This window comes from Aotus nancymaae, unplaced genomic scaffold (genome assembly GCF_030222135.1).
Source record: "Aotus nancymaae isolate 86718 unplaced genomic scaffold, 86718_ANA_hifiasm-v0.15.2.pri h1tg000059l, whole genome shotgun sequence".
Classification (NCBI taxonomy): Eukaryota; Metazoa; Chordata; class Mammalia; order Primates; family Aotidae; genus Aotus; species Aotus nancymaae.
This window is the reverse complement of record NW_026988473.1, coordinates 1,062,240-1,205,918: the sequence shown is the minus strand read 5'-3', so window position 1 is coordinate 1,205,918 and position 143,679 is coordinate 1,062,240. Positions and strand designations below refer to the sequence as shown.

The window sequence follows — 143,679 nt, the reverse complement described above, 5'->3', positions numbered from 1 at the left end:
GTGAGGAGTATTCACATTATCATAAGAACAGTTAAGATGGCAGGGTGGGTTGAGGCTCCGCTGGGCCATCAGGGATAATGGGGAACGCAAGCAGGGGGTGGGGGGTGATCAGCCGGAGCAGGCAGGACTTCAGACTTTCTGGATCCGAGCTTCCACGTGGAGGCCTGACAGCAACCCCAACCTTTTCCCTGTTAGGGCAATGTCAAAGCAAGCTACGTAAAAGAGAAAGTTCAAATAGAATCCAGAGTTTCATACCATGGTACCCAAAAAGTCCAGGTTTCACTTAAAGATCACTTATACCAAGAATCAAGAAGATCTCAAAGCAGATGACAGAAGACCATGGGTAGAGGTCAACAGTGACCTGCTGGGTATTAGAGTTGTCTGATAAAGATTTTAAAGTAGCCATCATAAAAAATGCTTCAATGAACTATTTCAAACATACTTTAAACAAATAGAAATACAAAGTTTCAGCAAAGAAATAGAAACTATAAAAAAGAATCAAATGGAACTTTTAGAACTAAAAAATGCAATAACTGAAATAAAAATTCCAGTGGATGAACTTAAAAGCAGAATGTAGAGGGCAGAGGAAACGACCCGTGAACTTGACTTTTTTGTTTGTTTTTTTCTTTTGAGATGGAGTCTTGCTCCACTGCCCAGGCTGGAGTGCACTGGCATGATCTTGGCTCACTGCAACCTCTGCCACCCGGGTTCAAGTGATTCTCAGCCTCAGCCTCCTGAGTAGCTGGGATTACAGGCAACCACCACCATGCCTGGTTAATTTTTAAATTTGTAGTAGAGATGGGTTTTCACCATGTTGGCCAGCCTGACGTTAAACTCCTGACCTCAGGTGATCCACCTGCCTTGGCCTCCCAAAGTGCTGGGATTACAGGCGTGAGGCACTGGGCCCAGCTGTGAACTTGGAATAGAATAAAAATTACCCAATCTGGGCTGGGTGCAGTGGCTCACGCCTGTAATCCCAGCTCTTTGGGAGGCTGAAGCAGGAGGACTGCTAGAGCCCAGGAGAAGTTAGAGACCAGCCTGAGCAATACAGTGAGATCTTGTCTCTATAAAATATTTAAAAATTAGATCTGAGTGTTGTGGTGTGTGCCTGTAGCGTTAGCTACTCAGAAGGCTGAGGTGGTAGGATCCCTTGAGCCTAGGAGATGGAGGTTGCAGTGAGCTGAGATCACACTGAGGAAGGAGACCCTTAATCACCCTTAAGCATCTAAGACCACCTCTCCCTTGACTTCCACACTGCATTTCAGTAGGAGAAATAAAGGCTGGCAGACCGGGCACCACCTTTAATCGCCCTCCTATGGATCACAGGCATGGTGTGGAGGAATCTTTCTGGAAGGCATTGTTTTTACTTAAACATGATCAAACCCCCACCTAAGTCCCATACCCCATGCCTACTCCATGGACCAAGACCCTTTCGCATGTAATTTCTAGAGTTGTAAGACTTTATAAGGGCAGGGATTTTCTTTGTTGGTGTGGGGGGACTCGGCTATTTGGGGCATTCAGACCCTCCGCAGCTCCTGGCCGAATAAAGCATCACTTCCTTCCCAGTGGGTGTTCAAGAGGTTTGTTTCTCAGCCTTTCCTGCTTCAACACCACTGTACTCCAGCCTGGGTGACAGAGTGAGACCCTGTCTTGAAAAAATAAAAATAAAAAAAGGAAGGAACCTCAGAAATCTGTGGGGCCAGATAGAAGATGGCATTCATTACATCAGGATCCTGGAAAGGAGAAAGATGACAGAGCTGAAAGAGCCCTAGAAGAAATAGTGATGCTGGGCCCGATGGCTCACGCCTGTAATCCCAGCACTTTGGGAGGCTGAGGTGGGCAGATCACCTGAGGTCAGGAGTTCAAGACCAGCCTGACCAGTATGGTGAACCCACACCTTTAAAAAAAAGAAAAGAAAAGAAATAATGACTGAAAACTTCCCAAATTTGGCAAAAGGCATAAACCTACAGAATCAAGAAACGGAGTGAACTCCAAACAGGATAAACATAAAGAAATCTAAGACATATCATAACCAAACTTCTGAAAGCTACAGACACAGAAAATCTTGAAAGCAGCAAAATGAAAATAACATTTTATTTACAGAGAAAAAGCATTTCACCTCCTGGAACTAATAAGCAATTATACAAAGTTGCAGGATGCAAGGTTAATAAACGAAAGTCAATAGCTTTCCTAAATACCAGCAATGAACAAGTAAAATTTGAAATTAAGATTACAATGCTGGCCAGGCACGGTGGCTCACGCCTGTAATCCCGGCACTTTGGGAGGCTGAGGTGGGTAGATCATGAGGTCAGGAGCTTGAGACCAGCCTGGCCAACATGGTGAAACCCTGTCTCTACTAAAAATACAAAAATTAGCCTGGTGTGGTGGCATGCACCTGTATTCCCAGCTACTCAGGAGGCTGAGGCAGGGGAATTGCTTGAACCCGCAAGGCAGAGGTTGCAGTGAGCCAAGATAGTGCGATTGCACTCCAGCCTGGGCAACAGAGTGAGAATCTGTCTCAAAAAAAAATAATAATAATAATACATAGGTATGCATTTCCAAAACCTATATGAGGAAAACTATATAACTCTGATGAAAGAAATAAATACAGAGCTAAATAAATGGAGACCTATTCCATGCTTGTGGATAGGAAGACTCAATACTGTCAAATATTAGTTCCTCCCAATTTGATGTACAAATTCAACACAATTCCAAAAACAATCCTGGCAAGTTATTTTGTGGATAGCAAAAAACTGATTCCTGGGCCAGGTACGGTGGCTCATGTCTATAATCCCAGCACTTTGTGAGGCCAAGGCAGGGGGATTGCTTGATCCCAGAAATTTGAGACAAGCCTGGGTAACATAGGGAGACCTTGTCTCTACAAATAACAAAAAAAATTAGCCAGGCATGGTGGTGCACACCTGCAGTCCCAGTTGCTCAGGAGGCCGAGGCAGGAGGATCACTTGAGCCTGGGAGGTCAATGCTGCAGTAAGCCATGATCACACACCACTGCACTCCAACCTGGGCAACATAGTGAGAGCTTGTCTCCAGAAAAAAACAAAAAAACCTGAAGCAAAAGACCCAGAATAGCCACACACACACACACACACACACACACACACAAATATATATATAATATATAACATATGTAATTTTATATATTATATATAATATATACAATATATTATATATAATATATACAATATATTATATATAATATATACAATATATTATATATAAAATATATTATATATTATTTTATATATTTATATATTATATATAATATATTTATATAATTTATATATATTTATAATGTATATAAAATATATATTATATTTTTTTATATAATTTATATATATTTATAATATATAAAATATATATTATATATATTTTTATATTATATATTATCTATATTTTTATATAATATAATATATATTATATAATTATGTATTAATTATATATAATTTATATAATTATATATATAAATTATAATATATATAATTACGTATATATAATATTATATATATAAAGAAAAGAACAAAGTTGGAAGCCTACCATAAAACTACAGCAATCAACATGGTGTGTCATTAGTAAAAGAATAAAAGAATAGATCAGTGGAATGGAATAGAGGGCCCAGACTCACACAAATAGAGCCAACTGATCTCTGACAAAGGGATGAAAGCAGCACCATGGAGAAGAGACAGCCTTTTTGACAGATGGTGCTGGAACAACTGGACATTCACATGCAAAAAAAAATATGACTCTAGATAAAGCCTTTTATCCCTCTCACAAAAATTAACTCAAAGTAGATCATAGACCTAAATGTAAATTGTAAACTATAAAATTTCTAGAAAATTGGCCGGGTGCTGTGGCTCACCCATGTAATCCTAGCACATTGGGGGACCAAGATGGGAGGATCGCTTGAGGTCAGGAGTTTGAGACCAGCCTGGCCAACATGGGGAAACCCCATCTCTACTAAAAATAAAAAGATTAGCCAGGCGTGGTAGTGGGTACCTCTCATCCCAGCTGCTTGGGAAGCTGAGGCAGGAGAGTCACTTTAACCCAGGAGGCGGGGGTTGCAGTGAGCTGAGATTGCCTCACTGCACTCCAGCCTGGGGGACAGAGTGAGACTCCATCTCAAAAATAAAATCCCTAGAAGTTAACACACGAGAAAATATGGTCTGGATATGGAGATGACCTTTTACACACTACGACAAAGGCATGATCCACACACACAGAAATAACCGATGAGCTGGACTTTATTAAAAACGTCTGCTCTGCAAAATACACTGTCAGGAGAATGAGAAGACAAGCTACAGACTGGGAGAAAATATTTGCAAAGGATATATCTATTAAAAGACTGTTATCCGGCCGGGCGTGGTGGCTAACGCCTGTAATCTTAGCACTTTGGGAGGCTGAGGTGGATGGATCACCTGAGGTCAGGAGTTCAAGACCAGCCTGGCCATCATGGTGAAACCCCCAACTTAAAAAAAAAAATTAAAAAGACTGTTATCCAAAATATACAAAGGATTCTTAAAACCCAACAATAAGAAACAACACAATTAAACAATGAGCAAAAGACCTCAAATGACATCTCACCCAAGAAGATATGCAGATGGCAAGTATGCATATGGAAATAGGCTCCACATCACCTGTCACTGGGGAAGTGCAGATTAGAATAGCAATGAGATACCACTACCTTCCTGTTAGAACGGGCAACATCCCAAACCCTGACAACACTAAGTGCTGGTGAGGAGGTGGAGCCATAGGAGCTCTCATTCACTGCTGGTGGGAATGCTCAATGACGTCGCGACTTTGGAAGACGCTTGGTGGTTTCGTGCAAAACTAAATATATTCTTATTATATGATCCGGAAGGCATGCTCATTGACATTTACCCAAACGAGGTAAAAACTTGTGTCCATACAAAAACCTGCACACAGATATTTACAGCAGCTTTATTCCAAGTTGCCCAAACTTGGAAGCAACTCAGATGCTCTTCAGGAGGTGAAGGGACTGCGGTACCTCCAGACAACGGAGTATTATTCAGAGCTAAAATGAGATGAGCTATCAAGCCATGAAAAGATATAGGGGACAGAGATGCAGATTACTAAGTGAAAGAAGCCAGTCTGAAGAGGCTGCTGACAGCATGATCCCACCTAGGTGACATTCTGGGAAAAGTGAAACTGTGGAGGGAGTAAAAATGGCCGCCGAGGTTGTGGGGAGGGATGAACAGGCAGAGCACGGGGTGTTTAGGGCAGTGAGACTGTTCTGTGTGCTGTAATCCTGGATACGTGCCACTGTACCCATAGCATGTGGAATACCAAGAGGGAATCAGCGTCACCGTGGGCTTTGGGTGATGATGGTGTGTCACTGTAGGTTCATCAGCTGTAACAAAGGGACAGCTCTGGTGAGGAATGTTGGTAGCGGGGAGGCTGCTGTGTTGGGGGGCATGGATTATATGGGAAATTTCTGCACTTTCTGCTCGATTTTGCACTGAACTCAAAACTACTCTAAAAACTACTCTAGTAGAGAGAGAGAGAGAGAGAGAGAGAGACCCAGCATGGCAGCTCACACCTGTAATCTTAGTGCTTCAGGAGGTCAAGGAGGGAAGATCATTTGAGGCTAGGAGTTTGAGGCCTGGGCAACATAGCAAGACCCTGTCCATAAAAAAAAAAAAAAAATACAAAAGCTTAGCTGAGTATGGTGGTGTGAGGCTGTAGTCGTGGCTCCCTGGGAAGATCGCTTGAGACCAGGAGTTTGAGGCTGCAGTGATTTATGATCGCACCACACCACTCCAGCATAGGCAACCAAGCGAGACTCTGCCTCTATTAAAATACGTATATTTCTAGGGAATCATCAACAAAGGTTGTCACTGCACAATCTGTCTTCGTAATACGGTAATAATGTTTCTATAGTCTGTCTATTTCCAACAAAGATATGAAATGGTTTACAGTAAAAGATGCATATAATAGTACAAATAAAAAGCATATTTTAAAAAGTAAAACTATATGGAAAAAAGAGACGGTTAATCCTAAATCTGAGCTAATGTGATTTCTGGTATTGAACAGATCGACTTCTCAATTTCCTGAAAGTCAAGGCAACATTTAAAATATCAAACATTAAAGTTTTTATTAAAGTTCGTTGTTGAAAAAAACAAAGCAAACCCACTACCATTTGTAGGAGACTCAGACGTTTTCCTGATAACCATTTTTAAATATCTGAAGAACATCCATGCAATCCCAGTCTTCAATTCCAGTTTTATCGGTGGCTGGCGGTGCTCCCGGCTTGCTCTCCAGCCTCTGCTCGGGGCGGGGTTGGGCGCAGGATGGAGGCAGGGCTGGGGGAAGATGCCGCTCGCTCGTGGCGCCCTCCTCTGGTGCTTCCTCCCCACTCAGGCTAAGGACTCCCGGGAAGAGTGCAGCAGGGAGAGCGCACAGCCCGCCCCTGGCGCAAAGCTCAGCTCAGCTGCACCGGGCCCAACTGTGCCCGGGCGGGCGCCTTCCCGAAGAGCGCGCCGCCTGCAGAACGGGCTGCCTCCTCCCTGCTTCATCTTCTGCCCCCACCTGCTCTCTGGATCCTCTGACTGTTCTATCGTTTTATCTTGGATGAGGGTTCACCTTTCCATTCTCTAAGACAGTATTTTAACGGACTCCATACGATAGCTTGATTAGGATTTTAAACTGCGCCCCCACTGAAAGGCGACCAGTACTGGCAGAGCTTCAGGTACTGGTGAGAGGTCTGTAAAGGGATAATATGAGCATCCAAGCGGGGAGGGAAAATACACCGAGGCTTCTGCCGCCGCCGACAGCGCCTTCTCTCCTAAGGATGCTCCCGGGCCGCCAGGCTTTCTGTGCCGGGTGCAGCCTGTGTTCACTGAGAGGAAAGAGCGATTTCAGTGAGCGTCATTCTAAACAAGGATTTATTCTCCACGTCTATGAAAAATACGAGGGTTGTTTTTTTTTCCGGATAAACAAAACAAAAAAAACCAAAACCTAACCTTCCTCACAAAGGTGGCCCGAGTTATTTAATAGGTACAGAGTAGAAAGCTGTGGTTAAATTTGCACAGCTACACTCTCAGATGAGAACCTGATATGTTAATTTGTGTACCGTTGTAAAATAGCACTAGCTCTCTGTCTTCTCAGTCACCCTCCATACCGCCTCTGGGCAGCACAGTGGCTTTAGCCACGCCTGTACCTGGGCTTTCACTTCTCAGGTGGGCTCCTCTGCAAGCGGCACTGACTTAGCCAGCTTCTCTCTGCTGCTGGGAGACCCTGCAGGGCTCACGCCTGCCCGGTGGCACTTCCTTCACCTCCAAGCATTAGTTAGCTCAGTACACCTGGCCACCGTCAGTGCATCCTCGGCTGGTGCAGGCCCCTTCTCTGTAGGAGCCCTGGATTCAGGGTGGACTCCTGTGCGATGTGGGGGGGACTGTGACCCCAGCCTCCCCCAGAGTGCCCTGCTCACACTTCCTCCGGGCTCCCGGGTGGGCCGACCTGGTTCAGGACTTCCCTAGGCAGCCGGTGCCTCAGAAGAATGCTGCAGGCCCAGGTTCCCTCTTCCTCCCTCCACTCGGTGTCCCAGGGCTGTGCTGAGGCGCTCCACCCTTAAGGTGTGGCTGCGGCCAGCTGAGACCTGCTGTGAGTAGAAGACACACACAGAGGAATGTGAAATCTCTCAATCGTTTTCATTTTGATTACACATTGAAACGATAGTATTTTGGATATATTGGGATAAATAAAAGGTTATTAAAACTAATTTTAAGTGTTCATTTTCATGTTTTTACACGTAGCTACTAGAAACCTGAAAATTACCCATGTGGCCGGCAGACCTTGCTGTTGGCAGTGCTGCTGAGAGGGATGGCAGGAGGGAGGCAGCCCCCAGGAGGCAGCTTCCAAAGCCCCCATTTCCAGGTCACCTTCCAGCCCCCATGGGTGACAGGGGCCAGGTGGCTCCTGCAGCAGTGTGCCTCCCTGCTCACACACAGCAAGTGGAGCGTCCCGCCAGCCGAGGGTCCCCACCTCACAGTGCTTTACCTCTGGCTTTCTGTGACAGACTCTGGATCCCAAGGGTCCAAAGGGAATTGCAAAGGGGAAGAATTCGTTCTTCCTTTTCTCCTCCGTGGCTGCCTGTGGCTGTGTTTGCAACTAGACTGTTCCAGACACAGCTCCAGAAAAGACTGCTTCCTCCCTGGACGCTTGCTCGCTGACTGCCCGATCCTGGGCCCGGCGGCCACACTGCCTCGGCTGCACCTGTCCTTGAGGTTCCTAAACACCCTCTGAATAACCGGCACTATTCACGGAGCAGAAACAGGAAAGCACATTCCCGCGATATATTTCAGGTTGGGTACTCAGCAGATGAACGCGGTTTCAGTTACTAAGTTAATGACAACAATTGAAGACATTGAAAATTTTTATTCAACTTTGCTTTATAACAGAACCAAAAATTCATTTTACCTGCTGGTTTCTGCAAGCTAGTTATGTGAACCATATTTTACAAACAATAATATTACAACAATAATTATGGAGAAGTTAATTGGATAATAGAGCTTTTCCACAATTCAAGTAGAAACACAGAAGAAACTAGATAATTTTAAGTCCCTTAAACCAAGACACGCTGATGCAAGCCCGGCCTGCGTGGCCCCATGGCCTGCGTCTCCCGGGCCGTGGGAAGGACTGACGGTGTGTGTGCCTCTGGGGGAATGTCTACTCTACAGACAATGTTTGGCTGTTCGGTAGTTCTCTAGAGATTTTAAGTGGTAGCATAACAGCCCATCTGGAGAATTTATTTCTAAATAATTTGAAAAGCAAACAAGATACCATTAGGGTTTTTAGGCAGAGCAGCCTCCAGGGGAACATTTTCCGAGAGGATGAGTCAACAGGAGTGAGCTCTCCCCAGGGCCGGCTCCGCCCTCCCTTGCCCTGCAGACTCTCCCAGGACTAGGGGAACCCAAGCACTCCCTCTGGGCTAGACAGACAGTGCTCAGGCCACGCACCTCCTCAGAAAAGGGGGCGTGGGATGCCACATCTTCAGAGAGCTCCGAGTAAGCTCCCAGGCCCAGGGATGCGGGGGAGCCTGGTTGTTGCTGCAGAGCCAGCCTCACGTTCCCCTAAACAACCTTTCTAAACTAGCGATTTCTAGACTAAGAATCAACATGCATTCACACGTTACTCTACTCCATTTTCAACTCCTTGGATTTAAACTCAATGTGGAGAATCTGGGATAAGCACCTTCCAAATTCCTCCAGGATCATCTGCTCCGCCAGGCACTCGGAGCAGTGCTCTTTCTCTGCCTCTTCGCCCTGAGCCAGCAGGCAGGCGCACGTGGCCTCCACCACCTCCCAGGAGATGCACGAGGAAGGCCGCCTGTCAGAAACAGCAGGTAAAGTACACTCAGCTGCCACCGTTTCCACCTACAGTACCATTCACATTCAACAGAACACTGCTTGTCCCTGCTGTTTTAAAGAACATCAGCCACTAAAACCTAACGTTGTCTTCCTCATACTGGAAACTATTAGGACATGCCCAGTGGCCTGGAATCCCAGCACCTTGGGAGGCCAAGGCAGGGGGACGGTCTGAAGCTGGGAGTTTAAGACCAGCTTGGGCAACAAATCGAGACCCTATCTCTGAAAGAAAGAAAAGAAAAGAAAAGAAGAAAGAAATAAAGGATTAACTGCTTTTAGAAGAATAACACAGAAGACAAGTAAATCTGTCAGTTTTTGACATCCATCTCATGGCAGGTTCAAAATTTCCTCAAAATTGGATCCACTGACAAACCCAGAGGATCCTGGGCTACAGGGTCAAGCATGTGGGCCAGGCGGGGAATTGCAGAAGCAGGACTCTTAGCTGAGGCAGAGCATGGGGGACAAGCCGGGCAGTTTTGCTCTGAGTCCTGTGCCATGCTGGGTGTCTCCGCTCCTCCCCACAGAGCCATGTGCAGCTAGAGAAGGCCGAGCGTTCTGAGGACTCGCCTGTCAAGCCTTCAGGTAGCACAGTCAGGATGGCCTTCCCCCTCAATGCTCCCTGGAGCTGTGAAAGAGGTTCTGAGAGACAAGTTGTACCATATCACATAGGAACAGCCATTCTCCCCACTGAGCTCAGGGAGCAACTGTGGCTTAGCTAGATAGTGGCCCAAATAGTGCTAGGCTGAAACAATTTCAGGAAACCTTTATAAATGATTAAAAAGTGTTGGGTTATAAAAATAGAGAAAAATATTGGGTTAAAGTTTCTCTATGAAGACAGTACACGATGACTTTGGTTAAAGAGGAAAAGACAGGGCTGCCCTTGGGAAAAGAAGGGTCGCAACACTGTAAGACCAGGCTCCAGTGTACAGGCCCTGCCAGACTCCAGGGAACACACATCCTGCTGCAGGCCATGACATTTTCACACATCACTTCACAGCCAATGAGGCCAGGTTTTGGTAAATTTTTACCGATAAAGACCTCTGTGAGTCAGCTGGGTGCGCTGGCTCATGCCTGTAATCTCAGCACTTTGGGAGGCAGAGGTGGGTGGATCACAGTTCAGGAGTTCGAGACCAACATGGCGAGACCCCATCTCTACAAAAAGTAGAAACATCAGCCGCATATGGTGGCACGTGCCTATAGTCCTAGCTACTCAAGAGGCTGAGGTGGGAGGATCATCTGAACCTGGGGAGGTTGAGGCTACGTGAGCTGTGATCACACCATTGCATTCCAGCCTGGGTGACTGAATGAAAACCCTGGTCTCAAAAGAAAAAGACCTCTGTAGGTCACAGTAATGAGTATTTCTGATATCTCTCTAACCAAATAAGCACAAGTTTGGCTTCGCAAAAATGATACTAATTAATGACATATGGTACTTTATCTTGATATGACCATGACATGGAACTCAAAGAAGTTTTTTGAAATGATTGTATGGAATCTAATAGTAAAATTATGACTCAACCTTTGAGACCTACTAGGATTACAATGCAGCTTCAAAACTGATAAATGCGAAATTATCCAACGAGGCCGGATCCACAATCACTTAGGAAGGAGAACAATGTGGACCTAGCACAGCTCTTTGCTGCCACTGCCCGAGATAAAGGACAGGGAGGTGTGCGCTGTCTTTGCTGCCCGGGGTCAACGTGGCTCTGTTAACGCAAAGGCAGCGTCAGAACTCTGCTGGCCCTGCTCGTGATGCTGGCAGTGAGGCCCTTTTGTCTGGTACAAAATGAGAGTAACTCAGTGAGGATGAAAAGAGGACAAAACAGGTTTCGGCAGCAGGGCCTCTAAGGAAACACGGCACCACCCAGGATTACCCATGAAGGGAAGAATGCTTCCCTCTGCGCCACCTCCCCCCCACACGCCAGCCCCTGCAGGCTCGCACATTTTTTCCAGTGCATAAATTGTCCTTTATTCTCCTCTCAAATTAACCTCTGTTCCCTCTATTAGCGGAGGTTAATTCAAAGTACCTACCTATCTTCACTGAATTTTGGGAGTCCTGGAAATTTAGCTGGTGACAAATGATGGCTGCCTTCCAAACCTCCAGTCTGCACATAGTTTGGCGTGTTCATTAGTGTCTTTCGTTCTGGGCTTTCTTCATAATTTTTGCAACCAATGCATTTACAAATAGAAGAACACATAATTTTGGCCTGGTAATATAAAATGCTTCAATAAAATTAGGTTGTCCCACAAGTCATCAAAAACGGACACATTTTATTTGGACCTTAAATAATTATTTGCATATATTTGCCTATATGAGTGACAGAGAGAGTGTGTGTGTGTTCTGAGTGTGAATGTGTAGGTGAGTGTGTGTGTTGAGCATTGAGTGTACGAGTGTGTGTGTGTGTATGTGTGAGTGTATATGTAGGCTGTGGGTATGTGTGAGTATAAGTGTGCATATGTGTGAGTGTGAATGTGTGTGACTGTGTGTATGATTTATGTATGTGGGGTGTGTGTGTATATGGGGTATGCAACTGTGCATATGTGTGAGTGTGAATGTGTGGACTGTGTATGATTGTATGTGTGTGGGGTGTGTGTATATGGGGTATGTGAGTGTGCATACGTGAGTGTGAATGTGTGTGAGTGTGTGACTGTGTGTGTGATCTGCAGTTTTCATCGCGCACTGCTGTTATGAAGGCGCAGTGGTCCTGCTGCTGATGGAGCAGAGGCCGGGCGTGTGGGTGTGAGTCCCAAGCAGAGAGAGGGTGTTGCTCTCCCTCCACCAGGGAGCCAGCAGGCTGCTTCGTGTGACTCTTGTTTAGAAGAAAGCCTGCTTTAGCTAATTATAAAACTTTAGCTTATGGTTCTCTTTCAGCATGTGAGGCTATTAAGCCAGTTCTATGGGTGCAGAGAATGCACAGTGAGTAGAATTTGAATCTGTCCAAGAGCAGGCCTGTGGTTGGGAGCTCTCAGGGGAGCCTCTCCTGCTGCCTTGGGGGTGGATTCTGTTTTAAGTCTTTCCTGGCAATATGGTGCTCAGGGGGCTGGCATGTTCCAGCTCTACACAGCAAGCCCCCCCTTTTCCCTTCATGCCAAATCCTTGTTCGTGTGGGCCTCAGAGGCTGACCGAGAACTGGCAGTGCCAATCACTATGGTTTTTGAATTTCTCTTTCCTTCAGCCCCCCAGGGATTTCCCTGTGTTCTTTCCAGCTGGGAGAGGTATCTTCAGGGGTTTGCATTCTGCTTCATCTGCACCTCTGGGTGCTTTGAAGCAGGAGGCTTTTCAGAGTTTCTAGTCTACAGTAACTCCAGAGACTAAACAACAGTCTGTCCCTTTCTTCTGAACCTGCATATTCTGTGGGCTGTGCCTGGCATAGGCTTGGCCTTGGGAAAGTAGGCTGAGCCTCCGTTTTGTGGCAGCCAGTGAGGGCACTTTGCAGGACAGAGAGGAGATGCTGTGAGTATGGTTGGAAGTGGTTCCACGGGGGTGGTGTCACTCACGTTTGAATTGCGCATCTCTGTCTCTGTCATGTTTTGACTGCGTTTTCCAAATCCTAGCTGGGGATTGTGGGGTCTGCCTTCTCAGGTCTTTCCATACATGTCACCAGAATCAGGAGGACTGTTCTCAAGCCTGACCCTCTATGACAGACAGCCTTTTAAAAGTATAATTCACAGGACCCCCAAAAGACCTCAGGTAAACCAAAACAGAGGTTTGTAAGGAGGGTGTGCTCGGCTGCTCCCGATAGGGCCTAAGCTCAGCTGATATTTGGGAAGTTAATTCAGATTAGTATGAGTGCCCTTCTAGAAACTCTGGAAGAAAAAAATAATGATATTTATCTTTTTAAATTACCGTGAAGTTTTTTAACCACAAGAGTTACTCAGAATACGTAGCTGTCTTTTTCGTGAGTGGCTCAGCTCGGGAGACGGCACCCACCTCATAGCACTCGCAGTAGTTCTTCAGGCAGCCCCACCTCCTGCAGCTGCACCCATTGCTGTGCCGGGGCTTGACGTCACCCAATTGGCCCTTCCCGATTTTGGGCTGGAAAGCTTCTGGATTTCTACCAAGACATGCCTAGGGTGGAATGGGAAGCTCCATTAGGATGGATTTTATCATTCAAAACTCAGGGTCAGTGAAGCGCATCTCGTTTGGTTGTTGTGAAAGGTGCCACAGGAAGCAGTGAGTCTCTTTACACAGTTCAGAACGTGCAGCCCCTTCTTGTTTCATTTTAATTAGTTTCCACACAAAAAAGGCGATATTGTAGCTATGGTTTCTTCATGTTTTATTTTCTGAGTTTCCAAGTCATACATATTTACTGCAAAAAATAATGGATGGTAAAGATGCCAAGAAAATCATTGTTTCCGTGTGGACACATTTCCATCCAGCATTTCTGGGGCCCTCTTTCCTGAGATGGTTGGGGTTGTGGACCATCCTCACCGCTCACACTGCCTGAACACGACTCAACAGACCACCTGCCAGGCGTCTTTCCATGGGATTCATATACACGCCCTCTCATTTAATCCTCGGCAACCTTGGGAGGTAAAATCTACTACTGTATGATTGTTTCGTATGTGGAGAAATTGAGGCACCGAGAGGTTAAATAACAGCTGGTGAGTGGCGGGATCCTGATTCAAGGTCCCCATGCCGACTTCAGAGCGGGTCTCAACCGCTGGGCCACGCCTTTCTCAGACAACATGTATGCCTTGTTATCAGGGTCTATGTGTTGTCACTTTTTAATCTCTCTATACACACACATACATACATATCTTTACATACACAATGATTCAATGCTCTTTGTAAAGATTCAAATAATACAGCAACCACAGTGGAAGTCCGCGGCCTCCCTTCCCCTTCCTGGGGTTGACATTGAAATCGGTGCTGTCTAGCAGCACAGCCCGAGCACAAGGCCATCGGTGAGAATGTGCTGCGGGACAGCGCCAGCCTGCAGTGTGCGGCTTTAGGTGTTTTCACAGATCACTGAAGTGTGACAGGCAGTGGATGCACACATCTGCAGCTGTGGCATGATCTCGTGCACGTGTGCACAACTGTGTACCTGCGCACACCTGTGTACCTGCTACTAAGGTCAAGTTAGAGGACAGGCAGCCCCACGGCTGCCTTGAGCTCCTCCCCAGCAGTGCACCCCCATGCGGAGCCACTATTCTGACTTAGAGGGCTTTAGATCTGCCTGCGCTGGTGCTTCAGGTAAGTGGAATCCCACAGCTTGCACTCCCGCGTCTGCTGCTTCCCTCAGGTAACGTCCGGGAGATCCATCCACGCTGCTGCGCTTAGCTGTAGCTCCTGCTTTTCATCGATGTGCGGACGTATCCATTCTACCACGGATGGACATTTGGGCTGTTTCCAGTGGCTAGCTACTCTGAATGGGGCTGCTGTGACATTCGTGTGCGAGTCTTCTGGCGGACATCTGCACTCGTTTCTATCGGCTGCACTTTTAGGAATGAAGCGGCTGGGCTGTGGCTACACAGAAGTTTAGTTTTAGTAGCTGTTGTCACACAGTGTCCCAAAGTGGTTGTGCCAGTTTATATTCCTATCGGCAATGGAGAAGAATTCCAACACTTTTTGTTTTTACAGTTTTAATTGTAGATAGTACTCTTTATCCCTAAATAAAACGTGACTAAAGTTTAGATAGATCCATGACAATATTCTTCTGTCCTATGGATGTGGCTGTATCAAAATTGGTAAGGTATTTCAAGTCACTTATCCATAATTCAAGAGGGGAATGAAATTATTTCAGAAAACAATGCAGAGAGCAGCCGTGCCCTTATAATTGTGTTCTGTTTGCACAGGACGGTCTCGGGTCTACGGTCGATGGCTCTCAACTTCCCTTCATGAATGAGTGGGCACCGGAAGTGTCTCCCTGGAGCAGGTTGACAGCCCGGAGCCTAACTGTCCCTCCCTTCTCCCTGATTATCTTTTGTGCCTACAGAAAGGAATCAAAGCTGCAAGCTCCTGTGTTTAGCCTTCAGCAGAGTGGCCATCGGGGCCATCGAAGTCACCTTTTGCATCTCTGGGAAAACCTAGATTCTTCTCTTCTTCTAGAAGCCAAGAGGTCACATTTAAATTGTTACATTTTATAATTTAAAATGTAGGATGCCTGAGCACTTTCACCCAGCCTTCTCATGCAGCAGACTGTCTACACCTTTGCAGACTACACGGCTCCAGCTCATGCTTATCTGCTATATAAGATGACCCCAAATGTCTAAACTCCAATACAAAGCAGATGTTCACATGTTCTTGAATCAGAACCTTCCTAGGCTGCTGCACCTCTGAAGCCTTCCCACATAATAAAGAGAAAAAGGCGTTTCTCTGCCTACCATTTTTACAACAGCCCCTTGTCAGGGTTCAATACCCCCACCAGCAGGAATCAAGTCGTATTCAATGTATATTCTTCAAAACTGTGGGGTTTTTCCAATGAGGAATCTCTGGAGATCATTTTATGAACATCTCAAATGGTTTGAAATGTTTTTAAAATGCATGCATTTAATAGACATCTATTACCTTAATGGCTTTAAACCGTTCAATTTCATGATGCAAGTTGTTGCAACAGTTATTACAATTGCAGTTGTTGCAAAAGTCCCCACTGGCGAAGCAGTCACAGTATCTGTGAAGGAAAGGACAGAGTGAGTGGCAGGCACAGACGGCACAGTCAGTAGTGAAAAGAAGAGCACACACGTGTAAGAAAGGAGCAGTGATGTGCTGCAATCAGAACGCTGAACACTAGAACACTAAACACTAGAACACTAGACTTCTAGACGACTCAGAGTCCTTTTTATACAAGAACTAGATCAGCTAGGATGATGCTCCCCAGTGACTAACACAGAAGAGAATAAAACCAGTTAAAACCATTTGTTTCATCAAAAAGGATTTTGCAAAGCAAAACAATTTCCTGGCAAACCCGTTGCCATCGATCAGTCCTCCCTGGCCCGTAATTGCCCTCCGCCATTTTCCCAGGAGCACAGTAAGTTTGGTGGGCAGAAACACCGAGTAATGAAGAAGTGTCTTCCCTTCAACTGCTCCAATCCATCCAACATGACTGAAGCTGTGTTCACTTCCCCAGACCCTGACTTTGAGTGAAAACTAATGGGACCCAGAGGTGGAACCTGGCCTAGGCCGTATCTCACTTTCGTTCTGTGAGGGGAAGTGAAAGGCACAGGAAGTGAACGGATGAGGCAGCTGCCGTCACACCTCTTGGTTGTAAGGCGAGGGCTGCTCAGGAATCCCGAGTCTAGAGAAGCCCTTGGAGTGCCCTGTGACTACTGGGCCACACAGGTGGATGGCAGTGCTGTGGACTGGCTCTGAGGGTGCCCTGGGAGAGCCACTGGTGCTGGCAGCCAGTCCTCTTCCCCACACTCTTGAAAGTCACCTGCTCCTGCACTGTAAGGCAGAGGTGTTTACAGACCTGCCCTTCACCCTTCCCAGGATGGGAATGTAGAGAATGTGAGAATGTAGCATCAAGGCAGGGATCCTCCCGTGCTGCCTACAACCCACGCCCAGAGAGCCTGTGAGGAGCTTGTCAGCCACTCCATGGCTCCACCTGTGACCAGAGAAGACCCCTGCTGCTCTCTTCTGTGAGCATGGTTCCTCAAAAAGAACTTCCAACTCGTTTTCCACCTCAGTTCTGCTGCCTTCTCCCCATGCACCAGTCAGCTTCGCAAGCTGTGGAGTGGGAATTGTGGTGCTCAGCCTCCCAGTCCCAAAGCGCTGCTGAGGGAAACTTCCCATGGTGCTGCAGGAACATGGCGAGGGCCGTGCGGTGGACCAGATGTCTGCAGAAACCTCTCTGGGACAGAATTCCCAAACACAATTCTTTTAATAAGTATTAAGTATTTTAATATTTTAAAATAATATTTTTAAATGCATGTCAAGTCAACAGGAGAGTGAAGAGGATCATCAGAGGCCAAAAAGACAAGAACTTGTGAACTCAGAGAGGTGAGTTCTGCAGCAGCTATGTGTTGTCCTGGGGCATCTGCCAGTCCGTGGGGACCTGGAGTTTGGGTTCCAATGTGCCGCTCGTGCAGGAGACAGGAGACAAAGTCTGGGCTACAAAAGGTGAGCATGAGACCAGAGACCCCTCATAAAGTGTGGGTCCCTGAAAGGTGAGCTCCTCAAAGAGTGAATTATTAAATAGACACAACTCCACTCCACAACAGGGGAGAGGAGAGACGCATCCCCCGCTGGGAGAAAGGGGAACTGTGAAGGTCTCTCCTGAGCCTACAAGCCATGAGGATGGAGAGAAGGGAAAGGGGACAGCAACAGAAGGTTTGGACACCCGATAGCAGAGGGGCGAGAGAACTGGCGTGGCACTCGAGAACACTGACCCTGAAGCCAGCAGGAAAGAGCTGGGAGGAGCTGTGGAAGCCTCTGGAATCAGCGGCACCAGGTTCTTCCAAGGGAGACCAAAGCCAGGTGAGATAAGAGAATGGGGGTCGGGGGGTGGATTCTCTGCAGAAAGGCACTAGTCCCCAGACTCTTCCTCTGTCCTAGCAGCTGGGACCGCCCCACCACCACCCACCACCACCATGGCAGAGTTTAGAAGTAACTCTCCTGGAGCAAAACCATTGAGGCATGGCTATGATAATGAACAAATACAAGAAAAGTGAGTGTTGAGAGAGACCCCCTAAATAATTTCTTCTCCTCAGCTTCTAGCATTCTAGCAGGAGACTGGAAAAGCCTTCGCTGAGGCCTCTGACCAGCCCAGGAGAAAATATCTAGTCTGACATTGAGTTTTCCCGATAAAATAGCTGAGTGACCACCCTGCAGTGAATCTACAGTGAGCAAGCCCTCAGCAGTACACCTGCAGCCCTCGTCACCTCTCTCCTCTGCTACAGTCCCCTGGTCAGCCCATGCCTCACCTGCAGCCCCCAGTCAGCCCATGCCTCACCTGCAGCCCCCTGGTCAGCCCATGCCTCACCTGCAGCCCCCAGTCAGCCCATGCCTCACCTGCAGCCCCCTGGTCAGCCCATGCCTCACCTGCAGCCCCCTGGTCAACCCATGCCTCACCTGCAGCCCCCGTCACCCCACTCCTCCACTACAGCTTCCGGTCAGCCCACAGCTCACTCTTAAGTATGAGCAGAGTGACACCCAGGGATCCGCAGACACGTTAGGAAATCTTCCAGAGTATGAAAGGCAGAGGCCCACAGAAATGGGCCGTGCATGGAAAAGAAAACCAGGAAGAAGGTGGTATCATCAGTCTTAGAGAGACTAAGAAAAGTTATTCATCTATGAAACAGGAAAATGATTCTTATAAAAAACCTCAGGATATGAAAAAAGATATTTTAGGAAGGAAAAAAGTAATCACAGTTATGAAAGACCTAGAAGTTACAAAAACTAGAACTAATCATAGGAGAAAGCAACAGTGGGCCAGATTAGAAGCTCCAACAGTTATGTAGTAAGAGTTTCAGAAATACCGAATATTAAGAATAAAGGAGATACAAAAATTCCAGAACACTTCCCAGAACTAAAGGCCATGAGTTTCTGGAGGGAAAGGGCCTGCATCAGGCTCTGCACAGTAGCTAGGAAAGAGACTGGAACCGAGACAGCACGAGCACATTCTGCAGCACCGGGAATAAAAGATGATTCTCTATGGTTCTAGAAAGAATAAAACAGTTTTCTTTCATACGAAGGATCAAGGAAAACAATGACGTCAAAATTCCGCTAGCAACATTGGAAGCTAGAAGAAATGCAGCAAGGCCTTCAAAAGTTATTTTATTTTATTTATTTTTAAGACGGGGTTTCACCATGTTGGTCAGGCTGGTCTTGAACTCCTGACCTCAGGTGATCCACCCGCCTTGGCCTCCAAAGTGCTTGGATTACAGGCGTGAGCCACCATGCCCGACCCGGCCTTCAAAAGTTTGAAGAAAAACTATTTCCAACCTGAAGTTCTCCTCCCAATCTGAATTATCATCTAAGCATGAGGATAGACTAAGACATTTTTAGACACATAAGATCTGAAAAATTACATCCCATGTACTGTTCCTCATGGAAGCTACTGGAGAAGGCACTGTGCCAAAATGAGGCCGTGAATCTCACAAGGAAGTTGTGTGCTCCAGGAGCCAGGGGCCCAAACATGAGAAAGAAGCCAGTGAACCCCTTAGCATCATGGTAAAGGGGAGTCCAAGACAGGAGCTGCATGCAGGCCTGGAACCAGCCCCTCCACAGCAGGCCAGGCCAGGCAGCTCGGGAAAAGCCTTCACAACAGGACTGACAGTGCCCCCTGTCTGGGCATGCTGAGAAGACCTTTATACAACCAGAGGAGAGGTTAGGGTTACGTTAGTGTTGTGCACACAGAAGACTAAGTACTGGGTATGAATGGGAAGGGAAAGGTACAGAAGTTCAGGAAAGAATAATACATGAAGGCTCAGCAGGGACTAGAGTTTTCATAGTCATAAAATGTAAAGACTCAATGCTAATATAACCACGTCTATCTGATGTCTGGATGTGGGAAATGTGTTGTTGTATGAGTGGGAGAGGAAATAAAGCTAAATCTACATTTCCCATGGTACAAAAACAATAAATCACACCAAACTGAAAAGCCAAGAAGGACTAATTCAGCCTGTTACTTAGACTTACAGATGCAAATATTAAAAGATTCAGTTAAAACAGCTGAAGTTTCCTGGGGGACATAAAATAAGGAACAATTGTCAGGGTAATACTGTTTTTTTTTGTCATGAGCCTGGTACAATTATGTGGCTGTCTAAACTATATGTGTGTGTAATTTGGATAAAAATAATAATTAAACTGAGAGAAAGAATGAAAGATAAATTAGTCTAGATGCAGCACAAAAAGACAGATTACAAATAAACAAGAGAGGTTAAGAGAAACAGTCAAGAGTTAGAGGGGCTAACATGTCTATCTGGTGAGCATTACGGAAGGAGAGAAGAGAGAAAATGGGGGAGAGGCATCTTTGGAGCGAGGATATCCACGAGTTTTCCAGAACTGATGAAAACTGGGGATGCTCAGATTTAAGAAACATAATGAACTCTAAGAAAGACAAACAAAAAGAAAAACCAAAGACAAAAATAAAATCTCAAATGCACCTGAAAAGAAAGACACATTACCTAGACTCACTGTCGACTTCTTGTTAGAAATAATGGAAAACAGCAGATTATCTTCAAAGCATTGGCAGAAAAAACTGACAACCTAGAATTTTATACCCAGTAAAAGTGTGTTAACTCACCAAAGTCCAGGCTAGGCACATTTCTTTTTTTCACTGTACAGTCTTCTGTTGAGTGATTTTATTAACTCTTGCCCTTTTAATCTTTTGAAGATTTTAAAATCTGTTTTCACCACACCCTCTCTCTCCCACACTCCAGACCCTAAAATCCTTATTTTCTTCTTTCCCAAACACCATGAAAGGGTGGACTGTCCACATGTGCTATCATTCCTTAGCTCCCATTCATTCTTTAACCTACTGCATTTGGATTTCCTCCTCCTGCCCACAAACTCTCAAAGGCAATCAACCAGCGCCTTATTGGAAAGCCCAGGGCTCTCTTCACTGTTCTTGAGTGCTTTGGACCCTACTGTGTTCCAGAACCATATCCCAGCTTCTGATCAGAAATCTGTATCTTCAGTTCAGCATGTCCACCCCTCCACCCACGGTCTTCATCTGCACCCCTCACGCTGCTCCAGCCACTCTCTCCTCCTATGCCTACTCTCCATCCATGGTGTCGCCATCTGCCCAGTAACACAGCCCCTGTGTCAGTACTGACAATTACCTTGCTCTCTTTCCCCACATCCAAGGGTTGCAAAATTTACTGATTCTGGCTCCGAAATGTCTTTTATTAATTTTATTTTTCATAAATGTAAATAATACTTATTGTAGAATTTTTTTAAATACAAAGAAGTAAAAAGAAACCAATTACATCCAATATGAATCTCATTTCCCAGCAATGATCATTTGGTGAATATATTTCAGATTTTTCTGTAAAACTAGACATACTGAAATAAGTATATGTTGTTTGGTTACAGATTATATGTAAACAAAAATAAGATCATACTCAACAGACTGTTTCAGTGTGCTTTTATTACTTATCAACATAAGTAATAAAGATAACATTTTGCTTTTATTACTCATCAGTATGTTATGAATGCTTTATTACTTATTCATTATGTTATGAAGGGGAGCCTTCCTGACTGCCATGCTTGCTCAACACATTCCATCCCCTCAGCCCATTACTGCCTCCTTTGCCACATTTTCTATGGTTCCACTCCAACCTTTAATTACGTGATGATTCATACAAGAATAATCACTTTAGACCTCGAGTGCTGGGAGGGCAGGGACCATAACTCTCTTGCTCACTGCTGTCTTCCCTGATCCTGAGATCATGGGCATTTGAAAATATTTATGGAATGAATGAATAAATGAGTGAAAAATGATACAATGCATTTGTTGGAAATGTCTCTGGAATCTGTTTTATCCTTCATTGTTACCACCCCTGCCTCCTACGATGGCCTCCTACTTAATCTCTCTTTCAACTTCTTCCACTTTGCCATTAGTATTAATTTTCCAAAACCATAAATCAGGCAAAAAGAATCAGAGAAAAAGCAGTAATCAGAAAACACAAAATAAGGTGGTATTGTACATTCCCGGTGTGGGTGTAAAATGGTACGATCACTATGGAAAGATATGGCGGTTCCTCAGCAAGTAACTATATGATCCAGCAATTCCACTTCTGGGTATGTGCACAAAAGAAGTGAAAGCAGGAACTCAACCAGATACTTGCTACATCAATGTCCATTGCAGCATTAGGGTAAACAAAACTTGGTCCATCCATACAATGGAATATTACGCATTCTGACACATGCTACGTACACAAGCGGCACTTTAGAAACAGTATGCTAAGTGAACTAAGCCAGACACAAAGGGACAAATATTGTATGAGTCCATTTATGTGAAGGACTTAGAGTAGTCAAAGGAAAGAAAGTAAAATAGGGGTTACCAGAGATTGAGGACAGAGGGTGATGGAGAGTTTAATGGGTACAGAATTTCTGTTTGGGATGATGAAAAAGTTCTGGAAAAAGACAGTGATGGTGGTTGCACAACACTGTGAATGTACTTCATGCCACTGAATTGTATACTTTAAAAGGTTTAAAACAGTAAATTTTATGTTATGCATATTTTGGCACAGTTGTAAAAGACGAGGCACAGAGCAGAATGTGGAATGCTGCCATCCAAACGGGAAAACAAAACAAATAAAATTTAAAACTTAAAAAAAATAAGGTGGTACAAATAAGTCCCTATGTGTCAATAATCAGACAAAGAATGCAAATAGATTAAAGAATGCTATTGAGCATAGATTATTAGATTTGCTTTTTGAAAAAATCAGTTATATTTAGCTTATAGAAGATACACCTAAAACAAAACTGCCACTCAGGAAGTGCAAAAATAAAGGAATGGTATAAAGCATAACTTGCTAGTACTGTACTAATCAAAGAAAACATGGTTCAGCAACATTACTGTCAGACAAAAAAGGAATTTAAGGCAAAATGCATCAAGATACAGAGATATAATCATTAACAACTGATGGAATAATTAACCAAAAAGATGTAACAATCATGAATTCATATGACCTTCATACTATAGATTTGAAATATATAAACCAAAATAAAATTATAAGGAAAAAAGAGACAAATTCACAATCTTAAGTGAGGGATCTCAACACATTTGTATCAAAAATATAAAAATCACACAAAATTGAATAAGCAATTAGCAGATTTAAACAACAAAATAAGCCAATGAATGGATAGATAACTGCCCCCAACAGAGAATATACATGTTTTTCAAATTAATATAGAATATTTTCAAAATTGATTGCATTAGGTCATAAAGGAAGTCTTCATTAATTTCAGAGAATTGATACACAGACTACATTATCTGACTACAGAGTAATTAAACGAAAAAATTTAACAATTAAAATATGATTTAAAAATACATACACAAGCATACAGACATATATATATCTATAATACAGATGTAGATGCTATGAAATGTACATCTAAATAACTCATGAGGTTAAAGAGAGTATTACAATAAAAATGACAAGGTATTTTAAGTGGATGACAGTGAAAGTACTGCCTATCAGTTATTATAGGATGCAGTAAAGTAGTACATATGAGCAATTTATAGCTTTAAATGCATTTCCTAAAAAAATTTTTTTTAAGATTGAAAATAATAAGGTAAGCAGTTAATATAAAAAGCTAGCAAAACGAGAAACAAATAATAAAGACAGCAGTAAAGAGCAGAAATTAATGTACTTCCTGAAACAGGAAACAGAACCACAACCAAGAAATAATAAACGACTAGGTGAATTGTATTGAGTGCCTTTTTATGCATTTGTTGAAATTATCAGATTGTTTTCCTCTTTTGATCTCATAATATATCTATGACAGCAAACTTTCCAATGTGAATCCGCCTTTGCATTCCAGGGATTAAATCCGATTTGATTGTGATGTGCTAATATTATCTTTTGCATGCACTGCAAGATTTAGCTCAGTAGGATTTTTGCATCTTTGTTCACAAGTGAGACAGAGCTGTAATTTTCTTTCTCATATATTCTCTCACTTTGGTATCAATATTGTATTACCTAATAAAATGCATTAGTTACGCTTCCCCATCCCCACTCCACTGGTTTGCTTCTTTTTCTCTAGCCTCTAGAAAAGTTTGAGTAAGGTAGGATTTACTTGTTCATTGAACATTTGATAAAACTTGTCTGAAAAACTGTCTTGGTCTGGTGTCTATCAGGGTTGAGGTGGCAAAGGTGATATTCATTCACTTTCTTTTGTAGTTGATGTTTTCTTTTTTATGTTTCTTCTTGAGTCGATTTTGATATTTTATTTTTCTTAAAAAGTATTAAATCTCAAAACTTTCAAATTTACTTATATATTCTAGTTTTTTGGGAGACAAGGTCTCACCACGTTGCCCGGGCTGGTCTCGAACTCCTTGGTTCAAATAATCTTCCTGCTTCAGCCTCCCAAAGTGCTGGGACTACAGGTGTGAACTACCATGCCCAGCTCAATGACATATATTCTAAACTCATTCTGAATTCATTGGCCATCCTGACAAATTGCTTGCTATAAAACACTTAAAAACATTGAATTAAATATTTAAAACCTTTTAGATGCCTATTTGAGCTGGTAAAAATTAAGGAAACCCAATAGAGGCCAAAAATTAAAAGGGAAGCAAAATTCAGAGGGCCAAGTTAAAACTGAAGCCTGAAGTGGCCTTTTGGCATCTGCCGATCCCAGCAGCCAAAGGCACTGGTTTTAACTGCTCCGCAGAGGAGCAAGGGGGAACTACCAACCCTAACAATGGCTAACACTTAGAAGGACCTGTGCCATCTGCCTGCCGGTCTGTGCTTCAGGTGCTTTACGTACATGAACCCCAGTCGAAGGCGTGCTTGGGGTAGAAGGTCTGCTGCAGGATCCACACACACATAGGCAGAACAGCAAAGGGCTCTACCCTGGGAACAAATGCCCTGAAAACAAATGGCAGGGAAATGTGTGTGTGGTGCTAACTGGTGGGTGGGGAGGAGGCTCACTTCAGGTTGAAATCTGAATTTATACTGTGCAGCCTGAAAAAAAACAATTAGCCAAAAATTGTAGGTCATCCAAGTTGGAAGTGCCACTGAGCTCTTCCAAACAAACGTTCTCTGAGGGAAGCAAACAAACGTTCTCTGAGGGAGCGCATTCTCCAATTTTAGCATATGTGTTGCCAAAGCAAGCACAATCTCAAAACAAGCCTCAAAGACCTACCACACGTAAAGCCCCAGTGATTATAACTCACAGTTTAAAAAAGTCACAAAATACGTGAGATCCCCAACCATAAGGAGAAAAATTCAAGAGACAAACACAGTATCAGAGACTTTAAATACTATAGTTTTGAGCTACAGAAAAGATACTTATTTAATATTTTTAAATATAAAAGAAGAAATCAAAAGGGTAAGCAACAAGAGACTGCTAAGAAAATGACCCTCCAGATTTGACCTTCTATTCCAGAAAATTCTGGTGGCAATATTTAATCTAGTTAATCAGAGACAAAGGCCATGTGAAGAAACAGTATCACAGACTGCACAATCTGTGACTGAAATCTTAGGGTTTGGGCTGGGCACAGTGGCTCACACCTGTAATTCCAGCACTTTGGGATGCCGAGGTGGGAGGATCCCTTGAGTTTAGGAATTTGAGACCAGCCTGGGCAACATAATGAGACCCCAATTCTAAAAGAAAAAAAAAAAATAGCTGGCCTGTGATCTCAGGAGGCTGAGGCAGGAGGATTGCTAGAGCCCAGGAGGTCAAGGGTGCAGTGAGCTATGATCACACCACCCCTGCACTCCAGCTGGGGTAACAGAGTGAGATCCTGTCTCAAAAAAACAAAATGAAACTGAGTCTAGATTTTCTTAAAGTCAATCAATATATGAAAGGTTAAAACTGTCCTAAAAGGTTGAATGCAGTGGCTCATGTCTGTACTCCCAAGCACTTTAAGAAGCCAAGGTGGATGCATCACCTGTGGCCAGGAGTTCAAGACCAGCCTGGCCAACATGGCAAAAACCCATCTCTACTAAAAATGTAAAAATTTCCTGGGCATAGTGATGCATGCCTGTAATCTCAGCTACTCGGGAGGCTGAGGCAACAGAATTGCTTGAACCTGGGAGGTGAAGGCTGCAGTGAGCCAAGATCATGCCACTGCACTCCAGCCTGGGCAACAGAGCCAGACTCTGTGTCAAAAAAAAAACTCAAAAAACAAAACAAAAAAAACTGTCCTAAAAAATATCTACTCTCAGGATATAAAACCGATTCCTGCTTTTCTGAGAAGAGGAGACCTCTCTCCATTCTAGTAGACAGTGTTCCTTCTCACTCTATGAAATCATTGGGCAAAAATGTACAATTTAACACTTACAGGAAGACTTCATTTTATTGCACTTTGTTCCATTGAGCTTCACAGATAGTGCTTTTTTAATGAAACAAATAGAAGGTTTGCACCAACTCAGCATCAAGCAAGTCTATCGGTGCCATTTTCCCAACAGCATGTGCTCACTTCCTGTCTCCATGTCACATTCTGGTAATTCTCACAATGTTTCAAACATTTTCGTTACTGTTATGTCTGTTATAGAGATCTGCAATCAGTGTTCTTTGATGTCACTAGTGTAACTGTTTTGGAGTGCCACGAGCCACGTCCACGGACGACCACGAACTTCATGGATGAATGATGTGTGTGTTCTGACAGCTCCACCAACTGGCGGTTCCCTGTCTCTCTCCCTGTCTTCAGGCCCCCCATTCCCTGAGACACAACAATATTGAAATTAGGCAAATTAACAACTCTACAGTGGCCTCTAAGTGTTCAAGAGAAAAGACGAGTCTCACGTCTCTCACTTTAAATCAAAAGATTAAGCTTGGTGAGGAAGGCATGTCGAAAGCCAAGATAGGCCAAAATCTAGGCCTCTTGTGCCAAACAGCTGTGAATCAAAGAAAAAGGTTTTGAAGGAAATTAAAAGTGTTACTCCAGTGAACACACAAATTACATGAAAGCAAAACATTGCTGACATGAAGAAAGTCTGAGAGGTCTGGAGAGAAGATGAAACCGGCCACAGCATTCTCTTAAGCCAAAGTAAAACCCAGAGCAAGGCCCTAACTCTCTTCGATTCTATGAAGGCTGAGAGAGGTGAGGAAGCTGCACAACAAGTCTGAAGCTAGCAGAGTTGGTTCATGAAGTTCAAGGAAAGAAACCATCTCCATAACATAAAAGTGGACAGTGAAAAAGCAAGTGCTGATGGAGAAGCTACAGCAGATGCTCCAGAAGATCCACCTGAGCTCATTGATGAAGGTGGGTACACTAAACAACAGGTTTTCGGTGTAGATGAAGCAGCCTTCTATTAGAAGAAGGCACCTAAGACTTTCACAGCTAGAGAAGTCAATGACTGGCCTCAAAGCTTCAAAGGACCGGAGGCTCTCTTATTGGGATACAATGCAGCTGGTGACCTTAAATTGAAGCTAATGTTCATTTACCATTCTGAAAATCCTCAGACCCTGAAGGATGTTGCTACTTACTCTGCCTTGTGCTTTACTAATGGAACAACAAGCTCTGAATGACAGCACATCTGTTTACAGCATGGTTTACTGAATATTTTAAACCCACTGTGGAGACCTACTACTCAGAAAAAGATTCCTTTCAAAATATTACTGCTCATTGACAAAGCACCTGGTCCCACAAGAGCTCTGATGGAGCTGTGCAAGGAGATTAATACTGTTCTCATGCCTGCAAACACAATATCCATCCTGTAGCTCATAGATCAAGGCATTATTTTGACTTTCAAGTCTCATTATTTAAGAAATACATTTCATAAATCTATGGCTGCTATTGATAGTGATTACTCTCATGGAGTTGGGCAAAGTCAACTGAAAATCTTCTGGAAACTATTCCATTCTATGTGCCATTAAGGATATTCATGATTCATGGGAGGAAGTAAAAATACCAACATTGAAAGTTTAGAAGTTGATTCCAACCCTTGTGGATGACTTTGTGGGGTTCAAGACTTCAGTGTGGGAAGTCACTGCAGATGTGGAAATAGCAAGAGAATTAGAATTAGAAATGGAATCTGAAGATGTGACTGAATTGTTTCAATCCCATGATAAAACTAATGAAAGAGGAATTACCTCTTACAGACGAGCAAAGAAAGTGATTTCTTCAGATAGAAGCTGCTCCTGGGGAAGATGCTGTGAACACTGCTGAAATGACAACACAGGATTTAGAATATTCCATAAACTGAGTGGATGAAGCAGTGCAGAGCTTGAGAGGATTGACTCCAGTTTTGAAAGAAGTTCTACTGTGGGTAAAATGCTATCAAACAGCATCACATATTACAGAGAAATCTTTCCTGAAAGGAAGATTCAATTGATATGCCAGACTGCATTGTTCTCTTATTTTCAGAAACTGCCGCTGCCACCAGCCTTCAGCCCCCACCATCCTCATTAGTCAATAGCCATGACATTAAGGCAAGATCCTCCACCAGCTAGATGACAACTCACTCAAGGTTCAGAAGATTGTTAGCATTTTCTAGAAATGAAGTGTTTTTTGTTTTTTTTTTTTAAGATAGAGTTTTGCTTTTGCCCAGGCTGGAGTGCAGTGGCGCAATCTTGGCTCACTGCAACCTCTGCCTCCCTGGTTCAAGCGATTCTTCTGCCTCAGCCTCCCAAGTAGCTGGGATAACAGGTAAGCACCACCACACCCAGCTAATTTTTGTATTTTTAGTAGAGACGCTTTCACCATGTTGGCCAGGCTGGTGGAACTCCTGACCTCAAATGATCCACTGGCCTCTGCCCCCCAAAGTGGAAATAAAGTGTTTTTAAATTAAGGTGTGTACTTTCTAGACAGAATGCTATTGCACATTGAATCAACTACAGTATGTTTATAGTTACATAAGCATAACTTCTATATGCACTGGGAAATCAAAGAACTCATGTGACTTCCTTTATTGTGATTTGCTCTGTTGTAGCTGTGGAATTGAAGCTGCAGTAACTCCAAGGTGTGCCTGTATGTGGCTGCCTATATCAAAAAAGGCTTTTTAAAATATTGTTATATTTTATATTTTACATTTATTTTTTATGTTAAATGTTTAAATTTTATATTTTATAGTTGCTTTAAAAACTATTTATGTAGTAATCAATGTTTAAAATATATAAAAATGAGGCCAGGCGCAGTGGCTCACGCCTGTAATCCCAGCACTTTGGGAGGCCAAGGCAGAAGGATCACCTGAGGTTGGGAGTTCAAGACCAGCCTGACCAACATGGAAAAACCCTGTCTACTAAAAATGCAAAATTAGCTGGGCATGGTGGCACATGCCTGTAATCCTAGCTACTCAGGAGGCTGAGGCAGAGAAGCTCTTGAATTCGGGAGGCAGACATTGCAGTGAGCTGGGATCGTGCCATTGACTCTAGCCTGGGCAACAAGGACGAAACTCCATCTCAAAAAAAAAAAGTGTATATATATATATATATATATATATGTACATTCACATTCTCCGTCAAAGGGCTCTCATTTCTCAGTATGGAGCTACTAGGAAGCTAAGTCAATGGCCAGACAGTTGCATGCTGAGCACAGAATTCGAGGTATGTAGTCATCAAGCAGACTAGGAGGGCTCTAAGTCTTTTGCCCACGACGCACAGCACTTCCCTGGAGAAGGCAGTGCTGCATCCTTTACAGACAGTGCCTCTGTCGCCTGCCAGCACTGGACATACTCTGGGCCTCCCTTCCTCTGTTCCAGTGCTGACCGGGCCTCCCATGATGGTACGTTCTTTCTTACGTGTGTCGGTCACCGATTATGCCAGGAAGCTGCTTCTAGACAAGAAGCTCTTTCTTTGGCCTTCCATTCTGACGTAATTCAAGTTAATTCTTAGAGTCATCTCTTTTCCAAGTCCTTAGGAGTTACCTTACTTTGTCCCCAATTATAGTCTACATCCTGCTGTAGGCTTCATAGTCATTTGACCTGCTCGGTCTCCACACCCAGCCAGCAGCTGAGCAGCCCCCGTCCTCAGGAGCCCACCACCCTGCAAAACTGTCCTCTAGACACCACCACCTGGTCCTCCTCCACATCCAACATCTCCATCAGGGCAGGTCGCTCTGGCTTAACAGGCGTCACAGGGTCCAGGCTTTCTCTCTCTGTCCTTCTTCCTCCTTACCCAGAGCTTCATCTCTAGGTTCCTCATCAGTCACCTCATGACATTTCCAATGTTCAGAGAAGTATATGGCCTCATAGACTAAACCAATGATAGCTCAGATATTTTCAGTCAACCCTAGATTGCCTGAAATTACTTCTTTTTTTCCTTGAGACAAAGTCTCACTCTGTCACCCAGGCTGGAGTACAGCGGCATGATCTTGGCTCACTGTAACCTCCACCTCCTGGGTTCAAGCGATTCTCCTGCCTCCACCTGCTGAGTAGCTGGGATTACAGGCATGCACCACCACGTACAGCTAATTTTTATATTTTTAGTAGAGATGGGGTTTCACCATGTTGGCCAAGCTGGTCTTGACCTCCTGACCTCGTGATCTGCCTGCCTTGGCCTCCCAAAGTGCTGGGATTACAGGCATGAGCCACCATGCCCAGCCTTGAAATTACTTTTTAAAAATCAATTTGTTTTTCCACTTTGGTTTTGTGAACTAGGTTTCACGAACTTCTGGATTTCTACCCACTGGTGTACCCCCACATCATTGTCCCATCACTGGGGCTCTCAGTGACTTCAGCAGGAGCTCTGCAATGGAAACATCATGTGGAGACTGTGGTTAGGGTTGTTAGACATTGGGACTAGGACGTGTTCTCCCTTTTTAGCATGTAACTTAAGGCTGGACAGACATAAGAGCAGAAAGCAAGCAGGACAGACAGCCCAACACCAGACACTGACCTCAGCAGGGCGGCCGAGGAAACCGATGCTCCCTGTGCTACCAAGCGTGGCATGGGGTCTGCCTCCTACCTCAGCCACATCGTCTACGTCCAGCCCCCAACTCCATGTGACAGTTGGCCCTACCACCCCTTGACCATGCCTTCTGGCTGGGGGAGAACTTTTCTGAGGAAATTTCAATGTAGAATAAAGCAATCCATCAAACTTTTTAAAACTAGGATGTGGAGATGTTACAGTTAATACTCAACAATGACATGGTTAGCACTTGTCTGAGGGGCTGGAGGAGGCAAACCAAAACCCAAGAAAAATTGCGCCCCTTGAAGTGTGAGCCACCAGTGTCTTAACTAACTTAGTTGGCCAAGATAATACCAAAAAATCCACAGCAGGTTCATGCAAAAGTGGCTACTTCTTGCTGCTCTGGTTGACGCCGAGCGTTAGGACAAGGTTGTTGAGAAGTAACTGTAACACGTGCGCTGCTAGCCATTCCGGTTTGTTCAGACTATGCTCCACGTGCTGACTTCTAAGCAACCTTATTTCATATTTAATAATGAAGGATTTGCGATTACTTACAATTTCAGACACTGGAATTTGATACAGTTACATGGATTTTTAGACTTTGTGTCCCATGAACTAAGAGCTACTCTATAAAGATTAAAAAAGAAAGTGTATTCAGATGGTTACTTCTTATGCAGAGAATTAACTAAGCATCTGGTGTTTTTCAACAAATACTGAGACTCTCAACACCAGATAGTTATAGGTATTATTGCTAGATGTCTAGTCATGAACTGGGAGTTTCCAATGTGATGGAACTAGTGCCACCAAATGCAGCCAGACATGCCCAGGGAGTCAGTGGTGTGGGCGGAGCAGGGTCCTAAGGCTGTTCACGGTTCCCAAGACGTCTTCCTAGAGTTCTTCTCCCCCTGACCTGTTTAAACCTCTGTTTTTTGTGCTCCTCTCCCCACCAAACTGCTCTTTCCCCCCAAAACTCTGAACGCTAGTGGGAAGCATAAATTAAAGAACAATGGATAAAGCGTCGTTCGTCCTCGGATATGCCAGTGCTAAAGCAGTCCACGCTGTAACATTACTAAGAATATCAAAGCATGTTCATAATCACTGAAGTGTGCCGTGTGATTCTGGGGACTTTCCTCATTTTAGGAAGGGATTATTACAACTCCCTCCTAATTGCATTTGGGGATTAGCTCAGAAGTCATCTTCAGGAGCATTAGAGAAGAAACAATCTCCTCCTCTAATGTGTCTCTGGAGTTGCTAAAGGTGAGGGTGGCTGCACATTAAACCATCGAGAGAAGTTCCCAAGCATTGCTCAGAAGAGACACTCACCGAGGAGCTCAGAACATTTGTAATGGAAGAGGTTCAATAGGCTGTGATGACAAGAACAGGCACGTGCACAAAACACCGTGTGACAAAAAACAATCTAGATGAGTTCTACATGAATACAGCATTTAATTTAGAATTCTATGACAGGGCTGTCCCCGTGCCTGGTGCAGACGTGTGTCTGTCTCAGTGTGGCCTCCAGGTCACACACATAGGCCTCATTTCTGCAATGCACTGGCCACTTCTGAGCAAGGTCGCATCTTAGTCTTGGGTTTCCTACCGGAGCTAGAAGAGCACCTGGCACACAGTCCGTGCTTGCTGACAGCCTCGCTCCATCACACGGAGCATAGGGGTTGGTAACTAACACAAACGCCTTAAAGAGGGGCAAAGCCTTTGCCCCATCCTCTGTGCTCCGAGCACCCGCACGCTTAGCTCTCTAGGCTGGCTGTCAGTGGTGAGGTCAGTCCCAAATCTCACTCCCTCAGCTTGCCCTCACCTTGCTGCTCTGGGGTGCGTGATTGGCTGGTCGTCTGCCCCTGTTCTCACCACCCCTATCTCTGCTTAGTGACCCATTTGCCCCTCAGTGGGAAATAGCTCATGGCACCTGACACGGGGGCAAGCTGCTAACTGGCTTCTTCTGGAAAGAGCTCCCATTTTAAAGGTGATGTCCCCAGACGATGTTGCTGAATGCTGTATTAATTGAGAATTCATCTAGTTTGGTTTTTCCTTTAGAGATAGAAGAATTACAGCTTTCCACCCTCGTGGGTGCCTGGAGGTGGCAGGTCTAGTTATCCTGCCACTGGCCTGTCCTCCTGTAGGTCAGACCTGGGCCTGTTCAGAGTGGGGCTCTGACATCTACTTCACTGCTCTTGCCCTCGGCCCTCTCGGACCTGCCCTGAGCTGGGGCACAGGGTGGCTCGGCACTCCCTGTCCAGAGAAACCAAAACTCTTCCCTTGAGGAAGTGGGGTGGGGGCTCATGGGGGCAGTCCAGTGGGGACCGTAACTGTGGAGGGAGGGTGATGGGCCCACGAGTATCTACAGAGCCAGGAGGAGGCCAGCAGGCATTTACTACGAATCATTGCGTGGCCAGGACTGTGGTCATTGCTTCAGGGGACACCAAGAATAACTATCTGTTTAAAATACAGTGCCTGTCCTAGAGGATCCACCAAGTAAGCAGGGATGTGAGACATAGACATTGGAAACATTAGCGCACAAAAGAGAATAATCAGCCAGCAACTGTGTAATCCCAATGGTAAACACCGCAGAAGCTCAGAGTAATCAACCAGCAACTGTGTTATATCGACTGTAAATGCCACAGAAACTCAGAATAATCAACCAGCACACTGTGTTATACTGACTCTAAATGCCACAGAAACTCAGAGACAGCAGAGTTAAATATAGATGGAAGAAGTTAAAACCAAATGCTCTCGAAGGAGATAGAACTCGACATCAACTTTTAAGGTTGTGAGGTTTCTGCAGTATTGCTCAACAGGACGTCTCAGCTGAAATAACAGCAAAGACACGCATCAGGAATGAGCGCGGAGGGCAGGGGCAGTGAGGGCTGCTGACCGCTGTGGATATCAAGTGGAAAATCACTTTCACGGCTCCAAATGGACTACTCTCTCAGTGCCAATCTAAAAGTTAAAGAGTTAGAAGAGATCCAGACAACTCTGCCTCAGAAAAGCATTAAAAACAGACTATGCCACAACAAGATAACCTCATTGTTAGGAAAAAAATTCCCAGAGAAGCAGACTCTGGAATATTCTTCATTATATTACTAAAAACAGTGGCATCAACAATGTGTCAGAATTCACATTTGTTACCAGATTGGTTATGTGATCATTAAAGCTACAGAGTGTCAGGACATGGATTTTTATTAAAGGGTTTTTATTAATATGATAAGCTAGTTAATAAGCTAGCCAGTTCACCCCTCACCTAACCCTAACAAATGACCAGCGGGTCAGTTCGCACACTCAGCCTGCTGGCCTCCAGCCTGAGCTGAACTGCTTCAATGGCATCTACTAGATTAGATACGTTTGAACCACACTGGGCTGACAGAGTTTCTTTTATGATAAGAAAAGGGAAAAGTCTTGGTTGGGAACTTATATAGAATGAAACAATCAGCGAACAATTCTCTGACTGCTTCCTTACCACCAACAGTAAACTGGTAGAGATTCTAGTATATCATCAGTACTGTGGATGTTGAGATAAAAATCGTCTGGGCTGATTGAGTGGAGAGGCATCGGATCAAGTAATTACATGCAGAAAAAATAGAAACACAAAACTCAGGTTGCTCCTGGCACATTGTTTACAATAGAGAAATCTTTTGTAACCTGCATAATCACTTCAAAATAAAGAAAAACATGACTAATTGAAAAAAGTCTAGTATAGACAGGAAAGGAGGAAAAGGAGAGAGGAAGAAGAGCAGGGGGAGGAGAAAAAAGAGGAGAAGGAGGGGAAGAGAAGAGGAAGGAGGAGAAGGAGAATGGGGAGCGGGGGGAGCAGAAAAGGGGGAAAAAGAGAAACAGCTGCAATGAAAACTCTCATAACTGCTCTTCTGTGCCAACGGCTGCACAACGTGGAAGCTCAGACAGCACTGCAACTGGGAGAGCATGCAATTAAAGTGTGAGAAGTATCGAATGTCCTTGAATGTTCTAGACCCAATAAAGTGCAGAGGGAGTCAATATTGTTGACCAGAAGCCCCCAGATTACAAGAAAGATAGAGTGAGGATCTTTAGGACCATAGCCTTTTAGATCATCCTGTGTAACAAAGATGAAATGCTATCAGCAGAATCTGGAAGTTGCTTAAGTCATTTTTGTTTGGTCCAGAAATGTTAACAGCCATGATGAGATGACCAATTACGATCATACCAGCTGAACCCTCATCGATCCATCACACCCAGGGAGTGAATCAAGGAGCATGGCCCACGGTCTTACTCCATCCAACTCAGTGAAAGTTGTCAACAGCCTGGGCATAGAATTACAACAGCTGAAAGAGCCACTGCAGAAACTGAAGCAGCAATGCCTGGGAGCAACCAACGCCCTTCAGCAACCATGAGAACTGAGCGTTGATCAGTTCCAGTGTGTCTCCAGATTCACAGCCTTTCATTCCAGCCCCAAACCACTCTCCTCACACTTACCAAGGCCATCACGAAATGACGCCTGACAGCAGAACTCTGCAGGAGGCTGGAAAGCAATAGAGGCTGTGGGCTATATCCTGTAAGGTGTTTGACTGCTGTCTCTCAGGCCCCAGGCTGTGTGCTTGCCTTAGACGGTGGGCCAAAAGAACTCCTGCAAGCAGGCCAGGCGCGCAAGCAGGCCAGGCGCGCTGGCTCAAGCCTGTAATCCCAGCACTTTGGGAGGCCGAAGCAGGCGGATCACCTGAGGTCAGGAGTTCGAGACCAGCCTGGCCAACATGGCGAAACCCTGTCTCTACTAAAAAACACAAAAATTAGCCAGGCGTGGTGGCATGTGCCTGGGGTCCTAGCTACTCGGAAAGCTGAGTCAGGAGAACTGCTTCAACCCAGGAGGCAAAGGTTGCAGTGTGCGGAGATCAAGCCACTGTACTCCAGCCTGGGTGAAAGAGTGAGAGTCTGTCTCAAAAAAAAAAACGAAAAAAAAAACCACTCCTGGAGGCATGAATATGCGCTGATCTCCACAATCAACTACAGGACTCAATGAAACGTGAGGGTTGCCCAAACCACTGTTAATACATAAATGTTAAGCTGACAAAGAATATCAACCAGCTGGTTAGTTTAATTAGTAACATTATAAACACAAGACAAGGCAAAAAATAACAAGACAAGGTCCCAGATGAGTGCAGCCTATGACCACCTGGAGATGTGAAGACATCATGCATTAGCACCTGCCGTAGAGCTCAAGCCAACTCCAAATGGAAGGCAGCAGGCGGAGGCAGCGGGTGGAGGCAGCCAGAGGGCACTCTGCAGCCGCCACCACCCCCATTCGTGCTACGTGGCTGCCATGTCATTACTTGTGCGGATGACAGCAAACAAGAGAACAGCACAGTTTGAATCAATGTGGACTCAAGACAGAGCTATAAATGGCAACAAGCCTTAAGAAACGCTGACACAGGACAATGGACAGGAGGACAGGGACAGATGCAGGTTATGAACCAGCCTTTCCAGCAGCAACGAAACCAGACACAGACAGCAACACTGTGAGTGGCATTGCTTACGGTCAAAAATGTTTTTCAGAAGTCATGAAGGTGTGCAGTATAGCTCATTTTATAGTATAGAAGAAAATTGTTAATGTATCCGAAAGTCTCTTAAATTCTTACATTAGAGTAAGTGACACTTTATTGCTTCTGATCCTTACCCAGCCAAAGTTATTTTCGGTGGTCCTGGAAGAGTTGATCCCAAGGGGAAAGCAGACCCATTGACTACCGATGATAAGGCTCCCTTATCAAGCTGTTCAAAGTCAAAGGCAAGGATATTTTGAATTAGCAAGGATTTTAAAAGTTCTGGTCAGCCAGCCCCTAGATAAAAATGACTCTTTTTTGTTCTAAAGGTTTACATCACAATCCCTTTGTAACCATGCCTGGGCCTATTACCACAAGGAAGCCACTGTCATTGGGCAGGGTCTTGCGCCAAGTGTGCGTCACAGGCTGCCTGGAAGTCTGCAAGGATGCAGGGCTGGCCTCCATGGGCCCGGAGAGGCTGCCCAAAGCTGTCACTTGGCTGGCCAGGGGTATTGCCAGAGAACTCCTCTTCATTTTTATAAACTATCAATTGTGAAGTAAATTTAATGATAAATTTCCATAAACTAGAAAGGTTCTTACATTATGATTATATTCTTTTTTTTTTTTTTGAGACGGAGTTTCGCTCGTTACCCAGGCTGGAGTGCAATGGCGCGATCTCGGCTTACCGCAACCTCCGCCTCCTGGGTTCAGGCAATTCTCCCGCCTCAGCCTCCTGAGTAGCTGGGATTACAGGCACGCGCCACCGTGCCCAGCTAATTTTTTGTATTAGTAGAGACGGGGTTTCACCATGTTGACCGGGATGGTCTCGATCTCTTGACCTCGTGATCCACCCGCCTCGGCCTCCCAAAGTGCTGGGATTACAGGCTTGAGCCACCGTGCCCGGCCTATGATTATATTCTTAGTATAACGTAAGAGGTCTTGACATTTGAAGTCTTGTGGGCAACCATCATTTTTCATGTATTCCAAAAAAAAATATTTTGTAACCAGTTTTAACAAATTCAAAAGCAATGTCATCATCTCTGCATCATCTATGTTCTTTGCTTTCCCAGGCCTCATCTTTCTTTATGTTACTCATTAGTATGGCCTGCGGAGGCTGTTCACAGGGAAGGAATAGGCAGTAAAGCCATCACTGACCTACTTCTCTTCTAAACAGTAGCTTGAAAGCATTTAAAGTATTAGATACAATTAGGTTTTTCAGATTATTTGCATATATCACATTTATACACCATATCCTTGTCCCCTCCCCTCTCCTCTCCAGAAATGTCCCCTCCCCTCTCCAAAAATGGAAATTTGTCTTTTTTTTTTGAGACCGAGTTTCGCTCTTGTTATCCAGGCTGGAGTGCAATGGTGCGATCTCGGCTCACTGCAACCTCCGCCTCCTGGGTTCAGGCAATTCTTCTGCCTCAGCCTCCTGAGTAGCTGGGATTACAGGCACACGCCACTGTGCCCAGCTAATTTTTTTGTATTTTTAGTACAGACGGGGTTTCACCATGTTGACCAGGATGGTCTCTATCTCTTGACCTCGTGATCCACCTGCCTCGGCCTCCCAAAGTGCTGGGATTACAGGCGTGAGCCACCGCGCCTGGCCCCCGGAAATTTGTCTTTAAATAAATTAGTTTTTAAAGCTTTAGGAAGTATAGTCTTTTTTTTCTTTTTTTTTTGTTTTTGAGACAGAGTCTCACTCTATCGCCAGGCGCCATGCTGGAGTGGAGTGGTGCGATCTTGGCTCACTGCAACCTCTGCCTCCTGGGTTCAAGCAATTCTTCTGCCTCAGCCTCCCGAGTAGCTGAGACTACAGATACGCGCCACCATGCCCAGCTAATTTTTGTATTTTAGTGGAGACGGGGTTTCACTATGTTGGCCAGGATGGTCTCGATCTCTTGACCTCGTGATCCACCTGCCTCAGCCTCCCGAAGTGCTGGGATTACAGACATGAGCCACCACTCCCAGCCTAGTAAGTACAATCTTAGAAAAAAACACACATTGTATTCATCCTCTGCACTTCCTGTCTTCTATGTCCTATTTCACCTGTGTGTAATCACAATCCATCAGGGCTGGAAGATACTGAGAAAGCCCCCTGAGTCCGACCACCTCATTTACAATCAGTCTCGGGTCCCCTGGGCTTCTCCCCACAGGAACCCCCTTCCTGCTCTCCTCTTACTCGTGCACTGAAGAGAGTGCTCACAAGGCCCTGAGACTGGTGTCTCTTTTGCCCTTACCTGGACACCTAATTGTGAGGCCCATGTCTTCAAATGCCAGTCTGAAGAGTTTTGCATTCTTTTGGAGAAGGATGTCATAATTCTCAGGATTGAGGCAATTATTCCCATAAACCAGGTAAAATTATTTTTTTCTCCCTTTGCTTATTTAACCCCAAAGTAAAGCAGAGATGTCTCTTAGGTACTCCATAGATTGTCAATCCAGGGCAACTTTATGCTGGAATCCATGAGTTTCTTCAGCAATGTTTGGTCCCCTTGGAGTGAAGGAAGTCAACTGAGAGGCAGAGCTTCTCAGACTCGGCTGTGTGCACAAGTCACCCGAGGCCCTTATGAAAATGCAAATCTGATTCAGGGGGTCTAAATCTCAGGTCTGGGGTGGAACCTGAGGTTCTGCACTTCTTAACAAGCTCCCAGGTGACGCCAACAGTTCTGGCCCACACACCACACTTTAGGTGGTAATGCTCCAAAGATTATACATAACTGGGGTCTGGCGAGGAAGCAAAGCGTTCTAGGGAAGCAGCAAAGTCATTGCTAAAAGAAATGTCCTTGAGGTCCATGCCGGATAAGAGGACAAAATGGGGATGATAATAAACAGTCAAGGAAAGATGGTGGAAGGTGGGGAGACAGCAAGTTGTGGCCAAACAGGTGTTTCTCATGCAAGATCTTAGAGGTGAAAGAGCAAGTACAATGTGTGCCTTCTGGGCTGGTGGCTGAAATAGCAGAGAAAGGAAGGCCAGCAGCGTGGAGGAGGCCCGAAAGTAGGAGGGTTCCACGCAGTTCCAGCACGACTCCACCTGGGTGCTTGCCAGATTCCAGCTTACACTCACCTCCTGCACTGATAACACTCTCTTTTCTCTTGACCAATATATCACTGGAGAAGTATTTACTCACTCATTCAACAAATATCTAACTCAATTTATACTCACTCCCTTTGAGATCTCATCTATTCACGTGGCTTTCAACACCATCTACACACTAGGACTCCCAATCTCACCCCTCCTGCCCAGCCCTTCTTCACTCTAACTCCTACACAACATTTTCTGAGGCATCCCAATTTTAATGTCCAGATAGAACTCCTAGACTGCCCTGAGAAACTTGTACCATCTCGTCTCTGTTGATGGAAATGCCAACTCTCCATTCATCCAGTCTGAAAACCTTGGGAGCATCCTTGACTCTTCTCTTTCTCTCACATCCCACATCCAATCCATCAGCAAATCCTGTTGGCTTAACCTTCAAAGCATCCCTAGAAGCTATTTCTTGCCACCTTCCCTGCCACCACCTGATCTGAGCCATCGTCTCTCCCCGAGATTATTGCCTTAACAGGCTCACCTTTCTCCTTAACCCCTCCTCCCCTACAGCCCCTCTTTAGAGTGGAAGCCACAATTCTTCCAATGTCGTGACTTCCTCCCTGACCCCTCCCCCAGCTCACACTGTCCCAGCCCCAGTGGCCTCCTCGATGCTACCACAGCAGGCATGACCCTATCCAAGGCCCGCCTGCGATGTTCCACAGCTTGCTTCACACGGCTCATTCCCTCATCTCTTTAAAGACTTTGCTCAAATGTCACCTTCGAAATGGAGGCATGATCACTCTTTTTAAACCTGCAACTAGTCTTTTTCTCCATCAAACCCCCATTCCCCAATCCCCTTCCTCTGTTCTCCTGCCATACGATGTAATTGGCTTCTTAACTACATTTGCTAATTGTCTCTCTCCTGCACTAAAAGGTAAGCTGCAGGAGGGCAGAGTCGTGTGTTTTGTTTTCTGGGGATCACTTAGCTCAGAGATCAGTGCCCAACCTTATTGAAGGGTGAGTGGGTGCCCTACATGGGCCAGGCTTTGTGCTGATTCTCAGTTTACAGTGATGAACGAGACACACGTGGCCCCTGGCCCCATGGAGCCTGCGATCTCATGGCTGGATGCAGATAGACCAAGCAACCACAAAGCGCAAGACAGTGAGAGGGCCGCGCAGGGCAGGAGGCGGCGAGAGGGCCGCGCAGGGCAGGAGGCGGCAAGAGGGCCGCGCAGGGCAGGAGACTGTGAGAGTGCCCTGCAGAGCAGGAGACAGCGCTGTGACCATGATTGGTGGTCTACGGTAGGGAGTCAGGGATGCTTCTTCCGGGGAGGTGATGCTTCATAGCAAGGAGAAAAAGAGCATATTTGACCTCTACTTATCTGTAATGCACGCATATCATGGTGTAGTCATAAAAGCAAACTTTACAAAAGCATTTCCATAGCACTGAGGAAGGTGAGGAGTGTTCTGGACCGAGGAGGTGGTATATGCTGCTGGCGGGACCACAGAGGGCAAGTTACAAGTATGGCGGGATGCCAGTCTGGAGGCTGTAGGAAAGGGCAAAAGGGCTTCATCAAGTTGGTGAAGAATCATTGTGTTGAGACTGTCTCCAGCTCAATATCTGATGCAGTGGAGCAGGGACTGAATACTTGGTAAGTGTTTCACTGTTGATTTTAAAATGGAAAATAAATTATATTTCCTGAGTAATTCCAACTGTAACAATCAAAATTTTAAGAGACAATAATGCCCAATTGTATTTTTTAAATTAAAATAATGACTCACTTGTTGTGTAATGAGATTTAATTTTGCTGGTACTGGCAAAAATCTTCCTACTAAAGCAGTCATTGGTTTAGGGACATCTGTAAGGAAGAAAAATTCATTGCAGTATACATCGTTCCTCTTCCACTTACACAGGGAAGAAAGTGCCAACGTCTATTATGAACATATCCTGTGCAAAGTTATTTCAACTTATCTTGATCCTAGTTATGTTTTTATTCTCTGAAACCTTTCAAGTCAGTGAATTTTTATTTTACTTAATATACCCATGTTTCTTTCCTTTTTTTGTGGATGATGGTCATAAAGCTACTTGATCTGAGCTTCCATGGATAGTCCTACTATACTAAAACAATGTTGTTAGTGCTCTGATTCCCAAGCTGTGTGCCAAAGTGCCCCAGGTGCCACAGCAAACTCACAAGGGCAGCACTGGATTAAAAATTTTTTTTTGATACAGGGTCTTGCTATGTTGTCCAGGCTGCCTTCAAACTCCTAGGCTCAAGCAATCCTCCTGCCTCAGCCTCCCAAGTAGCTGGGTCTATAGCCACACCCAGCTTCTACTGGATGTTTTGTTTTGTTTTTGCTTTTCTGAGATAGGGTCTTGCTCTGTTGCCCAGGCTGGAGTGTAGTGGCACTACTACGACTCACTGCAGCCTTGACCTCCCAGGCTCAAGTATCCTCCTTCCTCAGCCTTCCAAGTAGCCGAGACCACAGGCATGTGCCACAATGCCTGTCTAATGTTTTCATTTTTTGTAGAGACAGGGTCTCACCTTGTTGATCTGGCTGGTCTTAAAACTCCTGGGCTCAAGCTATCCTCCTGCCTGGCCTCACAAAGTGCTGAGATTACAGACGTGAGTCACCACTCCAGGCCAGTATTTTATGTTTTCAAAGGAAGCCCAAAGACATCTATTGGATACCATATGAACTACATTTATTTTTTTAGATAGGGTCTCACTTTGTCACCCAGGCTGAAATGCAGTGGCATAGTGGCATGATCTCGGTTCACTGCAGCCTCAACCTCCTGGGCTCAAGCGATTTTCTCACCTCAGCCCCCCAAGTAGCTGGAACTACAGGTGTACACCACCACACCCAGCTGATTTTTTTGTGTTTTTTGTAGACATGGGGTTTCACCATGGGGCCCAGACTGGTCTTAAACTCCTGAGCTCAAGTGCTCCACCTGTGCCAAAGTGCTGGGATTACAGGCGTGAGCCACTGCGTCTGATACTACTTTCAATTTATGTGTGTTCCTTTTTTTCCACATGGTTACTAAGTTGTTTGGATATAAATACTTACTAAGCTATTTAGAACAAACTATTTAATACTGGAACTGACAGGTACTTCTTTGGTTTCCAAGTGCCATGAAAAACATTCTTGAAACACTAAGGGTATGTAAGCCTCCGTGCTCATGAGTTCAAGCAGAAGGAGAAATGTGTCTTACTCTCCTGAAGCACCTGCACACATTTCCTTCTCAGGCCTAGGCATCCTTTGAGTGAGGAAACTCAGACGCAGGCAACAGGGTGCATGTATTTTATGGTGATGTTTAATATGGTGCACAGCATAATAAAGGAGATGCAGGTTGGGGGGATGATAATATGGTAAGGAAATTGAACTGGAAAACATTATATAAACCTTTCTTCCTGCAGACTTTAAGGCACCAGGATTTTGTCATGTGCCAGGAGGAAGGGGAGCAGTAAAGACCTTCTTGCTGCCTGCAGCCATCACAGATGCAGCACTGAGCTAAACAAACGAGGCCAGAGCCCCAACCTCAACTTCCTCACTGTGAAAAAGTAAATGTCTCGAGCATATTTATTCTGTCCCTGGATAGGGAGACAATCAGGATGCAATGGAGAGATAAGGAGTCACACGTTGTCTTTTTGCCCTGGACTTCAAAGGCCAATGAAGCTATATCTGGATTTGCTATTGGTTTCAAGCTGTAGGCAAGGTCAGCGAATCATCTGACCATGCACACCCTCGTTAACTCAAGATCTAGACTAATGTGCAGTGCAGTCCACATAGAGAGGCCTAGTTTTCAAGAATTAGCATCTCACTTTTGTTAAACACAATCCTAAAATATGTCATTGACTCTTTCTCTAATCATCCATAAGGCATTTCAGAACAATCAAGTACTTACAGGTCATTTCTTACTATTGTGCCAGGTTAAGAAAGTTTCCTAGTGAATGAATGTCAGATAAATCATTTGACGGTTATTTCAGAACTCATGGTGATTAAAGCAGAATGATAGTTCTCATTGATTACACTGAAATGTTTACATTAAAATGTAGACGTTTTATACCATACCTCAAGTCAACCCATCAAGTCAATCTGGGAAAAACTGATGTTTCAATCTAGGCACACCTACTTGTGGAACTCTTAACAACGCAGTGTTGGTCTGAGTCATAACCTGTTAGGATCACAAAACTCTCAGCAGCTAGGGGACATGAAGGACAACTATCCAAGAAGTTGAGACAGTCAGTATAGGGTCTAAAAATTAGTCTATAATATATATATAGTTGTCTATTCTTAGCTTAGTTGGACTACAAGGTTTGCCAAATTCCCTATTTAATAGCCTAGTTGCCCATTTCACTTTATATACAAAGCCAAACATATTCACTTACCAACTTACATATATGACATAATTTTTAATTGATTAACTTTGTACCTGACTGTAGATAGCTATTTTGATCTTGATACGGAGGAACCAAGTGGAGTGCTTTTAGTTCTCTTGTTCCAGAATTGTCTATACACAGCATTTGTGTACCCCCTTTCAACTGGCATATTACCTAGAATGAAAAAGAATGAACAGGTTTCAGTTTTGAAACATAACTCCAGTAATAATGATCCTAAATAAACTTAAATCTGAGAAAATAGCTTTAATCTAGAAGTTATATTTTAATAGAAGATGGAAAACTACACATCTATTTTTGATTTCTTACTCTACACTAACATGCTCTTTGGAGATACTGAGGGGCAAAAGAAACTCCCAGAAATGTTTCCTGAGATGCGTTCAGTGTGCTTCTGCGCCTGTCTTTCTCCACAGGTGTCTGACCATTGAGAGGTAATTTGGGAATCAGGTAGCCGTGCCCCACAGCTTCCTTTGCCCTGTCCTCACTCCACCACTGACATGAGCAGAAGAAGAGTGCTGCTCTACCGAGCCCTGGCCCATTTGGACCTGGTGGGCACTGAGGCCCTGGGCATGCACTTAGAGTCCTCTATAATTTTACTCCAGCTGCTCTTTCCTGCCACATACACGTCGTTATTTAATACATGGGGTTTTAAAAAACATCTGTTTTACTTCCTACAAGTACAGCTAAAAAGGTTAATCTAATCCAAGAATTGTAAAGTTCTAAGAAGCCACATTGATTTGCTTGGGCCTGAGCAGCACTGTCAGACCCTCTTTGGATACTGACTGTAAATTAATGCTCATGAGCTGGTGAGTCTGCCAGGCCATCCCCTCAGTCAAGCAAAAGCACTGAGGAAACTCACTGTGTGCCCAGCCCTGCTCTAGGCCTTGGTGCATGGGGATACAAAGGCAAGAGATGCCATGATTTCTTCCTGCACACAGCTTCCAATTCTGCTGGCAGGCCACAACTACACAGAGAAGCTGCTTTAAATAATTACGTTGCTTATAATCTAGAGAGGAGAACCCAAATAATCATAAAAGACCAATGTTATCAAAGTAATACACATAGGGCCTACTATGGTAGCCAGGTGCAGGTCACTGGGTCAAAACTCCATGTCATCCTGACATTTGATGACAGGCCAGCATTCATGTTCAATTGGAGTTTTATTTGATTTTGGAGCATAAGGTTAGAACTACACACACACACACACACACACACACACACACACACACACATACACACACGGGAAAGGCTTGGTGAACTCTGCAGACCTGCCTCTACTGCACACTTCTGGGCCCTACCCACAGGGGAGCCTCTGCCCTGCCCTCTGGAGAGTGTGCTAACATCACTCTATGGTCTGGGGAATCGGAGAGTTCTCATCCCACTGACCTGCTTTTGGGGTGCTGGAAAAACTGCTGTCAGAACCCATGGACCCAAATAGAACCACTGACAGAGAGGCAAGTGGCAGTGTACACCACAGCTATGCCAAACTCGTGATGGCTTGTTTTCAAGTATTTGCTTGTTAAAGTCTATGCCTTAGAGCTAGGGCCTCATTTCCAGGAATAAAAAATTGCTGGGGGAAAGGCAATTATTGGTTCTTTGGACTCTTGGCACTTTGCTAAGGGAATGCAGGGGGTGAGGCTCCTTCCATTCCTAGCCCTTGCCACAGTGAGATATGGAGTCCTAGATGCACCACTTAACTATGAAGACCAATGTAGATGATGTAATATCTGTTTTCTTACCAGTAAAGTGGGGATAAAAATAATACCTATCCTACAGAGTTGTTGGGAGGATTAAATAAAGATGCAAATATATTACATACACTACAGCTGTGACTGATTATGTATCCCATGCAAGTGTTACCTCTTCTCATGAGAGATTGGGAGGCACAAAGGAAGCAGCCTCTGAAGCCACGGAACTGCACCCCCGACCAATACTCCAAACCGCGAGGCCCAGCTGAGTCCCTGGCCCCCAGCACTGCACTGACTGATGTGATTTGTGCTTACTCTCCTTAACGAATACAGCAATGTCCTCATCATTGTTCGATTTGCTAAGATGGAGTAGAAATGAGAATCTTAGAGGTGAGATGTCCCTCTTTTGCTAATGAGACAACCAAAAATGCTGGTCCATACACAAAATGAAAAACGACGGAAACCATCTGTCAACTGAGTAATGATGGGGTCCAACATTTAATATAATGTTAGTCCTACACATCTTCTTTGGCATAATTACCACTGGGTTGGAATCTTTCTTATGAGAACAGCAGGAGGTGTCCTCTGGTTCCTGGGATGATGGAAACTTGCAACAGGATTCCTGAGTAAGAAGATTCTGGAAAGTTGCTTCTTCTGGATTATTACTTGTAATAGTACCACCTGCTTCCTTGATTTCAACCTAAAAAAGAGCAATCATTATTTTAGAGAACACATGGTGGTCCCTGGCTCTTCCAGTTGCATAATCTAGAAGATTGAAACTCAGTTGTAAGTAAAAGTTACATTTTAAAGAAAAGAGCACCCTTACTTTGTGCCTCTTCCTCACTGGTGCTTATAAACTATTAATTTCTCCATGTGAGAGGGCAACAGGAAGAGCTGACAAATCATCTGACCCACCTCTCTGGGGGCTTAGGACTCCAAGGACCAAAACCACCTGCCCATGAGGGGTGAAGATGTGATTTTCATGTGGCACTTGTGTTGTTTCCAAAATACACCTAAGTAACTGAGAAGAGTCCCCTGCTGGTCGTCTGCCTCTCGTGCTGCTTAACACACATGCCCCACTCTAATGAGCTGAAGACCTGCTCTTCCTTCAAGTCACCTAAAATGCTGACCCTGCATCACACTTTTTTTTTTTTTTTTTTTTTGAGATGGAGTTTCACTGTCGCCCAGGCTGGAGTGCAGTGGCGCCATCTCAGCTCACTGCAACCTCCACTTCCCGGGTTCAAGCAATTCTCCTGCCTCAGCCATCCAAGTAACTGGAATTACAGGCTCATACCACCATGCCCAGCTAATTTTTGTATTTTTAATAAAGACGGAGTTTCACCATGTTGGCCAGGCTGGTCTTGAACTCCTGACCTCAGGTGATCCACCTGCCTTAGCCTCCCAAAGTGCCGAGATTACAGGCATGAGCCACCTCACCCGGCTCCATCACACATTCTTCCACCATGCTCAGTAGTTCAAATTAAATGTTCTAGTTGATTGTTTTTTCCTCAAAAAGTCCAAAATCCTTGGTACTGTTTTAATATTATTTATTATGTACTTATAGTAAGATTTGTAGCTAGGTAGTAGCCCTTTCCTGCCTTAATAATAGGACAATAACAAATATGAAACAGTGGAAAGTAGGGAGTGGCTTCCAGCTTTGTTTTCAAGCTATCTTCTGTAAAAACTGTCAACTCAATGACAAAATTACGAAAAACTGGAGATATACATGGTTAATACTGAAAATCAATAGAATTCTTAAAAGAAGTCCTCATGGTGAAAAAAAAATTACCATCTGGATTATTTCAAAATTGGGATGCTGCTTTTAAAAATCAGTAAGAATGTGAGGAGGACTGGGAAGCCCACACTTTGCATCCTGTCCCCACCCCTCCTCCTCCACCTGCACACGCCCAAGCTGCGGGGACCAGACCACAGGGAGTCTCCCCAAAGGCCAGGAGGCAGGCCATAGAGCCCTTCCACAAAGACGGTGGCTCTCAGGTAACATACTAAAGACCTCACATAAAAATCACAGAGCAAGTATCTTCCTTTTTAAAAAAAAAAAATATATATATATATATATATATATTAGATTTATAACTTTAAAAAAAGTTTTAAACTTTATTTTAATTAATAAAAAAAAAAATTCCCGACTTGGCCTCCCAAAGTTCTGGGATTACAGGCGTGAGTGAGCCACCGCGTCTGGTCGCAGGTATCTTCCAAATGCAGCTCTTAACTCAAATTGGAGATTGTCTAGCCCAATAAAATCAGAGGCCCAAACAAATAATAATTCCCATGTATGGGCAAATTACTCAGCACAGCAGACTAGCATCTAGGTATAAATCTTAAAAGAAATAAAGTTTAGCTATATTTTAGGTAGCTTTAAATTTCATAGAAATACAGATAATTTAACATTTTCTTCTACGGGCTGCTTTGGGGGATGTGCCATGCACATCATCCCAGTTTAGATTTAACTTATCTCCCTGTAATCAGCAAATACTGCTATAATAAATGTATCATTTCCTCAGTCCTATGCTACTAATATCTGAACTACTTACAGTAAAATTCCATTTCTGACCTTTCAAAACAAAGGTCAATACGTGGGAATGAATTTCTAGAAAAGAGAAATTAGCAATTTACCCTGAATATTTACTGGAAATAATTCCATGCTCTTTAACAATAAACATGTCCGTGCTGTATCTGTTTCATTTTATTAATGAATCAGAAAACAGTCAATAAAAATTTAAAAAGCAAACTCTCTCCTTTAGTTTGTTAAACCAGCAATCTCTTAAAACTGGATTACATTAAAAAGAATTTTGGGCCGGGCGCGGTGGCTCACGCCTGTAATACCAGCACTTTGGGAGGCCAAGGAGGGTGGATCACGAGGTCAAGAGATCGAGACCATCCTGGTCAACATGGTGAAACCCCGTCTCTACTAAAAATACAAAAAATTAGCTGGGCATGGTGGCGCGTGCCTGTAATCCCAGCTACTCGGGAGGCTGAGGCAGGAGAATTGCCTGAACCCAGGAGGCGGAGGTTGCGGTGAGCCGAGATCGCGCCATTGCACTCCAGCCTGGGTAACAAGAGCGAAACTCCGTCTCAAAAAAAAAAAAAAAAAGAATTTTACTATCTTTAAATCAGCAAATTCTCTTTTTTGTTTGTTTTTGTGAGACGGAGTCTTGCTTTGTTGCCCAGGCTGGAGTGCAGTGGTGCGATCTTGGCTCACTGCAGCCTCCTCCTTCTGGGTTCAAGCGATTCTCCTGCCTCAGCCTCCTGAGTAGCTGGGATTACAGGTGCCCGCCACCATGCCCGACTAATTTTTGTATTCTCTTCCTTGTTCTGATTAATGCTTGCCAACTTCACCCGGTGAGGAAGAGCCGAGCTAGGACCTACCGGTAGGAGGCGCTAAACACGAGTCCGGATGGGCAGCAAAATGGCAGTTCCTAACATTTCAAGCCATCAGAGAAAGGCTCTGAGGAAGACCTCTGTCCCTGGAGAAGGCTGGGGGGACTGGTGAGCTCTATGGCTCCTCAGAGGACAGTGGAGGCCCCACCCTCTTCCCCTCCTTTTCCTGTACACTAAGGAGTGGCAATTACCATAACAGAAAACCAGAAGGGCAGAAAGCCAAGCTCCTGCTGCTCTGGCTTATGATACTCGGCCAGGCTCCAGCCATCTCAACACTGACTCCAACGTGTCCCACAAAGGCTTCATCTCCAGCTTACTAAAATGACTTAATGGATGAGTGGTCTAATTTTCCAAGCTGGGTCCTTTTTAAGGGATCAAGAACACATTTTACTGGGACCTTTTGTTTCCTTTGAAAATTGATTAGCTTTAGCAAGAACAAGGCAGAAAAAGATCAGTGGTCACCTATGGCTAGAGGGCAGTCGGCTGAGAGTTGGCAAGCTTTTCTTTAGGCCCTGATTTACATCACATATGCTTGAAGAACCATTACTTATTAGCAAAGGGAAGATCTCACATCTTGCTTTCAAGGCTCAGCAAATCCAAGTATTAACTCTGAGTCCTTGCTGTGGATTCCAAGCCTGATAAAGAAAAATGCAAGATGCAAACACGCCAACAGTCTACCACATTGCGTTTGTTTACACACACTAGTTACCAGCAGAAAGCGGGTCTCTCTCCTTAAGCCAAGGATAGCAACAGGGCCCGAGGGAACACAGGTCCTAGCGTTCTCCCTCTTTATTTGTTGCCCACCCTCTGCATGGTTAGGTCAGCTTTGGACGACTGGCGCAGGACAGAATCCCATCCAGGGGGAAGGGCTTGGCTGGGCCGATGCATGTTGGATTAGGAAGAGGACAAAGAGTATACGGACTCCAGTGGGCTGTGTGCGGCGTCACCAGGGAAAATGCTTGGAGGGAGAAATGCTGGGGCAGACCAGCAGCCTCAGATAGGTTGGGGAAGGGATGAGGGGAGAGCTGTGCCCATTCCCGGCGACTCTTACTGGGAACACCCGGACGCCCGGGTGGGCGGCTCCTTCCGGGACCCAGGAGCCCAGGGGCAGCACCGAAGACGGGAAGTGCACGTTGCAGGTGGGCGGCTGCGGGGCCGGCAGGAGCGCGACGTCCTCCAGCGCGCTGAGCTCGGGGATCCCGCCGTACTCCCCGAGGAGCTCCCCGCCGTCGCTGTCGGCCCCCGGGAACTCCGCCTTGACCTGGCCCTGGCAGTCGGCTCCCAGCGCGGCGCTGAACGCGTGCAGGAGTGGATCCTCGGGGTCCGCCGGGCCCAGGTATGCGTCTTTGAAGACGTGGAACTCGTCCTCCTCGCGCTTCACGGGGACCTTCAGGCCGATGTTCTCCGAAACGAACGGACTCTTGGCGTTGAAGAGCTCGGTCACCATCGCATCCTCCGGGCTGGGCAGCCCGTCCACCAGAGGGTCCTCCTCCATGGCGCGGCGCAGCGCAGCGGGGCAGGATGGCGAGGGCCGCGCACCTGCAACACGCGACCAGGTGAGAGGCGGCCAGGTGAGGGGACCAGGGAAGGGGGCGGTCAAGTGAGGGGTGGTAAGAGGAGAGGAGGGGTAGCCAGGGGAGGGGTGGGCTGGGGAGGGGGCCAGATGAGGGGCGACCAGGTGGTGGGGCCAGAGGAGGGGGCCAGGGGAGAAGGGCCAGGTGAGGGGCGGCCAGGTGAGGGGGGGCCAGGGGAGGGGAGGGCAGGGGAGGAGGCCAGGTGAGGGGCGACTAGAGGAGGGGGACAGAGGAGGGGGGCAGGTGAGGGGCAGCCACGAAAGGGGGCCAGGGGAGGGACGACCAAGTGAGAGGCGGCTAGGTGAGGAGGCCAGGTGAGGGGCGGCCAGGGAAGGGGCGACCAGGTGCGGGAGGGTCAGGGGACCGGCGGCCAGGTGAGGAGGCTAGGTGAGGGGCGGCCAGGGAAGGGGTGACCAGGTGCGGGCGGGTCAGGGGAAGGGTGACCAGGTGAAGGGCGACCAGGTGAGGGGCGACCAGGCGAGGGGCGGCCAGGGGAGGGTCGGCCAGTTGAGGGGGCCAGGTGAGGGGCGGCCAGGGAAGGGGCAACCAGGTAGGGGCGGGTCAGGGGAGGAGGGACCAGGGGAGGAGGGACCAAGGGAGAAGCGGCCTCGCCCACCGCCCACCGCCCACCCGCAGAGGCCTGGCCCGGCCCGGCCGCCCCCTCCCGCCTGCAGAGCCGTGGCCAGACCCGGGGGCCGCTCCTCAGGCTTCCTGGGAGGGATGCACCTGGGGCCGCCGGGACTGCCGCGGCGCGGAGGAGCGAGCAGGATGGGGCGCCGGCGGGGTCTCAGGCACTGGCGGCCGTTGGCGGTTGGGGAAGGGGGCAGGGTTAGGGGCGGGGCCTGGGCGTGGGGCGGAGTCGAGGTGGAGGCGGTAGAGGCGGGGCCGGGGAGAGGGGGTGGTGGGCGGGGCGAGCGGGGTGGTGGGCGGGGTCTGAGGGTGGGCGGAGACAGAGTCGCGAGGGGCGGGGCCTGAACTGCGGCGGTTGCCGGACGGGGCCCGGCAGGCGCTCCCAGGGCTCAGCTGCTCCAAGCTCAGGTGGGGAAACTGAGGGTCTCATCGACTCAGGCAGCGCTAAGTGGGACTGCCTAGCTTGACTTCTGACCGTGGGTTACAAAATACATTTTTCTGGCTGGGCGCGGTGGCTCACGCCTGAAATCCCAGCACTTTGGGAGGCTGAGGCGGGCGGATCACTTGAGATCAGGAGTTCAGAACCAGCCTGGAAGACATGATGAAACCCCGTCTCTACTAAAGACACAAAAATTAGCCGGGCGTGGTGGCGGGCGCCTGTGATCCCAGCTACTCGGGAGACAGGCAGGAGAATCGCTTGAACCGGGAGGTGGAGATTGCAGTGAGCAGAGATCGCGTCACTGCGCTTCAGCCTGTGTCACAGAGCGAGACTTTGTCCCAAAAATAAAATAAAAAGAAGCTACTCGAGAGGCTGAGGCTTGAACCTGGGAGATGGAGGTTGCAGTGAGCTGAGGTCGTGCCACTGCACTCCAGCCTGGGCGACAGAGAAAAAAACAAAGTCGCAAGTACAATGAAAGTCTTACATTTTGGGTGAGGAATGAACTATTTCATCTTTAAGGAGTCAATAGGTATCACTGCTTCATCAAGAAAAGAGGCGAAAGTTTAATTCAAGTGATGGCGGAACCTGCCAAAGGGTTAAGAGGGGCTGGCAGGAGCGGGTGCTGGGGACACGGCCTCAGGTACTGTTTACCAAAGCAGCGTAAGTACTGTTTTGGTAAAAATAAAAAATGTAAAACATCAGCTTTCTAATCTCACTTTTAAAAATGAAACATTTTTTCTAAATTTTTAAAGGGTAGTACCCAAGGCACAGCAACACCATGTACTATTTAGTTGTACACTTAACATTCAAAAATCGAGAAAATTTTGACCGGGGCTTGGGCGTGGTGGCTCATGCTGGGTGGTGGCCATCCCAGCATTCTGGGAGGCCAAGGTGGGCAGATCACAAAGTCAGGAGTTTGAGACCAGCCTGGCTAACATGGTGAAACCCCATCTCTACTGAAAATATAAAAATTAGCTGGGCATGGTGGCGCATACCTGTAATTTCAGGTACTCGGGAGGCTGAGGCAGGAGAGTCACTTGAACCCAGGAGGCAGAGACTACAATAAGCCTAGATCACACAGCTGCACTCCAGCCTGGGCAACAGAACAAGACACCCTCTCAACAAAACAAAACAAAACAGAAAATTTTTCCTGGTTTAGAATTCTTAAATTTGGGCTGCCAGGTTGAAAGCATTCAAAAAGAGCTTAGCCAGGACTTCTTTATGTGAAAAATTAATTTTGGACATTAAATTCTCACTGTTGGAAAATTCCTGCCATGTGAACAACCTAAAATATATTCCAGGTGACATATGGATTTGACAAACACAACTGAAGTCCACTCTTTGGTCGTGTCACGACAATGAGTAGTGAAATTCGGCAGCACCACATCCTGTATGTCCTGGCATTTCACCTGTTTTGCAGTATTCCACAGAAAGCAAGCTCTAGTGGCTTCTTCAGATTAAAGTTTGGATAGGTTTTTCTTAGTAAACTCTCCTACTAAAATCTTTAAATGTTAAAATCAAGCTTGAGCACCACACCATCCCCATCACACCTGAATTTGTTATGTATCTCCCCAGCCCTCTCTCTGGGTATTTACATACAGATGTGTGTGTAGGTCTTACTCTCATTTTATGGCTGGAATAATCACATCATCTTGAGTAGAGTTTAAGGGAAGGACTGAGGATCCAACTTGGTCTTTCCAAATTGCAGGGATCTAGAAGGCAGCTGACATAAATTGAAGAGCTGGGGCTGGGCACACTGACTCATGCTTGTAATCCCAGCACTTTGGGAGGCTGAGGTGGGCAGATCACTTGAGGTCAGGAGGTCAAGAACAGCCTGACCAACATGGTGAAACCCTGTCTCTACTAAAAATACAAAATTAGCCAGGTGTGGCAGTACACACCTCTAATCCCAGCTACTTGTGAGGCTGATGCAAGAGAATTGCTTGAACCTGGGAGGCAGAGGTTGCAGTGAGCTGAGATTGCACCATTGCACTCCAGCCTGGGCAACAAGAGCAAAACTCCATCTCAAAAAAGAAAAAAAAAAAAAAAACCAAAGCAAATAAATAAAAAGAAGAAAAATAATAAAAATAATAAATTGAAGAGCCCAAGAATCATGCATCGCTTGAGTGGCCCGAGCAAGACAACCCACACAAGACAACAGCCCATGCAAGACAACAACCCACAAGATTGCACCATTCATTTATTTACTAATCAGAATCAGACATCTACTGAGCAGCATCATGCCAGGTGTACACAGCCACCTGTGGGGGTCGCCCACAGGTTGCCGTGGAGCCTGGAGGCTCTGCACCTGCTGCTTCTAGACACTCGCTGCCTCGCTGCACCGACCAGGCTGGCTCTGTCGGGTTTCTCAGCTCTCAGCTCAACCCACTCTAAGTGGGTCACGCTCCCTGCCAGCTACCACCCCCTCCCGATGATCCTATTAGTTGCCTCAGAACACTTAAAATCCTTCAACTGGTTGGCTTCAACTCTTTTTCCTCTGTAATATGGTTTGGCTCATCTTGAATTGTAATCCCTATGTGTCAAGGGAGGAACCTGGTGGGAGGTGATTGGGTCATGGAGGCGGTTTCCCCCCTGCTGTCCTTGTAATAGTGAGTTTTCACAAGATCTGATGGTTTAAAAGTGTTTGGCACTTCCCCCTTGCTCTCTCTCCTCTGCCGCCATGTAAGATTGGTTCCTTGCTTCCCCTTCACCTTCTGCCAGATTGTAAGTTTCCTGAGGCCTCCCCAGTCATGCAGAACTGAGTCAATTGACTGACTTTCCTTTATACTTACCCAGTCTCAAGTAGTTCTTTACAGCAGTGTGAAAAGGCACTGATGTGACAGCCAGAACCTGGCTGGGTCACTGCTGTCTCCCAAGTGCCTAGAACAGGCCCTGATATGGTTTGCATCTGGATACCCACCCAAATCTCTTGTTCACTTGTAATCCCTCATGTTGGAGGAGGGGCCTGGTGGGTAGTGACTGGATCATGGGTGTGCATTTCTCATGAACCATCCATCTTGCTACTATCCTCACCATAGAGTTAAGTGTTCCTGTGAGATCTGGCCGTTTACAAGTGTATAGCTCCCGTCCCCTCCCCTCACCTCTCCTCTCCTCTCCCTCCTCTCCGCCCTGCTTTTGCCATATGGAATGCCTGCTCCCCCTTGTCTTCCACTATGAGTGAAAATCTCCTTGAGGCCTCCCCAGAAGCAGATGCCTCCATGCTTCCTGTGCAGCCTGCAGAACTGAGAGCCAATGAAACCTCTTATAAATTACCCAGTCTCAGCTATTTCTTTATAGCAATGTGAGAATGGCCTAATACAAGTACTCAAGAAAAAACAGAAAAATGGAATTCATGCATTCCTTTAACATATTTATTGAGCATCTACTATATGCCAGGCACTGTTCTCAGCACTGAGGCAAAGGAATGGATGAATAAATGCATATCAAGTGAAAATCAACAGGCTTTTCTTTCCAGCCCAGTACATGAACTTGGCAATGGCCACTGTCTGCCCCGAGGCCTTGTTTCCACCTGCTCAGACTTTCCACTGTCTCAAGTATCTGAACTTGTCCTTGACTTACAATTCCCTTAATTAACATAACAAAAGAGACAAGCAAATCTCGTAGTAGACTGGGGTTAATGTTTTATTCATGAGCACCTACATTCACACAGCATTTCTAAGATTTACATCCAAAGCGCATATTGTATTTACATGCACCGGTCAACCCAAGATAACAAATTCAAACCATGGTTAAGGCAATGATTTGTTCCAAATTAAATTAAATACATAATACTCTTACCACCCCCCTTCGACAAGTACAATAAAACCCCACTCTTCCTCCCCTCAAGGAATAGACAATTGCATTGATAACTGCACTGATGAGCAACAATTACATTTGAAACATTTAAAACCTGAGAGAGAAACCCAATTCTGTGTAAGCACTCACATGTCTACACTCAAGTTCCTGTGTGAACCCTACGGTAACAAAGATCGCTCAGTGGTCAATAGTGCATGATCTAGCTGCTCTGATAGGGGCTGACACCGGCCGCGGCTATTGACAGGAAGCACTATACTCGCCCCGGGCAGAGGGAGCTGCGTCCCCCCAGCCTGCTTGACTTGCACACCTCGGACAATCAGGGGCTTTTGTTGTTGTTTTGTTTTTGCTTTTGTTTTTATTTCTTCTTGCTTTCAGGAGAAAAAAAATCTTTGGCCCATGTAGGTGGTGTTTTTAACATCACGAAGTATACATACATAAAACATGCATGTGGGCCAGGTGCGGTGGCTCACGCCTGTAATCCCAGCACTTTGGGAGTTCGAGGTGGCTGGACCACCTGAGGTCAGGAGTTTGAGACACCAGCCTGACCAATATGATGAAACCCCGTCTCTACTAAAAATACAAAAATTGGCTGGGTGTGGTGGCAGCCACCTGTAATCCCAGCTACTCGGGAGGCTGAGGCAGAAGAATTGCTGAACCCCGGAGTTGGAGGTTGCAGTGAGCCAAGATCGCACCACTGCTCTCCAGCCTGGGCAACAAGAGGGAAATTCCGTCTCAAAAAAAAAAAGAAAAACAAACAAAAATGCATGTGCTCTCCAGCAAGCACCTTCCATCACCTCCAACAGTTCAGCTCACACTGTTGTACTGCACGTGCAGGGCTCTGAAGGAGGCAGGCCCAACTAGAACCCAGTGGTCAGAAAAATAAATATACAATTTAAAACAATGGACAGCTAAGCTTGTCACGACAGCCAGTGGGAATTTCATTCCATGATGCTTCGTTTTTGCATTAAATATTGAAGATGACTCAGTGCATAATTGCTTTGTGGTCAATGAGACGCTTTCGTGAAGGCACTCCTATCTGAAGTACAGGCTGAGTTAACCTAGCACCCTCACTCGAGACACCTTGGCCGGTCACCAAGGTAAGCCAGCAGACTGTCTCCACCACCCTCCAGTGAGTCCTCCCCCGGGCAGGGTGGCTGGAGACAATCCCCCAGGTCGTGCAGCCACTCTCTCCTCACCACGGGGGGCTGCCCTCCCCTTCCTCACGCGCTGGTCCCTGCTCAGTGGCCAATGCCCTGCCCTCCTTGCTGTCACTCTGGGAAAGGGATCATCCTGAGGCACATCTCACATTTTATTCTTGAGTGGATTACCTGAATGCCCTTTTCCTGACACGTGCCTACTATTTCTTTTGTTGCTTATGATGACGATGTCCGGGGAGGGGAGTCCAGCCCAGCTGCCCCTAGGAAGGAACGGGTCTTTCTGAGGGGGAGGGGCTGGCGGGGTGGAGCAAACGCTTACTGAGGGTTATCCATACCTGGTCAATTGTGAAGGGAACAGTATACCCACAATTCCACCCAAAGACTCCACAAAATACATCTTTCACTCCATCTCCTTTACATTTAGGGCCTTTCATTTTTAAGGCACTGGGTTGTGAAGACATGAAGACATACAAGGTCAGTGAAACTAAAGGCGTTGCTTCCTGCTTGCTTCGAATGTGGAGAGGCAAACACAGGCTACTGGACCGGACGGGAGCAGTCCCCCACGGGGACAAGAGCAGTCTCCAAAGCATGTCATTTCGGTTAGTGCATGCCAGATGTGCTAGCTACGACTGCAGACACCACCAACTTGGACAACACATTTGTCTTTTAACAGAACGGAAGTTTACACTGCCTGGATGACGCTAAATGCCCTTCCGTAGTAGGTCTTCAGTTGCTGCTGAGAAAGCGCACCGTTTCCATTTTCAATGTGTGTGAAGCCACGACCCCACTAATTCCTTAATTAACCCAACGAGATTTAATCTCTTTATAAATGCCAGCCGATGTGAAGACCTCAGGGGAGGGCGATCTGGAAGTAGTGGGGTTGCGCTTCACAGGGTCGAGACGCTGTTCTAGGAAAACAAAAACACCCACCTTTTCTGGAAGGAAAGCTTCTGAGTTTTCTTAAGAGCAATTTTTCATCCCGAACTAAGATCAGGATTAATGCCTACTTTCCATTTGGTTCGTATCAGAGGAGCTCGTCTTCCTTCACCGCAGCTCCAGTGGAATTACTTTTTGGAATTAGAACTGAGCCCGAACAAAGTGATGATGTCAACCATTGCTTCTCTCAGGTGCTTTCCAAAGCGATGAGAATCCTTTAATTTAAAAACAAAAACGTATTAAAACATGGACATCCCCACATTTCAACCTTTCTCATTTGCAATCTGACCCAAAGTTTAATTTAAATCCCTTTCTGCCAGTTCTCTAAGATCTGACCTAATGTCTTAAAGCCTAACTTAGACATTCTGGAGAAATGCTGAGAGTAAAGAGGTGACAGCTGACATGTTTGTGCAAGTGTGTTTTTGATCTATGCCTTCCCCAAATGCCAATGCATTTATCTCACAGAAAACACAATAACCAGCCCAAGCATGATGGCTCATGCCTATAATCCCAGCACTCTGGAAAGCAGAGCTGGGAGGATCGCTTGAGCCCAGGAGTTCAAAGACCGGCCTGGGCAACATAGTGAAACCCCGTTTCCACAAAAAATACAAAAAAACTAGCCAGGCATGGTGATGCTCGCCTGTAGTCCCAGCTACTCAGGAGGCTAAGGCAGGAGGATCCCCTGAGCCCAGGAGGCTGATGCTGCAGTGAGCCAAGATCGCACCATTGCACTCTAGCCTGAGTGACAGAGTGAGACTCTGTCTAAAACAAACAACAAAAGAAAACCACAACAAACAAATGAACCCCAACTTCCTGTGAACAGTGATGGTGGCATGGCTTGCCGGGCTATGTACAACGAGGAAAGCAGAATATAAATAAGGGCAATGTGCCACACGAGGTGGGGTCCCTTGTTCCATCCACAGAGGAAGCCGCGGTCCCCTGCTCTGCTGCGTATGCAGATTTCTTAGTGTGCACCCATTATTCTTAGTTCACCTTCCAAGCATTAAGCAGTCTGAAAGTTATAGCAGCACTCCAACATTAAGCTTCAAAATCTCTGCTGCCAACAGAGGTAAGCATGTTAAACCATGAGATACATTTCCTTTTTATTTTCCTGAGACGGAGTCTCGCTCTGTCACCCAGGCTGGAGTGCAGTGGCACGATCCTGGCTCACTGCAACCTCTGCCTCCCAAGTTCAAGCGATTCTCCTGCCTCAGCCTCCCCAGTAGCTAGGATTACAGGTGTGTGCCACCATGCCAGCTAATTTTTGTATTTTTAGTAGAGATGGGGTTTTACCATGTTGGCCAGGCTGGTCTCGAACTACTCACCTGAAATGATGAGCCTGCCTTGGCCTCCCAAAGTGCTGGGATTACAGGTGTGAGCCACCATGCCTGGCCAAGATATATTTCTTTAAAACTAGGTAAAGAGAATTTTGAAATTCATTTATGGTGGGGCATAATGGCGGAAGCCTGTAATCCCAACACTTTAGGAGGCTGAGGTAAAAGGATCGTGTGAGCCCAGGAGTTTGAGACTAGCCTGGGAAACGTGGGGAGACCATGCCTGTACAAAAAATATTTTTCATTAAAAAAATTTTTTAAAGTCCATTTACGTGAAACTGCCCAAACCAAGCAAATGTACACAGTTGAATTGAAATTTTTTGTAAAATTAAAGATGTATTCCCTTAAAAAGAAAAAATAGCCCATCTTCAGAAAAAGAAACTCTTTTCATATGTACCGTCTCAGGGCAAGAGAACTTGGAGGAAATGTGGAAATTGATGAGGTTCTCCCCGACAAGGATGTATGACACACCGTAGCCGTCGTCAGCAACCTGGAAGACAAGGGAGTTTGAATTTGTTGCTGGAAAATGAGATGATGTGAAAAAGGGACTCCAATGTTTCTCTCTTTTTCTTTTTTTTTTTTCCTGGCAACAGTTTCACTCTTGTTGCCCAGGCTGCAATGCAATGGCATGATCTCAGCTCACCGCAACCTCTGCCTCCTGGGTTCAGGAGATCCTCCTGCCTCAGCCTTCCGAGTACAGGCATGCACACCATACCTGGGATTACAGGCATGCATACCACACCTGGCTAATTTTTGTATTTTTAGTAGAGACAGGGTTTCTCCATGTTGGTCAGGCTGGTCTCGAACTCCTGACCTCAGGTGATCTGCCCACCTCAGCCTCCCAAAGTGCTGGGATTATAGGCACGAGCCACCACGCCTGGCCAGAGCTTTCTCATGTTCTAAATGCAGTAATGGCTGGGCTTGGTGGTTCCTCCTCGTAATCCCAGCACTTTGGGAGGCTGAGGCAGGCAGGTCACTAGAGCCCAGACATTTGAGACCAGACTGGGCAACATGGCGAAACCCTGTCTCTACAAAAAATAGAAAAAAATAAAAAATTGGCTGGGCGTGGTGGCATGCACTTGTAGTCCCAGCTACTCAGGAGGCCAAGGTGGGAGGATCACCTGAGACAGGGAATGCTGAGGCTGCCACGAGCTGTGTTCATGCTACTGCACTCCAGGCTGGGTGACAGAGCCAGACCTTGTCTCAAAAAAAAAAAAAAAGTGCAAGACTGTTAAGGACATCCATAGCAGTGATCAGCAGCCATTCCTTTATGGCAGTAGAGCCACAAGATAATGGGGGCACCCAGAATGGAGACAGGCCCATCCCTCCCCATCACCCAGGCCATCGCCACACCCCACTGCACCTCGCCCAGCCCCACTGCACTCACCGGTCCAAAGCCCCCTCCGCTAGACACGTACTCCGGGTTCCTCTCCAAGTCAAACAGCTCCACTTGCTGCTGAGGGGTCTGGCTTGTTGATAATCTCCAAGGCTCAGATAAAACCTGTTGAGTCAAACAGGGAAATGTTCCAACGACACTTTTCCTAATCCCCTCCTCTTCCGTCCCTCAGGAGTCGCCTTGGGAAGACAAGAAAAGCCTGGCTTGGTCTTTTGATTGTTCCAGACACCGTAAGTCTATGTCTCTGAAGGCCTTGTTGGCTTGGGCAGCGCATCTGTAGAGAGGATGTGGGGTGGGCGTGGCCCCCAGACTGGGGCAGGAAGTGCGGGTGGGGGTGTGCGTGTGTGTGTGCACGTGTGCGCATACCACAGCAAATAGTGTCTCAGACAGTGAGGGCAACAGATACACCGACTAAGATTCAGAACGGGGGCAGACATGTCAGACTGTACCAACTCCCATGAACCAACTGTCAAATTTTCAGAGAATTTTCAAGTTGGCTGTGAAATACAGCTACTATTAAAAATTAAATTTGCCAGTGGCTTATGTCTGTAATTCCAGCACTTTGGGAGGCTGAGGCGGGTGGATTGCCTGAGCTCAGGAGTTTGAGACCAGCCTGGGCAACACAGCAAAACCTGTCTCTACTAAAATACACACACACACACAAATTAGCCAGGAGTGGCGGTGTGCGCCTGTAGCCCCAGCTACTTGGGAGGCTGAGGCAGAAGAATTGCTTGAACCTGGGCGGCAGAGGTTGCAGTGAGTGGAGATCCACTGCACTCCAGCCTGGCCGACAGTGACACTCCGTCTCCAGAAAAAAAAATAATAATAATAAATAAAAATTAAATTAAATTTGAGCTGGGTGCAGTGGCACACATCAGCTACTCAGAAGGCTAAGGAGGAAGAACTGTTTGCACCCAGGAGTTTGAAACCAGCCTGGGCAACACTGTGAGAACCTATCTCAAAAAATAATTATAATACATTTCCTAAACTTACAATAAAATAAATGATTTTTATTCTTTTTTTTTTTTTTGAGACGGAGTTTCGCTCTTGTTACCCAGGCTGGAGTGCAATGGTGTGATCTCGGCTCACCGCAACCTCTGCCTCCTAGGTTCAAGCAATTCTCCTGCCTCAGCCTCCCGAGTAGCTGGGACTACAGGCGCACGCCACCATGCCCAGCTAATTTTTGTATTTTTAGTAGAGACGGGGTTTCACTTTGTTGACCAGGATGGTCTCGATCTCTTGACCTCATGATCCACCCGCAAAATAAATGATTTTTAAAAACAAAGGGGGTAAGTACTCACAGCTCATCACTCCCTAGTTACTTCTGTGCATTTCACTCTGACCTAAGCTCTCCAGGTCTTCAGGTCTATTAAGTCAGGGGCTACATCTGACAGCAAAGTGTGCCTAGTTATTGAAGAAATGCAGTACTAACACCGCTGCTCAAATTTCCTATTTTATGATAGCTACGCCCACAGACCCGATTTTTAAAAAAATGCCCATTCTGCCATTAAAACAAATTTGTGTAAGACTGTACTAATTTACTAAGTTTTGGTCTAGCCAATAAAACTGACTGAAGAAGAGGAAGAGGCTTACTTCCTTGAGGAAAGGGGACTCCACAGCGAGATATTTAGACACCACGTAGAGGCAGAAGAGGTGACGATCGATCCCAGAGCCAGTCATGGCGAGGCGATACATCAGCTGATGCTTCTCAGATGCCAACTTGAACAATTTCAGCCTCTGTTCCACCTGAGTGAGAAGGCAAGAAGGACATATGTTGCTTGTCTCAAGTTGACGGGTTATAGATCTAAGTTTCAAAATGAAGGGAGGCCGGGCCCAGTGGTTCACGCCTGTAATCCTAGCACTTTGGGAGGCTGAGGTGGGTGGATCACCTGAGGTCAGGAGTTCAAGACCAGCCTTGCCAACATGGCAAAACCCTGTCTCTACTAAAAACACAAAAATTAGCTGGTGGCAGGCGCTTGTAATCCCAGCTACTTGGGAGGCTGAGGCAGGAGGAGGCACTGCAAACTCCGCCTCCTGGGTTCAAGCAATTCTCCCACCTCAGCCTCCCAAGTAGTTGGGACTACAGGCGCCCGCCATGACACCCGGCTAATTTTTTTCTGTATTTTGGCAGAGACAGGGTTTCACCATGTTGCCCAGGGCGGTTTCAAACTCCTGAGCTCAGGCAATCTGCCTGCCTAGGCCTCCCAAAGTGCTGGGATTACAGGCATGAGCCACCATGCCCAGGCTGACAGCCTTTCCAGAATGAAGTCTGTCTCGGAAAAAAGAATGCTGGTCTGTGTGTCTTCCAGGGGTCAGCAGGAAGCACCAGCATGCTGGGGTCAGGTGGACCCAATGGCCTGGGTCTGACCTCGGTCACTTATGAGCTGAGTGGTCCAGCAGCTGCCAAATTCATCTAGGCTCCTATTTCTTTGTCTATGGAAATGAATGATGACACTTCTCAGGACCACCGCTAAGAACTTACAGGACAGTGTACAGAAAGCCCCCAGGACCCAGCCTGGCACTTGGGGCCCAGCGTGGCAACAGCTCTAATAATCAATGCAAGGTTTCCATGCGACGGTCACTGCTCTCCTACCCTGATGCCAACTACCTGTCCAGTTCTGAAGCAGCCACCTGCTACCCTTCCTCACTGCTGTGTCCTGGTCTTATTTAAAGGCTCTCAGGAAGTAGAAGATGATTTGGAGAAGTATCATTTGTAACATGCGTCTCTGTACCTGTCCCTACCTTTACCTTTAAATACTTTTTGTTCCCTTGAAAGGGGCAGAGGGAAGAAGCTGAAATGAGCATCCCTGAAGAAGAAGGTACAGGAATGATGAGATCAGAGAAGCTGGAGTGACAGCCTCCAGATGTCTTTTAGGGAAGTGTGACAAGCACGCTGTGCCCACAGCCTGATGGCACATTACCGTCTGGGCCGGGTCCACCATGGCCCGCACGAAGTCACATGACTCAGTGGTGCAGGAGCGCACTGTCTCTGTCCTCCCCTCTCGGAAGAGCCGGGTCATGGAGGCCTCGTATGTGAGGCAAAACTTGCCCATGTCCTGCGGAGAGAGAAGTACTTTAGCACATGGCAGGGCAGGATGATATGTCTAAAACGTAAGGAAGGATTGGGGAGGTCGGTGAGGAGAGTGGACTTTATCTTCAAGTTTTTTTTGAGATGGGTCTTGCTGTTGCCCAGGCTGGAGGGCAGGAGCATGATCACAGCTCACTGCAGCCTCGACCTCCCCCAGCTCAGGTGACCCTCCCACCTTGGCCTCCTGAGTAGGTGGGACTAAATTGTTTTTATTTTTTGTAGAAATGAGGTTTTGCCATGTTGCCCAGGTTGGTCTTGAACTCCTGGCTCAAGCAATCCACCTGCCTTGGCCTCCCAAAGTCCTGGGATTACAGGCGTGAGCCACTGTGCCCAGCCTATTGTCAATTTACATTTTCAGTCTCCAGCCACTTTTACATGTGAGCAGTTACGTGGCAGCAGACAGAGGTGTCACTGGCTTCAGGAAGCGCCTGGTGGAGGTGGGGGTCAGTTTCTAGGTTAACCAGGTTTCTGTTTCAAGATGCAACTGATACCATGACACCCCCCCAGTCCCACACACCTCTGCTGCGTTCCCTCCAGGCTAAGGGTGCAGCCTGAAGCCATGTACAGGAGGAATGCTGTGCACAGCAGGGGATCTGCCTTTGAAATGATTTAAAGACACAACGTATTGCCTGGAGCAATTCCACCATGTCTGGAAGATGGTGAGAATATCTGGCAGAGAGACTGTGCTTGGGTGCAGGAAGAATGTCCTTTAGCAGGAAGGCAGGAAGTGGGCGGGGGCTGGAGCCGGAAGCACAGCCACTGCCTCTGTTAGCCGGGAAGCCTCGGGTCTCTTTGGAAAGCTCCTATTTTCTGGGTGAAACAGAAGAAAGGGGGCCTGCTGAGAGTTGGGCTGGGGAGAAGATGCTGGCAGCGAGTAAGCGGTGTGATGTGGCATTTAGGGGTGTGGAAACACAGTGCCTAGGCCCACTGGGGTCTGTGCTCATTCGTGGGGAAAGGAGACAAGCCAGCTGTTGAACGCTTTTCTCCAGCTGGGCCAGCTCCTCGCAAACAGAATCACAGCAGCTGGAGAGCTGGGCTGAACCCGGGAGGCACTGCAGGTTCCCCAGGCAATTTCAAGGGGACCAGGGAGCCGAGGTAAGGGATGATCCCAATGGGCCATGGAACCACAGCCAGAAAGGAGGAAAGGGAGGGCGGGGATGAGGTCAAGGAACGTGGCCATCTGGGACTGGAGAAGACGGCGCGGCAGGAGGGGCTGGTAGCCCCTGAGGCTGAGCTTTGGCAGAGATGCCGGGACAGTGCAGCAAGGGCCCCTGATGAGAAGAGCAGATGTTGGAGAAGACAGAGACCAAGTCCAAGGGAGCAATCGGCCGTGGGACGAACAGCACATGCACGATGCCCCAGGAGGGGGCCCGGGGCCACCAGGTCAGCTCAAAGAGGACCAGGTTCCAAGCAGGGATGGGAAAGTGATAAGCAGCAGTTTGTGGACCCAAATGATTCCTGACCAGACATATCCCTGTGCACCCTGGCACAGGCCCTAGTGGCCCCAGGGTGGCAGACCGGCCAATCTGCAGAGGACACCATGTGGCGAGCCGACACTGTCAAATGAACCCAGAAGAGGGTGCCACAGTCAAGGCTGGGCTTCCCAGGCTGCCATCCAGACCCAGAAGTAGCAGTGCCTGGGCCTGGTCACTGCCGAGCTGGCAGGGAGTTTGTGCTGGACCCTGGAACCCAGTGAGGCCTGGAACCAGGAGCCAGAAGGAGCACAGGCCCGCTCAGCCGGGGAAGGCCTGGTGCCTACGCACAGGCCCTGCTAAAGTCAGGCTCCTCGGTGCAGCCAAGGTCTCTGGAGGAGAGGAGGACCCTGCAGAAGGAAGTGTCTTCCTGGTCACAGGACCAGGGCCCCGTGAAATGAGAGCGTGTCAGCCAGCAGACAAAGGAAACCGAGGGCGTCAAGAGCAGCGGCTCCACAGAGGGAAGCATTTGGGGACCATGAGAGCACATCGGAAGCCAACGCTGAGCAGCGCATGCAGTGAGGATCTGGCTGAGCCCCCAGGATGCCCCCAGCACAGCGGGCCGCCTCGGGGAGCTCTCTCCCCCACCCCACAGATGCCACCGACCCTGGTGGCATGACAAGACACTCAAGATTCCCTTGGGGACAGGGGTCACAGGCCTGGGGCCTGCCATGAGGACGAGGCGCCTCCTGCTTCCCACGCTGACAGTGAATGTGCCTTTCAGAGCGCTTCCTATGTCTCCTACATCAGGGTGCTTCACGGGGGCTCATGATGGAGAAGTCAGGAGTGGGAAAGGGAGAGGAGCAGATATAAGGGAAGGCAGAAATGTGGCATTTTAGTGATTTAATAAAGGTGAACTTCAACTCTATGATGCAGTGATTCATTTGAAGTCTATGTTCCAATATCAAACTTTATGTAAGTTATGAGAATAGTCACGCCTTGTGCCCAGCGTAAAAGACAGTCATCTAAAAAACCTCTTGGCAAACATGTTGAATATTGGTGTGCAAGCCCCACGTGACCTCAGATGCCATCAAAGAGCCAAACCAGGTTATAAGTGCGACACTCTTGACCCACTGTGACCAGGCACCATCAGGAGGGTGGCCCTTCACTGCCACCAAAACATCTGCAGTTTCTAAGAGGCAGGATCCAAAGACAGTCTATAGATACACTGACATATACGGCACCCCACGCTAGCACTGCCACTACGGGGCTGATGCTTCAGCTTGGCAGGGCAAAAGGAAGCAAATCTGCAGACTAGAATGAAAATCACTGCCCAGTGTCAGCATTCAATCCACATTCAATATTCAATACTGCTTTACTGACGCTCCCGGCACGGGGATAGTGTTGTGAGACCGATCACGCCCTTGCCCTCAGTGAGCACACATTCTAGCAGGAAAGACGGACGATGAACAAAAAAATATATATCACATCAAGTCAGGTGCACTGAACAGAAATAACAGGAACAGGGAACAGAGCAATGGGGGTGGGGCTACTTTTTTTTTTGAGACAGTCTTGCCCTGTAGCCCAGGCTGGAGTGCAGTGGAGTGATCTCAGCTCACTGCAACCTCTGCCTCCTGGGTTCAAGCAATTCTCATGCCTCAGTCTCCTGGGTAGCTGGGATTACAGGCACGCACCATCACACCTGGCTAATTTTTGTATTTTTAGTAGAGACAGGGTTTCACCATGTTGGTCAGGCTGGTCTTGAACTCCTGAACTCAAATGATCTGCCTGCCTTGGCCTCCCTAAGTGCTGGAATCACAGGCATGAGCCACTGCACCCAGCACAGGTAGGGGCTGCTTTAAAAAGGAGGTGGTAACATCACTGCTCTAACCAACTACATCTCCTTGGGGAGATGTGAACTTGGTTGGGAAATATATCATTATTTTAATTTCATGTAAGCTCCAACTGGAAGACAGCATTTAGAAGCACAGGCAATAAACCACAGTATTCATTGGCAGTGCCTGTGACTTTGAATAGAAAATCACAGGTGTTTTCATGTCAAATTATGATTGGTGCAGTATCTATCCCAATGTCTTATATATACTCAACACTACTTCAATATTACGGCAGTTATCAGACCCACTGCCTGATCTTATTATTTAATGCATCAATGAAGAATTATACAGCTGGGTGCAGTGGTTCACGCCTGTAATCCCAGCACTTTGGGAGGCTGAGGCAGGCAGATCTTGAAGGCTGGGCGACAGAGCCAGACTCCGTCTCAAAAGAAAAAAAAAGGAATTATACTTACTGTGCCACAAATATATGTTTAATATTTTGGCATATGCACTTTAAGTGATTACTCTTGTAACCTTGTGTATTTCATTTTATGCTTTTTAAACATTAGTCTGAGAGGGGATCCCCAGCCTCTCCCAGGCTGGCCAAGGGGTCAGGGCAGAAAGAAGGTTCAGAAGCCTGGAGGAGACCCTCCGGGCCACAGCAGAGGTTCTGGACTGATGCAGAACCACAGGGATGCCCTGCAGCTCCCAGCTGGGTGGAGATGGGTCTGAATGTTAATTTTTGAATGAGTAAATCTGATGTATAATTTTAATAGATTACTTTAATGGATCCATCATTTTTATTTTATTTTTCATTTTTTTGAGTCAGAGTCTCACTCTGTCACCCAGGCTGGAGTGCAATGGCGCGACCTCAGCTCACTGTAACCTCCGCCTCCCATGTTCAAGGGATTCTCCGGTCTCAGCTTCCCAAGCAGCTGGGATTACAGGCACCTGCCAACATGCCCAGCTAATTTTTTTGCATTTTCTGGTGGAGATGGGGTTTCACCATGTTGGCCAGGCTGGTCTTGAACTCCTGACCTCAGGTGATCCACCCACCTTGGCCTCCCAAAGTGCTGGGATTACAGGCATCAGCCACCACGCCCGGCCAAGGATCCATCATTTTTAATAGCTGGAGTGCTATATGAACAACTGGCTTTGGAGAAGAGGGCCTGGGTGTTTCTAACCAGAGGGCAGAGAATAGACATAAGCACTTGGTTATTACAACAAATGATCCTTAACTTTAAAAACGTGGGCTTGATTTCTTTGAGGGTGACTGTAATACATGTTTGTGCAAAAACTCAGAAAAACATAAGAAAATAAAGAGCAACTTTCACGATACCATTTGTTAATATTTTGCATCTACCCTTTCTAGACTTTGCATATAATGAAGCAAGAGTCGGGAAACTTATGTAAAACGCGGACCAGGCTGTGCAGGCCAGGCGCTCTCTGGTGACTACTCCACCCTCCCACTGGTGTGAAAAGAGCCACAGACAACATGTGAATGCCGGACATGGCTGTGCCCAGAAAGCTTCACCGATGAACACTGAAACTTCACGTAATTTTCACACGTGACAAAGTATTGGTCGCCTTTTGATTTCTTTTCAACTGTTAAATATATGAAACCATTCTTGAGTTTTAAAGCCATTTAAAAAAATAAAGTGAAGGGTCAGGTTTGGCCTGTGAGTCAGAGTCTGCAGATGACTGTAAGAAACAAGTGACTTTCACTTTTATGACTATTTTTCTGTATACTGTGCCATAGATGGCCAGGCACGGTGGCTCACCCCTGTAATCCCAGCCCTTTGGGAGACCCAGGCAGTGGATTGCTTGAGCCTTAGGAGTTCGAGACCAGCCCCATGATGAAACATGGTGAAATCTATGTCTACAAAAAATACAAAAATTAGCCAGGCCTGGTGATGCGTGCCTATAGTCCCAGCTACACAGGAGACTGAGGTGGGAGGACGCCTGCGCCCAGGGAGGTGGAGAATGCAGTGAGCCATGATGGTGCCACAGCACTCCAGCCTGGGCAAGAGTAAGACCCTATCTCAAAAAATATATATACATATACATGCCATAGAGATCACGTAATAGCTATATAATATTCCACTGTATGAAAATACCATATTTTAATTTAGTATCATGAAAGGAAGATTCACTTTGCTGAAAGGAAAGGATTACGCTAAGAGCTGAGTTGTGCAAGAGGCTGCCTTGCACAGAGTGCAAGCAGAGAGTGATGGATAAAAGGCGAACCGTCTCCACTTTGTTCACTGGACCTTGTGTAATGAATATGTAATTGACTATTCCCCTGCTGCTGCTTTTCTTTTGCAACATGTGAATTCTCTAATGTGACCATCCCTCCCTCCTTCCCCTCCAGCCTGCTTTTCCCCTTTAAATATCGAAGCTGTCAAAATCACCTTTAGAGAAAGGCACAGGGCTGTCTTCCGGACACGCATCCTTAACCTTGGCAAAATTAACTTCACAATGGACTGAGACCTGTCTCAGACACTTTCTGGTTTCCAGCATTTCTTCCTTTTTTTTTTTTTTGAGACAAAGTTTCATTCTTGTTGCTCAAGCTGGAGTGTAGTGGCATGGTCTCAGCAGCTCACTGCAACCTCTGACTCCTGAGTTCAAGCGATTCTCCCGCCTCCCAAGTAGCTGGGATTACAGGTGCGTGCCACCATGCCTGGCTAATTTTAGCAGAGATGGGGTTTCACCATGTTGTCCAGGCTGGTCTTGAACTCCTGACCTCAAGTGATCCATCTGCCTCAGCCTCCCAAAGTGTTGGGATTACAGGCGTGAGCCACAGCACCCAGCCAAATTTCTTCGCATTTTTACAGTGAGCTTGCTCATGTGTGTGTTTTGTGTACCTGCCCTTTTTCATGGATCATCTGCAGGGTCAAAGTTATTCTTCTCTTGACGCATGTTTCCAGCTTTGTGGTCTGTGCTGCTTACATGCCTGCTGTGGGGTCCCTAAATTTGTTAAAACTATTCCCAGCTGCAGTCCACCCTTACCAACACGAAAAAAAGCCTTTACTAATCCCATACGCAAAAATTGAGTCTTGTTTAAGTTGCACTTGTTAGATTCTTGCTAAGATTAAGCTTATTACCTACAGTCGTTGACTGTATTTTTTTTCTCTTGTGAACCACAGTTTCTGCTTTGACTCTTTATTTCTCTTGGACCGTTTATTTTTTTCCAAAGGTAACCACTTAGCCAGATTTCCCAACTCCATTTACTCATCAGCTCCCCCACCCCCAGTGATGCCAAATGCTCCCTTCATTACGTTATTTCCTGTATGAGGATTGCAGCATTTTACTTTTATTTAAAAAAAATTTTTTGAAGATAGAATCTTGCTGTCATCCACATTGTAGTGCAGTGGTGTGACCACGGCTCACAGCAGCCTCCACCTCCTGGGCTCAAGTGATCCTCTCACCTTAGCCTCCTGAGTACCTTAGACTACAGGCGTGCACCACCATGCTGGGCTAAATTTTTTTTTGTATTTTTTGTACAGACAGAGTCTCGCCATATTGTCCAGTCTGGTCTCAAACTCCTGGGCTCAAGTGACCCACCTGCCTCAGCCTCCCAAAGTGCTGGGATTATAGAAGTGAGACCATTTTAAATTAATCTCTACAATCTTCTAACTCCTACACTTTGAGTTTTAGCCTTTGAAAAGTACATGTCCACCTTCTCCTGTCCCACCTCCACCTGATTGCTTTACTTTTCAAGAATGTTATGGGTGATTCTCAAATGTTAACCTTTTCAGACAAGCTTCAAGATCAATGGGGCAAGCTCCTCTCCTGAAGCCCCTGCCTGACCTTTCACTCTGTACATATTAAATGTGTGAACTGGGCCGGCGTGGTGGCTCATGCCTGTAATCTTGGCACTTTGGGAGGCCAGTGGATCACTTGAGGTCTGGAGTTCAAGACCAGCTTGGCCAATATGGTGAAACCCTGTCTCTACTAAAAATACAAAAAATTAGCTGGGCGTGATGGCAGGCACCTGTAGTTCCAGCTACTCAGGAGGCTGAGGCAGGAGAATCACTTGAAACCAGTAGGTGGAGGTTGCAGTGAGCTGAGATCATGCCACTGTACTCGTCTTAAAAAAAAAAAAAGTGTGAACTGGAAACATCCCCGCCTCTATGGTGCTGAAGTTTTTTAAATCCAAAATCATGGCTTTTTCTCCCTCTCCCTGGGGAGGAGTCGGGGGTGGGTGGTCCTCAGCCTTCTTCCCAGAGTCCAGTCTGCTTTATACACATATGCCTGAGGGGTGGGGGCCCCAGGTTCTAGTTTCTATTACATTCTCTTATTATATTTCCCACTTGGCCATTGTCCTTATGCAGGAAAGCTTCTGGTCTGTGTGCGACTCTGCGCCAAGCCTGCTCACTGAGCGTACCTCTTAATCCTAAAAGCCTTTCTGCTGTTCCATCTCCTGAGCAGACATAAATGTTCCTCCTGCCCGGTTACCCTATCAGCTGCTGGAGGCATCCTCATCTTTCTTGTTTTAACGGACCCGCTTCCCACACTTTTACCTTGAAGCAATAGCTAGCTATTAACACACGATGCCATTTATCCTGTTAAGGAAAGAGCCCTATTACTAAGGCCCTTGACCAAGAGTTGTTATCAGGAATGGATGTTAAATGTGAAACGTCTCCTTAGGATCGGTGAAACTCACGATCTAGGCTCTTCTCTGACCCAGTAGTACGGTTCAGTGTATGACTGGATTTACTGACACAAAGCCAGCCTCTCGCCACTGGTGTGGCCACTGTCAGTGACTATTCTTTTCCTACAGTGCTGGATTCTACTTGCTAAGATTTTTTACTTTTTAAATTAAAAAAAAAATTTTTTTTTGAGATGGAGTCTCGCTCTGTGGCCCAGGCTGGAGTGCAGTGGCATGATCTCGGCTCACTGAAACCTCCACCTCCCAAGTTCGAGTGATTCTCCTGCCTCAGCCTCCTGATAGCTGGGATTACAGGCGCGTGCCACCATATCTGGCTAATTTTTGTATTTTTAATAGAGACAGGGTTTTACCATGTTGGTCAGGCTGGTCTTGATCTCTTGGCCTCGTGATCTGCCCACCTCGGCCTCCCGAAGTGCTGGGATTGCAGGCGTGAGCCACCGCGCCTGGCCCTATTTGCTAAGATTTTATTGGGGGTCTCTGCATTTCCATTCATGACGGGAGCTGGTCTGTGCTTCCTTTCTCTGTGTCTAGCTGCAGCACAGTGGTGAAAGCCACAGGTTCTGAAACAAGCCTTCCTGGATCCAATCTCAGTCCCACCGCATGTGAGCTGCAGACCTCAGGCAAGACGCTTCACCTCCGAGTGTGTAAGGTGGAGAGGAAGATGCCCTCCTCGGGACTGTCCTGATGTTTCACTCGCTCCTGCAAAGTACTTGGCACAGTGGCTAGTGCCCTTTCCAGCTCATTCCCACACTTGGGCCACGTGGGTTCCAGGGAGTGAATGGGGTGGCTTCCTTTCTTTGTGGCATCTCTGAGCTGCAAGCTCTCTGGAGCCACGAGGGTGGCTCCTTGACACCCTCTCACTTTGCTCCATGGACCAGAGACCTCTTCAGGCTTTCTACCTTGAGTGGGCGTCACTGATTTGTACGGCCTGCAGAACAGTCATTTCATCAAGTTTTAAAATGTACTAAAAGGCCAGGCGCGGTGGCTCACACCTGTAATCCCAGCACTTTGGGAGGCTGAGGTGGGCGGATCATGAGGCCAAAAGATTGAGACCATCCCAGCCGACATGGTGAAACCCTGTCTCTACTAAAAATACAAAAATTAGCTGGGCGTGGTGGCGCACGCCTGTAGTCCCAGCTACTCAGGAGGCCGAGGCAGGAAAATTGCTTGAACCCAGGAGGTGGACATTGCAGTGAGCTGAGGTTGTGCCACTGCACTCCGGCCTGGCACCTGGTGACAGAGCGAGACTCTGTCTCAAAAAAAAAAAAGAAAAGAAAATGTACTAAAATGGAACACAGCACTCCCTTACTAAACTCCTCTGTCAGCTGCACGGACTTGCAGGGAATTCTTTTAAAAAAGAAAAAATGTAAAAAGCTAAACTAACCCTTTCTGTATCTGTGGTGTGCACTGCTTGCGCGTCCTCATACTGCACATTTACGGGCAAAGTCTGCTCATCAATTCTCAAAATCCAGCTCATTGACTCTGAGATGAGACGCCCCTATTCCATGTCACCTTTCAGTCACATGATCTTTAGTCACATCATCTGTCATGGACAGGAGCTTGTCACTGCATTCCTGGTGCTCTGCCCAGCTGCTTTTGGTTCACCCATAACGAGCACGTTGCTTGAGAAAGCAAAGCCTAATGACCGTTACAGTCCTTACAGAACTGTATGAGCATGAATTGTAAATATGATTTCAGCCCATTCATTCCATTAACACTGCCTCTTACTTCTCTGTAACTGTTTGTTTTCTTAACTTTAGGTGGAGAGGGCATAGACTCTGGAGCCACCAGCCGGCTTTATCCCTGCCTAGTGCCATCCTGGCAAACATGTGGCCTCTCTGCACCTCAGTTTCCTCACCCGTAAAATGAGATAACAAGAGTTTCTGGGGCATAATGGGGACTTGTAAATTTCTTTAATGGGATAATGAGAGTGCCTTCCAGGTGGAGAGACGGTGAAGCATGATGCACGTGTACCACCGAGCAAAGCTCAACAATGGCACAACTGTTACGATGGTTGGGGGAGCAGTGCCACACGCTGCATATATGTACAGCACTCAAGTTTTGAAATAAGGCCGGGCGCAGTGGCTCACACCTGTAATCCTAGCACTTCGGGAGGCCAAGGCATGTGGATCACCTGAGGCCAGGAGTTCAAGACCAGACTGCTCAACATGGGGAAACCCCATCTCTACTAAAAGTACAAAAAATTAGCCGGTCGAGGTGGCGTGTACCTGTAAGCACAGCTACTTGGGAGGCCAAGGCAGGAGAATCACTTGAACCCGGGAGGTGAAGATTGTAATGGGTTAAGATCACACCATTGCACTCCAGACTGTGGGTCAAGATGGCCAGGGGGAGACCTATGTTAATTCTAGCTAAATAATTAGCTTACTTGGCTTAGAGAACATTGAAGTTTATACACTGAACTAAACTATATTATCAGTGCCGTTAATTAGAAATCGAGCGGCAACAGGAGGCCTAAGGTAAAGACCATCTGAGAACGCAGTGACACCGGGAGCACCGCGGGGTGGCTGCAGAGCACGGAACACTGCTCTGGTCCCGCAAATGCCTTCTCAACGTGGAGACTGCATGAGGGCCTCATAAAGAGGACTTATGCAAAGATGTCTGCTTTTCTCCTCCTTAAGGAAAGGATTAAGCTAAAAGCTGAGTCATGCAAGAAGCTGCTTTTCATTTTGTTCCCAAGCAGAGAGTGAGGATGAAAGGTGAAATTTTCCACTCTGTGCTCACCTGACCTGTGTAAAGTGCAGATTTACCAAGCGCCAGAGGAATACATAACTGACTGTTCCCCTACCTGCCAGGAGTATTTCCACTTTCACAAATGCTGGCAAATGCTAGGATTCCAGGCTTATTTTGAGGCTTAACTCTCCCTTTGTAGAATGATGAGGTTTCACTTTGTTCCCATCCCCCAGACTCTCCCTCTCCCACGCGTGTCAGATGGGAGTCTACACCTGCTGGAGTGGGGTTTGCGAACTTCGCGCCTGTCCATGGTGGAACACCCCACGCCACCCGGCCCCGGAGATCCGGAGGAGGCTGTGATTCGGTTTCGGGCCTTCCCTCCCCACTAGGTGAACAGTCTTGGGCAGGTGTAGGAACCTCCGAAGTGCTCACGAGAAAACCCGAGGCGGTCGGTTCTCACCTTGTAGTGCGCCAGCTGGAGGGCCAGCTGCACAAAGGCGTCCGGGCTGGTGCGACATTTCTTGATGATTCCTTTACCAAAGTCTTCAAATGGGAAGGAATGGAAATCCACATCGTTTGCCAGAAGATTTGCGGTGTTCAGGGAGGTCTCTATAACCTCTTGACACTTGAGAGAAAGAAGAAAAAGGTTTTACGGAATGAGCGGAGAAAGAACTGGCATACACCCAGAAGGAGATGGAGGCTGGTTTTTCATGCAGCTACAAACTCGGTACTGGGAGATACGCCGACGTTTTCTTGACCCAGAGGCCCCAGTAAGTTAGGAGCACGGCTCCCTGACCTCCGAGGAGCAGCGGGAGCGTTATAGTAGGTAGATGGCCTGACAAGAGCAGGGCAGGAGAGGGCTTCCTCCGACACACACTGGGATGTCAGGGACCATCGGTGACGGTCAGGTGGTTGTTAACTGTCTCTCTAAAATAATTTGCTGGTGCCAGGGAATGGCAGTCTCCCAACAGACAGAAACATCTGGAGCTGGCCGGCCGTGGGTGGCGGACGCCTGTAATCCCAGCTACTCGGGAGGCTGAGGCAGGAGAATCACTTGAACCCGGGAGGCGGAGGTTGGAGTGACCTGAGATCGCGCCACTGCACTCCAGCCTGGGTGACAGAGGAAGACTCTAACTCAAAAAAAAAAAAAAAAAAGAAAAAAAGAAAAAAGAAAAAGAAACACCTGGAGCTGGTGACCAGCAGCTTCCCGATTAAAAAAACCTCAGGCATTGGGCGACTGGGCTCAAGCATGCGCATTGAAAAGCAAATGGCGGCGTCTAACTGGCATAGGACCTTCCTCTAGGAATGCTAAAAGAGCACCTCAAGTGAGCATGCGCACAACTCCTGTAACCACATCGCGCATGCTCCCCCCGCAAGCGCGGGCAGCCGGTGTGCACGCCGACAGCCCACCCCAAGAGAGGAATCGGGAGACGTAACACAAGACCCTGGAAGCATGCCAGTGTATAAAACCTCAAGTCAAAAGGTCAGACTGTGCTCCTGATCTCTCAACTTGGCCACTTGGCCCTCTTCCAAATGTACTTTCCTTTTCTCATTCCTGCTCTCAAGTTTTTTAATAAACTTTCTCTCCAGATCTGAAACTTGCTTTGGTCTCTCCTGCCTTCTGCCCCTCAGTCAAATTCGTTCTGAGAAGGCCAGAATTGAGGGTGCTGGAGACTGGCATGGATACGTTCCACTGCTAACAGGAACACAGGTAGGGATGGGGGCACCCTGGCTTCCAGTGAGACCCCAAAGGGTGTTTCAAATAGTCACACATCATCTCATTAAGCCCACTGTCATCACACAGTGGCAATCGAGAAACACATTTTTTACTTTTTACTTTTTATTTATTTGAGACAGAGTCTAGCTCTGTTGCCCAGGCTGGAATGCAGTGGTGCCATCTCTGCTCACTGCAACCTCCGCCTCCCAGGTTCAAGTGATTCTCCTGCCTCAGCCTCCCAAGTAGTTGAGACTACAGGTGCCCACCACTACCCCGGCTAACTCTTGTATTTTTAGTAGAGATGGGATTTCACCGTGTTGTCCAGGCTGATCTTGAACTCCTGACCTCAGGTGATCCACCCGCCTTGGCTTCTCAAAGTGCTAGGATTACAGGCGTGAGTCACTGCGCCCAGCCAAGAAACACATTTTTAAAAACAAATCTTTGAATGTATTTTGTATATGAGAAGGAAAAAAGAAAAAAAATCTTAAAAAATAAATGGACAACCATACAATGAAATTTTATTCAGCACTAGGAATAAATGAGCCATAAAACTATGAAAAAACTTGGAAGAAATGTAAATGGTTATTACTAAGTGAAAGAAACCAATTTGAAAAGGCTACACGGATGATTCCAATGAGAGCAGCAACACTTTATCCATGTGGATGCATTGTAAGACCTGCGGTGGACATCTCAAAGCTCAGATAGCGCGGAACACTACAGAGATGGCGTTTCCTCCAGCTCATAACCAAGACAGCCACTAAGTGGGTAGCATCTACAGCATGAACACACTGGACAAAGGGATGACGCCATCCTGGGTGGGACCGCACGGGGCAGCACGAGGTTTCATCACACCACTCAGAATAGCATGCAACTTAAAACTCGTGAATTGTTTACTTCTGGAATTTTCTGTTTAATATTTTTGGACCTTGGAATTGAAATCTCAGAAGGTGGCACCTCAGCTAATGGGGGGAACTACTGTATCTGACATTCTGGAAAAGGTAAAACTATGGGGACAGTGACTATGATTCACGGTTGCCGGGGGCTAGCAGGAAGGAAGAATACATAGGTGAAGCACAGAAGATTTTTGCAGTGAAACGATTCTGTATGACACTGTAATGGCAGACACAGGGCATTGTCCATGTGTCCAAACCCAGACAATGTACAAAACCGAGGGTAAATCCATCGTGGACTTTGGGTGATAATGACGTGTTGGTGCAGGTGTGTCAGCTGTAACAAATGCATCACTCTGCTGGGGATGTGGATAGTTGGGAAGGCTGTGTATGTGTGGGGAGAGGGGTGTATGGGAACTCAGTTTTGCTGTGAACCCAAAACTGCTCTAAAAAATAAAGTCTGTTAAAAGAAATTTTAAAAAAATAAACGGTGGCCGGGGGCGGTGGCTCACGCCTGTAATCCAAGCACTTTGGAGGCCAAGGCAGGCAGATCACCTGAGGTCAGGAGTTTAAGACCAGCCTGACCAACATGGTGAAACTTGGTCTTGAAAAAAGAAAGAAATAAAAATAAATAAAGAAAATAAAAAATAAACGGTAAGTGACTTGGTCAGCTACCAGGTCCCTAATCCTAAGTGCTCTGTGAAGGTTACGGCTCTCTGCAGAACCCACACCGGCCCTGGGGCCACAGGGCAAGCAGAAGCAATGGGCTAAGGCCACAGCACTAGACACAGTACCTCACTATGTGGAAAATTATTTCTGGCTGGGTGCAGTGGTTCACGCCTGTAGTCCTAGCACTGTGTGAGGCCAGATGGGTGGCTTGCTTGAGCTCAGGAGTTTGAGACCAGCCTGGCAACGGAGCAAAACCCCGTCTCTACCAAAAACATAAAAATTAGCTGGGCGTGGTGGCACGCACCTGTGGTCCCAGTACTTGGGAGGCTGAGGTGGGAGGATTGCTGGACCCGGGCAAGTTGAGGCTGCAGTGAGCTGTGGACTGCACCACTGCACTCCTGCCTGAATGACAGAGCAAGACACTGTTTCAAATAAACAAATAAAACTTTTAAAAAAGAAAATGGTATTTTGGACTCCAGGAATTTCTCCTTGGATTAACTGAAGTAGGATTTGGTATTTGCAACCCTAAAATTCCTTCCCAAAGGGCTCCTGTGAGTGGGCTGCCTCTGAGAGTGTTTAAGAGGTACCAAAATGAATTAAACTTTGCGAATTATAAATCAGCAATTTAGAGGCATTCAGCTCTAACCTATGTGATTTCGGCTTTCATTTTTGATTGTGAGCATTTTATAGATGTCTGGTTAAGTTTGAGCTGGAAATACCATGGACAATCTTAGCCAAAAGCTTCAAACAGAAGAAGAAATATTTACCGAGGTTTCCGAGGCAACAGGAGCCGTGACAGCCCCACAGACCTCACGAAACTCCCTGAGCAAACAACTTTCAGCCTCAGTGGTCTTCAACTGAGCTCATGATCGGGCAGGAACTACAGTTGGAAAATTCATTTGTGAGAGTTCAAATATGTTTCCCATCCCAGGTAAGTAACAATGGTTGGATAATCTGGACTTACTTCCCCCGGGATGTCCCATTGCAGCCTGGTGGGGTACGGAATGTTCGGATTGGTGTCGCCTTTGCAGTGCCCATCCTCTGCATAGCCCATCTGGAGGCTGTCAGTGGACAGGACGTACTGTCAAAAAGAAAACAAAATTATTAAAACTGATGGTGGTACATAAAACACATTCAATCTCCAACATGGACAGAGCCTGCTTCTTTGCAGCCATGTTACAAAGATCGAACCACAGCTGCTAACGCTTCCTGTATGCTCAGCACTGGGTGGAGCTGATCTCCACGTCAGATGGGAAACTCTCTGAGCATGTGACAGAGAGAGGACAGGAGAGGGCTAGTGGCTTGCTCAAGTTCATCATGCTTTTTTCACCGGCAGGTAAACCTAAGCCAGTTTATTTACTGGGCACCTACTGGGGGTGGGAACCACTGTAGCAGCAGCGCCATCCAAGCACTGGTGACAGAGCAGACAAGAAGTGTGTTTTGTTCACAAAACAGACAAGAATTCTTGCCCTTCCTTAAAAAGTGAAATATACCTATATGACCCATTAATTTCGCTCCTAGGTATATACTCAATGAAATGAAATGAAAAGAGATATTCACACAAAAACTTGTACAGAATGTTCATAGCGGCATTATTCGTAATAGCCAAAGAGTACAAACAACCCAAATACCCATCAACTGATGAAGAGGTAAACCAAGTGTGGTCGATCCATACACTGGGATAGTATCCAGCCCTAAAAAAGAATGAAGCCCAGATACGTGTTACAATATGATGAACCTTGAAAACATGCTGGGTGAAAAGAAGCAGGTGGGCGCGGTGCCTCACTTTTGTAATCCCAGCACTTTGGGAGGCCAAGGTGGAAGGATCGCTGGTGGCCGGGAGTTGCAGACCAGCTGGGCAACACAGTGAGATCTCATCTCTATAAAAAGTTTAAAAAATTAGCCAGAGTGTGGTGGCACATGGCTGTAGTCCCAGTTACTGAGGAGGCTGAGGTGGGAGGATCACTTGAGCCCAGGAGTTCAAGGTTACAGTGAGCCATGACTATGCCACTGCACTCCAGCCTGGACAACAGAGCAAGACCCTGTCTCTAAAAAAGAAAGAAAAGAAAGCAAAAGAAAAGAAAAAATAAGCCAGACACAGAAGATCACATACTGTATGATTCCATCTATATAAGATGTCCGAAATAGGCAAATACAGACAGACAGAAAGTAAATTAGTGCTTATCAGGAACATGGGGGAGAATGGAATGAGGGGTTTATTTTAGAGGTGATAAAAATATTACAGAATTAGGATGGGTGCATGGCTCATGCCTGTAATCCTAACACTTTGGGAGGCCAAGGTGGGTGGATCACTTTAGGTCAGAAGTTCAAGACCAACCTGGCCAATAAGGGGAAACCCCGCCTCTACCAAAAATGGAAAAATTGGCTGGGTGCGGTGACCATGCCTGTAATCCTGGCTACTCGGGAGGCTGAGCAGTGGCGACTGCTGCACAACCACCCTGTGAATATACTAAAAACCACTGAATTGTACACTTCTAAAGGGCAGATTTTAAAGTATGTGACTTATATCTCAACTAAAAAAATTAAATTTTTTTAAAAAAGGAATCCCTGTGCTCAGGAAGCTTACATTCTAGTGAAGGAGGTAAAAACAACACAGGGTTGGGGATAACTGTCAGCTGGTGAGGGGGTGGGGCAGGTGGAGGGCACCACTAATACGTGGGGGTCACGATCCAGGCCGACCTGAGCCAGTGAAGGAACAGCCTTGATTAAGTGCTAGCTGCTCTGAGTTACAGCTCCAGAAGAGCCTGACACAGAAACATCAGAAATAAATCAAGAGCAAGGCTGGGTGCGGTGGCTCACGTTTGTAATCTCAGCACTGTGGGAGGCTGAGGCAGGCAGATTGTTTGAGCCCATGAGTTCAAGACCAGCCTGGGTAACATGGCAAAACCCCGTCTTTACAAAAAAATACAAAAATTAGCCAGGTGTGGTGGCACACACCTGTGGTCCCAGCTGCTAGGGAGGCTGAGGTGGGAGAATTGCTTGAACCCAGGAGTTTGAGGCAATGAAGACAAGGATGCCTTTAATTTAGTGATTTAACTTCACGTGTATTACTAGTATGAGTGAAAAATTCATACTCTACAATCACAGAAATATTACAAAACTAAACTCAGTGTGGGGTTTGGATTTCTTTTTTGTTTTTAATTTTTGAGACAGAGTCTCGCTCTGTTGCCCAGGCTGGAGTACAGTGGCATGATCTCGGCTCACTGCAACCTCTGTCTCCGGGTTCAAGTGATTCTCCTGCCTCAGCCTCCCAAGTAGCTGGGACTACAGGTGCACGCCACCACACCTGGCTAATTTTTGTATTTTTAGTAGAGACAAGTTTTCACCATGTTGGCCAGGCTGGACTCGAACTCCTGACCTCTCAGGTGATCCGCCTGCCTCGGCCTCCCAAAGTGATGGGATTATAAGTGTGAGCCACCGCACCCGGCCAGGTTTGGATTTTCTTTACTTTTTTTTTTTTGAGACGGAGTTTCGCTCTTGTTACCCAGGCTGGAATGCAATGGCGCAATCTCGGCTCACCACAACCTCCGCCTCCTGGGTTCAGGCAATTCTCCTGCCTCAGCCTCCTGAGTAGCCGGGATTACAGGCACGCGCCACCATGCCCAGCTAATTTTTTGTATTTTTAGTAGAGACGGGGTTTCACCATGTTGACCAGGATGGTCTCGATCTCTTGACCTCGTGATCCACCCGCCTCGGCCTCCCAAAGTGCTGGGATTACAGGCGTGAGCCACCGCGCCCGGCCCCAGGTTTGGATTTTCAAAAGCAACTTCCACGTTCCAGTGAAAAGTGCGAAAACTCACCTCCCAAAGGTGCCCGACGATTGGCGCGTCTGCCCAGGAGTGCTCTGCGTTCATGCCCATCTTCCCGTTTTTGAAGACAACAAACGTGATCGACTTGTCAAACCACCTGCATAACACACACATGTATGGAACTTAAGTGTTGGAAGAGGGAAAAATGAGCAGATGTTATTCCTCTCTGCTTCATCCTGGGTGGACGAATTTACTTTGCACCTGCCCCTCTAACAGCGACTGGATGCTCAATCTCTGTAGAGTGATGATGCAAGCACAAATGGGACACTGAATTACTAACTTCTTCCCTGTCCCAGACACAAAAATGAGCGCTTTATGTCCTGGAGACCTGAAGACAGGACCACTTATCATCACAAGGCAACTGAGGAGAGGTCAGAGGCTCTTCCCGTGAGCTCGTGACCCCTTCATCAGCCAGTCCTTGTCCCCACCCTGCAGGGAGGCTGGCCAACACTTTACAGAGAAGGAAAAGAGGACTGGAGGTAGCCCCGGGCGGACACCCCGTGCCCAGCCCTGTCTGCCACTCTCCCCTGCCTGAGTCCAGGGACCTGGCAGCCCTGCAGCTCACAAGCATCTCCAAACAAAGGTGGTCATGCGCTGAGAAGGGAAGAATCTCAAATGTGCAGCTCAGGCTGTGTATGTACGACAGGTTTGGCAGAGGGAAGAAAACTGAAGGTTGGCGGGGCGCAGTGGCTCACACCTGTAACCCCAGCACTTTGGGAGGCTGAGGCGGGCGGATCACTTGAGATCAGTTCATAACCAGCCTGGGTAACATGGTGAAACCCTGTCTCTATGAATAATATAAAAATTAGCCAGGTGTGGTGGCATGTGCCTGTAATCCCAGCTACTCGGGAGGCTGAGGCAGGAGAATCCCTTTAACCTGGGAGGCAAAGGTTGCAGTGAGCCGAGATCACACCACTGTACTCCAGCCTGGGCGGCAGAGAGAGACTCCGTCTCAGAAAAAAAAAAAGAAAACTGAAGGCTGTATTTTTATGCCACCTTCTTCCTTAGCAGTATAGATGCTCGGGGGTGAGTATCAGCCACACAGGGTATTTATTTCAAGCTCGTGGGCAAACTCCCGTGTCTCCAAAGGTATGGACGGTACCTGTCATAACACCGGCCGTGCAGTAGAGACTTGGCGTAGCTGTCCATTGACGTATCTGGGTCTTCCCTTCTGTATCCTTGTTCAGTTTCATCTAATGTCACGAAGAATGCTGCTTTCTCCACGGCATCAAGAGACTGCTTATTTTTCCCACGCCCAAAATAGGCCTGGCGACACCTGGCCCAGGGAACTCTGTGGTGAAGATGAAATACAATTAAAGCAGCCGGACCTGCAGCGACGGGGCGGCATCTCCTGCCACGTGATGTTTGCAATGACACAATCAAACCTTTGCGGTTTTTCAGAATTTGTCGAAGAAAAACTCCAAGTTGATGATTTTCCCCATCTGAGACTTTGCTGGAAGGAATCTCACCTTCTCCTGGTCTCCAGACCAGAGCACAGGTAATTTTTGTTCAATAAATGCAAACTGAATGGATGACCAGAATGAGGCTGGGCCTGTGGGCAAAGCCGCCAGGAAGCAGCAGGCCCAGAGCACAGTGCTCCATGCTCCCCGACACACCCTCGCTGCCCTCCACAGGAACCACTCTAGGTAAGTTCCCGCAGCCAGGTCACAGTAAACGAGTAACAGTGCGTCGCTCATGCCAGGCTCTGCCTCCAAACCTTTTCTGTGTGCCAATTCACCGATCTTCTCAGGGCTACTGCACCCAGTTTTCAGATGACAAAACTGCAGCACAGAAAGATTAGGTCACAGCTATTTTGGGGCAGAGCTGGAAGCCAGGCCATCAGCCCCCAAGGGCATACCATGAATGACCATGTGACCCCTCCACAAGGAGGCCCTGTGGCTGCTTATTTGGAATACACAGAACGGATGTGACGCCCACTGCCTTCTTAAAAGACGCACCGGCTGGGCTTCCTCTAACGCTCCTGGGTCCCTCTCACTCCAGCTCCTCCACGGCCCTCTGCCCCTCCTCACCCTTCCAGATCACGGCCATCTGGCTCTCTTCCCACCTTTTTCTCTCTGCAAGTGCTTGGCAATGGTGGCCCGCAGGGCCAATAAACCTAGACACATGCCAGGCCCCAGTGCATACCCCACCCAGGGGACAAAGGTGACGGTGATGGTGGCCAGCATGTACGGAGCCTTCTGCATGAAAGACTCTCATGGGTAAGATGCTGGTGTGACCCTATCCAGAGGGGGCATCAGGACTGAGGCACCTGCAGACCCACAGGGAGCCCGGGCCCCACAGCAGCTGCTCAGGCTCCCCACGCCTCCTCCGCTGGGGATTCCGGGCTCTCAGAAGAGCCCATCGCGTGAGCACATCTTCACTAGAGATGCGTCCCTTATGGCTGCTCTTTCCAGCCTTGTCAATGCCATGGCGGACACAGAACAACGCCGGCTTTCCTGCACACATCCTCTCTCATCCTGCTCCTGCTTCCAGCCCTGGCCCTTTTTCAGGCCCTCGCTACTTGGGCCACCGAAAAGCATCCCTGTGTCCAGGGCCCCTCCTTCCTGCCCAACCAGAAGAATCTCCCGCATTAACCTACTTGTGCGCCCCCTACCCCACCCTACCCTGCACCGCCTGAAGCAGACCCGGTCACAGAATCAAGCTCAAATACGGTTGGGTGCCCGGGACCCTCCCCAGCCTGGCATGGTGGTCCAGCCACCCAGCCCGCTCCACAGCTCCTGCCTGCTTTGCTGCCCCAGGGCACGTGGCTCCACCCGCTGGACACCCATCATCCTCCTCACCTGCTCGCACACTCTTCGAGACACAGCCCACCTGCGGCCCCTCCACACAGCACAGAGCCTCTCCTGATCTTTGCAGAAGGGGCCCCGCCACCTGCCCCTCCCACCACCTGCCCCTCCCGCCACCTGCCCCTCCCACCACCTGCCCCTCCCACCACCTGCCCCTCCCGCCTCACTCCCAGCGCTAGCGTAGCAGTTGTCACATGGCTGGAACCCAGCAGCTCTAAGCTGGGGATAACAGTGTCCTCCAGGCGCTGGGCAATGTCTGCGACACTTCTGGTTGTCACACAGGTTGTTGCTGACATCCGGCGGGCAGAGGCCGGGGCTTCTCAGCATCCGCCACTGTACAAGGCAGTGCTCCCCACAAAGAACTACCCAGCCCTGCGTGTGCACAGCACCAACCAAGGTGAGAAACCCTGCTACACAATACACACCGCCTCCTCCAGAAAACAAAGCTTGGACTGATTCTCTTTTTTATTTTTTGAGACAGGGTCTCACTCTGTCATGCAGGCTGGGGTGCAATGGCTTGATCATGGCTTATTGCAGCCTTGACCTCCTGGGCTTGAGCAATCCTCCTGCCTCAGCCTCCCAAGTAGCTGGAACTACAGGCATGCACCACCATGCCTGGTTATTTTTTATTTTATTGGTAGAGATGGGGTCTCCCTCTGTTTCCCAGGCTGGTCTCAAACTCCTAGGCTCAAGTGACCCCCCCATCTTAGTCTCCTAAAGCATTGGAATTATAGGTGTGAGCCACTATACCTGGCCTGATTCTTTTTCACTGAGGCAAGGAAATGTAACCATAACACTGGAGCCTTGGTTTCAATTTGTTCTGTTTCCTAAATTAATAAATATGCCCACAGTCCCGTAAGAAAGCCTAACCCTGGCTGAGCATGGTGGCTCACGCCTGTAACCCCAGCACTTTGGGAGGCCAAGGTGGGTGGATCACTTGAGGTCAGGAGTTCAAGACCAGCCTGTACAACATGGTGAAACCCTGTCTCTGCTAAAAATACAAAAGTTAGCTGGGCGTGGTGGCCCATGCTGTAATCCCAGCTACTTGGGAAGCTGGGGCAGGAGAATCACTTGAACCTGGGAGGCGGAGGTTGCAGTGAGCCAAGATGGCACCAGTGCACTCCAGCCTGGGCGACAGAGTGAGACTCCATCTCAAAAAAAGAAAAAGAAAGCCTAATCCTAATCCTCACGTCTCCCCATCCTAGACTCCAGTGTCTCCACACAGATCTGCCCAGCACACACAGGGGTGACCATGTCCCCACTGCTCTTGAGATCCGCTGGGCAGGGATTGGGACCCAAGACCCCAGAGCAAAACAGAGCCGAGGTGGGGAGCCCCGTGCCAGTGTTCCCACAGGCCCCGATGGGGATGGGCCCTGGTGAGGAGGAGCGCCTCCACCACCCCTCACCACAGGACAAGGGACCCTGGGCCGCGCACCTGTCTCCTGCGGTGAGGGCCGCCAGCCTGGCCTCCCCGGGCTGAGGCTCCGAGGTGTCGTCCAAGATCCTCTGCATCTGCTGCTCCATCTCCCGGGGCTTCAGCAACCGCCCATCGTGGTAGAGCCAGACCTTGAAGTAGCGCCCTCGATGGTACACGACAATGTGCTTGCTGTCTCTCATGTGCTGGATGGTGTCTGAGCCCACCACGGGTCGGAGACATAACATCAACAGTCACGAGTTCGGCGCGGGCTGAGACCACCGTACCCTGACCGTTTAAAGGGCACGGGGTCCCTACTCTGCCTCCCTCCAGGCAGCCTCAGGAGCCTATTCCTCAGGACATTTTAAATGATGAAGGACAGCACGGAGTCAACGCTCTGGATCAGACAGGCCTGACTTCTTTGCTCAGCTTGGTCACTCATTAGATTACGACCTCAAACAAATTACCCGAGACCGGGCGCGGTGGCTCACGCCTGTAATCCCAGCACTTTGGGAGGCCCAGGTGGGTGGATCATTTGAGGTCAGGAATTCGAGACCAGCCTGGCCAACATGATGAAACTTCGCCTCTACTAAAAATACAAAATTCAACTGGGTGTGGTTGTGGGTGCCTGTAGTCCCAGCTACTCGGGTGGAACACAAATCCGCCTTCCTGAGCCTGCGCCCAGTGTGCTCCACCACAAACCCTGCCTGTGAGCAAATGCCCCTGAGGAATCAGATGAAGAAACAGGTATTTAAGCAGACCCAGAAAGAAAACCTCTCAGCTGGGCGTGACTCACGCCTGTAATCCCAGTACTTCTGGAGGCCAAAGCAGGCGGATCACTTGAGTCCAGGAGTTTGAGAGCAGCCTGGGCAACATGGTAAAACCTCATCGCTATAAAAAATGCAGAAATTATCCGGGTATTATCGCATGTACCTGTGGGTCGCAGCTACTGGGGAGGCTAAGATGGGAGGATCCCTTGAGCTCAGGAGGTGGAGGCTGAAGTGAGCCGTGATCATGTCACTGCACTCCAGCCTGGGTGGCAGAGAGATACCTCATCTCAAACAACAACAAAAAAAAAGGTGAAACACTCTGTAAGACAGTCGACGGTCTTCAGCTAAAGAGAAATTAAGATCTGGAAATAACAGTCCAGGCCTAATAAAGACGAAGGAAATTCAGCAGAAGGAATCTGCTGTTATAGCCTATAATCTCAGGAAAGCAGCAAAAAACAGTGGGCCGCTCTGACACTTCCTTTGACAGCTCCTAATTCTGAGCACAGGGATGGAAAGTGCCCAGTCCCTAGGGAGCCCGGCAAGCCTCACTCACCTGTCTCCTCTCCTGGGATCCGGGAAGTATTAAACATCCGCTCCCACTGAGCCGAGCAGAGTGGAATCGTGGATCCCAAAAGACGAATCTGTAATAGAAACATATTTCAAGCCAACAACGAACATCCCCCAGAACAACAGCAGCAAGACCACAGAAGGAAATGCTGAATGCGTTTTCCGCACAAATTGCTTGGTTTGACTTCATCTTTCCCAGTGGCTCCCTGGAATGGTTTGTTGGGGGGCTTGTTAAACTACATGCCAGGGTGCAACTTCCTGTATGGTTAAATACTAAATAACACAGTCTAATCGATTATTTATTTTATTTTATTTTTTGAGACGGAGTCTCACTCTGATGCCCAGCCTGGAGTGCAGTGGTGCGATCTTGGCTCACTGCAACCTCTGCCTCCTGGGTTCAAGTGATTCTCCTGCCTCAGCCTCCTGAGTAGCTGGGAATACAGATGCATGCCACCACGCCCGGCTAATTTTTTATATTTTTAGTAGAGATGGAGTTCCACCATGTTAGACAGGATGGTCTCGATCTCCTGACCTTGTGATCTGCCTGCCTCAGCCTCCCAAAGTGCTGGGATTACAGGCGTGAGCCACCATGCCCAGCCTAATCGATTATTTATAACTGACACTTCAAACCAAAGAACTATTTAAGGAAGAAATGTTTTGTTTCTCACAAGCAACTCACCAGCCAGTATTATTAGTTCAAAAACAACAAGGGCTTCTTTGAAGGGCAGATTACAGAACTAAAGTACCACAGATATATATTCATTTAGGAGACACAAAGAGAATTACATCTCAAAATAATTAGGCTGGGTGAAAGAAACTAGAATTTAGAAAAAAGAGTGTATACCGTAAAATTCCACTTACACAAAGCTCTGGAAATTGCAAACTAATCTAGAGTGACAGATAGTAGACCGGGGGTCCAGGACCAGGTGGGAGAGAGAAATGACAAAGGGCAGAGGGGGATTTGGGGGTGACCGATGTATTTGCTGTCCTGGCTGCGGTGATGATGGTTTCTCAGGTGCATCAGTATATACACATCAGAAGTTATCAAACTGTACACTTTATTTTTTAACTTTTTTTTTGAGATGGAGTTTTGCTCTTATCACCCAGGCTGGGGTGCAATGGCATGATCTTGGCTCACTGCAATCTCTGCCTGCTGGGTTCAAGTGATTCTTCTGCCTCAGCCTCCCAAGTAGCTGGGATTACAGACACGTGCCACCATGCCCGGCTAATTTTTGTATTTTAATAGAGATGGGGTTTCACCATGTTGGCCAGGCTGTACTTGAACTCCTAACCTCAGATGATCTGCCTGCTTCAGGCTCCCAAAGTGCTGGGATTACAGGCATGAACCACTGTGCTCGGCCACAAACAGTATACTTTCAACATGTACAATATGTCAATTATACTTCTGTAAAGCTGTTTTACAAGACTTTTTTAAAGCAATGTGTTTGCCTACTGGTTTGATTTCCTCCCGGTCCAGTTTGCGCCTGTACAGCAGGATGGCGTGGATGGCGTTGCCTGCTCTTGCTGCCTGAATGTGAGTTGGAAGAATATACAGCAGATCCTGAAAAGCGAAAAAGGTGTCATGGAGAGAATCTGCATAGGGAATAAGCAAAGTTAAATATATCACAGCACACCGTGCACACTGCCAGAATATTTCTAGAGATGTATCCAGTTGCATCCGCAATGCTATAAAATACGTGGTCATTTGATTATCTACACTTTGTCTTCTAAACTTTGTTAATGTGTTAGGAGAACATATGTCTTCCCAAATTCTTGTGCTATTAAAGATAATTATTTGCACCAAATATCCTCACGTAACACAGAAAGCTAAGCAAAAATTAGTCGGGGAGCAAGGAGACAGTGAAGAGGTTTTCTGAATGAGACAGACGAAAGGTTGAAATAATTGTTTACATAGAGCCGGGCCTACAACTTTCGAAATTCTCAGACCCTGCTCCAAATGTCCACATTTTCCACAATTGGAGGAAAGGCCAAGGAAGACAGGCCTGACCTATATCTTGGAAGAGTCTATGTGCACACCGAGTCTCCAGTGATGTAGAAAGTGCCTGTTTGTGGGAAACGAACACAGGCCTCCCAGTGGGAAGGGTGTCAGATAAACAGCTCACTCGCAAACAGAGCAGGAAAAGAAGTTCTATGGACTAGAATGATGGTTTTTCTTTCAGTTTGAGATATTTCAGATGGGAAAAAAAAAGTTAAGTGAAAAAGAAATTTTGAAAAGAAGAAAAACAGAAAAAGCAAATGATAGGCCGGGTGTGGTGGCTCACCACACCAGTAATCCCAGCACTTTGGGAGGCCAAGGCGCAGGGATCACCTGAGGTCGGGAGTTCGAGACCAGCCTGACCAATATGGCAAAACCCCGTCTCTACTAAAAACTACAAAAATTAGGCAGGCATGGTGGCAATCGCCTGTAGTCCTAGGTACTCGGGGGCTGAGGCAGGGGAATTGCTGGAACGGGAGGCTGCAGTGAGTGGAATCGTGCTACTGCACTCTAGACTTGGCAACAGAGCCAGACTCCATCTCAAAAAAGAGAAAAAAAAAAAGAAAAAAGTAAATGATGAAGAAAAAATAAATGAGGGGAAAAAATAGAAAGAAGTGTTCAAGTCCTTCATAAGAAGGAAGTGTAGGAATAGAAGGAAAAGGAAAGAGAATTCTATTTGCCACTTAATAAACCAGTGATTGAGATCCCAAAGTGAGGGGTCTTCTAACCATCCATGCTTTGAAAGACAAAGCCCAGGAAACAGGAAACTACCCTGGATGCACACCCCTCTGGCGTCTCAGGAAACAGAAGGGTGCAGCACAGCGCGTCGGTGGCAGGGTCTTCGCTGATCCACTGTCCCTGAGCCCTGGGGTTCTGCAGGGATTTTAAGGCCACTGTGACACTAAGTTCCAGTGTTAAGTCATAAAAACAGCAGGACAGGCTGGGCACAGCAGCTCACACCTGTAATCCCAGCACACAGGGAGGCTGAGGCAGGTGGATCACGTTAGGTCAGGAGTTTGAGACCAGCCTGGCCAACATGGTGAAACCTCACCTCTATTAAAAATACAAACATCAGCCAGGCGTGGTGGTAGGTGCCTGTAATCCCAGCTACTTGGGAGGCTGAGGCAGGAAAATCACTTGAACCCAGGAGGCGGAGGCTGCCGTGAGCCATGATGGTACCATTGCACTCCAGTCTTGGTGACAAGAGAAATGCTCTGTCTCAAAAACAAAACACAATAAAAACAAAAAAACAGCGGGACAGGTACAGCACAGTGAGGAATTACTGCTTGCCACAAACCCCCCTGCAGAAGCAGAGCACCGTGGGCTGCTGGACTGCTACTGAAGGGCACTCACAGGCTTCTCCAGCCTGGAAGCAGGACAGGGAGGAGCAGGAGCCAATCCCCGGAGCTTTCCAAGGCCGCCCACGGGCCCGTGAAGATGCCACCTCTGTGGACAGACCCGCCACCCCACCGCCCCCGCCAGACAGCCGGCCGGGCTGGGGGACTCACCATGGCGTAGTAGTTGCTGTTCACCATGAGCGGCCCTCGTCCCCGGAGGTAGATGTACTCCTCCCACCAGTCGCTCACCTAGTGGGCACAAGCACCAGACAAACCTGCAGGCTCAGTGGGCTGGGCAGGCTCCCCAGCATCTGCCCAGAGCCTTGGGGAAGGGCAGGCAGTGCTTCTGACATTTCCGCGCCTAACGGGGCCCATTCCAGAACAGGGAATGCAGTCCTAACTAGATGGAATGCGACACCATGGGAAACGCAGTGTTCCTTTTAAGTTGAGACAGGCAGAAAGGAGGTAGTCACCTTCAGTTTGTAGATGGTCAAAAGGGAAAAAAAAAAGCCAAAGTGGGGGGATTGCTTGAGGCCAGGAGTTTGAGACCAGGCTAGGCAGTATAGCAAGGCTCTAGCTCTACATTAAAAATAATAAAATTAAAATTAAAAAATTTTTAAAAGACTAAATGGAAAGTAAATCATAAATGCTTGACTGCTAACAAGTTTTAAAAACCAATACTATGGGTCGGGCATGGTGGCTCACAGCTGTAATCTCAGTACTTTGGGAGGCTGAGACAGGAGGATCACTTGATGCCAGGAGTTTGAAGCCAGCCTTGGCAACACAGCAAGGCTCCACCTCTACAAAACAAGAAATCAGCCAGGTGTGGTGGCTCACACCCATAGTCTCAGCTGCTTGGGAGGATGAGGCAGGAGGGTCACTTGAGCCCAGGAGTTCGAGGCAAGAGTGAGCTATGATCATGCCACTGCATTCCAGCCTGGGCAACAGAGCAAGACCCTTTCTCAAATAAAAGAAAACAGAGACAAAGGCCAGGTGCAGTGGCTCACGCCTGTAATCCCAGCACTTTGGGAGACTGAGGCAGGTTGATCACTTGAGCTCAGGAGTTCCAGACCTGCCTGGCCAAAATGATGAAACCCCGTCTCTACTAAAAATACAAAAATTAGCTGGGCATGATGGCAGGTGCCTGTAATCCCAGCTACTCAGGAGGCTGAGACAGAATTGCTTGAACTCGGGAGGCGGAGATTGCAGTGAGCTGAGATCGCGCTGCTGCACTTCAGCCTGGGTGACAGAGCGAGACTCCCTCTCAAAAACAAAACAAAACAAAACAAAATGTTATGCGACATTGCTCCACAGACTGCTGCTCGTCTTCCCGCTTCCCAGGTCTCCCTGAAGAAGCCACCGTCTCAGTCCACGGCACTAACCTGGCATTCCGCAGGTGTTGTCTCTATTCCCTGGCACCTGCGTCCTGAGGCCACCCAAAGCCGGTCCCCCCAACCACCTCACAGCTGCTGTCTCTTCCTAGCCTGCTGGACCCAGGGATCGCTTCCTTTCCAGCTTTGTGCTGAAACACATGCACCTACAGAACAGTGCCCATGCAAGGGTGTCGTCTGCAGCAGAGAGCTGCTATTTACAAATCCAGCATACCATGCAACCAGCACAGAAGGAAAACAGAACATGCCCAGCCCCCCTAGAGACCCCTCCAGGCCCTGCCCATCCACCCATGATGCGACTTCTAGCACCACCTACTGGTTCTGTCAGGGTCACTTTGGACACCTTCTCTCCCGTGTTAGCTGTTCCTCAAAGCTAGACTCCCTCCCTTGCTTCATCTGCCAGAGGCCTGCTCTCGCCCTCCCAGCACGTGGAAGCCCACCTGTCTCCTGGTACACAGGGCAACCACTAAGATGCTTCATTGGAGGGGATGCTCCTGGGACCACTGAGCCACACTCAATCCCAGCGAGGGGCGATCAGCACTGCCCTATCCCACACCATCCCTGCATCCACCAGCAAGCTCGGGAAGGATGCCCTTGGAATCAAGAGAAACCAAAGAGAAGGATGGGAGCACGTCTCTGGGGCAGGCCAGCACCGCTGCAGGAGACACAGCTCACAGGAGGACTCCTGGGGAAGAGGGAGAGGGCTCCCACGTGCAAAACACAGCATCGTGCCGGTGCACCTGCACTCACGGTAAACCATCCCTGTAGGCTGGGCGCGGTGGCTCATGCCTGTAATCCCAGCACTTTGGGAGGCCAGGTGGGAGGATCATGTGAGCCCAGGAGTTTGACCAGTCTGGGCAACATAGTGACACCCTGTCTCTACAAAAAAAATCCCAAAACCAAGAAACTGTCACTGTCACTATACATCAGTCCTAACACACACACACCCCACTCTGCACGCAGGTAAAACCACCGCTGGAACTTCCTAAGGTGCGATTCTGGCTAATCAAAACTGTTATCCCTGCCCCTCAAAATTAGCATCTTCATACAGAAAAATTTCATGGAGAAAAACTGTGTATACAGACTTACGTAATTTGTAGCCCACCAGGATTTCAACCTCAGATACCACTGTAATCTTGGTCCAAGACTGACAGCAAAATCTTGAGCAAGTGCCGTCATCCGTTTGAAGTCCTCTTCCTTCATGAGAGGCCTCACAGATTCTAGATACTGAGATTGTCGGGGAAAAAAAAATCACCCAGGTTAAAACACATTCATCAAAGTTTACGGTTGCCTCACCTGAGCCTTAGGAAAAGTTCTAACACATTGAAAGGGTTTTAGGCTGGGCATGGCGGCTCATGCTTGTAACCCCTGCACTTTGGGAGGCCGAGGCCAGTGGATCGCTTGAGCTCAAGAGTTCGAGACCAGCCTAGGCAACATGGTGAAACCCCATCTCTACAAAAAAAAAAACAAGACAAAAATTAGCTGGGCATGGTGGTGCATGTCTGTGGTCCCAACTACCTGGGCAGCTGAGGTGGGAGGATCGCTTGAGCCCAGAAGGCTGAGGCTGCAGTGAGCCATGATCACGCCACTGCACCGCAGCCTGGGCAACAGAGTGAGACCCTATCTAAAAAAAAAAAAGTTTAGACTCTTCCCCCAAGCTGGTCTTACCAGTCCTTGGACAGGTTAACTCACTTCGAGGCTAAATGGTGTCATGGGGTAATGATAACTTAACAATTAGACTTTTTCTTCCTTTATTAGCTTTTAAAGCGCCCCAAATCCCACGTCATAAGAAAATCACCATTAAATTTTTAGAATTTAAAATAAATTCTAGAGTTGACTAGAAAAATTAACAAGGAAATTTCAAGAATGTCTCTTATCTGGCCATTAATAAAAGATATGTTCTGGCCGGGCGCGGTGGCTCACGCCTGTAATCCCAGCACTTTGGGAGGCCCAGGCGGGTGGATCACGAGGTCAAGAGATCGAGACCATCCTGATCAACATGGTGAAACTCCGTCTCTACTAAAAATACAAAAAATTAGCTGGGCATGGTGGCGCGTGCCTGTAATCCCAGTTACTCGGGAGGCTGAGGCAGGAGAATTGCCTGAACCCAGGAGGCGGAGGTTGCGGTGAGCCGAGATCGCGCCATTGCACTCCAGCCTGGGTAACAAGAGCAAAACTCCGTCTCAAAAAAAAAAAAAAAAAAAATCTGTTCTGACCTAAGTAAGCTTCGATGACCCGTGATGGTGACCATGAGGTGGGGCAGAGTCATGCTGAGAGCCAGGTGCTGGGGCTGGGCAGGTGCTGAGACCACAGGATGGGAAGGAGGGGCTGGAATAGGTCACAGAACCAGGCCAGGGCCCCCGGTTCAGGATTTTCAGCCCCTGCCCCACCTTGTCCTTTTCCATGAGCTGCTTTGGTTGAACAAATGCTCAGAGGTGAAAACACAGAGAGCAATTTTTTAAAAAGACACTCAAAAGCTTCTGCAACAAACCTAAGCAAGCTCATACGGAAAGTAAAATGGGGTCGGGCGCGGTGGCTCACACCTGTAATCCCCGCACTTTGGGAGGCTAAGGCAGGCAGATCACGAGGTTAGAAGTTCAAGACCAGCCTGGGCAACACAGTGAAACCCTGTCTCTACTAAAATACAAAAAATTAGCTGGGCGTGGTGGCAGGCATCTGTAATCCCAGCTAATCAGGAGGCTGAGGCAGGAGAATCACTGCAACCTGGGAGACGGAGGTTGCAGCGAGCTGAAACTGTGCTACTGCACTCTAGCCTGGGCAACAGAGCGAGGCTCCGTCTCAAAAAAAAGAAAGTATGGTCAGGTGCGGTAGCTCACACCTGTAATCCCAGCACTTTGGGAGGCTGAGGTATGAAGAGTGCTTGAGCCCAAGCAGTCTTGACCAGGTCAAGACGAGCCTGGGCAACAGAGTGGAACCCCGTCTCTGCAAAAAATTACAAAAATTAGCTGGGGGCAGTGGCACGCGTCTGTGGTCCCAGCTACTTCGAAGGTTGAGGTGGGAGGATCACTTGGGCCCAGGAGTTCGAAGCTGCAGTGAGCCAGGATCACACCACTGCATTCCAGCCTGGGTGAGATGCCATCTCCCCTCCGCAACACACAAAACATAAAACTGTTGCCAACCCCACAATTTGTCATGGAATATTTTAATCCGACAAGTTGTCTGCTGTAAAACATAAAGGCTTGGTGCAATAGTAATCTCGCTAGGGCCCCTCCCTGTATGTTGAAAAGTAAGATCCCACTCCCTTAAAAGGACCAGCTGTGGCTGGGCATGGTGGCTCAGCCTGTAACCTCAGTAGTTTGGGAGGCTGAATCAGGAGGACTGCTTGGGCCCAGGAGTTCAAGACCAGCCTGGACAACATGGCAAGACCCCCGTCTCTACAAAAAACTAGTTGCAGGCATCCTGGTGCACACCTGTGGTCCCAGCTACTTGGAAGGCTAAGGCAGGAGGATCACTCGGGCCCAGGAATTCGAGACTGCAGTGAGCTAGACGGCACCACTGCCTTCCAGCCTGGGTGAGAGAGCGAGACTGTCTCCAAAGAAAAGTGGGGGGGCCAGCTGTCAAGCATCGAGGCCTATTCAAAGTAAAATGCCATGAATGAGACAGAAAATCATGCTCTGAGTGTGCTGAAGTGGAGCCCTCACCTACACAACACAGATGGAGGTCACCGAAGGTTCAGCATCTCACCCTCCCCACATCCTGCCAGTGGAACAGGGGCTGCCATCAGCCCTGACTGGCAAGCCTGGGCACAGAAAAGCAGAGATGGGGAGGGCCAGGCGCAGCAGCTCACGCCTGTAATCCTAGCACTTTGGGAGGCCAAGGTGGGTGGATCATTTGAGATCAGGAGTTCGAGACCAGCCTGGCCAATATAGTGAAATCCCATCTCTACTAAAAATATAAAAATTAGCCAGGCGTGGTGGCACACACCTGTAATCCCAGCTACTAGGGAGGCTGAGGCAAGAGAATGTTTGAACCAGGGAGGTGGAGGTTGCAGTGAGCTGAGATTGCGCCACTGCACTCCAGCCTGGGTGACAGAGGGAGAGTCCCTCTCAAAAAATAAAATAAAATAAAATAAGGCCAGGCGTGGTGGCTCACGCCCGTAATCTCAGCACTTTGGGAGGCTGAGGCAGGTGGATCATGAGGTCAGGAGATGGAGACCATCCTGGCCAACATGGTGAAACTCTATCTTTAAAATAATAATAAATAAAATAAAATAAAACTTTAAAAAAATGCACCGAGCAGTTTCTCTATGAAACACAATACTTTTTAAAAAACATCTAAGATGCAGCAGTGATGCATTGGAAGAAAAAAAAAAAGACTTCCTATGAGAACGCTACCAGGCGCACGGCTGAAGGCTCCTATAGCCCAATGGTGGTGGCCTAGTTCGTCATAACTTAGACCTAAGCCTTCATCCACAGATGCCTGGCGTTTCAGCGTGAGGCCTAAGCCACACCTACCCTGTTCACAGTGTCTTTGACAGCAGGGACCGGCAGGCGAGGCAGCGACGTCTGGAAGCTGTACAGCATGGGCTTTCGGCCTGAAAAGAGCTTGACCATACCCTGAAGAGAGAGAATGATATTTTCAGCCTATCGCCACACCACCCAGAACGCACCTGTTCTGGTCTGATCTTGGAAGCTAAGCAGGGTCGGGCCTGGTTAGTACCTGGATGGGAGAATTACATTTTCAAAGACAAGGCTGTGTTAAAGGGGTCTGAAGCCACTTTGCCAGTGCACACAACGTGCCAACCACTTATGGATTTTCTGTGTTGATTTATTTTTTGTCTGGTCCATCTTCTACCCGCCACTGTGCCTACAGATTCTAGCAAACAAGCATGTAACCCTCCTCTCACCGCCAATAAAAACCTGGGCAATATGGCAAAACACCAACTCTACAAAAAATGCAAAAAATTAGCCAGGCGTGGTGGCATGTGCCTGATGTCCCAGCTGCTTGGGAGGCTGAGATGAAAGGATTGATTGAGCCTGGGAGGTCGATGCTGCAGTGAGCCATGATCACACCACTGTACTCCAGCCTGGGCGACATAGTGAGACCCTATCTCAAAAAGCAAGACAAAAGTAAACAAACGGAAAAACCGGGTGGAATCACAGCCAAGCCTGACGGAGGCTGTGGGACACTGCTGCCAGCCTCGTGGCCGGCCAGTCCCCTGACTGTGTGCTTCTGCAGCTAAGCTAAGTCTCACCCCACCTCCTTTTGCAAGGCCCTTCGTTTCGGGATTGGCTCCAGGAACAGGGAGCTGGGCCTAAGTGCCTGTCCCTGAGCCAAGCCCAGGGAAAGCAGTGTCTTTCCTCCAGTTTTTGCCAAGCCTCCCGGAGGGCACATTTGTGGCCCTTGGTTTTAGGCTGGATGATCAAGCCTGATAATAACCAGTCACCTCAATGCCAACCAAAACAAAGGAAGTCCTCGGCCCCGGCGAGGAGTCTGGTGCCGAAGGGCGTTGGGACTCAGCTGAACCTCGGCTTCGAACCTACTGGAGGGAGTGCCCTTCAGCCAGCTTTGCCAAGCGTGGAAGCCACCCGAGTCTTCTAAGCGCTAAATTCTGCTTCTCTACAAATCAGAAATTTTACATCCAAATGGTAGAAAATTGATTTGTGAGAAAAAATTTGTTTGGCCAGACGCGGTGGCTCACACTTGTAATCCCAGCACTTCGGGAGGCCGAGGAGGGTGGATCGCTTGAGCCTAGGAGCTCAAGACCATGGAGCCAACATCGCGAAATCCTGTCTCTATTAAAAATACAAAAAATTATCTGGGCGTGATGGTATGCGCCTGTGGTCCCAGCTACTCTGGAGGCTGAGGAGAGAGGATCGCTTGAGCCTGGGAGGCAGAGGTTGCAATAAGCTGAGATCGCACCACTGCACTCCAGCCTGGGCGACAGAGCAAGATGCTGCCTCAAATTAAAAAAAAAATTGGGCCAGGTGCGGTGGCTCACACCTATAATTCCAGCACTTTGGGAGGCCGACTCAGGTAGATCATTCAGTCAGGAGATCGAGACCATCCTGGCCAGCATGGTAAAACCTCATCTCTATTAAAAATACAAAAAATTAGCCGGGCATGGTGGTGTGTGCCTGTGGTCCCAGCTACTCAGGAGGCTGAGGCGGGAGAATCACTTGAACCCAGGAGGCGGAGAAGCTGAAATCGCACCACTGCACCCCAGCCTGGGCAACAGAGCGAGACTCTATGTCAAAAAAAAAAATATGTTTGGGAAAGAGCAGAGCCTGGGTGTATGGTGGGCACTGCGGTGACTCCCTCGCTTCCCTCACGAGCAGGCTCCCCGGAGGCTGGACAGCAGCCCAGCCCAGGCAGGTACCACTGCGGGGCCACCCCGAGGCGACTGAGCGGAAGAGCCTCAGAGCCAAGGTCAGGGCAGACGAGAAAGCAAAGCAGACACACGGCTTCATACACACTGGCAGAGCCATGGAGCAGCCCCATTCAAGAAAGATTCTGCAGAAAATTTTCTCATGATTACTTGGTCCATTAGAACCATTTAGACCACTTGGCAAGACAGGGGTGAAAAAAGCAGACGTTTCTTTACACATGTCTGGCCCCAAAGACCCAGGCTGGGCTTGAGATGCTGAGCGAAGCCCAAGGCCCAGGGCCACGACTACACTGGGCAGACGGCACATGGGGCACAGGCCAGCTCGGGGGCCTGCAGGGGTCACAGGGGTCTGAGCCTCGGGGGGGGCCTCAAAAGTTCAGAGATGATGCCCACCTTGGAGGGTATTTTCAGAACACCTAAGCCCATAAATATATGTGTGTGTATATATATACGTATATACACATATATAGTGTGTGCATATATACGTATATACACATATACATATACGTGTGTGTATATATATGTATATACACTGGCCATCTGCCCAGTGTAGTCGTGGCCCTGGGCCTTGGGCTTCGCTCAGCACCTCAAGCCCAACCTTGGTCTCTGGGGCCAGACATGTGTAAAGAAATATACATATACACACATATATTTATGGGCTTAGATATATACATATATATACACATATATATATACACACACAAATATATATATTTTGAGACAGGGTCTGGCTCTGTTGCCCAGGTTGGAGTGCAGTGGCATAATCACAGCTCACTGCAGCCTTGACCTCCTGGGCTCAAGCGATCCTCCCACCTCAGCCTCTCGAGCAGCTAGGATTACAGGCATGCACCACCATGCCTGGCTAATCTGCCTGGCTAAGTTTTGTATTTTTAGTAGAGACGGGGCTTCGCCACGTTGCCTAGGCTGGTCTCTAGCTCCTGAGCTCAAGTGGTTCTCCCAGCTTCACCTCCAAAAGTACTAGGATTACAGGCAGGAGCCACTGTGCCTGGTCCCCATAAAAACATTGAAATGGAGGCCAGGTGTGATGGCTCACACCTGTAATCCCAGTACTTTGGGAGGCTGAGGTGGGCAGATCTCTTGAGCTCAGGAGTTTGAGACCAGCCTGGCCAACATGGCGAAACCCCGTCTCTATTGAAAAATGCAAAAATTGGCCAGGCGTGGTGGCTCACGCCTGTTATCCTAGCACTTTGGGAGGCTGAGGTGGGTGGTCACCTGAGGTCAGGAGTTCAAGACCAGCCTGGCCATCTTGGTGAAACCCCATCTTTAAAAAAAAGATTAAAAAAAAAAAGAAAAATGCAAAAATTAGCCAGGGATGGTGGTGTGTGCCGATAGCCCCAGCTACTTGGGAGTCTGAGGTGGCAAAAATCGCTTGAGCCCAGGAGGTCGAGGCTGCAGTGAGCCGTGATTGTGACACTGCACTCCATCCTGGGCAACAGAGCAAGACCCTGTCTCAAAAAGAAAAAAACAAAGCTGTGCGGGGTGGTTCAGGCCTATAATCCCAGCACTTTGGGAGGCTGAGGCGGGTGGATCACCTGATGTCAGGAGTGCAAGACCAGCCTGACCAACATGGTGAAACCCCGTCTCTACTAAATACAGAATTATCTGAGCGTGGTGGTGCGTGCCTACAGTCCCAGCAACTTGGGAGGCAGAGGCAGGAGAATTGCTTGAACCTGGGAAATGGAGGTTACAGTGAGCTGAGATCACGCCATTGCACTTCAGCCTGGACAACAAAATCAAAACTCTGTCTCAAAAAATAAATAAATAAAACAAAATAAAATAAAAAAGAAAAAGGAAAAAAAAACATTTAAATCATGAAATTTGGACAAGCATCCACATACATGGCAAATCCATTACCTTAAATAAGGATCCCTTGGGCTAAGGGCCAAAGCAAGCTGAGGGAACATTCCGGAAGCTAAGTCTGAGTCCTGGGAGCCTGCCAGAGGGGTGAGCTAAGGTAACCATTTAATGCCTGACAACAAGTGAGTCAAGAATGTTATAAAGAACCAGACGGACAGAACTTCCATATGATGAATGACCTGAACTACAAACCCAGGAGACCTCGATATAAAATGCTGTAGATCTCACTAATGTCACAAAAGGAAAGCACTCTGGCCCCCGCTTTTGCATCACGGTGACTCAAACCTCTCCAGCCATTAGAGGCTGAGGTCCACATCACCAACCGAGCATCAAGGGAGAAAAGGTCCCCAAGGGTGTCCTTCATTGCAAAGCCCAAACCGTCCACCCCACTCCACAGCCAGAGGGACGTGCAATTACCATCCAGATCTTGGTGGCGCGACTCATCTTGCCATGCTCGGCGAACATCCACCCGTGGTATGAGAGCAGCACTTTCAGGGAGAAGCGCATGGTGACGATGAGGGCCACCCACAGCCCGGTGCCGAACAGCACGCCGCTGACCACGTTCTTCGTCTGGCTGGACATGCAGTCGCTGCGGAGGCAGACCCAGACAAGGGAGGCTGTGCATGTGGCCACACGGTGCCACCCACGCCACTGATGCCACCGACAGACACCACGTGCGGCAGGGCCCAGCAGCCTGCCCCAGGTAGAGCCGGGAAAGTCAGAGGGAGAGCATGAACCGAGCTCTCAAAACACTCACGGGACTCTCCTCCTTGCCCCAAAACCAATCATGCTGAAAGCAGTTGGCAGACCTGGGCGCTGGGGGCAGGCCTGGCTGCTCTCTTCCTGGAGTCCCTTCAGCCTCCCTTGGCCAGGCACAGTGGCGCATGTCTATAATCCTAGCACTTTGGGAGGCCGAGATGGGTGGATCACTTGAGTCCAGGAGTTCGAGACCAGGCTGGGCTACATGGGCCAAACCCCATCAATACAAAAATAAAATTTGAAAAAGAAAACAAAGCTCAATCTGCTTTGTTGGCCTCGAAACCAACCAGGGCTACTTTGTGTCATCTGGAAAAAGATACAGCTTCCTCCAGGACCTCAGGACCAACAGCAGAGGGGATGGTGAGGCTAGGACCCAGCCACTGTGAGCACCACGCCCTGCCGACCTGCGCCGCCCCAGCAGGTGCGAAAGAAATTCTGTGCCACTTTCTTCCGCTCTTTATGACTTTTTTCTCTCAAACTTACTTTTAGATGTAATCGTCATCTCAGATCAGTTGTTACAACTATTAGCTCCAGTATTTACCTCAGAAGAGCTTGTTTTTGACTTAGGCACATTTAACACGAATAAAGAAACAGACCACGTAAACTGGTCATGTAAATAGTCCACTTAAATACAGGAAACGTTTTTATTTGTGAAGGAAAGTAGTATATTTAATGGTAAAGATGGGACTTTAAAAATGAGATGAAAGGCAGCTTTTTCTCTTTTTTTTTTTTTTTGAGATGGAGTCTCATTCTGTTGCCCAGGCTGGAGTGCAGTGGTGCAATCTCGGCTCACTGCAACCTCCGCCTTCTGGGTTCAAGCAATTCTTCCACCTCGGCCTCCCGAGTAGCTGGGACTGCAGGTGCACGCCGCCACACCCAGCTAATTTTTGTATTTTTTGTACAGACGAGGTCTCACCATATTGCCCAGGCTGGTCTCAAACTCCTGACCTCAGGTGATCCTCCCACCGCGGCCTCCCAAAGTGCCGGGATTACAGGTGTCAGCTGCTGCGCCTGGCTAGAAATGCAGCTATTTTGTGGTTTGTTTTAGTTTTGGGAACTGCAAAATATTTTTAAAATAAAAACTATTTACGTATGCTTCAAATGATTAAAACACCAATATATATAACCTAAAGGTGTCTCCAATATTTGAAAAGCACTAATTTAGCCAGGCACAGTGGTGCAAGTCTATAATCCTATAGGAGGCCATGATGGGTGGATCGCTTGAGTCCAGGAGTTCAAGACCAGCCTGGGCAACATGGCCAAACCCCATCAGTATAAAAATAAGATTTAAAAAAGAAAACAAAATAATTCAAAATAAGAAATAAAAAAAAGAAAACCACTAACTTAAGATTGCATAATATTTAAGTGACACAAACAAATTATCTTCAAGGTTAAGTACTCTTGCTTCAAAACGTGTTATCTTTCTATAACCCGTCAAATCTAGCACTTGAGTTTAACTGGAGTCTCTACTTTAAACCTATCTGCTCTTTTCTGGTCATCTAACCTACAAGCGAACTTGGGTTTAGGGATTTAAGGAGCTACCTTTTAGATAATCTACATTTTAGATTACCAAAGGAAAAAGATCTATATACTTAACTTGATTTACAAAAATAAAAAAGTATTTTAGCATAAACAAATAAATGACACATTTGAGATTTTAAAAAATATAGACGCATAGGCACTTAGATAAAAAACATCAGCAAAAAGCTTTCTTTGAAAGAACAAGCTCCTTACAAGTCTGTTGGGGGCAGACTTAGGGACAAACCCCACATGACATGTATGACTCCACTTTTTTTCTTTTCTTTTCTTTTAAGAGATGGGGGTCTCACTATGTTGCCCAGGCTGATCTTGAACTCCTGGGCTCAAGCAATCCTCCTGCCTCGGCCTCCCAAAGTACTGGGATTACAGGCCACCATGCCCAGCCTGACTCCATGTTTGAAGGCAGCAGCCCAGGGATACTGCAGTCCCCCCCAGGAGGGCAGCTCTGGATTGGCCCATGAAGCTTGAAGACGCTGGCCTTTAACCCCGCCTTTCTAAATTTAGGCCAGGCATGGCCCAGTTTACCAAAATAGGTTTAAGAGGGGCAAAGAAACAAATCTTACAGAGACTCAGATTATTAAAGGCTTTAAATAGTCAACACTTTTAAATATAATCCAGTTTTAAGAGGGAGCCTACACTAGAGAGTGCATTAAAGATCTGGGCCAGGCACAGTGGCTCATGCTTGTAATCCCAGCACTCTGGGAGGATGAAGTGGGTGGATCACATGAGGTCAGGAGTTCAAGACCAGCCTGGCCAACATGGTGAAACCCTGTCTCTACCAAAACTACAAAAATTGGTTGGCCATGGTGGCACATGCCTGTAGCCCTAGGTACTCAAGAGGCTGAGGCAAGAAAATCACTTGACCCTGGGAGGAGGAGGTTGCAGTGAGCCGAGATCGCGCCACAGCACTCCAGCCTGGGCAACAGAGTAAGACTCTGTCTCAATAAGAAAAAAAAAAAGTCCTAGCACTTGGGAGCCCAAGGCAGGCGGACTGCCTGAGCTCAGGAGTTCGAGACCAGCCTGGGCAACAAGATGAAACCCCGTCTCTACTAAAAATACAAAATACAGTAGCCAGGCATGGCGGCATGTGCCGGTAATCCTAGCTACTCGGGAGGCTGAAGCAGGAGAACTGCTTGAACCTGGGAGGCAGAGGTTGCAGTGAGCTGAGATCATGCCACTACACTCCAGCCTGGGGGACAGAGTGAGACTCAGCTCCAAAAAAAAGTCTTCATTATTCATTAATCCCACGAGAACAAAAAGTCCGTAGGAAGAGCTGCATACACAAGGCTCGGAGGCAGCTGTCCACTGCAGCCCTGTGGCTGCTGTGACCTCAAGGAAGAGAGCAGCCAGGCCTGCCCTGAGCGCCCAGGTCTGCCAACTGCTTTCTGAGTGACAGCAATGACAGCAGTTCCCAGGCAGACAAGGAACCTGGCAGGCATCCCGGCCAGGCATGCTTATAAAATGACTGGGAACTTTCATTCTGTCTCTTGAAGACACTTACAGAGGCCTGAGCCACCTCAAGGTTTCGAGCACTCAGCTGCACTCTCAGTGACTCTGGAGGGTCCGGGGGCTTCCTGGAAAAGGAACGGGGTGTGGAGGGGTCCTCTGCAGACTCTTTGCAAAAAAGGGGTTCAGGAATCAGGGCACCTGCTCAAGCTGCCCTTGGAAGATTCAGACAATTAATCTCTTTAATCTTTTATTTCTAGTCATCAGAATCAAGGCCAGGCATGGTGACTCACATCTATTAACCCTAGCACTTCAGGAGGCTGAGGCAGGTGGATCACTGGAGGTCAATAGTTTGAGACCAACCTGGTCAACATAGCGAAACCTCATCTCTATGAAAAATACAAAAATTAGCCGGGCATGGTGGTGGGTACCTGTAGTCCCAGCTACTTGGGAGGCTGAGTCGCGAGAATCGCTTGAACCCAGGAGGCGGAGGTCGCAGTGAGCTAAGATCGCGCCACTGCACTCCAGCCTGGGCAACGGAGCAAAAACTCCATCCACCCCCCAGCCAAAAACATCAAAGTTAGCCATTAACTGAGTGAGTTTTCGTTTATGTCACTTTTTCTGCCAGTTTATTTTCTTATTTCTTTCTGATGAAACAATATTTGCATGCAAACAATCTGGAAGGCGTGATTCTAAAGACCCAGAGCTTCGTTTTTCTAGCTGAGCCCTGACCCCAACACTGTGCCTTCCACCTGCAACTCCTGGCCCCCAAAACAAAGCCCAATTAGGAGGAGTTGGGGGTTATTATTCCTCTAGACCAAAAATGCCATTGGGGCAAACAAGCAGCACAGAAATCGAACCAAACGCCTGGCAAGGGCAGCAGGGATCCTTCCGAGACACCGCGGAGCTTTCGGACCAGAAAGTAAAACGTGTGTCCAAGTGCAAGGGTCACAGCTGCACAGGGAAACTGAGTCTCCCCGCGTTCCACCGTCTGGAGGCTCAAATGGCGATAAAGCAGCAGTGTTCACTTGCATTTGTCTCATGGAAGCTTCTGCGGCAGGGGATGGGGGACCTCAGGGGTACACTGAAGAAAGCACAGATTTCAGAGCTGGGCAGAGCCGGGTTTGAATTCCAGCTTCCCTGCTCCCTCCTCCTGTGACTCGGGCAGACACTTGCACCTGTCTGAATGCTTCTTCACTGGTAAAGGGGACCCTAATGAGAGGTCACTGCAGTGCAGGGTCTGACCTTCCTAAATGGGAGTCTGGGCCAGCTCCTGAACTGGATGGAATAATGGACATTACAGGTGTGCAATACATGTGTGCTATCAACAGCCAGCAGGTATTTGGAAAAAAAATAGCCAAGCCCAGTGGCTCGCACCTGTAATCCCAACATTTTGGGAGGCCAAGGTGGTCGGATCATGAGGTCAGCAGATCGAGACCATCCTGGCCAACATGGTGAAACCCCATCTCTACTAAAAATACAAATATTAGCTGGGCGTGGTGGCACGTGCCTGTAATCCCAGCTACTCAGGAGGCTGAGGCAGGAAGAACCGCTTGAACCTGGGAAGCGGAGGTTGTAGTGAGCCGAGATTGCACCACTGCACATCAGCCTGGCAACAGAACAAGACTCCATCTCAAAAAAAGAAAAAAAAAAAGGTTAGCTGGGCATGGTGGCGGGTGCCTGTAATCCCAGGAAGCTGAGGCAGGAGAATCACTTGAACCCGAGAGGCAGAGGTTGCAGTGAGCCGAGATTGTACCACTGCACTTCAACCTGACAACAGAACGAGACTCTGTCTCAAAAAAAAAAAAGAAAGAAAAAGAACATGTGCTGAGTGTTACCTAAGGTGTCTCTGGGCCTTATGTCTTGGTAGCAAGAGAGCCTGCTTTCAAACCCCCAGGAAAATCTAAACCCCTAGGGGTGGGAGTGATGGGGGAGGTCCCCTGGAGATTTCTAAACCAGCCTGATAGAGAGCTAGGTGGGTGCGGTCCCTGCAGAGGACCCTACAGCAGTCCGTTCAAGGGTCGCGGAACTCTGGGATGAACTGACTCCAAGTACAAAGAAATGACCACATTGGGAATCAACCCCCTGAGCAGAAGTTCCGTGTCAGAGCCCTACCGTGCAGGCTAAGGGCACTGTCACTGCTGGCTACCCTCCAGGCCCTGACACCTTCTGAGGGGTGCCCCAGACCACGACCACTCTCTCACCCTGGTCTTCAGAGGAAGGGCTGCAGGGGACACAAACTCCTCCGGGCCCTGACACCTTCTGAGGGGTGCCCCAGACCACAACCACTCTCTCACCCTGGTCTTCAGAGGAAGGGCTGCAGGGGACACAAACTCCTCGGGGACCTTAACGCCACCCAGGAAACGGAGAAGAAAGCTGATGTGAGAACAGCCTCAGGGCTTCACATCAAATCCAGAACAGTGACAGTCACCACAATTGAAGAGACATAAAAACAGCAATAAAATCAGTAACTTCCGGGCGGGCGTGGTGGCTCACATCTGTAATCCCAGCACTTTGGGAGGCTGAGGTGGGTGGATCACGAGGTCAGGAGTTCAAGACCAGGCTGGCCAAGATGGTGAAACCCTGTCTCTACTAAAAATATAAAAATTAGCCTGGCGTGGTGGGGGGCACCTGTAACCCCAGCTACTCAGGAGGCTGAAGCAGGGAATTGCTTGAACTGGGAGGCAGAGGTCGCAGTGACCTGAGATTGTGTCACTACACTCCAGCCTGGGTGACAGAGAGAGACTCTGTCTCAAAAAAAAACCAAAAACCAAAAAACAAAAAAACAAAATTGTTAACTGGAGATTTCACAGGATTACTTACGTCCTTTCCAGCGTCCGATTGATTTTTGCGATTATTCCTAATGAGGGGTCGATCTTGGCGTACATCGTTGTCATCACGCCCACCACCACGATGAGCCAGCTGGAGGGGCTCGCTGGATACACGCCAGTGATGATGCCATTCTAAAGACAGACACACGGGCCGTTAGCGGCGTCCCCGCACAGCCCCCAGGGCAACGACGCTGCATGGCCCCGGCAACAGGGATGCTGAGACGCCAGGCAGTGAGGAGAGGGTGTCTGCAGCGTGTGTGTGCTAAGACACCACACCCTACTAGCTGGGACTCTCCCTAGAGTTTACAGCCTGCGGCAGTTCCAGTTTCCTCCCTTCCTCTGCTTCTGAGCCAAAACCCACCCTGAAACCTTCCCCCAGTGGACACCCCAGGCCATGAGAATCAGCTCAGGTACGAGTTTAGCTGGTGAAGTACGCCACTGAGCCACCATGAAGTCCCCTGCCCAGCCTGCTACTGTCTAGAATGTGCTGAGACCCCAGCTCCAAAACTGCTCCTCCTGCTGCCCCGTGTCAGAAGGCTGCTGCACCCTGAATATTTCACTGGAGACCTCACTCCATGTCTTTTTTTTGTTTGTTTTTTAGAGATGAGGTTTCACCATTTGATCAGGCTGGTCTCGATCTCCTGACCTCAGGTGATCCGCTCACCTTGGCCTCCCAAAGTGCTAGGATTACAGGCATGAGCCACCGTGCCTAGCCATCACTCTGTGTCAAGAATTTGCTGTAAAATACTCCAGCCAAAAAAAAAAAAAAAAAAAAGGATTATGTCAAACAAAATTGGTTGAAACAAGGAAGGGAATGGTGGGATCATTAATTGATCTTCTTCACTCTTGTGTATGTTTGACAACTCCACTTTAAAAAAATTCTTACTAAAGCATCCTAATAAGATATTGATTTGACCAAGATAATGGATTAAGAATGACTCTAAAGCAGGCCGGGCCCAGTGGCTCACACCTGTAATCCCAGCACTTTGGGAGGCCGAGGCTGGTGGATCACTTGAGGTGAGGAGTTTGAAACCATCCTGGCCAACATGGTGAAATCCTGTCTCTACTTAAAATACAAAAACATAGCTGGGCGTGGTGGTAGTCCCAGCTACTCGGAGGCTGAGGCAGAAGAATCACTTGATCCCGGGAAGCAGAGGTCGCAGTGAGCTGAGATCACGCCACTGCACTCCAACCTGGGTGACAGAGTGAGGCTCTGTCTCAAAAAAAAAAAAAAAATTAGCCAGTCATGGTGGTGTGCACCTGTGGTCCCACCTACTCGGGAGGATGACACAGGAGGATCGCTTGAGCCCAAGAGGTTGAGGCTATAGTGAGTGATGATCGTACCACTGCACTCTACCCCGAGCAACCCTGTCCCCTATCTCAAAAAGGGAAGGGGAGGGGAGGGGAGGGACCCACCTGCCTCTCCGCTGTCCCTGCTGCCACCTGCTCTGGAGCTCAGGCCTTTCTCAGTGGCCCACTTTAGTGCTGCCCTTGGAGAGGGGCACTGGGAAGTCCACAAACTGAACTAAGCTAACCCTGGGGCTGGAGGGCAGGGGGACGGGGGGCGTCCACTTTCAACTTGATGCCCTTTCATCTAGTTTGCATGTTTTCAAATATGCATCAATTCCTTCTTTAATGTTTAAAATAAAGTACAATATATGGAAAAACAAAACACTTATTTTAAAAAAAGAACAAAGTTCTACTTCTTTAGACAAACAGAATGAGAACACGTGGACTCAACTGTACTTGAACTCACGTGGAGCGTTTCTAACGTGTGAATGCTTTATCAACAAAGTACTTACTACATCGACTTGCTCAAGTTTGGAAAAACTCCCTTTTTTTGAGACAAAGTCTTGCTCTGTTGCCCAGACTGGAATGTGGTGGCTCAGTCATGGCTCACTGCAGTCTCTGCCTCCCAGGTTGAAGCGATCCTCCCACCTCAGCCTCCTGAGTAGCTGGGACTACAGATGCATGCCACCATGCCGGCCTAATTTTTGTATTTTTTTTTGTAGAGACAGGGTTTCGCCGTGTCGCCCAGGCTGGTCTTAAACTCCCGAGCTCAAGCGATCGGCCCACCTCGGCCTCCCAAAGTGCAGGGATTACAGGTGTGAGCCACTGCACCCTGCCTGAAAAAAATCTTTGTGAACAAGGTGTAAAGGATTCTGACTCAGAGGAGAAGACGTGAATTCTAGTCTTTACCCTGCCTTCTATTAAGTAGGTTGCTGGCCCTTTGAGTGTCCACTTCCAGGCCTGCTTTAGAGCATGCCAACTCACTCCACCCGCCTTGAGGAACTGCTTCAAGCACCCGGTGAGCTAAAGTCTACGTGAAGGAGTTCCCCAAGCCTTAAGCAGCATGGAAATAGGTAAGTCGCAAGGGATGACCAGTCTGAAACACTCAGACCTCAACAGCTGCAGGAGCCCCGTTCTTAGATATTAAGAGGCATACTGTGTGGACTTCAACACATATCAGAAAACCTTGAATCTGATGAACTTCTTCTTCCAGGAGTGAAGTCCAGAGAGATAGATCTGTTTAAGGGCTTCATGGCTCAGCCGTAGGTCAATCCCGTCTGGAGTGACCGTGAACTGGAAGGCCACAGCTTGGTGAGCTTCTGCCATCTTCCGGGGTCACCTGGAAGCAGAAGGAGAAAATGTAACACAGTGGCACGTGTGACCAGACACTAAAAAAAAAAAAACTCCTCATACAGAAGTGCCATTCCTTCTGAATGTAAGTTTGTCCTCCCCACTTAATAGATGTCATACTTCCCGTCAACAGACCCAACTCCATCACACAGAGGGCATCCCCTCACCTGTCCACAGCTACACAGAAAATCACTGCCTCTGCTTAGGGGCCCAAGATGATCACCAGAAGCCAGGCCTGGGGCACCCCAACCCCTGCCCCTGGAAGTCCCCCGGACCCCGCCTCCAAGCCAGCATCCAGGCCACAACTGCTGACACAAAGCCCACGGCACTTCGGCAACTCACACGGCACAGACAAACCTCAATCTTGCAGCCAGGCCCCTGGAGGCTGTCATTAAAAGCCCAGAGTGTCCATGAAGGAGCACCCGACAGGCCTGGGCCCTGAACTTCAGCGGGGAGTGCACAGAGCCCAAATGCCTCTGCCTCTGGTGTCTGTGTAGCTGCCTTTTTTTTTTTTTTTTTTTTTTGAGACGAAGTTTCATTCTTGTTGCCCAAGCTGGAGTGAAATGGCCTGATCTTGGCTCACGGCAACCTCCACCTCCTGGGTTCAAGCAATTCTCCTACCTTGGCCTCCTGAGTAGCTGGGATTACAGGCATGCACCAACATGCCTAGCTAATTTTTTTCTGTTGTTTTTTTTTTTAGTAGAGACAGGGTTTCTCCATGTTGGTCAGGCTGGTCTTGAACCTCCAACCTCAGGTGATCCGCCCACCTGGGCCTCCCAAAGTGCTGGCATTACAAGTGTGAGCCACTGCGCCCAGCCTGCGTGGCTGCTTTTTTGAGAAACTGTTCTAGGGTTTCAGAAAGACCCACAAAGACGCCACAAGTCAGATGCACAGATGCCTCAAGAATGGCTGCTCACAGACGGAGTGGGCCTCCTTCCTCGGGGGCAGCAGCTGAAGCAGAACACTCCTGGGCAGCCACAGGCTGGACGGACACCAGAGCCTGCATCCCAGACCCAAGCACAGCCCCTCGGGACAGCATCCCCTGCCCGCTGCAGAAAACTGCTCTGGGAAATCTGGTCCATTCTTCCTGTCCCCTTCACCCTGGCTCTGCTGCCTTCCTTCAGGCTCCTTGGCGCAGCCGCTCAGCACAGCATAGCCCCCCATCCCCTCCTGGACCCCCGGCGCGGTGGCTCCTGCCCTTCTCACGGTGCCACCTCCACCTCCTCCCAGGCTGCCTGCCACAAAGTACTAAATGAATAAGAGAAGCTAAGAGGAAAAACCATCAAGTACCACAATAAAAATTTTAAAACTCACGTGTCTGTGTGTGGTGTGTGTGCTTATGTGTGCATGTATGTGGTGTGTGTATGTGTGTATGGTGTTTGTGCGTGTGGTGTGTGTGTGTATGGTGTGTGTGGTGTGTGTGTGGTGTATATGCGTGGTGTGTATGTGCATGTGTGGTGTATGTGTGTGGTGTATGTGTGTGTGGTATGTGTGCATGTGTGGGTGTGTGGTGTGTGTATGTGTGTGTATGTGTGTGTGGCATGTGTATGTGTATGGGGGTGGTGTGTATATGCATATGGGTGTGCATGTATGTGTGGTGTGTGTGTATGTGTGTGTATATTTGCGTGTGTGGTGTGTGTTGTGTGGTGTGTGTGTATATTTGTGTGTGTGGTGTGTGTATGTGTGTGTATGGGGGTGGAGGTGGGTGCATGGGTGTGTGTGGTGTGTGTGTATGGGGGTGGAGGTGGGTGCATGGGTGTGTGTGGTGTGTGTGTATATGTGTGTGGTGTGTATGTGTGTGTGTATGTGTGTGTATATTTGCATGTGTGGTATGTGTATGTGTGTGTGTATGGGGGTGGAGGTGGGTGCATGGGTGTGTGTGGTGTGTGTATATGGGGTGGAGGTGGGTGCATGGGTGTGTGTGGTGTGTGTGTCTATGTGTGTGTGGTGTGTGTGGTGTGCAGTATGTGTGTTGGGGGGGGAGGATGTGGGTGTGGGTGCGTGTGTGTTTGTGTGTGGGGGGTGTGTGTGTGAGTGTGTGAGTATGTGTGTGTGTGTGTGTTCTCACCACAGGATGATTCTCCTGTTTTCACCTACTGATGGCATGGTCAAAATCAGTGACTATCACAGTTTCAAAGATTCCCCTGTTACAGAAATCACCCTGGCTCAGTCCTCCACCAACCAGAACCAGAACACAGAACCACCTGCTGCCAGGACCTGGGAGGCACCCATCTGTCCATGCAACAAGTGTTTGTTGACTGCCTCCAACGTGCCAGCCGAGGACAAGAGCTGGACACTGGCAGAAAAGGTCCCTCTGCCCTCCCACAACTTAGAGGGGGCTAACAAGCAACACATAAGTAGTGCTTGGGTGCTAGAAGCGGAGGTGCCGAGGGGACCTCCTGGGAGACAGTGAGGCCAAGAGAAGGAGCAACCACGGGAAGAGCAGGATAGAGCTGGAGGCAGGAAGGGCAGGTGGCTGGGGTCAAGGGCAGGTGGCTGGAGTCAAGGGCAGGTGGCTGGAGTCAAGGACAGGGTGTGTGGGGTCAGTGGCAGGACAGCTAAGGTCAAGTGCAGAACAGCCAGGGTCAAGGGCAGGGTGTTGGGTCAAAGGCAGGGCAGTTGGGATCAAGGGCAGGGGGCCAAGTTTGGAGAGGAAGGCAGCCGGTGGGAGGTGGCAGGGTTTTGTGCTAGCAGTGGAGAAGCATCCAAGGGCCTGGAAGAAGGGGAACCTGTCATTATTTCTGTTCTAAAGACCACTCTGGCTGCTGTATGGAGCATGGATGGGGACGTGGAAGCAGGACCAGTAAGAAGCTGAGGCCGTCTTCCAGGAAAGTGCATGGGGCTGGCCCAGTCTGTCAGTGACAGGGACCATGACAATGTGGACAATGACCCACATGAGACAGGCTGCAGAGGCACCTTGAGCTGATGAAACGGGCCCTCGGACTCCTGGCTTGAGCCACCCACTCAGTGGAGCCAGGTACTGACACAGGACAGTCTCAGGAAGGGAAGGAGGCAGGCTGACCTGCCGCATGTGAAATGTCGCCCGGACATCCGGGTGGAGAAGCCACGTACTGCCAGAGTGAGGGAGGGGCTGGGCCAGATGACACACCCGGGAGGTATCAGCACAGAACCTGAATGCAGTGGCAAAACGACATACCACAGCTATAACCTTAGCTTACAGCAATTTGCAAAGCAATCGACAATACGTCTGGGCCAGGCACGGTGGCTCACACCTGTAATTCCAACACTTTGGGTGGTTGAGGTGGGAGGATCACTTAAGGCCAGGAATTCAAGACCAGCCTGGCCAAAATGGTGAAACCCCATCTCTACTAAAATACATAAAATTAGCCGGGTGTGGTGGCGCACGTCTGTTAATCCCAGCTACTCAGGACGCTGAGGCAGGGGAATTGTTTGAACCTGGTAGACAGAGGTTGCAGTGAGCTGAGATCACACCACTGCACTCCAATCTAGTGACAGAGTGAGACTCCATCTCAAAAAAAAAAAAACTCCCCTGGAGTCTCAAGGTTAACTCTTTTTGTTTGTTTGTTTGTTTGTTTGTTTGTTTGTTTTGAGATGGAGTCTCACTCTGTCGCCCAGCCTGGAATCCAATAGCGCCATCTCAGCTCACTGCAACCTCCACCTCCTGGGTTCAAGCGATTCTCATGCCTCAGCCTCCCGAGTAGCTGGGATTGCAAGCGCCTGCCACCATGCCTGGTTAATTTTTGGTATTTTTAGTAGAGACGGGGTTTCACCATGTTGGTCAGGCTGGTTTCGAACTGCTGAGCTCAAATGATCTGCCTGCCTCAGCTTCCCAAAGTGCTGGGATTACCGCTGTGAGCCACCTAGCCCAGCCACAAGGTTAACTCTTAGCCCCCTTCCCCATCAAAGCCTTCACAGTAACCAGGAGGCAGGCATCCAGGAAGACGCCTCTGCAGAGCATGCACTGTGGCTCATACAGTCACACAGTGACAGGATGGGCCACCTCTGCATGACTGATAAGATCTCCTGGGATTCACACAGAACACAAAGGGATTATTCATGACAGTGGATTAAATATAGTGTCTGCAGCCAAGTCGCCAAAGGTATGTATCCCACGCTTGCTCAGAAATCTAACCTCTGATAGGAAGAGAGACTGGCAGTAATTACAGTGTCCTTTCCGGAGTGAAATGCCCTTGCAGAGCGATCTGAATTTCATGAAGGAGTTGTTTATTTTGACCAGTTCAGGGTAACCCTAAGAGTCCTAAATGCCCCTGAGATGCACTATCTGTTTTTCTACTTCTGCAGAAGCTGAGATAGGCTGTCCTGACCCAGCCTCTCCCTCTTAAGCCATGAGCAGAAATTAGTGAACCCAACAAGGGCTGGAGGCCCTGTGCAGCCCAGCCTGGGTTCTGGCCTGGATCGGTGGCCTTATGCTTAAAAACACCAATACAGCCACACCTACAGCAGTCCCCACTCAGCTGTGGTTTGCACCATTTTTTGTTTCGTTTTGTTTTTTTGAGACAGAGTCTTGCTCTATTGCCCAGGCTAGAGTGTAGTGGCACAATCATGGCTCACTGCAACCTCTACCCCCCCAAGCTCAGGTGATCTTCCTACCTCAGCCTCCCAAGTAGCTGGGACTACAGGCATGCACCACCATGTTCAGCTAATTTATGTATTTTTTTGTAGAGACAGGGTTTCACCACCTGCCCAGACTGGTCTCGAACTCCTGGAAGCGATCCACCTGTCTCAGCCTCCCAAAGTACTGGGATCATAGGCGTGAGCCCCCAAGCCTGGTGATTTTGCTTTGCTAGTTGGCCAGGCTGGTTTCAAACTCCTGGCCTCAGGTGATCTGCCTGCCTCGACCTCCCAAAGTGCTGGGATTACAAGCATGAGCCACCGCGCCCGGACTTAATTTTTGTATTTTCAGTAGAGACGTGGTTTCACCATGTTGGCCAGGCTGGTCTCAAACTCCTAACTTCAGGTGACCCACCCGCCTCGGCCTCCCAAAGTGCTGGGATTACAGGTGTGAGCCCCCGAGCCCATCCCTCCTGCATACTTTAAATCATGTCTAAATTACTTACAATAACGAATACAATGTAAATGCTATGTAAATAGTGATGCTGTATTTTTCTTTTTTTTTTAATTATGTTTCTTTATTTTATAAATTTTTACATAAAAGATTATGATCTTTTAAATGAAGATGGGGTTTCACCATGATGGCCAGGCTGGTCTTGAACTCCCGACCTCAGGTGATCCACCCACCTCAGCCTCCCGGAGTGCTGGGATTACAGGCGTGAGCCACCGCGCCCGGCGAATGCTGTATTTTTCAATTTTGTATTATTTTTTCTTATTGTCTTGTCCCCTCCCAGCCCCCGCCAAATATTTTCAATCCTTGGTTGGCTAAATCCACAGAGCAGAACCTGAGGATACCAAGCTGACTGTATAGGTTTGGTAGCATCCACAGATTCAGGCATCGACGTGGGGTCTTGAAATGTATCCCTCAAGGACAAGGGGGGACCACCGTAAGTGTGAGACTGCCGCTTGTGGCTAATAGGGAGTGTCAATCTAAACCACAGGAAAACACCCCTTCACACCCAGGATGGCTGCTATCCCAAAGATGGATGACACAAGTGTTGGCAAGGACGTGGAGAAATCGGTGTTCTCACGCACGGCTGCTCAAATGGTGCAACCACGTTGGCAAACAGTCTGTCCATTCCTCAAAAGGTTAAATACAGAGTTACTGGCCTGGCACCATGGTTCACACCTGTAATCCCAGCACTTTGGGAGGCCAAGGCAGAAAGATTGCTTTAGGCCAGGAGTTCCAGACCAGCCTGGGCAATGTAGCAAGACCCTGTCTCTATATAATAAGCAAAAATGAAAAATAAAAAATTGGGCCAGGCGCCATGGCTTACGCTTGTAATCCCAGCACTTAGCTGGGAGGATAGCTTTGGCTTAGGAGTTCGAGACCAGGTTGGGGAACATGGCAAGACCTCATCTCTACTAAAAATCAAGAAATTATCCAGGCATGGTGGTGCATCCCTGTAACTCTAGCAAGTTGGGAGGCTGAGGCAGAAGGATTGCTTAAGCCTAGGAGGTAGAGGCTGCAGTGAGCCGTGATTGCACCTGCACTCCAGCTGGGCAACAGAGGAGATCCTGTCTTTAAAAAAAAAAAAAAAAAAACTGTATAAAAATAGACTTATCAGCCAGGCGGGTGGCTCACACCTGTAATCCTAGCACTTTGGGAGGCCAAGGTGGGCGGATCACCTGAGGTTGGGAGTTCAAGACCAGCATGACCAACATGGAGAAACCCTGTCTCTACTAAAAATACAAAATTAGCTGGGTGTGGTGGCACGTGCCTGTAATTCCAGCTACTGAGCAGGCTATGACAGGAGAATCACTTGAACCCGGGAGGCGGAGGTTGCGGTGAGTGGAGATTGCACCATTGCACTCCAGCCTGGGAAACAAGAGCGAAACTCTCTCAAAAAAAAAAAAAAAATGCTTATCATATAACCCAGCAATTCCATTCCTACGTATATACCCAAGAGAACTGAAAAAATGTCCATTCTAAAGCTTGCACAGGAACATTCACAACAATATTATTCATGATAACCAAAAAGTGGTAACACGTTCTGCTGAGGAATGAGCAAACACAGTGTGGTCCGTCCATACCGTGGAATGGCATGCGGCAATGACAAGTGGTGGACCTCCGACACCTGCTGCAGCGCGGAGGGCGCTGAAGACGTGATGCTGAGTGAAAGAAGCCACACAGAGGTCGTACACTGCTGATTCTGTTTATTCCAAATGTCCAGAACAGGCAAATCTACAGAGACAGGAAGTACGCTGGTGGTCACCGGGGCTTGGGGCAGATGGGAAGATCGGGAGGCGTGGGTAAGGAGTGGGGTATCTTCTTAGGGCAATGAAGACATTCCGAAATTGAGTGTGGTGATAGTTGCCCAACTCTGTGAATATACTAAAATCCACGGACAGCCTGGGCAACATAGCAAAACTGTCTCTGCAAAAAATACAAAAATTAGCTGAGTGCAGTGGTGTGTGCTGGTAGTCCCAGCTACTAGGGAGGCTGAGGAGGTGGGAGGATCACCTGAGCCTGGGAAGTCGAAGCTGCAGTGAGCTGTGACTGCACCACTGCATTCTAGCCTGGGCAACAGAGCAAGACCCTGTCTCAAAACCCAAACAAGCTCACTGAAGTGTACACTTCAGATGGGTGAATTTTATGGTATATGAATGTCTCAATAAAGCTGTTACCAAAATATACTATCTCAAGAAGTGTTTTCTATTTAATGTCTATGCATACAACCACTCTCTCCTCAAACATATAATAGTGGGGGGTGGATTCGTTATCATTTTCTTCCATATCTTGTCCACCATCGTGCTCTGGTCACATCAAGGACTCATTCGGCAGCCATAAAAAAGAATGAAATCAGGCTGGGCATGGTGGCTCACATCTGTAATCCCAGCACTTTGGGAGGCTGAGGTGGGCAGATCACCTGAGGTCGGGAGTTCCAGAGCAGCCTGACCAACATGAAGAAACCCCATCTCTACTAAAAATACAAAATTAGCTGGGCATGGTGGTGCATGCCTGTAATCCCAGCTACTTGGGAGGCTGAGGCAGGAGAATCGCCTGAACCCAGGAGGCGGAGGTTGCAGTGAGCCGAGATCACACCATTGCCCTCCAGCCTGGGCAACAAGAGTAAAACTTCATCTCCAAAAAAAAAAAAAAAAAAATGCAATCATGTCACTTGCAGTGACATGGACACAAGTGGAGGCCTTTATCCTAAGTGAACTAACTCAGAAACAGAAAACAGAATACCAGATGTTCTCACTTATAAGCGGAGCTAAACAATGGGTACCCACGGACATAAAGATGGAAATAGCAGGCCGGGCGTGGTGGCTCACACCTGTAATCCCAGCGCTTTAGGAGGCCGAGGCGGGTGGATCGCCTGAGGTCAGGAGTTCGAGACCAGCCTGGCCAACATGGTGAAGCCCTATCTCTAATAAAAATACCAAAAATTAGCTGGGTGTGGTGGCGGACGCCTGTAATCCCAGCTACTCAGGAGGCAGAGGCAGGAGAATGCATGAATCCAGGAGGCGGAGGTTGCAGTGAGCCAAGTTTGGGCCACTGCCTCCAGCCTGGGAGACTCAGTCTCAAAAGAAAAAAAAAAGATGAAAATAACAGACACTGGGGACTCCAAAAGGGAGGAGAGGAAGTGGGGCAAAGGCTGAAGAATTACCTATCAGGTACAATGTTCATTCCCTTCCCTTTCATCAGGAGCACTCTGGGTACACTAGGAGTCAGCCCCCACCAGCATGCAAAATACCCATGTAACAAACACGCACACGTACTCCCAAATCTAAAATTAAATTAAAGTTTTAAAAAGACTCATTCAAAACAACTGTTACCTCGCGGCATTAAGGAATTTCTGTTAATTATCTTTTAGGCATTACAAGATATTATGGTTACGTTTTTTAAGAGACAGAGTCTCTTAAAACTCACAGCTCACTGCAGCTCTGGGCTCAAGTGATCCTCCTGCCTTGGCCTCCTGAATAGCTGGGACCAGGGGTGTGAACCCTGGCTCTCAGGCAGTGGTGATTTTAAAAAAGATTTCCCGTCTTTTATCAATATGTACTGAAATACTGATACATGCAATTTTATTCGTTTTTTTTTTTCGAGGCCCAGTCTTGCCCTGTCATCCAAGTCGGAATGCAGTATCGTCATCTCAGCTCACTATAACCTCCACCTCCCAAGTTCAAGCGATTCTCCTGCCTCAGCCTCCCAAGTAGCTGAGACTACAGGTGCCCAACACCACACCTGGCTAATTTTTGTATTTTTAGTAGAGCCTGGGTTTCACCACGTAGGCCAGGCTGGTCTCGAATTCCTGACCTCAGGTGATACACCCACCTCAGCCTCCCAAAGTGCTGTGAGCCACTGTGCCCAGCCTAATTTTATCTTTCATCATGTATGGGACTTGCTTCAAAATCACTTGGGGTGGGGCAAATGGACGGACGGGTATGAAGGAGTCATGAGTGAGAGGGCGGGGCCGCACGAGCCCGGGAGGGTCTCTCTTCTATGCACTTTCAAGATATCCTGATGTTTTAGAATGTGTTTAACAAAATGAAACATTCATCCACTGCAATTGGAGCTCCAAAATCTTATGTTTGGAGAGCTCCTCAGATACTCCAAGCACCCCAAGTGCCCACCTCCCAGGGAGAGAAGCACACACTTTTCACCCCATAGCCCACCCTGGCAGCAGAGAAACGGCACTACCCACCTGAGGCCAGGGAAGATAAAATCAGGAGGGGCAAAGGTTTCTGGGGCCAGAGCGTGTGAAAAGGTGGACGTGCCCATGCTCAAGCCCCTTACCCAGTCCCCACTCCCCACAACCTGGAAATATCTTTTTTTTTTTTTGAGATGGATTGCAATGGCTCGATCTTGGCTCACCGCAACCTGTGCCTCCCAGGTTCAAGCAATTCTGCTGCCTCAGGCTTCCGAGTAGCTGGGATTACAGGCATGCGCTACCACACTCGGCTAATTTTGCATTTTTAGTAGAGACAGGGTTTCTCCATGTTGGTCGGTCTGGTCTCGAACTCCCGACCTTAGGTGATCTGCCCACCTCAGCCTCCCAAACTGCTGAATTACAGGCATGAGCCACCTCGCCCAGCACAACCTGGAAATATCTGAACAGTCACCACCTGCTTGCCCAACTCAACAAGGTTTTTATGAGCCTGGTATAAAAAGGATGAAAAAGGAAAAGCTGGGCATGCCCCCAACCAGGGCCCGACCCCCACCAGTGCCCGCCTTCCCCCCAGTGCCTGCCCCCCCGCCAGTGCCTGCCCCTGCTGCCTCACCCAACCAGCCTCTTCCAGGTGCTTCCTCTCCAGGCAGGAGACCACACTCCTGGCCCATGCAGGGACTTCACCTCTCTCCAGCCAAAGGGCACACCTGCTCCCTACCTTTCACCCAGCTGGGAGTGGACGCAGCGTGGCGGCTTCTCCCATCTCTGAGTCACCAGAAACAAAGCTAGGGAACTGCAGGAGACTCGGCTGCCACGGCTTCATGGAGGCCAACCAAACCCAGTGAGTGGCACCCAGCTCCTGGGCCAGCCTCACTCTAGACCCGGGGCAGAGGGTACCTACTGTCTCTAAAACCGAGGCACTCATAAGAATGGAAACCAGATGGGCCGGGAGCGGTGGCTCACGCCTATAATCCTAGCACTTTGGGAGGCCGAGGCGGGTGGATCACGAGGTCAAGAGATCGAGACAATATAGGTCAACATGGTGAGACCCTGTCTCTACTAAAAACACAAAAATTAGCTGGGTGTGGTGGTGCACACCTGTAATCCCAGCTACTCAGGAGGCTGAGGCAGGAGAATCACTTGAAACCAGGAGGCAGAAGTTGCAGTGAGCTGAGATCGCGCCATTGCACTCCAGCCTCGGTAACAAGAGTGAAACTCTGTCTCAAAAAAAAAAAAAAAAGAATGGAAACCAGAAAACCAGATAAAGCCATTCACACAGCCCCCCTGCTCCTTCCCTCCCTGGCCCTAGAGGGTAGAGGATCCCAGACCAGAGTCTGAAAACCCCTGAGAGTGGTCAGCCCAGTTCCTGCTTTGATACACCCCTGCATTGAAAGCCAACCTGAGGCCGGGTGCAGTGGCTCATGCCTGTAATCCCAGCACTTTGGGAGGCCGAGGAGGGAGGATCACTGGAAGTCAGGAGTTCAAGACCAGCCCAACCAACATGATGAAACCTCGTCTCTACTAAAAACACAAAAATTAGCTGGATGTAGTGGTGGGCGCCTGTATTCCCAGCTACTTAGGAGGCTGAGGCAGGAGAATTGCTTGAACCCGGGAGGTGGGGGTTGCAGTGAGCTGAGATCAGGCCACTGCACTCCTAGGTGAGAGGCTGAGACTCCACCTGGAAAGGAAAGGAAATTAAGGGAATGGAAAAAGGGAAGGAGAGGGAGGGATAGGGGAGGGGAGGGGAGGGGAAGGGAGGGGAGGGGAGGGAGAAGGCCCTCAGCATGCCTTTCTGTAACATACTTAGCGCAAATGGAATCCCTCAAAGTAAATCGGGTCTGCGGCCTCACCTCACTGGCATAAATAGGACTGGGGCCACAGGTGGCTAATCTCACCTTCCTGCAAACAGACAACGGCCAGGTGAGGCAGGTGAGCAGCTGAGACTGGGGCGGACAAGACCAGGGCCACGGGTACAGAGCTCTTCTGAGGACCTGGAGCTCAGGGAGGAGTGGGGCTTAGGTGCAGTGTCCAGGTGGAAGAAGGCCAGTCACTAATAAATTCCTGGACCTCAGATAAGCCTCATGAAAACTTTGGGAGGCCAAGATGGGCAGATTGCTTGAGCCCAGGAGTTTGAAACCAGCCTGAGTAACGTGAAAAACCTCATCTCCACTAATACAAAAATAAGCCAGGGGTGGTGGTGCACACCTGTAGTCCCAGCTACTTGGGAGACAGAGGGGTGAGCTCACCTGAGCCCAGGAGTTTGAGGCTGCAGTGAGCCATGATCATGCCACTGCACTTCAGCCTGGGCGACAGAACGAGATCTTGTCACACACACACCCCAGTGAACTTTACTGTATTACACAGCAAGACTATTTTCTGTCTTAAATGCTCTAAATCACAAGATACTCAAACAGACAAGAAGAGAATAACACCTATGTACCCTCCTGGAATGAAAAAATTCAACATTTTGCTGTATTGATTTAGAATGTCCACCCCCCGCCCCCACAACCTGCCAAGTTTTTTCGTTTATCTTTGTTTTTGTAGAGATGAGATCTCACTATGTTGCTGATCTCGAACTCCTGGACTCAAGCAATCCTCCTTCCTTGGCCTCCCAAACTGCTGAGATTATAGGTGCCCATCCCTGCGTAAATGTCTAAGGTGCAACAGACACAACCTCCTCTCCCTGTCCCCAGAATGCGGGCTCATTTTCCCCGTCCAGATTTGAGCATCTACAAATGCACACAGTGCTAACACGCACGTGCGAGGCACACCTGAATGCCGCCATACTCTGCACGTGCTCCTGCAACTTGCCTCCCGTCCACACTGAGTTCCAAGCTGCCCCACGCCCACCCACGTGGCGCTGGCCCTGCTGTCCTGCACCTCCCTGCTGGCAGGAACCAGTCTGCCCCTGTGTCCCTGCTGGCTCAGGGGGCTTCTGTGTTCACTTTTTCACTGTTGCAAACCAAGAAGCAGAGAGTGGCCCTGTCCCTGTTGCAGCACCATATTTTAATGCAGGTAGAAAAAGAGCGAGTGGTGTTCGTGGGCACCCGGCCTCTGGGGCAGCCTTCCTCATGCCTGCCCTGCCTGCTCTACCAAAGGTCCAGCTCCCTCTCGACATGGCCATCCTGTCCTCTTTGCCCTCACTGAAGTCCTGCTTGCTGCTTGATACCCCATCTCCCTGTGTCTCCCAAGTCAGCTTTCCCAGGGCATCGGATGCCCTGCCCACCTCACCGCTACTGCCACGCTGGTCCTGGCCAGGGGCTTCTTGAAGAGGGGGGCATACTCCACCACTCTGCAGCCTGTGTTCCTTCCACTTCTGTGTGTCCAGAATGAGCCACCTGTCCGCTGCAGCCAGGTCTGGGTTTCAGGGCCCTCCACCCTCCACCTGCTCGGCAGTCCCTGGTCAGGCTCACTGCCTCCTCTCCTCCCTAGCACCTTTCATAAAGGTCAGGAGACCAGGGCACCTGTGTGCTCCAACTCCCCTTCCCGGAAGCCTTCCCTAGAGTCCAGGGCATGCCCTGCCAGGCTGGGCACGGTGGCAGGGAGCCCCAGCACGCTGGGAGGAAGGGCCCTCAGGCCAGCTGGCAGCCGGGCCTGCGTCTGGATCCCAGCCACCGACACTGGGCAGCCTCTCTGCTCACCCCTTCGGCCTTCCTGAGGCTGTAGTGAGGAGGGTGGCAGGGGCACGGCATGGCCTAAGGCATGGGCAAGCAGGCGTCTGCCTCCTCGGGCTGGTGGGGGCTCTGCCACATCCCACTCACAGCATAAAACGAAACAGTTAGTCTCCATGGACCAGCCCCACTTCCTGTTCCTGCTTCCTCCTGGGAGAGGCCACCAGGCACTCAAACTGACCCCAGTCCCTCTGCTGCCGCCTTGGGCCCCTCTGGCTTCTGAGCTAGCAGGTGGCTCCCCTGCACCCTGGGAGTCAGACCCTGAGCATACTGCACCTGACCTTCCTGCTCTACCACGAGTGAATGACATAGGGGAGAAGTTAAGTCCTCTTTTCACCCATCTGTATTGTTCTGTATTTTCTCATTTCTTTGAAGACATCTTCTTTAAAGACGAGGTCAAGCACATCTTCACCCAGCCAAAACTTCATCAGCTGACAATGAATCTCACCTGCCCATGTGCCCACATCCTCCCCGGGGTTTCTCTTACTGAGAATGCTGGCGCCCGCCCTGCCTGGGGAGGAGCAGGGATGGACTAGGGCTGTTCACTTCAGTCCTCAAAACCTGCTGATGTGACAGTCCCCGGACCCCTGGACCCCACCAGCGACATCCCCTCTATGGCCCAGCCTCAGCTGGGCGGCAGCAGCTGTGCTCCTGCCCCTCCCGCAGCCCTCCTTTCTCCAAGCCACCCCACACCAGAGACTTCCTAGAGAGACCTGGCCAACGCTCTTTAATCCACGTCACCCCAGGGGCAGGCCTATCTGCAGCCCCTCTCCTGAGATTTTCTTCCATGCCCAGATCTCAGAGGCATATCACAGCCCCAGTGGGAAAAGGTGGTATCCCTGGGGACGAAGTTGACAAGGCGTGACCACCGGGATCCAAGCCACACAGCAGGGTGTGCACCTGCATCCCAAGTTCAAGGATGGCCAGAGGAGACAACACTTTGACTGGAAAGAAAAGCAGAAAAGTGCAGGAGGAAGACAAGTTAAAAAGAAGAAATAAGAAAACACAGGAAAAATACAGGTGGATGAAAAGAGAACCTAACCTCCCCCCTCTGTCATTCATTCGCTCCCTCAAATCATCATGGAGCCCTCAGACTGGAATCCTGAACTAGCCCTGGAAAGGGACTTGTGGAGGAGGTCACTCTGGGTAAGTAGACAGGTGACCCCTTGGGGACCGTTCCTGACTTAGGACCCCTCCTTGCTATGTGCCCCCCAGACCAGCTATGGGGTAAATCGGAGGTGGTGGCAACACCCCATCGGCCTCCGCCACGCCAAAGACATCTTGTTGTCCGGCCTTGTCATGAGGCTGTGGACGTGTCTATTTTCACTGAAAGTACAGAAATCACTTCGGAGAAGCTGGCACAGCGGCCGGGGTCTGGCCTGTGCCTCTGCCCTGGGTGAACATGAGCCCTGAAAAGCTGAGTAGGAGGCAAGGCACGGTGGCTCATGCCTGAAATCCCAGCATTTTGGGAGGTCAAGGCGGGAAGATTGCTTGAGTCCAGGAGTTCAAGACCAGCCTGGCCAACATGCCAAAACTCCTTCTCTACCAAAAATACAAAACATTAGCTGGACGTGGTGGCCCATGTCAGTAGTCCCAGCTATTCTGGAGGCTGAGATGGGAGGATTGCTTGAGCCTGGGAGGTCAAGGCTGCAGCGAGCCCTAATTGTGCCACTGCACTCCAGCCTGGCAACAGAGTGAGACCCTGTCTCAAAAAAAAGAAAGGCTGAGTGGGGATGGCAGGGGTGGAGGTCACCCACCTGGAGCCACCTGCTGGGAGCTCACCTAGACCTCCTTGCTCAGAGCACACCAGGTGCCCACCAACCCCCAGGTGGAGCACAGGAGCCAGGCCACGTGCCATCCTGGAGGCTATGAAGGGACTGTCACCGAGGTCTGTGCCAGAGCACTTAAGCACCTTATGCTAATCTGCTCTTGGGACCACACGGAGATGCAGAATCAGAGGCCCCAGCTGAGGCCACAACCCCTTCATCACAATTGTCACAAATGCACTGTCCCATCTCCAGCTCACCTATTCCGTGGTTGTTCCCACCACCTTCCAAGCTCAGCTCTGTCACCTGCCCCTCTGCCACCAGCCTTGGAGGGCCTGCAGCTCTTTGTCCATTTCTGTTTTCTCCTTTCTACATGCTTAGCTTAAAGCTCCCAGCACTTTTGGGGGCAGCCCAGGAATCCAAACTCCCCAAGAAATTCTACAAGAGACATTTAGCGATGTCACCTGCACCGGCTGGCAAATGACCTTCATGTGTAAGTTACGGTACAGTCTTCCAAATACCCTTCTCAAGGACATGAATCCTTGTTTAATGATCCGATCCAATCCAGAAGAGCACAGACAGCTCTCCAACACTGAATGCCACGTGAACAATCGTGGGGGGACGGTGATGCTACATCTTCCATTTGATTACAATTATCTTCATTTCAACAGCTTTGCTCAATGGCCCCCAAATCCCCAGCCAATAAACGGCTCTGGTACTTTGTTTTTGGAAAGCGTTCACCTTGTTCCCTTTCTCCGTAATCAATTCCTGTTAACCAAAACCTTTCACCTCTTTCGAAGTCATTGGCCTGTGAATCCTAACACTGGCCACGTAATCAAGAAGGCACCCGGAACACAGGTCCCTATGCCCTTTGAGCAGACCTCCCCGCCCCTGCACCCCCAATCCTGCAGAGTTGAGACAGGCAGGTGGCTGAGGAAAGCAGGTGAAAGGTCAGCTTGATGCAACGTGCATTGCCAGTTTTCAAAACACGCCCCAGAAAAACGGACATATGGGAATTGCCGCTGTCATATAAAACAAACAATAAAACTTGGTATGTGACAACAGACTTCCAAGAAAATGGCCTTTATAGCAACTGAAATATGTAAATAATTTGAGTGGGGCAGAAGCCTTTCGACATAGCAATCAACAGGTATGGAGACACTAATAGATAAGCGTGTGGGAACGTAGGTAGGTAAGACATACAGATTCCTTTTTGTGCTTTTAATAATGAAGATACAGAGCAATTTTTTTTTTTTTTAAAGATGAAGTTTCACTCCACCACCCTTGTTGGAGTGCAGTATCGCAGTCTTGGCTCACAGCAACCTCTGCCTCCCAGGTTCAGGCAATTCTCCTGCCTCAGCCTCCCAAGGAGCTGGGATTACAGGCATGCGTCCCCATACCTGGCTAATTTTGTATTTTTAGTAGAGACGAGTTTTTACCAGGTTGGCCAGGCTGGTCTCGAACTCCTGATCTCAAGCGATCCGTCCACCTTGGCCTCCCAAAGTGCTAGGATTACAGGCATCAGCCACTGCGGCTGACCCAGAACATTCCTTTCACCAAACCCTTTGGCATATGCTAGACAACGTGATGCATATATATTTTTACATTAATGTATTTGACGAGCATTAGCTCATTTAATTCCCACTAGCACCCTAGGAAATGGGTACGATGGCATCTCCAGGCACTAATGAGAAAACCAGGGCTTAGATGCCAAGAAACTTGCCCAATGTCACATCCAGCAAACCTCAGGGCTGGAAATCAAACCCAGATCCAGGCCGGGCACAGTGGCTCACGCCTGTAATCCCAGCACTCTGGGAGGCCAAGATGGGTGGATCATCTGAGGTCAGGCCTTCAAGACCAGCCTGACCAATATGGTGAAACCCCGTCTTTACTAAAAATACAAAAAATTAGCCGGGAGTGGTGGTGGGCACCTATAGTCCCAGCTACTAGGGAAGCTGAGACAGAAGAATTGCTTGAACCCGGGAGGCGGAGATTGCAGTAAGCCGAGATCGCACCACTGCACTCCAGCCTGCGTGATACAGCAAGAAAGACTCTATCTCAAAACAAACAAACAAAAAAACCCAGGTCCAACTCCAAAACTTACACTCTTAACTGCCAAAGTTAAGTGGTAGCTACTACACAAAAAAAGTCTACTTAAAATTCCTCAGGTTACAACATAGTTATAAAATTAGGTCACATTGTAACCAAAATGATGTGATTGCAGCCAGGAATAAGACTGCATTAAGTACAAACGCCATCAGCACCAACTGTCAAATGAGTCCCATGCCGCAGTCTTCCTGCTAGAATTGCACAACGTGTGTGCACACAGGAGCAGGCTCGGCCTTCTATTCAAACCCAGCCAACGCTGCCCACCTCCCCCAGCGGTAAACAACTGTGTTGGAAATCCTCTGAGAAAAGCTTACCCACGGGAAATGACAGCTCAGCTCAGCAGGAATACCAGGCAGAGTCTCTAGGAACACAGAAAGCGTGAGACTGGATGGCATGGGCCCCATCCCTGGAAAACTCAAGAAGACACTGTAGGCAGAGTCAGAAGCAGTGTCTCTGGCGAGGGGCAGGGCAGTTATCACCTACAACATGTTCTTGGATGCCTGGGTGACCCATGCCTGGGAAGGTTCTGCCTGGCTAAAAAGCTCGTGTTGGGCTCCAGGACTGGCTCCAGCTTAGGGAAACCACCTTCATAACATGCATGACTTCCAAGGTGGCAATCTGGCCTGACCTCCTCACTGCTGCCCGAGGGAAGTACCAGGAAGGCTCTGGAAGGACACTGGCAGCCCAGGGGTTTCCCTAAAACCAGCACGCACCTGCAGTAAAGTTCATGGCTCTGCTGAACTGAGATGTAGACAAAAAAATAGCAATAATAGGAAGAAAAAAAAGCACAGCTCCTCCCCCATAGACAAGTGTGGGCCCATCCTCTCTCAGCACCGTATCAGACACATTGTCATTTAATTGCAGACATGCACATCTGTAATGTGTGCCCTTGTGCTTTTCCAGTAAGTGCATATACACACAAATAGAAATTATTTCCCAAACCTGGCCGGGCATGGTGGCTCATGCCTGTAATCACAGCACTTTGAGAGGCCGAGGCAGGTGGATCACCTGAGGTCAGCAATTCAAGACCAGCCTGGCCAACATGGTGAAACCCCATTTCTACTAAAAATACAAAACATTAGCTGGGCATGGTGGTGGGCACCTGTAATCACAGCTGCGTGGGAGGCTGAGGCAGGAGAATTGCTTGAACCCGGGAAGTGGAGGTTGCAGTGAGCCAAGGTTGCACCACTGCACTCCAGCCTGGGCAACAAGAGTGAAACTCCATCTCAAAAAAGAAAAAAGAAAGGAAGAAAGCAACTATTTCTCAAACCTGATAGAAGCAACTTAGAAGCAAGAATGTGAAACTCACAGGCCGGGCACAGTGGCTCACGCCTGTAATCCCAACACATTGGAGGCTGAGCTGGGCGATCACCTGAGGTCGGGAGTTCGAAACCAGCCTGACCAACATGGAGAAATGCTGTCTCTACTAAAATACAAAATTAGCCAGGTGTGGTGGCTCATGTCTGTAATCCCAGCTACTCTGGAGGCTGAGGCAGGAGAATCGCTTGAACCCGGGAGGCAGAGGTTGCAGTGAGCTAAGATTGTGCCACGGCACTGCAGCCTGGGCAACAAGAGCAAAAACTCTGTCTCAAAAAAAAAAAAAAAAAAGAATGTGAGACTCACCTTACGCTTTTTTGAGGGTTTCATGTACAAGAAATGTGAAGGAATTTTCATTTTTTTTTTTTTATACGACAGGGTCTTGCTATGTTACCAAGGGTGACCTTGAACTCCTGGCTCAAGAGATCCTCTTGCCTCAGCCTAAGCTGGGACTACAGGTGTACTCCACTGCGTTCAGCCTGGAGTTTTCATTATGAAAGGTTGTGTCTTGAATTCATGACTGATCATTCAATATTCACATTATTTAAATTGGCCACACAGTATATTTCCTGTGCTGAAGTTTATTATAATGGACTATTCACATTTATGGGGTCAACATCATGGGTCGTCAGGTTATAAAATAATTCTGGACTGGGTGTGGTGGCTCATGCCTGTAATCCCAACACTTTGGCAGGTGGAGGCAGAAAGTTCGCTTGAGCCCAGGTATTTGAGACCAGTCTGGGCAACGTAGCAAGACCCCATCTCTACAACAAATACAAAAAATTAGTCAAGTGTGGGGCAGTGCATGCCTGTGGTCCCAACCCAGGAGTGTGAGGTTGCAGTGAGCTATGAGCATGCTACTACACTCTAGCCTGGATGACAGAGCAAGATCCTGTCTTACCAAGTACTGCCAAAGTTAAGCCAATCTGGGTGGATCATTTGAGGTCAGGAGTTTGAGACCAGCCTGAGCAATATTTCTAGGCCTGTCTCTACAAAAAATATTTAAAAATTAGCCAGGTGTAGTGGCATGTGCCTGTGGTGCTAGCTATGCAGGAGGCTGAGGAGGGAGGATCCCTTGAGCCCGAGTGGGAGATTACATTGAGCTATGTCGGCACCATGACACTGCACTCCAGCTTGGGCAACAAAGCAAGAGGCTGTCTCGGAGAAAAAAAAAAGGCCAGGCGCGGGTGGCTCGTGCCTGTAATCCCAGCACTTTGGGAGGCCAAGGCAGACAGAGCACCTGAGGTCAGGAGTTCAAGACCAGCCTGGCCAACATGGTGAAACCCTATCTCAACTAAAAATACAAAAATTAGCCAGGCATGGTGGCGGGCACCTGTAGTCCCAGCTACAGGTAGGGGTCCTTTGGTCATTGAGTCACTCCACAGAGAGCATTCCGCATGCTGTGTCCTGATGCCCTGCTGAGGAGAAGTAAACTAAATAACCTTAAAGAAACTGTTGGTCGGGCGCGGTGGCTCATACCTGTGATCCTAGCACTTTGGGAGGCTGATGCAGGTGGATCTCAAGGTCAGGAGGCCAAGGTGGGCAGATCACCTGAGGTCAAGAGTTCAAGACCAGCCTGACCAACATGGTGAAACCCATCTCTACTAAAAATACAAAAATCAGCCAGGCGTGGTGGCATGCGCCCGTAGTCCCAGCTACTTGGGAGGCTGAGGCCAGAGAATCGCTTGAACCTGGGAGGAGGAGGTTGCAGTGAGCTGAGATCACACCACTGCACTCCAGCCTGGGCAACAGGGCTCCTTCTCAAAAAAAAAAAAAAAGAAAGAAAAGAAAAAGGAAAAGAAAAGATGTCTCCAATGTTCTGTCATTCCTTCAACACATACCTGAATGTCTGTTCTAGGCCACTGAAATCACGAGGAAGGCAAGTGTAAGAGTGAGTTAGGAAGAAGTGGCGGCATTCAGCCCCGGCCACATGTGGGGGCTTCAGGAGCAGGAAGAATGCAGGATGGCCCTCCAGCTCCTGGGTTGGGGACCACAAACCAGCAACAGGAGTATGGAGCCTTCCTTTCTGAACTTAAAAGACTTGGTGTCCAATGCCTAACCTAGATCGCTCAGAAAGCAGAGCGGTAACTACCCTACTGCCCAACCCTCCAAGGTGACCTTAACCTTCCAGCACACCCCAGAGAGGCACGCCCCACTCAGCAGCACCATTCCTTTCATTGTTAACTTCCAAAGACGTTCCCGGACCCAAGAACAATCTGCACAAAAGAAAGGCAAAGGCAGACACTTCTCAGAATTGAGGCTGTCACCCAAACAAGGCAGGTGCCCTCAGCCCAGGGCCTGCTGGGGCCCCAACCTTCACCCGACATCTAAATGGGGTAAAAGTTCAAAGTGACACAAGGTCACAAATATTTGAAGTCAGCAAGTAGAAAAAAGTCCTTACTTGTGTTAAGTAACCAATTTGTTTAAAAAACATACCCTGTCCATGTTGTCAAAGAAACTGTTAATAGTGGTGGCACCTGGAGAGGAGAACCCAGTGAGAAGGACTCTGCCCTGTATCTGCACCTTTTAAAAAAAAGAGACAGCGGGGCGCGGTGGCTCACACCTGTAACCCCAGCACTTTGGGAGGCCAAGGTGGGCAGATCACTAGGTCAAGAGATTGAGACCATCCTGGTCACCATGGTGAAACCCCGGTTCTACTAAAAACACAAAAATTAGCTGGGCGTGGTGGCACGCGCCTGTAGTCCCAGCTACTCAGGAGGCTGAGGCAGGAGAATTGCTTGAACCCAGGAGGTGGAGGTTGCAGTGGGCTGAGATCGCGCCAGTGCACTCCAGCCTGGAGCCTGGCGATGGGGCAAGACTCTGTCTAAAAAAAAAAAGAGAGAGACAGGGTTTGGCTCTGTCACCCAGACTGGAGTGCAGTGGTGCAATCAGAGCTCACTTCAGTCTCCACTCCTGGGCTGAAGCCATCCTCCCACCTCAGCCTCCTGAGTAGCTGGAACCACAGATGCACTCCACCTGCTAATTGTTTGCAGAGACAGGGGTCTGGCTGTGTGGCCCAGGCTGGTCTCGAATTCCTGGCCTCAAAGCAATCCTCCCACGTTGGCCTCCCAAAGCACTGAGATTACAGGCGTGAGACAACGGGCAGGGCCCATTTGTCCCTCTTTAACTTTGCATCCTGTGCTTGTATCACTTACTTGTAAAACAAACAAAGTGTCCTCACAAGAAAAGCTCAAGACTGGCAGAAGTCAACTGAGGCCTCAAGTGTGAGACACTATCTCTAAAACACACTTTAAACATAGAATCTCGGCCGGGCGCGGTGGCTCACACCTGTAATCCTAGCACTTTGGGAGGCCGAGGTGGGTGGATCACCTGAGGTCTGGAGTTCAAGACCAGCCTGGCCATCATGGTGAAACCCCATCTTAAAAAAAATAATGATAATACAATCTCGAACAGCCATTTTAATTCTTAAAGCACCAGTCTTCCGGAATTCAAGTTCAGGCTTCCACCAGCAACAACTCTGGCCTGCCAATAATAACCATGCAGAGTGACTAAACATTTTTTCCAACAAAGGAAAAAATGCAAACGATCAAAGAGCAGAAGCAGCCCTAGGCCCGCGCAGGCGCCGGTTTCCGCCTCCCGCCGCCGCTGCCACCGCCCCTGCGCCTTTAGATTTCGGACAGCATGTTTAATTGCTCGCTTGGAACGCGTCCTAGGAAGGACACCGCCAGCCACTGCGGCTTCGCGCCCCGCCCCTTCCCCCCAGCCCCGGGCGGGCGTCACGTGACGACTGAGAAAAAGTAGGGGAAAGGTCAGCAGCAGCCCCGCCCACGCCGGATCCCAGGCGCTCGGATCCTGTTCCACCCGCCGTGCCCACAGAGACCTTCCGGAGCGAGCTGGCGCGCGTCCCTGTGGCCACCCCAGCGACAGCGGGAGAAATGCAACGCACCTTTCCGTGTGACGGTCGAGCCCTGCAGTGCCCAACTTTGGGGACAGCTCGATGCTCAGTGCTTCTGATCACTGACGCTGCACCCAACGAGCCAGAAACACAGGCACCGCGCTCACGAGCCCAGGGCGCGTCTCAAAGGGGTTCACTGTGAAAATTGGTATTTTTATGAATGGGCACCCGGGGCCAGGGTTGAGTAAGGGCAGGCCCTCGCTCCAGGACTCCCTGGAGGCCCAGCTTGACCGCTCGGTGACCACCGGTCCGGGGCCGGGGTCAACGCAGCAGCCGCAGCAGCAACGGAAGGGACCTGGTTTAATTCGCTTCCCGGGAACTCCAGGGCAGGCGGCTTTTTAGTACAAACCTGAAACGTTATTTTGGCCTGTGCACAATGCCAATTTCTGCCACTTTGATACAAAGTATATGCACTCCCAAACCTGCCCTTTTTACTGTTTGATTCCAACTGTTAAGATGGAGTTCAAGTGCAATATCTAGTCTAGCAATGCTGCACAGGAAGGAAACCAGTAATTTACATGAGAAAAGCAGTCCACAGGCACTTGGTACTGAGGTAAAACCAACCCGAAGAACCAGCTGCGAATGCTGATGGTCCCCAGACCAACTGACAGCTGGAGCGGTGTGCATTCTCGGCGACACTAATGTCCTCAATGTATTGCTATGTTCACTCGGTCAGAGTCGCCTTAAAGAATTTGGAAAGGCATGGACGGGGGGCAAGGGGGGTTGCTTCCTGGCATAAATAAAAGACCCGTGCTCAGCCATTTTTTATTGACTTGGTTTGTGACTTAGAAGGAAATAACATGCTTGCATATCTGGAATGACCAGAAACCAGACACTTGTGGAAAAAAATTGTGTAACAAAATACACCGTTGCAAAAGGTAAAACTGATTTTCATTTTATTCGGTAACTTACAAAGTTACCGGCTTCCTACTAAAATCTGCTCTTAAATATTTCATAACACACGGAGCAGAGAGGAACCGAAACCCTGGGCCGAGTTGGGAATATTAACTTTGTTACCTATTTAACCTGGTAGGTAGTTGGGATTTTTGACTCGGAGTTTTGTTTTTCTTTTTTGTTTTAAAGTAAGATCAGCCCTCAGCTTTGAGTCCTGCAGCTTTAACGAAAGCCAAGTGTGGATTTACATTATAAAGACGCTGACCCACGGCCTTTCCTGACAAAGCGAAAGAAGCTGGCTGTTGGCTGGCCGCGGCGTGGCTCCGAGCAGGGGCTGCCCCGCGTGGCCCTGACCGCGCCGTCGGGCTCGCAGGCCAAGTTAGCCAGGACCCGGCCACGTGACACCACCACCCTCCCGCGGCCCCAGTGCGACCTTGGGCCCATGCTCCGCGCCCACCTGCCTTTGACCCAGCGCTGCACCGGAGAGGCTGGGGGGTGCTCCCAAGCAGGCCCGGGGCCCGCACCCTCACCCTGCTCACTGCCGCGCTCTGACCGCGCCTGGAGTCACTGCGCCAAGGGCGTGTCCCGACGGCTGCACTGCGGGGGCGGTCGTGGGGAGGGGGACCGGGGGCACGCGCGCTGGGATGGGGTCAGCGGCGCCCTGCCGAATCCCCAGGGCTGAGCATCCCTCCCTCAGCCGCACTGCACCTGCCTGCAGGTGACCGACCCTCGGGCGGACCCCCAGACCCAATCCTTTCCAGGAGCCGGGTGGGATGGGCATGGGCAGGAGCCGGCGGCCCTATAGGCCCGGGCGAAGGCATCCAGGAAGGCATCCAGAGCTCCAGCATCCCTCCAGTGGTCGCACCGGACCCGCCCCCAGGCAGACTGACCCCCGGGCAGACCTTCAGGCTCAATCCAGTCCGGGGCGGACTAAGGCGTGGGAGACAAGGGAGCTGGTGGCCCCGCTGGCCCCGGGCCGGAGGCGTCCAGTCAAGTCCAGAGGGCCGAGCATCCCTCCCCGGGCCCAACGGGACCCGCCTGCGGATGGACCGACCCCCGGCGAACCCCCAGACCCAATCCCCTGCCGGACATAGAGAGCTCCCGCCTCTCTCCAGGTTCAAGATCTCCACAACCCCGCCGTCAGGGGGCAATGCCGGGGTTCCTCTCAGCGCCCCGGCTCCGGCGGCGGCCCCCACCCGGTCCGGTTGCCGGTAGCCCCGTGCGCCGCCCGTTCCAGACCCCCGCAGCCCACAGGGCCGCCCCGCCACCCTCCCCACCGCGCGCGGCCGGGCCTCACCGAGTCAGCAACGGAGGCGCGGCAGCTGCGGCGGCGGCGGCGGCGGCGGCGGAGTGAGCGAGCGGCGAGCGGGCGCCGGGAAGGAGGGCCGCGGGTGAGGCCGAGCGCACCCGACGCCGGCGGCAGCGGATTGGCTGAGGCGGACCCGGCCGTGGCGCTGGGGGGCGGGGGACTCCGGGCGCTCGAAGGGAGGGCTGGTCCGTGGCGTGGGCGGGGCGGGGCGCGGGCGGGGCGCGGGCGGGGCGCGGAAGGGAGGGAAACTGAGGCTCGCGCAGGTGCTCGCGGCCTCGACCTCTGCCAGAATGGGGCCTAGGACCAGATTCCTCGCCCTCCGAGCCTCGGTTTCCTCATCTGTGAAATGAGTCATCTCGTGGAGGCCACGCGCATAAAATAGCTCAGCTCGGTGCCTAACTCAGACTCGTGATTTATCCGCATCACCGCGTATAATGCCCCGGGCATCCCCGGTGGTCTTCACCCCCGACTCCTTTATGCAGACGAGGGTCGCGGGCCAGGAAGTAAATTGGCCAATGTCACCAACGCTGAGGAGCGACGGATCCCCCGGGCGTGGTGGCGCACGCCTGTAATCCCAGCTACTCAGGAAGCTGAGGCGGGAAGATCGCTTGAAACCAGCAGTTCGAGGCCAGCCTGGGCAACGTAGCGAGACACCCCCGTCTCTAAAAATAAGAGAAAAAAAGTGATAAACCACTTTTATCGGACTTAAACCACGAGTGACCGTCATCGCGATCTGGAGGCAGAGTGGCTCCTCCTCATCTAGCTGGGATAAAAACGCCTCCCTTGCGGGGACTTTGGTAACATTTACTAAAATAATTCTTCCAACGTCAAGAACATAATAGGTGCCGGGAGAGGAATGGCTGGAGCCTAGGGCAGGGTGACCAAGAGACCCTTGTACTGGAGCTTGGGAGAGGGGACTGAACACATGCTGATCCCAGGGGTCTAGGCGGAGCGCAGCTGCGGGAGACCTGGGGATTGAGAAGAAGGGAGAGAGGGAGAGAGGGAGAGGGGCCCTAACCAGAGTAGGCGGGGCGGAGCGGGGAGCTCTTCCCGCCCGGGAGCCACTCCTCCCCTATCTTTGCCCGCAGTGCTTCCAGGCGCGAGCTGGCAGCTCTGCATACAGCAGGTGCTCCATAAATGCACCGATTTTATGAACAAAGTCTCTTTTAAACCTTTTATGTTCATAAAACTCATAAACACGGCTTTTTTTTTTTTTCGGAGTCAAAAAAGGCTGGAGTGCAGGAACCTGGCTCTTTAAGGTCGACTACTTTTCTGGTTACGAAAAATCCATGTTTGCAACCACCTTTCTCTCTGTATTATTTGGTCGTTACCGCCGAAGAATTTAGAAGAGAAAACGAAAGTTATCCTTTGATCCCGCCCCCCACCACGGCTGCAGTTAACTCTTGCTGCGGTTCCTGGGCTCGCTGTCTTAAAGCAAGGCTAGGATGCAAGTTGTCTGTAAGTCTGTTTTGTTTCCACTTACGTCGTAGACATAGTTCTCCGTGGAAGGACGGAGATGACCGCCGGCCTTCCCAAGACAGCATAAGATTTCCTTTGACGATGCTGCGATCCATTTACGCGGCCCCCCAGTGGACAATTAGGCCCTCCTCCACATCCTCCACCCCACCATTGCAGGTATAAATAAAAGCTGGCCGGGCGCGGTGGTTCACGCCTGTAATCCCCACTTTGGGAGGACGAGGCGGGCGAATCACAAGTTCAGGAGTTCGACACCAGTCTGGCCAACATAGTGAAACCCCATCTCTACTAAAAATACAAAAAAGTTGCCGGGTATGGTAGTGTACACCTTTAATCTCAGCTACTTGGGAGGCTGAGGCGGGAGAATCGAGTGAACACGGGAGGCGGAGGTTGCAGTGAGCTGAGATCGAGCCACTGCACTCCAGCCCGGGCGACAGTGAGAGACTCTGTCTCAAAAAAAAATAATAATAAATAAATAATAAAAGCTGCGTTGGCCGTCGACGTACCTCTTGGAGCTCCTGGCTCTCCTATAGGATAGATCCCTGGAAGGGAAACATCCAGGCACCTGCGACATTTTGGTGCCACAGGGCAAGCTACCATGTGGAAAAGCTTACCAACTTCCACTGCCACCCGCGCGTGCAAGCCGGGCCCTGTCTCCAATTATGGATTATTTTAATCTTTGCCAATACTAAAAGGAGGGGTGGAGGAGGGAAAAATCTCTCATCCCTCCTTTTAATTTGCATTTATTTGAGGTTAGAAGTTGGGGATTCGTCCCCCTGCTGGCTCTTGTCTGGACCACGAGTGAGCCCAGGCACTCCAACGCCACAGACTTCACTGCCCCAAAAGGCCGATGAGCTGGGCCGGGGCACACATGCCCGACGCGCGGCTGCACCCCGCGGACCCTGGCGGATCTAGCGCCTGGGGCTCTCCTTGCGCGTGGGCCTTCGCGGCTTGCGCTACGGAAGCTGGACTGTCATTCTCACCTCAAATGCCCTTCCCTCTTTCCCTGGAACCCCTGCCGCCGGCAGGTCCCCGCCCCAAGGTCACTTCCTCCCTCGCTTAGCGCCCTGGTGCGCGCCCTGCTGGGATTGGCCCCGCGCCCTGTCTGTCTCCAGGGCTCTTCGGCCTTGACCGTGCACCCTTCCCTGCGCGCCGCCTCGGTGCCACCTGCAGGCCGGGCAGGGCGGAGACAGGGGCAGGGGCATGGACAGGGATTGGTCTGTGGGGTTGCCGAGGCGCCAGGCTCACCTGTGCCCTTGTGGCCGGGCTCTCGGCGGCGGCAGCTTGCGACTGTGGCCGCGCTGTGGAGGCCTCATTCTCCTCCTGCCCACCACACCGCAGCTCTCCTCAGGTCTGCGGCTCCCCCGGGCCGCCTAGCTGGGTCTATTAATAAATAACCAGAGAACCAGGCCCCCCGGGGAGCTCCGCGCCTGAGCCTCAGTTCCCTGGGGCCAAAAGCATCTCCATGCCTGGCCTGGGAAACTAGAATAATCTTTCTCAAGCCTTGTTTTTTAACAAATTCTGCTCCAGTTTCAATACAGTAGGAGTTGCCTGCTATAGCTACAAGGAAGCGTTTCTTTTTAATGCATGTAATGTTTTTATTATTTATCGCTAAGATTTCTCTTTTTTCAACTCTAAAAATACTTCTTAATGGAAAAATCCAAACCTTTTTATTCATTCCTTCCTTCATTTTTGAAACAGGATCTCTCTCTGTTACCTAGGCTGGAGGGCAGTGGCAAAATGACAGCTCACTGCAGTGTTGACATTCCAGACTCAAGCAATCCTCCCACCTCAGCCTCCTGAGTAGCTGGAACCACAGGCAAGTCCCACCATGTCTGGCTAATATTTAGAAAAATCCAAACCTCTGAAAAACATTAACCAGAATAGTATAATAAAGGCCTATACAACCACAGCTCAAATTCAGCAGTTACGGAACTAGAGTCAAGGTGTACGCCTGTGTGCCTGTCCCCTCCTCCCTGTCCTAATGCTTATTTTAAAGCAAATTCAGAAATCCTACCGTTATGTCCACAAAAAAAATTTTTTTTGAAATGGAGTCTCACTCTGTCCCCCAGAATAGAGCGCAGTGGCAAGATCTTACCTTACTGCAACCTCCGCCTCCAGGGCTCAAGTCATTCTTGTGCCTCAGCCTCCCAAGTAGCTGGGATTACAGGCGTACATCACCATGCCCAGCTAATTTTTGTATTTTTAGTAGAGACAAGGTTTCACCTTATTGGCCAGGCTGGCCTCGAACTCCTGACTTTAGGTAATCCATCTGCCTCAGCCTCCCAAAGTGCTGGGATTACAGGAGTGAGCCAGTGCGCCCAGCCCTCAAATTCTCGAGTACAAACCTCTAAAAGATAAATATTCTCAGCTAAAAAATATGACCATACTACCGCGGTCCCACCTAAAATAGATGAACAATTGTGACAGAGAATGGTACACCCCATTGCCTGCCAAGAGCACAGCTGAGTCCCCACTCCATCTTGCCAGTCTCATTTCTTGCTGGCAGCTCCCAGCAGATCCCGATCCAGAAGTGTGTATGATTTTTTGGAACTCAGCTTCGGTTTCCCCATAGGAAACAGTGTTGAAATCTCAGCATGTTGTGCTTCCCTCTCCTCTCCGAAGCCTGTAGTCCCTTTGTCCTTGAACCTTGGGCCCCTGTAGGTGTTGAGTCAATAAGGGCAGTTCCACTCTGCTGAGCCGGCATCACCGGGGTTCGATGAGGACAGAATGGGGTGATGCAGACGAAAGCACCTGCAGGCAGCGAGAGGATGTGCACAGGAAGGACTCAGAGCGACAAGTGCACCGTGTTCTTAACGGGAACAGGTCTGCCCTGACGCTAGATCAGAAAACATTTTTTTTGTTGCTGTTTGTTTGAGACCGAGGCTCCCTTCGTCACCCAGGCTGGAGTGCAGTGGTGCAATCTCGGCTCACTGCAACCTCTGCCTCCCAGGTTCAAGCAATTCTTCTGCCTCAGCCTCCCGAGAAGCTAGGACTTACAGGTGCCTGCCAACACGCCCAGCTATTTTTTGTATTTTTAGTAGAGATAGAGTTTCACCATGTTGGCCAGGCTGATCTTGAACTCCTGACCTCAAGTGATCTGCCCGCCTCAGCCTCTAAATGTGCTGGGATTACAGGCATGAGCCATTGCACCCAGCCCAGAACATGTTCTATCCAGCTGCTCCTGGATGCTTTGCTGCCCATCTGTGACCGGCTGGGTGTGGTGGCTCACACCTGTAATCCCAGCACTTTGGGACACCAAGGCAGGTGGATCACCTGAGCTCAGGAGTTCAAGACCAGCCTGACCAATGTGGTGAAACCCAATCTCAACTAAAAATACAATAATTAGTTGGGCGTGGTGGCAGGCGCCTGTAATCCCAGCTACTCGGGAGGCTGAGGCAGGAGAATTGCTTGGACCTGGGAGGCAGAGGTTGCAGTGAGCCAAGACCTCGTCATTGCACTCCAGCTTGGGCGATAAGATTGAAACTCAGTCTCAAAAAAAAAGAAAAAGAGGACCCTGCCCCAGGGCACTAATGAGCAACCTTTTCACCATTCTCCCAGGACTCTGCTCCATTTCTTCTGCACCGTGGCTGGCCCGTTGAGGCATAGGGAAGGTTGGCAGGGGATTGCCTTCCTGGGGAGGCAGCACAGTGAAGAAGCGAGAATGGAGGTCAGGAGCGGGTACACCAGGCCACAGGCACAGAGCTGAGTCTGGCTGGCTGCATGGGTGCCTCACTGCCCATCTGACCTCAGCTTCCTCATTAAAAAAAAAAAAAAAAGAAGATGGGCCAGGCGTGGTGGCTCACACCTGTAATCCTAGCACTTTAAGAGGCTGAAGCAGGTGGATCTTTTGAGGTCAGGAGTTCAAAACCAGCCTGGCCAACATGCTGAAACCCTGTCTCTACTAAAAATACAAAAAAAAAAAAAAAAGAATTAGCCAAGCATAGTGGTTGTTGCCTGTAATCCCAGCTACTTGGGAAGCTGAGGCAGGAGAATCACTTGAACCCGAAAGGCAGAGGTTGCAGTGAGCCAAGATTGTGCCACTGCGCTCCAGTGTGGGGGACTCCATCTCAAAAAAAAAAAAGAGAGAGAGAAAGAGAGAGGAAGTTGACCCTGGGCACTAATAAGCAGACTTTTCACCACTCTTTTCCTTCTAATCTTATTCTAATTAGTTCATTTATTTGGAGAAGCAGTCATTCTGGTGTTGGGAGCAGGAGTGTGAACTCCAGAACCACTCAGCCTGGGTTCAGATTTTGTCTCTGCCACTTATTAGCTGAGTGATCTTAAACCTCCCTGCACCTCAATTTCCTCATCTGTAACATGAGAAAGAAACGGAAGCTGTCTTGGAGAGTCTTAATGAAGATGGGTAACTGATGGCAGTGCTTAGAGCATTCCCTGGTACACAGTAGGTGCCACATAAGCATTAGCTGGGATTATCATTCCCCCCACCCCATCATGAGCCCATGTTTTAACACCTGTTGCCCTCCCAGATCAAGATGTTGGGAAAAAAGAAAAAAATATCTAAATGAATAAATAAAAACTGTTGCCTATAAACAGTACATTTAATGGGGAAATAACTAATTTCCTGGTGCATACAGCAGAAATGTATAAAACTGCCAGCTGGAGCCTACGATCAGCATAAAATTCATTCATTCTTTTAACAGATGCTTATCAATAAGTGCAGTGGATGCCAAGACCCTGTGTACTGCCAGCCAAGAACCAAAAAGCTGGACATTTTGATCTATACAGGTTCATTGCAGATAGATGAAGGGCTTCTTTAAGGCTGTTTGAAATAGAATAGTTCAAAGGTCACCATTACTTCCTCCTTGGTCCCCAGTCATCTCTCAGGCCCCCATCTACCCAGACTACTTAGATAGAGTGCATCAGGCCAGGACCTGAGCTTCCTCACAGGATCAGAGCAGTGTGCTGGGCCCAGATCAGGTGATGCCTTAGTGGATGCTGGTTGAAGTTGGTGTCTCGACTTGCCCACCACCAGGGCCAGGGCAGTCTTGTTCCTGACCGAAGTGCCGGCAGCCCAGACACTGGGACTTCATGCACAGGGAGGAGGTGACCCTCCTGCAGCTCATTTTAGCAGATGCCTGAGTTTTTAAATGAGAGTGTTGGCAAGAGGTCTTCTGTGCTAAAACATAAATCCTCCCCTTTGGAGGTAGAGGTAGAAGGAGAAGGAGAGAGGCAGGTAATATCTTGAGTCTTTATAATAGTTTTTTAATTTGGAAGGGTCGGGCGCGGTGGCTTACGCCTATAATCCCAGCACTTTGGGAGGCTGAGGCGGGTGAATCACCTGAGGTCAGGAGTTCGAGACTAGCCTGGCCAACATGGTGAAACCCCCGTCTCTACTAAAAATACAAAAATTAGCTGGGCGTAGTGGCACACGCCTGTAGTCCCAGCTACTCTGGAGGCTGAGGCAGGAGAATTGCTTGAACCCGGGAGGTGGAGGTTGCAGTGAGCTGAGATCGTGCCATTGCACTCCAGCCTGGTGACAAGAGCAAAACTCTGTCTCAAAAAAAAAAAAAAAAATTGGAAGGGGTAGTCACTGACCTTTGGAAAACCTGATGATGTCTACAAATTCTATCCCTGGACACACATGCACACACACACACAAACACACAGTAGTAAATCATTCCAGTCATGGCCCTTCCAAGGCCCATCTATAGGCTCCTGCCCCACGCAGGTTAAGAAAAAATATCCCAAACTTGGAAATAAGGCAAAGCATGTCTGAATGTGCTTTCAGTGTCACACTTGATCATTGCCTAACCATCCCATTCAAGGATTTGCTCATTATCTAGGGAACAGTATCTTGGACTAGGTCCTAGAGCCTGTGAAGTTACATGTGAGCTGGTAGATTTTTGTCCAACAGAAATTTGAAGGATTTCCAGTTGATACAAAAACGAATTCCCCAAGGTTATGACTTTATTGCCCTATAGGACATTAACCAGTTTTGTAGCAATCTTACTGCAGTTTTCTTTTCTTTTCTGTTTCTCTTTGAGACAGAGTCTCACTCTGTCGCCCAGGCTGGAGTGCAGTGCCGTGATCTCGGCTCACTGCAACCTCAACCTCCTGGGTTCAAATAATTCTCCTGCCTCAGCCTCCCGAGTAGCTGGGATGACAGGTGCCCACCCACTCAGTGGCTCTGTCCCCAGCCTGGCTCGCCTTTGAGTTCCCATCTTGCCCCGCTGGCATTGCCTCTCTGAGCCTGTCAAATCCTCACTAGAGCCCACCCCTACACCTACCTCCAGGGAAATGACTTCATTCACTTGCTTCCTGGGGCCGCATTACCCACTGGGAGAAGTCAAGCCTCAGTTGCCAGCAAAGCAAAGCCACAAAGAAAAGAAAAATTGGGGTGTATGTGTGGGTGTGTGCATGTGTTTTCTATGTCAAAGAAAGCAGAAAATAGAGTACAGTGGCTTATGCCTGTAATCCCAGCACTTCGGGAGGCTGAGGTGGCTGGATCACTTGAGGTCAGGAGTTCAAGACCAGCCTGGCCAGCATAGTGACACTCCGTCTCTACTAAAAATACAGAAAAAAAAAAAAATTAGCCAGGTGTGGTGGCACACGCCTGTAGTCCTAGCTACCTGGGAGGCTGAGGCAGGAGAATCACTCGAACCTGGGAGGCAGAGGTTGTAGTGAGCCAAGATCACTCCACTGCACTCCAGCCCGGGCAACAGTGTGAGGCTCTGTCTCAAAAAAAAAAAGCAAGCAAGCAGCTAATAGCCATCAAAGGAAATCAGAACTTCAATGGACTCTTATGCTTATTTAGCAGTTTAGCATCCATCTTTATGAGATAAAGCAGCAAATGTAAGGAACCGCGTTGACTCATTGCTGCTTAAAGCGTAATTTCACAACGACCCTGATTCTGACCTGCAGATCTCCAGAAGGATACTTTGAAGACAGAACAGCACAGAGCCCATGACCCCCATGCCTCTTGCCTGAGTTCCTCTTATATTTCTTAAACGATAAGTGACCCGAATCCTTGCCTTTTTCTGCACATATGATAATGTCAGCTGGGCGTGGTGGCTCACGCCTGTAATTCCAGCTCTTAGGGAGGCTGAGGCGGGCAGATCACCTGAGGTCAGGAGTTCAAGACCAGCCTGACCAACATGGAGAAACCCCCTCTCTACTAAAAATACAAAATTAGCCGGGAGTGGTGTCGCACACCTGTAATTCCAGCTACTCGGGAAGCTGAAGCAGGAGAATCACTGGAACCCGGGAGGCGGAGGTTGTGGTGAGCCGAGATCGTGCCATTGCACTCCAGCCAGGGCAACAAGAGTGAAACTCTGTCTCAAAAAATGACAAGGTTAGTGATTATGCCGCTGTAATCTATAACCAAATATAGCCAAACCTCGATGCACTCAACTTCTGATGTGAATCCCTGGAAACCAGAATCGGATACATAACTTGGGTCTCAGAAATGTTAGCCGAATGACTGAGTTTTGGTTGGGGTGGATGGGTGGAGAGCTAAGCCTCTGGTGCCCTCCATCTGGCCCTTCCCTTCCAGGTCCTCACTCCATCTCCATGTCTCCCGAATGAACCTCTAAACTGTGCCCATGTGTGTCCTTCTTCATGGTCACCTTCTGTGCCCCAGCGTCTTTGATGCAACCTGTGGCCTCCAGGCAGAACAGGCTTCAAAATTTGTCAAGCAAAAGGAAATGAAGACTGAAACTTTTGATCAAAAACTATGGAGAATTCAAGTTGAGATGGGAAGATCTCTTGAAGACAGGAGTTTTGAGACCAGCCTGGGCAATAAAGCCAGACCCTGTCTCTACAAAAAAAAAAAAAAAAAAAAAAAAAAGAAAGAAAGAAAGAAAGAAAAAAAATTAGCTGGTGGTGTGCCTGTAGTCCCAGCTACTTGAGAGGCTGAGGTAAGAGGATTGCTTGAGCTTGAGCCCAGGAGTTCAAGGCTGCAGTAAGCTATGATCACACCACTGCACTCCAGCCTGGGTGACAGAGCTCTTGAGACTCTGTCTCCAAAATAAATAAATAAATAAATAAATAAAAATTTGAAAGTTTTAAAAAACAAGAAAGGAATGTCAAGCCAGTGGCCACAGAGCATGAAACCAACCACAAAGCCCTGTTAAGTTCTGGCCCCTGTGTGACTGCTCCGGTTGCATTTCCCAGAAGCTGGCCCTTCTTCTAGGGCAGACCGGAAAGACCTTCTAGAGATCTGTGCCCAAAGGACCCTTCCAGCTTGGGCTCACGAACCTCACTGGCTCTGTGCTCCCTCCACTCGAGACCTCGCCCCACTTCCTGCCTCTGGGTATCTGTTCTGGCGGTTCCCTCTGCCCAGAGTGCCTTTCCACTCACCTCTTCTTGTCTTTGTGCACAGCCATGGATCAGGTGCCAGAAGAAATGGAGGCAAAGCACCCAGTTGGCTCTCCCAAGAAGACACTCTCAGAGGGCAGCAAGGTGCTGGCCGGGCTGTGGCCTTGCCCCACTGCAAGGCCCACGCAGAAGCGCCCTCTGGGGCAAAATGGGGCAGCCACAAGGACCATGGTGCAGGAGCCGAGGTGCAGATCTGCTAATCTCTCTCTCTCCAGAGCCTCGATCTCTTGCTATGTCGCCAGGCTGGAGTGCAGTGGCACAATCTAGGCTCACTGCAACTTCCACGGCCTGGGTTCAAGCAATTCTCCTGCCTCAGCCTCCTGAGTAACTGAGACTACAGGTGCCTGCCACCACACCCAGCTGATTTTTGTATTTTTAGTAGAGATGGGATTTTGCCATGTTAGCTAAGCTGGTTTGGAACTCCTGACCTCAGGTGATCCACCCACCTCGGCCTCCCAAAGTGCTGGGATTACAGGTGTGAGTCACCTCACCCAGCCCTGCTAAGCTCCCTTTTTTTAATCTACTGAGATTTGACTCACATACCATAAAGTTCACTGTTTTTTTTTTGTTGTTGTTGTTGTTTTCCAGAGATGAGGTTTCTCCATGTTGGTCAGGCTGGTCTCGAATTCCCGACCTCAGGTGATCCGCCCACCTGGGCGGGGATTACAGGCATGAGCCATTGCGCCCGGCCAAGTTCACTGTTTTAAAGTGTACAATTCCATCGATTTTGGTATATACACAGGGTTGTGCAGCCACCACCACAATCTAATTTCCTAAACATTCTCCCCTAAGCAAAACACTCAACCCATCAGCAGTCATTCTCCCTAGTCCACCTTCTGTCAGATTCACATATGGATTTGCCTAGTTTGCACATTTCACATGAATGGGATCCTACAATATGTGGTCGTTGGTGACTGCCTTTTTTCACTGAGTAGCATGTCTTCGGGGTTCACCCATATCGTAGCCTGGGTCGGTGTTTCACCCCCTGGTATGGCTGAATACT

At 48.6% G+C, this 143,679-nt stretch overlaps 2 protein-coding genes across 2 annotated transcripts; both read right to left on the bottom strand.

The window, feature by feature from the left end:
• Positions 1-8,934: 8,934 nt before the first annotated feature.
• TESMIN (testis expressed metallothionein like protein) lies at positions 8,935-50,333 on the bottom strand. The gene is made up of 9 exons (XM_012452976.2): positions 49,890-50,333; positions 45,981-46,139; positions 43,787-43,907; positions 41,137-41,213; positions 36,467-36,558; positions 15,913-16,015; positions 13,333-13,470; positions 11,433-11,608; positions 8,935-9,363 (listed from the first exon to the last, which is right to left on the bottom strand). Exons 1-9 carry the CDS (start codon positions 50,331-50,333, stop codon positions 9,171-9,173), a joined length of 1,503 nt encoding a protein of 500 aa, XP_012308399.2. The 3' UTR covers positions 8,935-9,170.
• A 4,772-nt stretch (positions 50,334-55,105) lies between these two features.
• CPT1A (carnitine palmitoyltransferase 1A) lies at positions 55,106-132,901 on the bottom strand. The gene is made up of 19 exons (XM_064364658.1): positions 132,849-132,901; positions 108,484-108,637; positions 106,001-106,140; positions 99,851-100,022; positions 95,682-95,783; positions 92,296-92,433; positions 89,987-90,064; positions 87,936-88,043; positions 86,469-86,556; positions 85,167-85,362; positions 82,027-82,215; positions 80,916-81,021; positions 78,059-78,175; positions 74,279-74,443; positions 63,042-63,176; positions 61,714-61,866; positions 60,112-60,225; positions 59,122-59,214; positions 55,106-57,605 (listed from the first exon to the last, which is right to left on the bottom strand). The coding sequence occupies exons 2-19, from the start codon at positions 108,622-108,624 to the stop codon at positions 57,519-57,521; spliced, it is 2,322 nt and encodes a 773-aa protein (XP_064220728.1). The 5' UTR covers positions 108,625-108,637; positions 132,849-132,901; the 3' UTR covers positions 55,106-57,518.
• Positions 132,902-143,679: the final 10,778 nt, after the last annotated feature.

Bases quoted from the DNA above. Each gene is read 5' to 3' on its own strand.
- TESMIN (XM_012452976.2), bottom strand. From the start codon at position 50,333: ATGGAGGAGGACCCTCTGGTGGACGGGCTGCCCAGCCCGGAGGATGCG. The intron at 36,559-41,136 runs GTGAGTCATTAT...GACTTTGAACAG, and splicing joins TAAATCTCATTACACAACAA to CTTGATAAGGGAGCCTTATC. The intron at 13,471-15,912 runs GTAATAGATGTC...ATTCCACCCTAG, and splicing joins AACGGTTTAAAGCCATTAAG to GCATGTCTTGGTAGAAATCC.
- CPT1A (XM_064364658.1), bottom strand. From the start codon at position 108,624: ATGGCAGAAGCTCACCAAGCTGTGGCCTTCCAGTTCACGGTCACTCCA. The intron at 100,023-106,000 runs GTAAGTAATCCT...CTGCCTCCGCAG, and splicing joins AATCGGACGCTGGAAAGGAC to CGACTGCATGTCCAGCCAGA. The intron at 57,606-59,121 runs GTACATATGAAA...TTTAAATTAAAG, and splicing joins AGTTCTCTTGCCCTGAGACG to GATTCTCATCGCTTTGGAAA.